This window comes from Puma concolor, chromosome B4 (assembly GCF_028749965.1).
Source record: "Puma concolor isolate L17-30 chromosome B4, mPumCon1.1.hap2, whole genome shotgun sequence".
In the NCBI taxonomy this organism is placed as follows: Eukaryota; Metazoa; Chordata; class Mammalia; order Carnivora; family Felidae; genus Puma; species Puma concolor.
The window spans coordinates 28,234,538-28,378,716 of record NC_141673.1 but is presented as its reverse complement, the minus strand read 5'-3'; the positions used below and the strand labels follow the sequence as shown (position 1 = coordinate 28,378,716).

At 42.0% G+C, this 144,179-nt stretch overlaps 1 non-coding gene across 1 annotated transcript; it reads right to left on the bottom strand.

The window, feature by feature from the left end:
- Window positions 1-68,008: 68,008 nt before the first annotated feature.
- Window positions 68,009-68,114, bottom strand: LOC112864002 (U6 spliceosomal RNA). The gene has a single exon (XR_003223933.1). It is a non-coding gene; the product is annotated as a U6 spliceosomal RNA (small nuclear RNA).
- Window positions 68,115-144,179: the final 76,065 nt, after the last annotated feature.

The following is a 144,179-nucleotide window of genomic DNA, read 5'->3' as shown; positions in this document are numbered from 1 at the left end:
AAATGAGGCTTTGCGGGGACTTCGTTTCGGGATGTGGCAAACCTGGAATTTAAACGTGAGTTCTGAGTTATCAGCCGGCAAAACTCAGGCACATCTCAACGGATTAGAGTCCAGGAACTCAATCAGATTAGCAACTTCATGGCAGAAGCCGGAGAGACCTTCTGACAAGTCTGTGGATCTGAGACCCCCCCCACCCCCCATGAAGCCTATCAAGCCATGAGCTGTCATTCCCTCAGACACAGGTGACATCTTGAAGATGAGCAAGGAGAAAGAAAGAAAAATCTAAAAGACTGAGAAACTACCTGAAATGTAGTGAGTCATTCAAAAGACACTATTTAAATGGAAACATATTGGGACCCCATTATTTGGTCCATTTAAAACCTGCCTCCTCATCTCCTGGTGGGATTAGGGTTCATGAGGAAGATTTGATCATTTATATAAAAAGCAGAGAATTTGTTTCTCTTTGCTCACTTGATTCTCTAGGCATGGTAAATTTATGGCCCATTCCACCCCTGAATTTGTATTCAAATGTTGCTCTAAGTCTATACAGATAACCGTGTAAATAGACATGAAAATCTGCTCTACTCTATGGTCCAAGGAAATTTGAATTATTTTATTTTATTTTTTTACCGGGTTTTTGGGTTTTGTTGTTACTTGGTTTTACTTTATTTTAATTTGAAGGCGTCAGGGAATTAAGGAACGCTTAGGTAAACTCAGAGAGGGTTTTGAGCTAACTATGATAAGCTAGTGAAATCAAGGAATTCAAACCCTCTTGTGAAAAAAATGTACAAAGGAAAGAACACGAATCATTGTGTACTTGATACCTTCTCTCTCTGCTCTCTCATCCCTATTTTTGCTAAGACTCTTCTCTTTCTGGATTTTTTTGTTTTTGCTCCTGGAGCTCTGCCATGGACTCTCAGTTTCCTGTTTGCTATTGGACCTTATTTTTTTGGATCTGCCATCAGTCATTGGGTAGGGCTTCAACGTTCACCCCCTCCTATTCTCAGGGGAGAAAGAGCCTGAGACTGTGTTTTAGGTCCTCCGGAAGAACAGAGGGAGAAGTCGCGCATACCGTTAGCCTCAAAACTTCTAGAACTGGTCTGCAGGGGAGGTGAGGCCTTTTTGGAATCAGCTCCTATGGAGAACAGCTTTAAAATTCCATGATGGTAGTGGTTACAGCCTGGGAGTTCCATCATCACAGAAGTAGCAGCAACAACGATGATAAAATTGGCAAGAGACAAGCAACAAGTAGATAAAGGAAAACTGACCGAAGTGTTAAGAATTAGCTGCCAAAGTAAAATTAAAATGAACAACCTATCCCCTAAGCAGAAAAACAGACAGGAAGATTTTTACATAAGGAAAATAAAAGGCAATCTATCCCATCTGACTTCATGCAAAGTCCAGAAGGAAAAAACATTTTTGTATTAAAAAAATTCAGTTGTGGTACTATTCACATTTGGCACTGACTATATATATATATATATATATATATATATATATATATTTATTTATATACATATATATTTATATACATTTTATATATACATATATACATTTTTATATATATACATATATATGTATATATATAATACACATTTCAACCATACACAAAAGCAGAAAGAAAAGCATAGTAAAGTGCCTATGATTTAAAAAGAAGAAGTAACCTCCAACTTAGAAATGTCAATATGCCTCGGACTCCTGAGTTTTCTAAAATTTGCAAAGAATCCACTTATATGATATTTGCAAGAGACAAATGTTTTGTGGTTGTTACTTTTAATGTTAGAAGTCTAACTTCCTTTCTAGCTCTTACCTTCCAGCTTAAAAAATTGAGATATAATCAATATATAACACCTTATTAGTTTCAAGTATAGAACATAATGAGTCGACACTTGTATATATAGAAAATGAGCACCACTATAAGTCTGATCGACGTCCATTGCCATACATAGTTAGATTTGTGTGTGTGTGTGGTGAGAGCTTTTAAGATCTTCTCTCTTAGCAACTTTCAAATACGTAATAACTTTCTTATTAACTATATAGTAACCGTACCGTATATTATATCCCCAGGATTTATTTATTTTATAACTGGAGATTGGTACATTTTGACCATCTTCTTCACCCATTTTCCCCACCTTCCACCCCTGCCTCTGGCAACCACCACAACTTTTTCCCCTTTCTCTGTATAGCAGAAAGAAAGTACCCAGGTAGCAGCGACTATCTATCGCTGGAGCTAATGCAGGGTCAGTCCTGTTCACTCTACGGCTGCTCAGTGTGGATCCTCCTATACCATATGGGGGCAATTAGCCAGGTCATCCTGGAATTCTAGAAGAATTCTATTCCTTTCCTCCTCACCCTTCTTGAAGAACTAAAATTTTAGCCAGGTCCTGAGAATCCATGTCTCAGCTGTGTTGACTCTATTGCACTATATTTTGGGGGTATGGAGCGATTCTACACCTTCCCCTGTTTAAATAAACTCACCATCTTGTCTCCTTTAACTGGGCAGATTACAACAACATATGATATTTGCTGACAATTGATTGCCTGCTAAGTGCTTTAGGTGGGGTTGTCCGATTTGCTCCTCACATTAACCCTATGAAGCAGATGTTATTATTAGCTCCATTTTATTGAGGAGGGAAATTGAGACACGGATGGTGGAACTGGGTAGGCTGACTCAAGAGCCCAAGATCCTAGACATGATATTGCGGTGCCTCCTGTACCTCAAAGCACTTGGCTTTCCTCTTAATGAAATGTCAGTGATAGCCAATAAATGACTGGTCTACCTACTTTAAATAGTTTGTTTCTGACTTGTTATTATTTCTTGTTGGAGGGCAATTCTAAGCTTTTAACAAATGGAACACATTTGTTCTTCCTGGTAATGTTTCAAGCACAGTCCTGTATAGTACATGATATACTGAGAGGCTTCTAAAAGATTGTGTTTTTGTTCTTTAAGTCATCATTTTTTTTAACAATTTTATTGAGATAGCTTTTATATATAGTGCCTTGAAGTCTTTTTTTTCAATTTTTTTATGTTTATTTTTGAGAGAGAGAGATAGAGTGAGAGCAGGGGAGGGGCAGAGAGAGAGAGAGAGAGAGAGAGAGAGAGGGAGACACAGATCTGAAGCGGGCTCCAGACTCCAAGCTTCAGCACAGAGCCCGACGCGGGGCTTGAACTCACGAACGGTGAGATCATGACCTGAGCTGAAGTCGGACGCTTAACTGACTGAGCCACCCAGGTGCCCCTAGTGTCTTGAAGTCTTAACTAAATATTAGCATTAATTTGAATCTGGAAAAAAACCTGTTTACAAACATTCATAAAGCTTGAATATAATTCCTCGCAAAAATGAATAATTAATTGACAGCCTTCTTTCAATACGGAAGAAGTTGGTTGTCTTTGGAGCATTTGTTTTCATTCATTTGCTCTTGTACATGTCAAGTTGCTCCAGCTCTGGTTTTGTAAAAATATTCCTAATTCCTTAGCCTTGATGGTAAAAATATAGACCATTAACTCATCAAATAGTTTTTCAATGACTACTCAGTGCTGATTGGTCTCTCATTGGGAGACAATGATGACTAAGCACAGACTTGTACTCGAATTTATGAGACAAGTCAGGGACTAGGGCAGACAAATAATGAAAGTACAGTGTGTAAAGTGCCATAACAGAGCTATATACAAAGCTCGAAAGCACTAGGGTAGCATGAAGGAGACAGGAAAGGGAAGGACATAATCTACTCAAGGGTTGAAGAACCAAAAGAGGATTCAGAGAAGAGGCGCTTTCTCTTAAAGGTAGAAACTGTTCCTTAATTGAATGACAGTCAAGTACAGATCAGAAGGAGGCAGGTGGTGGTGGATATCTGATCAAGGGGGAATATTCGAGGACCAGGGTGAAAAGACACGAAAACCACAGCACTTGATGCATTCGGGGAATCACACATATCCAGGTAGATTGGAATGTCACATTTGAAGTAGGGGGTAGGAAAGAAGAAATTGGAAAGGAAAAGATGGGTCAGCAGGTGCTTACCAGGGTTGCCAAGTGATGTGCCAAGACCGGGCATTGTGAGATGAGGGATTGAGGAGAACAAAACAGGCTTAGACAGGGGCGCCTGGGTGCCTCAGTCAGTTAAGTGTCTGGCTCTTGATTTCAGCTCAGGTCATGATCTCATGGTTAGTGGGTTTGAGTCCCGCACTGGGCTCTGTGCTGCCAGCACAGAGCCTGCTTGGGATTCTCTATCTTCCTCTTTCTCTGCTCCTCCCCTGCTCATAGTCTGTCTCTCTCAAAATAAATAAATAAACATTACAAAAACAAAAAGGGCTTAGACACAGCAGTAGGCAACAAGGGTGCATTTTACTTTTCCATTTTGATGGTGTCTATGTAACTGAGTTTGTTTACAATAGAATAAGCTTATCCTACTTTTTATTTGTGTATTTATTTATTTTTATCTATTTATTTTGTTTTATAGAGAGAGAAAGAGACAGAGAGAGCATGAGTGGGGGAATGGCAGGGGGAGAGAGAGAATCTCAAGCAGCCTCCACACTCAGTGCAGAGCCCAATGGCGGGGCTTGCTCTCATGACCCTGGGACATGACCTGAGCTGAAATCAAGAGTCAAACACTCAACCGACTGAGCTACCCAGGTGCCCCAAGTTTATCCTACTTCTCACCCAACAATCAGACGGCTGGTGAGAGGTGAGGGCAGAATGAGGACACGTAGAAGTCTTGGATGAAAATAGAGATGTGCGCAGTGGGGCTAGAAGAAGCTATACATTTAGCAGCAGTGTCCCCAACAGATAGAAGAAGAAGGGATCACAGAAAGAAGATGCAAATATATATCCAAATCCACACTGGCAGATGAGGGCGTGTTTTTGGTCATCATACAACATGCGTCTCCTACAAGTGCCACCAAAGGTCAAATGAGGAGTTTTCCGGAGGCTGGCTCCCAAAGATTTAAATTTAGGTTCACATTCAACTCCTGTTTATTGCAATAATCAAATTGCGGTAATTCCACGAGGAACATGTTAAACCAAATTGTTTTATAGATCAGGAAACCGATTCTCTGGCAAGTTCAGGGATTCTCCCCTGAAGATTCAAGGGATGATCATTTGAGGAGTCTGGATTCCAACCCAGGCCACCGTCCGGGTTGAGATCAGGGCCTCCCATGTCCTCCCGCTGAGGTGTTCCATGTTCCATTCGTGTCCTGTGATTCATTGAAAACAGAAGCTGTGAAATATATGTGGTCAGGGTGATGTAGACTGGTGTAACTCTCACACCTCCGAGAGGTAGGTACTATTTTTATCCCCATTTTTCAGATAGAAACATGAGGAAAGGAACAACTGAGTCACTGCCCGAGTCACAGAGCCAGAAGGTAGCAGAACCACTCAGGCAGCATGGTTCTAAAATCTACACGCTCCGCCCCAAAGCTACAGTGATTATAGCGATCACAGTGTGATTCTTGATAAATAAGAGCAACAATAATTTAAGTAATAACAATTTAAATATTTTGTTAACGATTTAAAATGATTTACAATACTGTTTTCACAACGTTGACAGCAAGAATAATTAAATAATAAACATCTAGCATCGATTAAGCCCTTAATTAAATTTCAAGTGCTGTGCTTTGCGTTGTGTGTTTTGTTTGATCATCGTAACAACATTTTAAGCCAGATACCATCACGATCGTCGCTTTTGCAAATGAAACAATTAAATGAGTCCATTAGCTTGGTGTAGAGGTGTCGCGCTCTAAGGGGGACTGGTGGGATTTGAATCTTCAGAGAGTATATCCAGAGCTGAGGCTCTTAAATATGCCTCTTAAAAAAAATTTTTTTTAATGTTTATTTATTTTTGAGAGAGAGAGAGAGAGAGAGAGAGAGAGAGAGAGCGTGAGCAGGGGAGGGGCAGAGAGAGGGGGAGGCACAGAATCCGAAGCAGGCTCCAGGCTCTGAGCTGTCGGCACAGAGCCCGACGCGGGGCAAGATCATGACCTGAGCTGAAGTCGGAGGCTTAACCGACTGAGCCACCCAGGCGTCCCTTACACATGCCTCTTTTCACCATAAGCTTTTGAGATGCAATATTCTGCTACCTTACCTGAGGAATAATGAAGATGTTATTATGGGCCTATTGTACGTTCAGGATCCTTTCGGCGGAAGGCAAAGAGGTACAAGGCAGCGGATTTTATGGTGATTGGGAAGAGAGCCTCAACAACAGCAGGGAGACACAACAGGCAGTTAGGAGCGAGGCTGGGGCACCCACCTCGAATCCCACAGGCACCGAGAGGAACAGGTGGTGACTGAGGGCAGGTTGGGATCTACGAAGACATGAGAAAGGAGGCAGTCTTCATTCTCTGTCTGCTGGTTCATTCACTGAAACTCGACTGACCCCCAAACTGAGTTAACTTTGCCAACAAAGACAGCAGGACGGTCAATTCAGTTCAGCTTGTCCTAGGATGGATTGGGGTTGCGATGGCTGGAATCTGGAATCCGCAGTCATTGTTTCGCTCCCGTGGACGGACGGCCAGGCCTCTGATCCCGCACGCCCCTGACAGCCCCCATCTCCTCCTGGGGGCTTTGCTGGCTCTGTCTGGGATGGCCCAGAACATCGTGAATTTGAGAAATGCAAACGTGTTTCTGAATCAGGTCATGCTCATGACACATGAGACAAATTCAAATGTTTATTTTCACACACGGCCAGTGAGGGAAAAAGTGTTGTTCAGGGTTTAAATGCCCTCTCCTGTGCTCCAGGAGCACGGAATGTTGTGCTCCAGACCCAGGGGCCAAAACCCTTCAAGGATGATCCGCGATTTCCAATGACTTTGTGCAGGGACATCCTCTTGAATTGTATCCTCCCGTGTAGTCTGGCTTCCATTCACTTATCCAGAGCTCCAGCTTCCAAACCTTGAAAGGCTGGTAGGGAGACACATATTTGCCCTTACGTAATAGAGTGGAAGGAACGAGGAATTTCCAGCAGAAGACAGAGGTTCAAATCTTGACTCTGTCCGTTATTTTCTGTGAAACTTGGGAACATGTTATGGCTACATTCGTTTAATTGTCAAATCTTTTTGGAGCACACCTTCCACTCTCGGCATCGTGCTAGGTGCTGGATGTTTAGTGATAACCCAGGGGACAAGGATCCTTGTTCTCAGGAAGTTCACAGCCCAGGCAGCGAGACAAACATTATTAATTACGACTGTGGTAAACCCCATAAAGGAAACACTTAGGGCGCTATGAAAATTCATAAAAGAGGATATCACCTGCGGGGAGGACAACGCAATCTGAAACCTCAATCTCTTCATTTGAAATAGCGGAATGCTATTTCTTGGCTTCATTTAATGGTGTGGAGGTAAAAAAAAAAAGGGGGGACTACATTAAAAAACGCTACATAGAAGTGAAAAGTACATACGTTCTTAAAAAGGAGCATGGTGATTTCAAGAAGATGCTAATGTCCCCGATGATCTGCTTAGAATCTGACTACACCACACCAGTGATCTGTACAGGCTTCCCTTATTTATTATTATTTTTTTTAATTTTTGAGGGAGAGAGCGAGTACGAACAGGGCAGAAGAGCAGAGGGAGAGAATTTTAAATATATTTTTTAACGTTTATTCACTTTTTGAGAGACAGAGACAGAGTGCGAACAGGGCAGGGGCAGAGAGAGAAGGGGACACGGAATCTGAAGCCGGCTCCAGGCTGCTGTCAGCACAGAGCCCAACACGAGGCTCGAACCCACAAACCGTGAGATCATGACCTGAGCTGAAGTCAGACGCTTAACCAATGAGCCATCCAGGCGCCTGGAGAGAGAGAATTTTAAAGCACGCTGAACCCGGAGCCTGAAGGGGGGCTCGATCCAACAACCATGAGATCATGACCCGAGCCAAAATTAAGAGTCAAGGCTTAACCCACTGAGCCACCCAGGTTGCCCGGAGGCTCCCTTTACTTTCTAAAATATTAACAATCTTAGCAGAAGGCTGGAATGTTTGTTGGGCTTTCTGGTCAGAGGGGAGGCCCTGTGTAGGGAGTTGTGATGAAAGGCAGGCAGGCTAACCTTTTCCTCTCTGCACCCGTGTGCATGCTGCCTGAAAAAAAACCAAGCTTGAACATTATAAGCATCAGTATTTTTATGTCATGTAACTATATTTCATAAATCACCCAGCGGCATACTTAGATGCCATCCAATAATCTTTTTAATCTTTTAACCAGAAAGTTCTGCTATCTGATTTGACTTTTTAATTTTATATATTAAAAAAAAAAATACTCTCGATTATACATTTTGAATCCAGGATTTTAACATGTCTGGCAGACAGAAATGTCCCAGAAGGCAAGAAGATTCTTGTCCCTATATTTTATAACTTCATGTTCAGATTCTACAGCCAACCTTTTTTTTTTTTCCTTCCCTTGAGGGTAATTAAATATTACTATAGTGGCTACTCCTGCCTGAAATCATTTCTTCAACTTGGAAGTCATCACTATGTCTTCAGTTAGAGAGACAGAGTGTTCGAGTTCAGAAAGTCCAGATTTCCACGTGTGTCCTTTTTACTTTTAATGATGAAAAAATAAAACTGTTTGTACTTCTAAACAGAAGAGGCTTGGCCTTTCAAATTGCAGGGTCCTTTTTATTACTACGATAAGGCATTCTGCTGAAATCCACCTTTGTTGCGGAACGTGGTTTATAGAGTCAGCATAGTGGAAGAAAAAAAGAAAGGAGAGAGACTTCAAGTTTAAGTGGTCTGTTGCAGAGATTTTCCATACTGAGTTTACGAAACTTTTTTCGCTTAAGCCTCATTGCTTATGTGTATCTATACCTCTGTCTGTATGTATGGGTATAGTTTAATCAAAGTGATCTTGGGTGTCTGTCGAGGTGTGTTTTTTTTTTTTTTTCTTTTCTCTTTCTGTAATTTATGCATATGTCTAAAACCAGATTGTTTCTGGGTGTTATTTCACAAAGGAAAAGTTCGAGCTTTCGAGAGCTTCTCTTTGAGAAAACGTAGTATCTGCGTCATTTCCTCTCATCTTTGGATCCCAAACAGCTATTAGGATCCTTTGATACCAAGTAAGGAAAGGAAGTGCTTTAAAAAAAAATGCCAGAGGCTCTCCCTCCCTCGGCTTATTTACTTCTTTTCTCCCTTTTCTTTCTGGCACACTGTGAGCTTGGTGATGGCTGATTCAGGGGAGGGATGATGTCAAACTGCTGTGAAGCCAATTCCATGGCAAAAGAAGAATTAACATGTTCTCCCTTCAAAATGATTGATTCCATGGCTCCACATTCATCATCGGGCTCATCATGACCAACTCTGCTCAGCCCATTGCTGGGTGACCTCGTTAGCACGGCCTGTGCCCTTCCTGCCACCTTAGCTGCCTGGAGGCTCCGTGCACATGGTGTGGGCTAATAAGGTCTGAGTCATGGAGTTAGGCTTTCACCTTTCACGCCATCCGGCCGACAAGTGCCAGAGAAAAGCAAAGGGCCACACTCAGACATGCGTCTGTTGACTAAAGGGAAGTGTCCTCATCTTCTCGGTGAGATCATCCACGTGACCTGTGCTGAATGATTGTCAGACAGTCAAGAGGCCCCAAGCCTTTGGTAAATTCATGTACTATCTGGGGGTAAATTTATCATCCACGACAGCTTGCTTTGCAGACTGCAACGTGCATATCCTTAGCAAGGGAGGTAGCCCCAGGATAACACAGCGTGTGTCCCTGAGCATCTGTTTTATTACACTGGGAGATTTAAAACCTTTTACAGAAAACTAATGGTCTTGTTTGATGTCCAATGCCAAAGTGAGATAAATCTTAAAGGTGAAATAAAGGAACTTCAAAGAAAGTTCGCACTTGGGCAGGGCCCTCGTAGTCTTTCTTTCAACCTTCTTCCCTAATCCCCCCCAAACTCTCCCTTTTTCCCTGCCGCTCCAATGGGACAGTTTGACTAGAACATCCGAAGGCAATGTTTTCCAAACAGTGGGTCATGACCCATTAGTGGATTGTGAAAATAAATTTATGAGTTGCAACTAACATTTAAAAAATGAAACAAAATAGAACATTTGGGTTGCAATCAGAGGCATTCCCATTGTAAAAAATCTGTCAGAGCTGCTGCCCTAAGTGATTAATTTCTATAACTTCTTCCTATACTAAAACAATCATTTAAAAAATCCCGAAGATCATTAAAACAATTATTTTTTAATGACACACGGGCCATGTCTGATGATGAACAGGAACAATAAGAAATAGCATGCTTACCCAAACCTTAGCCCTGCTATCTCATTATTTTTTTCTTAAAGCAACATCCTCATTCTCCATGGTAGAGCATTTAAGTGATTTGGAGCATGGTGTGTGTGTGTGTTTGCGTGTCATTGGGTTTATACATGGGAGGATTCAATCTGGCTAGAAATTCTAAGGAAAGGAAATCACATTATTGGAAAGTGAAATCTTCGGACATAGTTTTTTATTTCAAGGTTTTCAGTGGCTTCCTTAAAAAGTTTGACATGCAGAATTGTTTGGATATTGGTACCCAAGTCATGTAATTTCTCTTCCAGATGTCCTGCTTATTTGTGTATTTCTTTTCAAATCTGTGTATATAAACCAGTGCTCAGGAGTATTGCTGCATGTTCAAATCATCTGTTTCCATGACCTTTGCCTTTATTGATTTGTTTTCTTTTGCCCTATTTTTAATATTGCCTTTGAGGTTAAAGCCATTTTTCTTCTGCAATAGTAGGTGAATGGCGATTTGCTGTTAAGAAAGAGAAATTTTGATAAGGAAAAGAAAAAAAGAGAGAGAGAGAGCTGGGTAGCTTCATAAGGCATTTTTTTTTTTTTAAATGAGCCTATTCAGAAAGCAATGAGACAAACACCATATAACTCTCTCATAAAAACAAAGTCTATACAGTGGGAACCAAAAACAATCTCAATAACAGCTAACATTGATTGAGCACTTACTATGTACCTAACACTATTATAAGCACTGTAGAGGTGTTATCTCATTTAGGTCTCACAACAACCTTAAGAGAGAGGCATTCATATAATCCAAATTTTTCTGAAGCTGAAAACGAGACTTATAGGGGTTGAGTAGTTTGCCCAAAGTACCATCGGTGATGAACAAGGTGTCTAGACGAGCATAATGGCTCCACTGGCCTTCTTCTCAACCACAGACTCCTTGCTGAGACTTCATCACTATACTCCACTGCCTCCCATAAAACAGTAAGGTAAACAGATAATATTTCACATATTCCATTCAACAAATATTTATTGACTGCCTACCACATGCCAGCATCTATGCTAGACGCTAAGAATATAATGATCATTTGAATCAGAGATCATAAATCTAGAGCATACAGTAACATATGTAAAGATATATGTTTCCCAGGCTCAATTCCAATGACAGATCTCTGTGGTTAGGAGTGGGGAATGGGGAGAAGGGGAACATTCTGCGAAGTCAATTTTAAGAACTTGAATACAGCAGCACTTGAAGAGTGCACCACAAATTAATTTTGCAGCCAGCATCCAGTTATTTCTAGACGTTATCCCTAAGAGGAATGATGATGATGATATAATTTTACAGCTTATTTGCTTAGCTTCATTACTATATTGAAATGGTTAATAAGCTAGCTGTTTTTTATATAACATCTTGTTCCATTGTCTGAGGGGGACTGAATATTGCTGTAGCAGCAGGGATTCAGTGAGCTTCTTTTATTCTTCTTCTAAGTGGCATGGGCTCCTTCCTTCCATAAAACACAGGCCTCCTAGCATTTGGCCTCTCTACCCGACACTATACAATGACGCAGTGTCATAGGGAGATTCCCGATCAGCCCCTTCGTTCCCAGCCACAATGTGTTTCCCCGAGAAGACCTCTGCCCGGTCCAGCTGGTGCAAAGTCTAAAGGAGACAACCTCCAGTACCAGCAGACATGGGGTGGAACCCAGCCCTGCCTCCTCTTTCATAGCTGTGTGGCTTTTCTCTGAGGGCTGAATGTCTCTTTTACTTTTTGGATCCTTACAAAATACTTCAGCCAAACAAAAATGTGTAGGGAATGACGTAATGATTACCCATATGCTCATGTCCCAGCTTAAAAATCAAACAGCCCTTCTGTGCACTCTCTATGACCCCGTTTTCATCCACCAAAAGAGAATCACTTCCAATTTGCTATTTGTCATTCCTGCCCATGTCCTTAACGTTCTCTATATGCGTGTTTGTGTCTAAGCAATACGTACTATTGTTTGGCATGTTTTGAAAAAAGTACGTAAATCATAGGGGCACCTGGATGGCTCAGTCAATTGAGCGTCCAACTCTTGGTTTCAGCTCAGATCGTGGTCTCTCAGTTCGTGAGTTTGAGCCCTGTGTTGGGCTCTGCGCTGGCAGCATGGAGCCTGCTTGGGATTCTCTCTCTCCCTTTCTCTCTGCCCCTCCCCTGCTCACGCTCTGTCTCTTCGTCTTTCTCTGTCTCTCAAAATAAATACATAAACATTGGAAAAACATTTTTTTAAAGTACATACATTATATTATCCTGTGGATAGCCCATGTAACTTGCTTTTTTTTTTCCCCTTCAATTTTCTGTTTAGATTTATTTATCACATAACCTCTTTGAGTCTTAGTTTCTTCATTTATAAAATGAACATTATGGACATATTGCATAAGGTTGGATGTGAAGATCTTAAATAAAACAACATATAGGCTGTAAGTGGCAGAGGATTTGGCACATTGTAGAGAACGCCATTCCCTTTCTGTCCCTCATGGAACAGTGTTCTACATCTGACAACTCAGAGGAAGCAGTCACTTGGCTTGCTCAGTTGTAATGTGCACATTATGGTTTGCCACTAAACATTCCCCTTGGTATCGAAATGGCCCCACACAGGACAGGCGTGCTAATTATAAGCATTAGCATCTAATACTTCCTGAGAGGATCCAGCCTAAGTACTCTGCTTTACATAGTTACAGTCATAATTTCCTTCTGGTTCTTCAAAATCAGAGTTAGATTTCTGAATATGGAAAATACAAAAATGCCATACAAGTGCAATTTACACGTGGAACATTCTGAAAATCCTATGTTAATCATCTCCGATGAAGATATTATAGAAACATAAACAAACAGCAGTGTGATTTCATATACTCCAGTTCTGTTTTTCCTCGACCTATTCTTTCCACACGCTTGTGTACAATTCTCTATTTTTGTTATTTTATATTTAATTGCTTCAGCTCAAGTAAACATATTGCTAGAATTGCCAATTACCTTATAAATATTCAAATCATGCTTTGCTTTCATTGAGATGGTTTTAGTTTTCCTGGAATCCCAACAAATTTCAATCAATCATTCATACCATAAAAATGTGGTTAGAAACCTTTGAATAATTTGTCTAAGAGTTAGGTTCCTCATAACATTTGGCCTAATGTTGACTGAAGGGATGTCTGTCTACACAATGTCAAAACACAGCATTTCAATCATTTCGGTAAAAATTGCTGTCATTTTGTAAGAAGAAAAGGGAGGGAAATAAAACTGATTCTCGAGTTTTTTACAGGGTAAACAACTGATTTATTAATGAAATATTTTGCTTTTCTCCAGATTATTTATGTGTTGTGTAAATGTAGGCACAATCGTAGAGTATATATTTACCTACAGTAAGCAATATTTAAAAAGAGAAATTCTCACAATCTTAATGTAGTCAATACATGTGCTGAATCACATACTAACAGTAAATGTTAGATGGGAGGAATAAAGTTTGTGCTCTGAAGGTTTATTATTTTCCAATTGAACTTGACTTCCAAGGGAAAGCCAGCACCTAGCTGTCAGCCTGAAATACAGAGGAAGGCAGTTGTGTGTAAATCTGATTTAAACATCCTTCTTACACAACTGGTTAGAGATGAGGCTGGTCATTTGATCAAAGGGAACCACTAGATCTCTAAATAACACACACACACACACACACACACACACACACACACGAGGTAATTGTTTAAAAGGTAGTGTTTTGGGGCGCCTGGGTGGCTCAGTCGGTTAAGCGTCCGACTTCAGCCAGGTCACGATCTCGCGGTCCGTGAGTTCGAGCCCCGCGTCTGGCACTGGGCTGATGGCTCAGAGCCTGGAGCCTGTTTCCGATTCTGTGTCTCCCTCTCTCTCTGCCCCTCCCCCGTTCATACTCTGTCTCTCTCTGTCTCAAAAATAAAAAAAACGTTAAAAAAATTTTAAAAAAAATAAATAAAAAAAATAAAAGGTAGTGTTTAAAGCACTAATTGGTAGTTCTTTTCTTTGAACAAGCTCAGCCCAAGGTAGATTAATAGTGGTTTAAAAAACATCCACAATGAATTATTATTTCAAAACTATTAATTTTGCCTAATTCTTTTTCCTTTCTATAATTATGATATAGTATCTTACTGCTAGGGCGACATTAAAAATGCCTACCTTATTTACATCATCCATAATTCTTCACAGGTAGCAAAAACTATCTACAAATTGTACGACGACATGTTACCAAAATATTTGTTTGAACCAAATATTTTTAACTGAAGGGGTGCTTGGGTGGCACAGTCGGTTAAGCATCTGACTCTTGATCCCGGCTCAGGTTATGATCTCAAGGTTCATGAGTTCCAGCCCCATGTTGAGTTCTGCACTGACGGTGCAGACCCTGCTTGGGATTCTGTCTCTCCTTCTCTCTGCCCCTCCCCTGCTTGTGGTCACTCTCTCTCTGCCAAAATAAATAAAAATAAACTTAAAAATAAATAAATGAATATTTTTAACTGAAAAATTCAATTAACTTCAATGAGCTTGGCCCCAAGACTTTCATGCAGTTGATGGGACAGAATTCTTTTCAGTTACTGGAAAGCTTTCCTCATACCCCTGCTCTGCCCTGTTCTGTTTCACCAAAATAACTGATTGCTTTAGATGAGCTCAAATGGGATCAAAGTTCATCTCAGAAAATGTTTAATGTTTATTTATTTTGAGAGAGAGAGAGAGAGAGTGAGCATGAGCGGGGGAGGGGCAGAGAGAAAGGGAGACACAGAATCCGAAGCAGGCTCCAGGCTCCGAGCTGTCAGCACAGAGCCCGACGCGGGGCTCGAACTCACGAACTGTGAGATCGTGACCTTAGCCAGAGTGGGACACTCAACTGACTGAGCCACTCAGGCACCCCTCTCAGATAGTGTTTAAGTGAATAATTATACAGAAATGAGACCAGTGATTTTGGATGGATTTTTGGCAAATAAGCAACACAAAATTATCCTAACTTGCTTAAAAAAATTAATATCTTCTTCGATCATTTATTATTACTCTTGGTAGTCCACACATACTGTACATTCATGTTTCCCATGGGTTATACGGTATTCCTTGCTTTGAGTAGTGCAAAAATGTATAAATAACCATGCAAGCTGAAATGTGTAAAACTATCTTAATAACCAATGGGAAAATTCTGATTGTTCTTGACCTTTAAAATCTTTTGTCAAAACATTAACATTACTGGTTGTTGTTTTTTTAAGTTTACTTATTTATTTTGAGAAATAGGAGGGGGGAGGGCAGCGAGAGGGGGGGAGAGAGAGAGAATCCCAAGCAGGCGCCACACTGCCAGTGAGGGCCCTGACGTGGGGCTTGAACTCATGAACTGTGAGATCTTGACCTGGGCCAAAATCAAGAGTCAGGTCCTTAACCAACTGAGCCACCCAGGCGCCCCAACATTACCATATAGGTTATTGCTAATGTACCATTAATCTTAGTGTTTGTTATAAATGTATAAGGAAAAATTTTGAAGCTAGTAAAAGAAACAATTGTTTAGTATACTGTAATTCAAAACATTGGAGACTTGAAAAGTAAGGTGTTTTATTTCTTGGTAAAAACAACTTAATCAAGAGTAGTTTGAATAGTACTTGTCTTTTTGTCCTCGTATAATTTACCAATATGGAGCAGCCATCATTTTCGAGCCCCACCTGATTGTCACACACCTTTCTAACCGGTTAACTCCGACATTCTCTCTTTCACACTTTCAATATCGGGAAATATTCCCGATAGCTCCTTCACTGTGAAATTTTTTGCTCGTGTCTCTTCCTCTGGGATATCTTCATCCTTTTTGTCAAACCACTCCCCTCATTTATAAGAAGTTAGCTTCACTAAGTGCTACCTGCACATCTAGAGTCTCTCCTCCTGCAGGTGTCAACCCTCCTCGTGGTCAGCCGATTTCTTCTCTAACTCCATTTATACGAAGGTCAAGACTCCCTTCCAGTGCTCCCACTTCTGTTTTTTTGCTGCTTTTTCACTCTTATTAGCCACACTCAATGATGTGTTTTTGCGAAATGCCACATGAGGCGACAGTGGGAGATGAGGAGACAGCACAACATGCTTTACTGTCTAGACACCAACTGAGGAACAGGTGCTTGGTGACCAAAAAAGTGATAGACTTGGAAAGAAGGGATGTGATCAGTCCCTGATGGCGAAGCAAATCTGTTATTGACGTAGTGACTTGTGCACTGAAGAAACAGCAGCAAAGTTTGGATTTTGCGCGATTGCAAATGTACCATGATAACTGAAACTTGAATTGTGTCGTTGGGGGAATGGAGTTATTTCACCAAACCATGGTAACCGGCGTTTGTGCATGTTAGAACCATGGAAAGCAAGAACTGACTGTATTTGATTCCTTAAGACAACTGTTGGGACAGAGATTAAAACAGCCATGACTGGTATCACCATATGAGAACCCAGCAACAACTATTTTTGTGCCTCAGCGGAGCTTCGGTCTCGGTTTTAAATCTTAAATAAAAATGTGATTTCATCCTTGATTTGCTTCCAGTGTGGAAGACTAAGGAAAAAGCTAATCTAATTGCCAGTCCCTCCTTAGAATTAACAGATATGTGTATCCATCAAACACATTTGGAATGTTTTGGGTTTGGCAGAGAAGTGTACTATTTCTCCTAATAGGGCTTATTGTACATTAGCATAAATACACCCCCACACACCCCTCCACACACTCTCTTACTTGTCCATTTATGCTTAATGTTCTGTATAAAACAATGGTATCGAGCTCACAGGATGTACAAAGATCGGCTTTCAAATGTAGGCATAACACTTAGTTTTGGAATTTATAGATGCAACTATAACATTATACACACACGCGCATACAGAGTCAGCTCTGCGATAATGCTTGTTTGTATAATGCTTCCCATTAGGGAACAATTTGAGCATAAGGCAAATTTTGCCTTTGCTTATGCACAATTTCACAAGAGAGAAATAGTACGTGAGTGCAGAAAACTGCACCCAGGTGAACAAAGCTGCATATGAACACACAAAACGCACCACGCACACACCTCAAACATCTATCAGCTGTGTTATTTCCCCACATGAGTCGCGAGCAACATGCACACATGCCTACTGTTACAGTGTTTTGTCACGTTTCCGATAACTCTATCACTTTACAATAACTCACAAGCTACAGCCCTGATGCTCCCTTCCACAAGCGAACTTCGGGTCCCTTTCGCAACAAAATGCCATGATTGTTGTAGTATATGTGCATTTATTAACCATGTAAGGTGGGGAAAGCTGTGTTTCTGTTTTTATTAGGTTTCTGTCTCTCTCTTTTTAATGTATCACAGACACACCAATTTCACAAGGCCTGTGGTTTTTATTGTGGGGCTTCGCGTAGTGCAATGATTTTTAAAACACAAACATCATACAGATATACGTAGACTGTAACTAAAATGTATATGACTTCTTTCCCAAGATAATTCACTAGTCCAAGACTATTTAAAATCTGAGGGGTTGGGTCCATTGTATGATACTGTTTTTCAAGGCTTTAAAATATCTTTTATGTGATAAAGCCAAATTTAACAAATACTCGAAAGAATGACTGCCCTTTCTGACCTCTAAGAACAGACCCGCGTGGGTGGAGGTCATTTGCCTAAGACCTGGAGATGGTAAAGAGAATTTTTAACTTCTGCAGAGCAAGGTTCTACCTATCTGGCTTTGAATTGTCGAGACCAATTTTTCTCAAACTTGAATGTGGTTTGGAATCACCTGGAGGGTTTGTCAAAACACACACTACTGAATTTCTGGTTCATTCAATCTAGGGCGGTACCCAAGAATTTGCATTTCCAAGTTCCCAGGCGACGCTGGACTAACTTATTCATAGGCACAGTAGGTATAGTACCTACGGCATAGGCCTATGAAAATGATTTGATTCTCTCCCTCCTGACATCAGAATAAAATAGTTAATATAATAATAGTGAATGCACAATGATGAATCCAACCTGGAGTGTATACATCTTTATAGCAGTGCAGTCTAAAACTATTAATTCTGGGGCTCCTGGGTGGCTCAGTCGGTTAAGCGTTCGACTCCTGCTCAGGTCATGACCTCACAGGCAGTGGGTTCGAGCCCCAGGTCGGGCTCTGTGCTGACAGCTCAGAGCCTGGAGCCTGCTTCGGATTCTGTGTCTCCCTCTCTCTCTGCCCCTCCGCCACTCATGCTTTGTCTGTCGCTCTCAAAAATAAAATAAACGTTAAAAAATAATACAAAAGTAAAAATATTAATTCCAATTTTATTCATGTATTTTTTAATAAAGGAAGGGGCACGTGAAGGCAAAAGTAGCTGTGGCCCACCGTAGTCAGGATGTGACCCTGAGCAATGTTGCTGTTGCTGGCAGGAAGTACATGTTGAAAACCATTGCTCTCATCTTACTCATGTTTTGGAATTTGTGAGTGTTTTAGTTTTTATTCTTAACTGTTTTGATTTGGTGTTGTTTTCACTCAGAAGAAACGATTTTTAGGCACATTCCACCATATGAAGGAAGCCAGCGGAACAACAAGCCCATTTAAGTTCGCAAAGAGACATGAGCCACAAGATGCAGTCAGACATGTGCATCCGATGGGGCTGTTCTATTTCTTACTCAGATGCAACCTGTGCCTCCGTGATCACGAAAAGACCAGTTTAAAAGCTCAACTGGTGAAGCATTTGGACCGTAAGACCATACCTGACAAACACTGTGCCTTTGAAAAGAGTCATACTGTCTGAAAAGGACTCTCTCTTTTAGGATCTATTTGTCTACACAACCACCTGTTGGGTAGGTGTTGCAATATTGTTATATTTAGTAGCAATAAGAATAAACAAAAATCATCCCCACCCCACAAATCAATCACAGGACAAACAGGGTTGAAACAAATAGCCCTTTATTAACATGGGGCAACTCAAGTTCAGCTCCAGTACACCTCCTCCTTCAGAAATCATCATGGGCCAAACTCCAGAAACTCAAGAGCTACAACGAGTGCATTAATATTGCACCAGGATACCCTAAGCATTCTCAATGCTTTCCCCCATTTAGTAGAATCACTAATGAAAAGGAGGTTTTCATTAAAATGGACAAAACTTGGCACAAAAACAGACACATAGACCAATGGAATAGAATAGAAACCCCAGAACTAGACCCACAAACGTATGGCCAACTCATCTTTGACAAAGCAGGAAAGAACATCCAATGGAAAAAAGACAGTCTCTTTAACAAATGGTGCTGGGAGAACTGGACAGCAACATGCAGAAGGTTGAAACTAGACCACTTTCTCACACCATTCACAAAAAATAAACTCAAAATGGATAAAGGACCTGAATGTGAGACAGGAAACCATCAAAACCTTAGAGGAGAAAGCAGGAAAAGACCTCTCTGACCTCAGCCGTAGCAATCTCTTACTCGACACATCCCCAAAGGCAAGGGAATTAAAAGCAAAAATGAATTACTGGGACCTTATGAAGATAAAAAGCTTCTGCACAGCAAAGGAAACAACCAACAAAACTAAAAGACAACCAACAGAATGGGAAAAGATACTTGCAAATGACATATCGGACAAAGGGCTAGTATCCAAAATCTATAAAGAGCTCACCAAACTCCACACCCAAAAAACAAATAACCCAGTGAAGAAATGGGCAGAAAACATGAATAGACACTTCTCTAAAGAAGACATCCGGATGGCCAACAGGCACATGAAAAGATGTTCAATGTCGCTCCTTATCAGGGAAATACAAATCAAAATCACACTCAGATATCACCTCACGCCAGTCAGAGAGGCCAAAATGAACAAATCAGGAGACTATAGATGCTGGCGAAGATGTGGAGAAACGGGAACCCTCTTGCACTGTTGGTGGGAATGCAAATTGGTGCAGCCGCTCTGGAAAGCAGTGTGGAAGTTCCTCAGAAAATTAAAAATAGACCTACCCTATGACCCAGTAATAGCACTGCTAGGAATTTACCCAAGGGATACAGGAGTACTGATGCATAGGGGCACTTGTACCCCAATGTTTATAGCAGCACTCTCAACAATAGCCAAATTATGGAAAGAGCCGAAATGTCCATCAACTGATGAATGGATAAAGAAATTGTGGTTTATATACACAACGGAATACTACGTGGCAATGAGAAAGAATGAAATATGGCCCTTTGTAGCAACCTGGATGGAACTGGAGAGTGTTATGCTAAGTGAAGTAAGCCATACAGAGAAAGACAGATACCAGATGGTTTCACTCTTATGTGGATCCTGAGAAACTCAACAGAAACCCATGGGGGAGGGGAAGGAAAAAAAAAAAAAAGAGGTTAGAGTGGGAGAGAGCCAAAGCATAAGAGACTGTTAAAAACTGAGAACAAACTGAGGGTTGATGGGGGGTGGGAGGGAGAGGAGGGTGGGTGATGGGTATTGAGGAGGGCACCTTTTGGGTTGGGCACTGGGTGTTGTATGGAAACCAATTTGACAATAAATTTCATATATTAAAAAATAAATAAATAAATAAATAAATAAATAAAATGGACAAAACTGTTGTTGTATTTTGATATTAAAAACACTTTATAGATTGGAAAGTATAGAACTTATTGACAAGCAAAACGAAGAAAATAAAAATAATCCAAATAATCCATAAACTCACCCTTCATTGATAACTGTTGATAAGATTTTGGTCTCCTTTTCAGGTATTCTTGGTTATTCCATATACAGTATTTTTAAAAACAGATGGTGAAGTGTATACTATCTACAATTTTACTCTAAAGCTTAACAATATATCACAAACATAATAGCTAAATCATTGAGGGACACCTGGGTGGCTCAGATGGTTAAGCATCTGACTTTGGCTCAGGTCATGATCTCGCGGTTCGTGGGTTCCAGCCCCGCGTCCGGCTCTGTGCTGACAGCTCAGAGACTGAAGCCTGCTTCAGATTCTGTGTCTCCCTCTCTCTGCTCCTCCCCTGCTCGCATTCTGTCTCTCTCTCGAAAATAAATAGACGTTAAAAAAAAAAAAAAAAAAAACCTTTGAGTTAAGTTTTTGTGTGGCATCCATGTGGCATTTTTGTTCCTTATTGTTGGAGATTTTGGGTGTTCTTATTTTCTCTGATACAAACAATGCTTGGATGAACAGTGTGTGTGTGCGTGTGTGTGTATGTGGTTAAATATTTACTTCTTTAATTTATTATAGAATTGAAATCACTAGGTTAAAAAGACAGGAGATTTTAAGGTTTCTGACACAGATCTTCAAATCGTGCTTTAGCTATTGAGACTTCTCTAATTCACACTGAGAGGGAGGTACTCTATAGTGAGATTGGGTCTATAGTCCAATATTTTTTTTAAGTCATCCTAGCAATAATTGTGATTAGGACCACACGCACAAAATGCAGTCTGGAGTTAACAGGGGCGTGCCAAGGCTGGCTGTGGGGCAGGAGAGAGGAGGAGGGGAAGAAGGCAGGGAACCTGGGCCATAGGCAGCCAGGTCTTGATCTCTGCTCCTGGGCTCCTTCCATACGTATCAACTCAAAGTCTGTCTGTGTCTAGCCAGGGGAACCTCAACCCGACAGCTGGTGGGAGACAGTGATGGTAGAGGAAAAATTATAGACCCTTTGAAAATTATTAACATTTTGCCCACTTGGTGCTGATGCCTTGGGGCAAAGCCCTGACCAGCTCATCCATGTGACAGTTTTGAGGGACGTCGCTACGAAGACTGTGTTTTAGCTTGTGATCCTGGAGAAGTAGTGCCACCCAGCCTCGATATCAGTTGACTCTAGAAGAGATGCTTCCGGGACCACGAGAATGATAAGTACATTTCACCCTTAGTGCCAGTAAAGAGTAGTGGCTACCTAGAGCTGGAGCTACAACCAGCATATGTGACAGGCACAGGAATGGAGACACAACACACACACCCTGTATTTATCATCTTTTCTTTGGTTTTCATGTTTATTTATTTTTGAGAGAGACAGAGTGCAAGCAGGGAGGACAGAGAGAGAGGGAGACACAGAATCTGAAGCAGGTTCCAGTCTCCGAGCTGTCAGCACAGAGCCCGACACGGGGCTTGAACCCATGAACCATGAGATTATGACCTGAGTCAAAGTCAGATGCTTACCCGACTGAGCCACCCAGGCGCCTCTATCCTTTTTCTAAAAGTTCTCTTTTGGGGCGCCTGGGTGGCGCAGTCGGTTAAGCGTCCGACTTCAGCCAGGTCACGATCTCGCGCTCCGTGAGTTCGAGCCCCGCATCAGGCTCTGGGCTGATGGCTCAGAGCCTGGAGCCTGTTTCCGATTCTGTGTCTCCCTCTCTCTCTGCCCCTCCGCCGTTCATGCTCTGTGTCTCTCTGTCCCAAAAATAAATAAACGTTGAAAAAAAAAAAAATTTTGAAAAAAAAAATAAAAGTTCTCTTTTAATTAATTCCTTACTGTTGGGCACCAGAATGACACCCCATTGAGTTACCAACAGTCCAGCCCTTGTACACATCTTGACCTCAATTCTAGCGATAGGAATTCACCGGCAAGCCTGAATGTTCCTTTCTTCTTTTTTTAAAAATAAGTGATAAGCACTTTAACATATCTGTATGTTTATAGTGTTTTCCTAATTTTTCTGTTTATTTTCTTTTTAAATAAAGAAGGTAAAACAGCAAAAAAGTCTATTAAGATATATTTCAAATCCATGTTGTGAACATTCAGCTTCATTTTGAAAAAGTGATACATGGGGAAAGGGGAAATAGAGGAGGGCAGAAGAAAGACCAATGGTGAGGGAGATGCTAGATGGAATTTGAAGGGGGGCGGTGAGAAGCGTACAATTTATCCTGCAGAGGAAAACACGAGGGTGAATACGGACCTAAACTGGGAAGTAAAGGGGGGACGTAAGAGGAAATGAGTGGGGAAGGAAGAGAGAGGCGCCAATGTTCTTGAAAAGACTTTTCTAAAAATGAGCAAAGAGCGAGCCAGAAAGAATGAAACAACAGCTTAATCTTACAGAAGTCACTTGAAATAAACTTTGAGATGTCCTGGGGGACTCAGAAGAACTTTTGTTGAATATGCAATTACATGTTAAAGGGAGACTCTAACAACTTGTATTGGCCAGTTTCTTCAAACAAGTTGCTTCAGGGCGTCCTTAGCTCTATTAAGATTGAGGGTTGGCTTAATGAATCACAATGGTGACATCTCATAATATTCTCATGTACAAATTCCCTAAATTCAATAGAAGTAATAAATGCAAGCCCACTGTCAGAAGCTATAGCATCTAGCAAGACATGTGCTGTAAATAATTGGTGTGGCTCTGTCATTGTTAGAATAAGCAGGCATTAAAAATGGAATTCATTGCACTGGGGCCATTTTGGTTCGTTTTCGCACTCAGAATATTCCATAACATCAATATGTAATTTTGACCACAGATATCTTGCGTCACTGTCTGTGCAAATGCTGGTGTTTGGGAGAGTTATTTTTAATTTTTTGGTACGCTATGTGGTCTTCTGTTTCCTGATTCTTCTTTGAAAAAACAAACTGGTTTTGAATGTTAAAAGCCAGACCCTTCTACTTTAACATTCAAACATTGTATCGGTGCATAAAATAAAAGCTGAATATCTCTTCAGAAAGAAGGAATGTCCCTCATTCCTCGGGAGTAACGACTGTTAAGTTTGATGGGTATTTTTCTAGACTTTTTAAAATCCGTATACAAATATATACAGTTAAATACCTCTTCAAATGCTTTTCCTATGCCTCTTTTCCTCACTCACTGCTCCAACCACCCTGCTGCCTTACAGCCTTCTCTAACATATCAGGCATATTTCAGCCTCAGGGCCTTAGCACCTCCTACTTCCTCCTCCTGAAATGTTTCTTTCCCAGGTATGCTAGTGACTTACCCTCTCCCTTAGGTCTTTACTGTATTGTCACTTTCTCAGTGAAGCTTTCTTTGACTATCCTATGCAACAGTTTACACCTTGTCCAACATGAGATCTCTACCCCCCCCTTTTTTTTTTTGCATATTTCTCCTCTTAACGTACAATATATTTGACTAATTTCATTTATCTGCCTCTCTCCAATGGAACGTGAGTTTCATGAGGACAGGGATTTTTTTTTTTTTTTTTTTTGGTCTGTTTTGACCCCTGCTGAATCCCCAGAGCCTAGAACAATGCTTGACACATAGTAGGTACTCCATGTTTGTTAAACACATTAATTTTCATTTACCTTGGAAATGTTGGAATTTATTGTACGTGCAGTTTGACAACTTTATTTTCTATTCGAAGGTATGTCATAGACATCTTTCTATTTTGGTATTTAAAGATGTTCCTCATTCTTTTTAATGACTACATAGTTTTCCTTTTAAAATACATACTTATAATTTAGCCATTCCTTTTCTGATGGACATGATTTGTTTGACTTTTTAATGTAGAAAATAATGTTGCAATGAATGTCCCTGCTTATATATTTTCTTGGATCTTATCTTTTTTTTAAGTTTCTTTGTTTATTTTGAGAGAGAGAGAGAGAACAGGTGAGTGCAATCAGGGGATGGGCAGAGAGAGAGAGGGAGAGAGAGAGAGAGAGACAGAGAGAGAGAGAGGGAGAGGATCCCAAGCAGGCTCCACACTGTCAGCACAGAGTGTGACCTGTGGCTCAAACCCATGAACCGTGAGATCACAACCTCAAGAGGCAGACACTCAACCGACCTAGCCATCCAGGTGCCCCAGGATCCTTTTATTTTTTTTAATGCTATTTCCTTTTGAGAGAGAGACAGACAGAATGTGAGCAGGAAAGGGGCAGAGAGAGAGGGAGATACAATCCGAAGCAGGCTCCAGGCTCTGAGCTGTCAGCAGAGAGCCCAACGCAGGGCTCAAGCCCACAGGCTGCAAGACCATGACCTGGGCCAAAGTCGGTCGCCCAACCGACTGAACCACCCAGGTGCCCCCAGAATCCTTTCAATATCAAAACAAAATTCAGGCCATCAGACATCACTTCTCGGCACAGTGTTCCCGTATTTAATGTAAAATGTGCTGCATTTTTTTTTTCATGGCTAAAAATATATGATAACCACTTTACGAATTAGCAGTGAGCTAATAATTCTTATTCTTTAAATTCATCAAATAGCATATCCATCAGAGTCCCCAGAAATAAAGAAATGACACATTCAAAAGGAGAAGCAAAGGGGACTTTCCTAAAGGAATTACTCATGAAAGTGTGGGCAGGGTTAAGGGAAACTAGCAAGAGTCAGTGAACCACTCCAGGACTGGCAACAAGGGGAAGCTGTTATCAGTGCTACCTAAAGGGGGAAAGGGAAAGAATATTTACTGGAATCTGGTAAGACCAGCAGCTGAGGGGAAAGCCTCTCGCTAGGCGTTGCTTTCGCAAATAAAATTTTGTAACCTCTGCTAAACAATGGCCCAGCAGAGAAAGAGCTGGGAGGGATAAAGATCTGCACCTCTTTCTCCTCTTACCCCTTAAGTTCCAACCAGAGGCTTCCATTGGCTAGACACAGCCAGAGGCTGCGGGGCAAGGAAGCCCTGTGAAGCGGTCCACAGATTGTCAGGAGCCTGAGAGCGGAGCAGAGTGGAGAACGGTGGAGAATTATATCCGGAGGGACAAGCGTTAAATATCTAGTGCCAATAATTTCACTGTTAGTCTTGTTTCCTACCTTCGCATTTGGTCAGCCAGAGGAACATAACCAGGGATTCTAATACCAAAGTACCCAGAGCAGGTGGCACTGCCTAGGCATATAGAATTTTCGGGGACAGATTGCTCAAGGTACCCACATTTAGTGCTCTTCGAGACTCCTAGACAAGGAAGTAGCTATAAGCACTGACTGAAAAGTGATAATGGTGCAACTGTTACAACATCCTTAATGGGGTCCCAACCAACACTGATTTTTAAAGCATGGCTCTGGAATCCCTGGATTGAATCCCTACTTCTGGTATTTGCCAGCCATGTGACCTTGGTCTTAGGATTGTCCGATATGATAGCCAACGAACCACATGTGGCTATTTTAAATTTGTGTTTACATAAACTAAAAACAAAAACAAAAACAAAACAAACCCTGTTTAAAAATCAGTTCTTTATTTGCTCTTGCCACATTTCAAGAGCCCAATAACTAAGGTGGCTAGTGGTGACCCTCCTGGACAGCACAGATACAGAATGTTTTCATTATTGTAGAAAGTTCTGTTCAACAGCGCTGGGCGGGATACTTAAACTTCTTGAATTCATCATATAATAGTACTTACCTTGTGGACTTGTCTGAGGATTAGATAAGATCCTATACATAAAGTTCCCAGTAAACTCGAGGGCAGGGAGTAGGCGCTCCATAAATGGTAGTTATAGTAATGACAACAGCAACAACAACAGAAGCAGAAACATGATTGCGTTGTATCCTATCCCTGGTAGATTCTTCTGGCAATATTGTCATACAAGGCTCTTTGCCAAAGCTGTTGAGGCTGCCAGGCTTTAACAATGATCACACAGCTGTTGCTGGTGAGAGCTGCGTGTCATTGAGCAGGGAGGCTTCTTGTTATGCAAGATTCTCAGCGTGGCTAGGAACTGGCTAGTAGCTTCCCATCTTGCAGGTGTGGTCATGCGTGTCTCCTGCTGAAAACACTGTTCTATCCTGAGACATCTTGTCCTTAATCTTCTGAATGCGCTGTGATTCCTAATTTTTTCAGGTGCTTTGGAGTGCCACACTCTGTTATCACATTCTTTACACAGAACCTGATTTTTGTTTTCCTTGTATCTGCAGACGAGATGTGGCTCAGCTTCCTGTAGGGCTTCTATCACCCTAAGCTAATACCCACCCGTACTATTGCCTCTCTATATCAACAAATAACCAGCATGATTCATGTTTTCATGGAATTGTTTAGGCCTCGTGCAGTCTAATCTAGAGAATACGCTAGTGACTTGGATTATAATCTCTAGAATGAATGTTCTATTTCTTCAGTGGAAGAAGAATGTTCTGTTCCTTCAGTGGAGTGGTTTGCTCATCAACCAAACATGCAGTAAAACCTTGGATTGTGAGTAACTTGTTCTGCGGGGGTTCGGCAAGACGAGCAAACCTTTCTAATACATTTTAACTTGATAAACTTTTAACTTGGTAAACGAGTGATGTCTTGCAACACGAGTAGTACGTGATCCCAAATGTCACACGATCACAACTGAGCCAATGGTTCTTGAAATTTGCTTTGATACACCAGGGCTTTGGATTACAAGCATGTTTCTGGAACAAATTACGCCCACAAAGCAAGGTCTTACTGTAATTCTTTTCCTTCCATGTTTCCCCATTTCCATCTCCATCTCCGTATCCCAAACCATCATATCTACTGCTCTCCCACAATCAATTTTCCACCCTGCTCAAGACATCCAAAGACTTCCCCTGGCACTTAGAAAATTACATCCAAATGCCTGTGCATGGTCTGTTATTTTCTTCATAGAATTTACTTCTATCTGTAGTTATTTATTTGGCCTTCTGTTTCTTTTCTGTCCCTGCTCCCCTCACCTCAACCCTCTAGATACAAGCTCCATGAGAGTTCATTGAACTGCTCATTGTCTGTTCAGTGAACATCATCTTCTCGGCACCTGGAAAAGTTCACTGGTATGGATTAGAAGTTTTCAAAAGACTTCAAGGCTATCTTTAGGCAGAATGTAAAGAGTAAGCTGCAGACCTCTAAATTACAATCTAATGTCATGTTTACTACATTCCAATGTCTTTCTCTGAAACCCCAATACACTTAGAGGGATTCTTAACCTTGCTGTGTTTGTGCCATGGCCCCTGTGGGGGGATCTGGTGAATCCTAGGGGCTCCTTTTCTGCATAATGTTTAACTGCACAAAATTAAAAAAGGACTTACAAAGGAAGCCAATTTATGCTGATATATAATTATCAAAATACTGAGAAACATCAAATCTGTGATACAGTACTAGATGTGCTTCTTTATTACCGTGTTGAAGAATGAGATCTAGTGGAGGGTCTAAAAGGACTTATTTGGAGGGTGGAGAAGTTCATAAGAAATATTTTGGGATGGGGGCGCCTGGGTGGTGCAGTCGGTTAAGCGTCCGACTTCAGCCAGGTCACGATCTCACGGTCCGTGAGTTCGAGCCCCGCGTCGGGCTCTGGGCTGATGGCTCGGAGCCTGGAGCCTGTTTCCGATTCTGTGTCTCCCTCTCTCTCTGCCCCTCCCCCGTTCATGCTCTGTCTCTCTCTGTCCCAAAAATAAATAAACGTTGAAAAAAAAAATTTAGAAATATTTTGGGATGTCCATAATGATTGTAATCAGATATGAAAATATCTGTGATTTGTACTGGCGATAAAGCTACAGATGTAGGCTTGTTGCCTATAAATTTTAGAAACTGCTAGGTTCCAGTTAAAGATTAATAAAAAAGAAGGTGTAATTTTTTTTTCCCCTTTCAAGTTCTCAGACCACTGAATTCTGTACACGGCTCTTTGCAGATCCCCGTGACCCAGAGGAAGGGGCGTGAACTAGACTTTGAGAGAGAGCAGGTGTTCAGGGTGCGTGTAGATCTTGGCTACAGGTGCATTCTCAGCCATGATGCTCGCCCTGGATCTCATCTGCAGGCTCAAATAAGATTCTAGGCCTATTACAGTCACCAGTGTTGTTGTGTTCTGTTCTGTTTTGTTTTGTTTTAATACTGAAAAAACACAAAAATATCTCACCCATTGTTCTACGATTTAAAAAAAAAAAGATACAGGGGCACCTGGGTGGCTCAGTCAGTTAAGCGTCTGACTTTGGCTCAGGTCACGATCTCATGGTTCGTGGGTTCAAGTTCTGCATCGGGCTCTGTGCTGACAGCTCAGAGCCTGAAGCCTGCTTCGGATTCTGTGTCTCCCTCTCTCTCTGCCCCTCCCCCACTTGCGCTCTCTCTCTCTCTCTCTCTCTCTCTCTCTCAAAAATAAATAAAACATTAAGAAAAAAAATTTTGGGGGCGCCTGGGTGGTGCAGTCGGTTAAGCGTCCGACTTCAGCCAGGTCATGATCTCGCGGTCCGTGAGTTCGAGCCCCGCGTCGGGCTCTGGGCTGATGGCTCAGAGCCTGGAGCCTGTTTCCGATTCTGTGTCTCCCTCTCTCTCTCTGCCCCTCCCCTGTTCATGCTCTGTCTCTCTCTGTCCCAAAAATAAATAAACGTTGAAAAAAAAAATTTAAAAAAAAAAGAAAAAAATTTTTTAATCCAAAGCAACAAGTGAGAATCACCTCCTTCTCTACCAGTCTTACCCCCAAGATAATCACTGTTAAGAATGTGGTGAATATCATACCTGATTTTCAGCAAGCTGCTCTGTGTATGTGTGGCAGAAAGGTGGGGCATGCCAAACATATATATTCACAGCAGCAGAATAATATTGAACAAATGTGTTTGTCCCTGACTTTTTTCACATAATAGTATATTTTAGACATTATTTTTCAGAGCACATTTTTTACGACTACTTGATACCCCATTGTGTGAAGGCACCACATTTACTAAGGCTTTCTAATAATCTTTTTTTTTTAATTTCCTACTATAAGTAATACTATAATAAGCATGCCGCACATATACTTTTATGTATCCTTGGTAGTATTGCACAACATAGACCCTACATACGGGATTATCAGGTCAAGGAGTATGCTTATTTTAGATTTTAATATAGATTACAGATTAGTTAGCAAAAAGGAAACTAATTTTTACGCTCCAATGAGAGTCCCCATTTCCTCAGACTCTTGCCAAAACATATATATATATATATATATATATATATATATATATATATACACACACTTTTGCCAATATGATGGGTGAAACTCTTAGCTTGCTGCTTTCATTTACTTTTCCTTAACTACTGGTGAGGTTAAGTATCTCTACATACCTTTCCACACCATTTATGTTTATTCTTCTGAATTCCTAATCTGTCTTCATAATCTTGTCTCTTGAATGTATATGTGCAGATATAATATACATATTTATGAATAGCTGGTGTCTAAGGAGAGTTGATACAAGGAGTCCACTTACTTGTGACTCCACTTTAAAAATGGACCAAAAGGTCCCAGTAAATATTTTTAGGTGGATTCAGTCTTTATCTCCAAAATATAGTGAGGATAGTGATTTTATTTTGCAAAACTATTAGAAGACTTTATTCTTTTGCCTAAGGATCGCTATGGTAGTTATTAACTCATCCAAATATTTTGGGTCCTCATTTGTCGCTGACTTGGCTCATGATTCAGATAATTCTCCAACATCACTGTAATCAACTTCACAAAATCCTAAAGCATATCTAAGATTTGTAACTTCGCTTAGTAATCAACTTATATTGAATTTAACTTATTTATTCATTGTTGGCCTCGTTAGACAATCACTAATTCATTGACACAATGGGTGGAAAGAGATACTAGTATTAGCCATGGAAGAAGTAAAGGTGTTATTCTTGGGCATTTTTGTATCATGATAACTGAAATTTCTGCAAAAACTGGAAGGATTTGGATACTCTGGGAAGCAGGACCCTTAAGAGCACATCTGTTCTTTCATTACTTTTCCCCATTATGGCTCCTGGGTTTCCTGTTTGGCTTAGAAGTTTTCACCAGCCTGATGATCGTATCTTCCTGTTCATTTTTGTTCCAATTTTTTTTATGGTTTATTTATTTATTTTGAGAGAGAGTGAGAGAGAGAGACTGCACATGGGGGAAGGGCAGAGAGAGAGAGGGAGAGAGAGAATCCCAAGCAGCCTCTGTGCTGACAGTGGGGGCTCGAACTCACAAACCGTGAGATCATGACCTGAGCCAAAATCAAGAGTAGGGTGCTCAGCCGACTGAGCCACCCAGGTGCCCCTCCAAGGGTTTTTATTGTTCTGCCTTTTGTAGTTACATATTTACTCAATCTGGGGGTTATCTGTGAAACTTTGTTAAGTGACTTTTGTCTTTTTATCCAAAGAATAACTAGTTTTCTCAGCACATTTTGGAATAAAATTTTGGTGGTAAATTTTGGATTTCATAGATCAGCGAAGTCTAAATAATTGTGGAGCTGACATAGACTTGTCAACACTGGGTTCATCTAAGCAGAGAATTCAAAACCAACAAATAACTATCTACTACGTCATTGCATACAAATGGTAGTAAAGAGTAGAATTTCAGAATTTATTAAAACCTCCCAACCTCAATGTTATTTTTCCTTATTTCACAGTGGATGGGTAAGAATTTGGTCAGAGTGGAATCAGCGTGGGGACTGATTCAAACGTGGAACCAATGGCTTTAAATAATAACTGAACTCTTCAATGTAATTTAAATGCACAAACACTAATCCTTAGCCAAGGAGGCCATTTTAACCCCTGCATCTCAGAGCAGACCGCTCCCCTCCCACAACTCAGACATGCTCTTATATATGATAATGGTAACACTCCATCCTTTCTCACATTGTAAAGATTCTGAAGCTCTGAGCATGACCACATTTACTGGAAGAAATGAAAAGCTGAAATGGATGGGACTCGTGAGGAATCACGTAGAAGACACTTTCAATAGAAAACACCTAATACTCAGCACAGTTCACAAAACCCAATTATGAACAATTGGTTGTGCTGAATGAGGTCAGTCCCACTTCGGTCTGATGCGATGAGGAGGTCATTAGAGATCTCTAGCTGCTCAAATAAAGGAAACGGGTGAAACGTTGCAAGAAGAATCAGGTATTGTTAGCATTTATTGTAGAGGGTTATATGCTGGATGATAAATTGTTGAGAATTTATACTTGGTTAATTTATTTTTCTGTTCCTCTATACACATTTATATAAATTATTTCGCCCCATACCCAGGAAGATTACATTAATGCAGTAATGAGATTTGAATGTCAGTTGACGTATTCCTTTGTTTATCCCTATGTCTGGCTGTGTAAGCTACTTATTTACATAGAAGTTCTGAATAGCACTTGTAAAGCTATCATTTTATTCATCTTGAGTCCTCTGTTATCCAAATAAAAACAAATCTCCTCAGGCATCGGTTTGGGGTTGTTGCCTTTGAAATCTAATAGTAAACTGGCTGCCTCAGCATCTGTGGAGCTCAGCTCATTCCATCACCTTCCAGAATTATAATTCTCCATTTGGAGTCTGAGAAATGTAGTGATGGGGGGAAATGGCTCTGAGGAAAGAGACAACCAATCACAGAATTCATGGTGCTACAAAATGAATTTTTCTATCTTTGTTCCTTTTCTCGGTCTGAACAGGTGCTGCATTTTGTAGAATAGCATGGTTTGTTTGTTTGTTTGTTTGTTTGTTTTAAAGTCGCCTTGCAGGTGAATTTCTGTACAGCAAATCATAGTAGTCCGTTGATGTATGTAAAATTAAAGGTATGTTTTTCAGGGGGAAAATATTGATCTCCCATATTAAAACTTCTACGTGTATCACAAGTGCATTTTAAAAGCAAATACCAAAAATTTTAAATAAAACATGAGGAATAATTCCAGGAATAAATTACAGGATGAAAACACAAAGGAGCTTAGGTCATTTTTGCATTTGGAACAAGAAGCCTGAAGATTTAAAAGAAAAATAACAACAACACTGTACTGAACGGAACATGCCAGGGGCAGAGCTAACGATGGTCTTATGAAAGGCATTTTTCATTCTTAACCAGAGCATGCTTGTGTGTACAAGATGACAAAATAATCAAGTGAAGAGTGAATAATTCAGCTCATCACCAGGTTGTTTCGTGTTGAATTGATGCAATGCCAAGCAGTTAGTTTGGATATTTTTCCCCTTGGAATATTTGTCTAAACAAATACTCTTAAAGGAAGAAAGCAGCTGAACTCTAACAAAATAAGCCCCGGACTTTGATTCTGAAAGCGTGGTTTCTGTGCCTGGCTTTGTCTCTCGAAGCAAATTACTTGAGATTTCTGAACCGCCATTTCCTGATCTGGAAATGGAGGGCATTACTGCCTCCAAGGGCTATGAGGGCAAAATGGGATGAAGGGCATAAAAGCATCTGGCAAACAGGACACACTCCAGACAGGGCCCAGGGGTGGCCCATGCGTTTGGCTTTTATGGCATGTTGTGTATTTTATAACATTTTGTATAGTTTGGTTTCTGTATTAAGTTGATAGCTTATACATGACATACCAGGAGAACCATAGTATACACAGAGTTTCTACCTTTCCAGTGATGACCCAAGGCGTGTCCTCAGACCAAAAAGAAAGCTTGGATACCATTAGTCTAGATCCAAATACCAAATAATTTTTTAACTATTCACTATTCATTCACCAGAGCACGTGTTTGTTGTATATCATGTGCTACGTGCATGTCGGGGCTCACTGGATAGGCCTCTGCCTTCTGTGCCCTTATTCTGGTTAGGAAGATAGATGATATGCAACAAGCTATGATAAAATGAGATAAATGAGATAAGCACTATAGCAGAGGTTGGAAGAAAATATGAAAAGGAGAAATCTGCATCGTCCTGAAAAATGTCACACAGAGGCTGACGATATTTAACACACGTTTTTGGTCAAGATTAAAAAAACAGATTTAGTGGGGCTTCCGGGTGGCTCAGTCAATTGGGTGTCTGACTTCGGCTCAGGTCACGATCTCGCAGTCCGTGAGTTTGAGCCCGGCGTCGGGCTCTGTGCTGACAGCTCACAGCCTGGAGCCTGCTTCGGATTCTGTGTCTCCCTCTCTCTCTGCCCCTCCCCTGCTCATTCTCTCTCTCTCTCTCTCTCTCTCTCTCTCAAAAATAAATAAACATTAAAAAAAAATAGATTTAGTAATTATGGCGTCATCTTGCTGTTCCTGTATATATGTGTACATGCACACAGGCATATGTGTGTGTGTGTTTTTCCGTTTTCATAATTTAAGTTCTGTATCAGATAATTCAGAAAGTCGTTCTTGGTGCTTCGTGTTCACCGTCTTCACTCCCACATGAACACTCATGCTAGGTTTTGTATCAGACACAAAAGACAGTAAATCAGCTAATGCCATCCTTTCTTTCAAATGCTATTCTGATGTGACTAATTTTGCTGTTCGGTCAAATAATGGAGCGCTGTGCTGACTGTAACAGTTAATTTATACAGCACAGATGACGGCTTTTTAATGTGGAGGAGAACTGAAAAAGAAAAGCAACCGTGGTGTATAATCTATATACGATCTCTATTCCTATATTTTTATTGCTTGACATTCAGAATAAACCACAACCCCCAATTCCCCAGATCCCTAGATTATAATTACCTGGTATATTTTTCTCTGAAAGATCTGAGAATCTCTAAGCTTATCTGCTTTTACACAAATTTACTTGCTAAGGAGTTTTCATGAAAAGCAATTTATCTCTGGGCCTCTTAAGGATGCCTAAAATAAAAGAAAGGCATTAGACGTTCAGTTTTGTTCCCTCCGCCGACTTTACTCATCCTGTTTTACTTTTCTATCCATGGAGATTCTAAAGACTCTATAGATTCTATGGTGTTCTATAGAAATGATTTTATTGTCCCATTGTCCTGTTTGCATCTAGGCTTGCCCTGCACCCGGGTGTGCCATCATGTGGGTGTGAAGGGGCAGAGGGCAAATAGAGATCAGGAAACTTCCAAAGTGTGCATCCCTACTTACCTACCTCTTCACCTTGAGCATTGTAGACCCAGCGGTCAAATGAGCTAAGACGGCCGGTGTGTTCTTACAGAAAGTATTTGGTTTAAACCATTCAGGTGTGGACATTACACGTCTTGTCAGGGATGGTGTTTACGGGGGCAGAAGAGAAGTTCAAGAATGTGGAAAAACAGTTATGGATTTGTTACTATAGGTTTTTATCACCAAAGAAAGATTATAGTTACCATTTACATAAGAACCATTAACAGTTGGTCAGGAGACTTCTGACCCAACTCATATTACTTAGCAGTAATATTTAATATTACTGATTAAAATTCCCTTATGAACACAAAACAAATGAGTTCACCCAGATATGTTGGTAATACATTCCCGAAGGCTGTCTGTTCACAGGGTTATAAAACCATTGCTGAAGCCAAATCAGCTGATCAAGAAACCAAATAAATTTGATCAATGCTTATCAAATTTATCCCTATGACACAGACATATAAGAGGTAAAAACTATGACAAAGTCAGTAAATTCACTAATTCAGACTCACTGATAGGTAGAGTCAGTCTGGGTTTCTCCAGAAGCAAAGGCTGAGTCCATTTTGCATGTGGATAGTTACTCCAGAAATGGATCCCAAAGAACAGGAGTGAGGGACAAGGGAAATGAAACAAGAAAGAAAGGAACCAGATACAGGGATGGCTTTTCCAGTGGACCATTGTTATGGTTAACTGGTGTTCATTTCTATAGGATCTTTCGAGGAGAGTCAGCCAAGCCTTTGGGAACTGTCCGCTGGGTGATGTTAGGGGGGAAGTGGTTCCTTGGCTCCTACCCCATACTGGTCGAGGGTGAACTCAAGGGCATTAACTCCCTGGTATTTCTGGATTGTGCAAGTATGAGTGACATGTTTTCCCATGAATGTCCTAACCCGATTCTCAGAGAGTTGAGGTGAGGGACTGCCATCTTGCACCTACTAAAGCTGGTCAAAGCTTCGTGGAACGTTGAAAAATATAACATATTTGAAAACTAAAATGTAGCTTTTCCACATGTACATTCAAATGTGTGTATTCAGTACCCAGACCAACACTGGGATGTTCGACGGGGAAATACTTAATAAATAAGAGAGCATGAGAAATTGATTTGGAGTAAAAATAACACATCTTAAACCTGACACTTTCTGGCATTGTGACCTTAGACCAGTTACCTTCAATTGTGCTGAGCCTCAGTTTCCTGATCTCCAAAGATAGGAATAACTGGTATCCTCTTCTTGGGATTCCTGAATGCTAAATGAGATGGTGACTATATTAGCGCGTTTAGCATTTCAGTAAATGGACATTCATAGTAATAATTATTCGCATTCAATCAAAGTCAGTACACAAGGCAACTTGGAGGGGCCACACCATTGTTAGTGGCTGCAGATTTCAGTTGGTCAGAACCTGGACCGAGGGAACAAAGGAGACAACAGCTGGTGGGAACTAGCAGAAAGGCTTTTCTGGACCCTAGGGGACTACAGATTGTGCAGAACAACCAAAACCAAGCTGGGAATTGGGAGTCAGAGATCACGCTGAAGCCAGAGGTCAAGTATGGTGACCTCTGATCCAAAGCTAGAAAACAGAATGCTCAGAAGCTGGAGGTCAAGTCCTGTCAAGGGTCAAAGGCAGGCAAATGGTCATGCAAGTAACATGTGTTGCTCTATTGGTGGCTTTCTTTGTCAGAAAACTTGCCAGTGTTTTTCCTGCCACACTGAACGTGCATAGCTGATTTCCTAGGTGTGGTCAGCCAGAACTCTGAGAGAGCAAAGAGACATAGCCTTGCAAATGATCAGAACATGCAGCAGGTAACAGGAAAAGTTCTAAACAAAATGTCTCTATCTTGTACTTACCACAGAAAATTATTCACTGTTTCCAAAGATGCCCAGTACGCAAGGAGTTCTTGTTTACAATTTACAAGGTGTGACTCATTTTCTGTTTTTCTTTGAATTTCCTGCATCATTCTGCTCTGGCCCAGGGACTTTAGATGGGTCTTGTGACCCAAATTCACTTAAAATAGTTTGTTCTTTCAACCTCTTAGCAGGATTTTTCACAAAGCAAAAGGTATAACTTTGATTAAGTCTAATTAAGTTTAACTTATCAATTTGTTTTCCTTTATGAATCTTGCCATTGATGTCAAATCTAAGAACTCTTTGCCTAGCTCTAGATTCTTAAGATTCTTCTATGTGTTTTTCTAAAAGTTTTGAAGTTTTATTTTTTATATTTAAGTCTACAATCCATTTTGGGTTGATTTTTGCATAAGGTGTAAGACTTAGGTCATGGTTGTAAATGTCTTATGCCTTAACATGTTTTACATGTTCCACACTTCATTGATTCCACACTTCCATCCATCCATCCATCCATCCATCCATCCATCATCCCATTCATTTGTCTTAGTCCATCTGGGCGGCTATAATAGAATTTGTAATAGCGTACCATAGACTAGGTGGCTTGAATAACAGATATTTATTTCTCACAGTCTTGGGGGCTGGGAAGTCCAAGATCAAGGTACCAACAGACTCTAGGCATGGTGAGGGTTGCTTCCTGGTTCATAGATGACAATTCTCTTGATGTGTCCTCACATGGTGGAAGAGTCGAGAGTGCTCTCTGGGATCTCTTTTACAAGGGCACTAATCCTCTTCATGAGGACTTCACGATCCTCATGACCTAAGCATCTTCCAAAGGCTTACCTCTATATATCATCATGGTGGGCATGAGGCTTTTCTAAAAGTTTTTAAGTTTTATGTTTTATATTTAAGGCTATGATCCACTTTGAGTTAATTTTTGTATAAGGTATGTAAGACTTGGTCGAGTTTCAATTTTTGCCAATGGATACCCAACAGCCCTAGCACCATTTGTTGAAAATGGTATCTTTCCTGCAGTAACCTGTTGCTGCACTTTACTCAAAAATCAGTTGGGCGTAGTTGTGCAGGTCAGTTGCTTTGTTTTCTATTCTATTCCACTGATGTATGTGTCTTTCCCTCGGCCAATACCATGCATTTGTGATTATTGAAGCTTTACGATGTCTTGAAATCAGATAGATGATTCCTCCCATTTTATTATCCTTTTTCAAAATTGGTTTGTCTGTCTTCGTTTCTTTGCCTTTCCATATAACTTTCAGAAATAGTTTTGTTTATATCTACAAAACTCTTGCTGGGATTTTGATAGGAATTGAGTGAAACCTGTATATTGATTTGGAAAGAAATGATACCTTTACTCTGTCGACTCTTTCAGTACGTGAATATAGTATGTCGCTCCATTTAAGTTGGCTTCCTTTGGTTTCTTTCATCAGTATTTTGTAGTTTTTAGCACAAAAGCCCTACACATATTCTGTTAACACATAATTTTTTTATTGATTGTAAAGTGGTAGTGCCTTTTATATTTTCATATTTATTGCTAGTACATAGAAATGCAGTTGACCTTTTGGGATGCTTTTTGCATTCTGCAACCTTTATAAACTCACTTATTAGTTCGAGGAGATTTTGTTTCGTTTTGGTTTGGTTTTCATTTCATGGGACTTTCTACATAGAAAATCATGTCGTTTGGAAACAGGGAAAGTTTTATTTCTTCCTTTCTGATCAGTAAGCCCTTATTACCTGGTTAAATTTTTAATTTGCTTACATATTTCCTCAATATACACTTAGAACCACATAAGAGAGTGTAATGATTTTGACTCCAACCATCAAATGTAATTTAGAAAATTCAAGAGAAACAGAGTCAATTGTATTCAATCTTATTTGTGCTTATCATGGTCTTTCTTCCTTCCTAACATTCCAAGGTCCAATTTTTATCATTTCCTTTCTGTTTAGAGAACTTCCTGTCTATTCTTCTAGAGAAGTTCTGCTGGTGACACATTCTCATAGTTTTTCTTCATCTCAAAATTTCTTGATTTCCCTCTCATTTCTAAAGATATTTTCACTAGATATAGGAGGCTGCACTAACAGATTTTTTTTTCCTGCAACACTTGAAAAAATGTATTACTTCCTTCTGTCATTATTTGTGGTGAGAAATCCACTGCCATTCAAGTTATTTTTCTCATATAGGTGAGATGTTGTTTCTCTCTCACTGCTTTCAAGGTATTTTTTGTTGTTGTTGTTTTGGGTCTTTAATATTTAGTAATTGACTATGATTGTCGTAATGTAGATTTCTTTGCTTCTTTGGGTTAATACTTTTTTGGAGTCAGCTCACCTTCTTGAATCTGTAGGTTATATCTTTTGCCAAATTTTGGAAGTCTTCACAGTATTTGAGTACTTTTTTTTAGCTCTATACTCTTTCTCTTCTCCTCCTAGGACTCCAAAGACATTGTATTAGCTCTTCCGGTGGTAGTCCTACATGTTCCTGAGGTTGTGTTCATTTTGTTCCTAGACTACTGTTTCCTTCTTCTTTACATGTTTATTTCTTCCATTTTTTAAAAGAGAAGCATATCCAAAAATCAAAAGGTAAAATATGATGAATGAGATTAGAAAGCATTACCTATTAGCCCAGGATGTCTGTAAATTTCAGCCCTGACTTCACCTCTATCACAGGCCAACCGGTAGGATGGGCCTGGATCCCCTATTTTATGGAAGCAGTTGGTGCTTTGAGGGCCCAAGAGCCTCAGAGTAAAATAACAATATACTAATTTCATTTAATGCACACAATAGAGGAGGCACCACTATGATTACCATTTTATAAATGAGAAAGATAAGGCTTAGAGAGAGGCAGAGTAATTTGCTGAAATAACAGTCAATCCATTGTGGAGCTAGGATTTGAACACGGGGCACCTATGATCTCCAACCACAGGATACATTGTTGACCAAGGCGCCCAGCTGCAGCTCCCTGAAACCATTTCAGGGATGCCATGACAGGTCCATTTCTGAACAATACGGGGTCCTCGGACAGCTCACTTTGCCTCAAGATCATTGCCAAGTCTCTGTTAGACTTCAGAACAGTCTAGGATGCTTCCATCTAACCCATCCTCCTTCTCTCCTTCGCTTAGGGTCAGACTTGCATCACTGATGTTGGTTCACCTGGCCTCACCCAGCTCCCTCCTCCATGGTCTCCAGCACAGGCATTTCCCTTAAGAAAATTCCTGCATGCTGTTTTAAAAAATATTTCTAACGTTTTATTTTATTTTGTGAGAGACAGAGAGACACAGACCATGAGCAGGAGAGGGGCAAAGAGAGAGGGAGACACAGAATCCAAAGCAGGCTCCAGGTTCTGAGCTGTCAGCAGAGAGCCCCATGCAAGGCTCGAACTCACAAACCATGAGATCATGACCTGAGCCGCAGTTGGATGCTCAACTGACTGAGCCACCCAGGCACCCAAAATTCTTGTGTGTTTGATCCCATTTGGGCATCTGCTTTTCAGAGGACCCGAACTAACACAATCAGGCAATTGGATTTAAGAGCCCAAACTATTGACTACTATTTCATAAGTGGTAGAAAGAGATAAGTGATTCTGTAGAATTCCTTGAGGTCCCACTGGGAAGGTCAAATAAGACAACATACATGGGAAGATTTTTATAATCTCTTCAACTGAATCCAAATGTAAGTTGTCCTTATTCCTTGGGGTCCGCACATCCTAGTTCGCCTTGGGATCTGCCTGCTCTCAGCCGCTGCCTTAGGTGTGGAGGACTTCCAATTTGTCACTTAATCTACTGATTGCTTCTTTGTGAGAATTCCAGTCTTACCACTTTAATTTTTACAATACGTAGCATAGCCGTGATTTATCAGGCATGTGAGTGACATTACAACTCCAAGTTGCTTTTTAGCCAAATAAAGTGGGATTTGGCAGCAACTTGGTGAAAACTGATATAATTTGCACCCAGCAACGATCCCATTCATTACCATCCCAATTTTCTAAATTGTCTTTAAACAAGGGTGCAGTGAGTTCTTGGAGAATTGATAATGAACTACACAATCTGTCCTATCTGTCCCATGTCAGTCATAATTGAAAGCTTACCTATTATTATCTGGCCTCCTCACCTGGGAAGCAAGAGTCTGAGTGTGAGAAGCTCTTATTCATATAGTCCACACAAAATAGTTTAAATGAATCACTTAGTTACTTGCAATAGCTAATGTAATGTAAAATGTAACGTAAAATGATTCTGTTATTGTTTATTTTTTAAAAAATTTATTTATTTTGAGAGAGAGACTGAGAGAGTGAGTGGAGGAGGGACAGAGAGAGAGGGAGACACAGAATCCGAAGCAGGCTCCAGGCTCTGAGCTGTCAGTACAGAGGCCGATGCAGGGCTCGAACCCACGACCACAAACCAGAAGATCATGACCTGAGCCGAAGCCAGACGTTTAACCAACTGAGCCACCCAGGCGCCCCAATCTTATTGTTTTTAAACAGGCTTCTGACATTGAATAGCATCAGAATGAATTGAAGTTTACTAAAACGCCAAGGACATTAAATAGAATATTTCAAAGCATACTTGGAACAAGAAGAAAGCCATGAAAAGGATAAGCTGACTACATGGGGTAGATGGTATACGATTAATGTGCGACAAAAACAAGTTGAAGTTCCCCCTTCCTACATGCTTTCATCTGTACTATCAAAAAGCAGTAAATTGGGGGGCGCCTGGGTGGCGCAGTCGGTTAAGCGTCCGACTTCAGCCAGGTCACGATCTTGCGGTCCGTGAGTTCGAGCCCCGCGTCGGGCTCTGGGCTGATGGCTCAGAGCCTGGAGCCTGTTTCCGATTCTGTGTCTCCCTCTCTCTCTGCCCCTCCCCCGTTCATGCTCTGTCTCTCTCTATCCCAAAAATAAATAAACGTTGAAAAAAAAAAATTAAAAAAAAAAAAAAAGCAGTAAATTGGAAAATAAGGAAAACAGAGATTCAGTCCAAGAGAGAATGAGAGCTCAAGATAGGTGAGCATCTGATCAGAAAGCATGCAGCAGCTACATGAGCTCAAGTCTGGATGAATTACATTCCAAGGTAGTAATAATGGGAAACACTGAATATCAGATTCAGAGCACTACTCCAAGTGCCTGGCATATATATTCCCTAACTTCATCCTCACAAAACCCTGGAAGGGCAGTGCTGTTATTATCCTCAAGTTCCAAGTGGGAAAAATGGAGTCCCGGAGAGGTTAAAAAGCTTGCCCGTGGCAGGACTGGGATTTGAGCCCGGACAGCCTGACTCTAGAGCTTTTCAGTCAGCATAAGGCCCGAGACCAACAGCACTGTTATCTCCTGGTTGCACGTGAGAAATGTGGAGTCTCAGACCTATGGAATCAGAGTCTGCATTCTACTAAGACCTCCGGATTGTTCTTCTAGCCACCGCAGTGTGAAAAGCACTTCTCTGGAGCCCATCCACTCTGCTCAGGCATGTTTTGTACCCGCCATCACACTAAAGACCAAACCAGCAATGAGTGAGAGTTCCTGTCTTTCCATATCCTTGCCAGCATTTGGTGTTGTCAGGGGTCTGGATCCTGGCCATTCTAGTAGATGTGCGGTGGTACCTTTCGGTGTTTTAATTTTCATTTCCCTGGTGACGTATGACGTGGACCATCTTTTCATACGCTTCTTTTTCCATCTGTACATTTTCTGTGGTGAGGTGTCCACTCAGGTCTTTCATCCATCCTTTAACCAGGTTGTTTATTTTCTTACTGTTGAGCTTTAAGAATTCTTTGTGTATTCTGCATAGTGGCCTTTTATCAGGTGTGTCATCTGTAAATATTTTCACCCAGGGGGCGCCGGGGTGGCGCAGTCGGTTAAGCGTCCGACTTCAGCCAGGTCACGATCTCGCGGTCCATGAGTTCGAGCCCCGCGTCGGGCTCTGGGCTGATGGCTCAGAGCCTGGAGACTGTTTCTGATTCTGTGTCTCCCTCTCTCTCTGCTCCTCCCCCGTTCATGCTCTGTCTCTCTCTGTCCCAAAAATGAATAAACGTTGAAAAAAAAAATTAAAAAAAAAAAAATATTTTCACCCAGTTTGCGGCCTGTCTTCTCGTTCTTTTGAATGAGACGTTTACTTTCACCTCGTGTGTGTCTTTGGCGACGTTTTTAGTCTCCAGCTCATTTCATAGACATGTTCGAGCACCTTTTAAATGGCAGTTACTGTGCTTAAACTGAGAGATGAGAGGAAAAGAAAACACTCCTTCCCACTGAGGGCCTCAGAGTGCAGTGCGGGAGGTGGCCGTGTGAAGGAGCGTCAGGGCAGACATGGGAGCAGGAAGCACAGGGATCCGTGAAAGTACGAGAACGGGTCCATTAACAGAGACAGGATGTAACCAGATGAAGGAGGTGCAAACATTCCTGGCAGCAGGTGGAAAGCAATGTGCGAATAGCAGTAGGGGAATTTCAAATTCAGTGTGGCTGGAGTGCAATGAAAAATGCAGATGGGGAAACAGACAGATCGTTTGTCATCTAATAGCAGGTAACTTTTATTGAATAGTTAGTATGTGCCAGGCAATCTTCCAGGTTCTTGTCATGCTGTTTCTTTTATTGTCCCAACACTTCATGAAGTAGGTACTATTCCTATTTTATTATTCCCATTTTATTTTATTTTTTTTTAATTTTTTTTTTCAACGTTTATTTATTTTTGGGACAGAGAGAGACAGAGCATGAACAGGGGAGGGGCAGACAGAGAGGGAGACACAGAATCGGAAACAGGCTCCAGGCTCTGAGCCATCAGCCCAGAGCCTGACGCGGGGCTCGAACTCCCGGACCGCGAGATCGTGACCTGACTGAAGTCGGACGCTTAAACGACTGCGTCACCCAGGCGCCCCTTATTATTCCCATTTTATAGATGAGGTAACTGAGACGTGGGCACTTACATACTTAGCAAGTATCTGGGTTAGGAAGTCAATCCAGTCTTGTGCTGGGACATATACTTCTATCTTCCATGCCATAATGTCTCTCAGGGATATTGTGTCATAAGGAGCTGGGTCCTGAATGTATTCCAGGGAGATCAGAAGAATTGTAAAGCAAAAACACAGCATGACCTCTATGTATTGGGATTATGCATCCAAGAAAATTTACATCTTTAAATTCCTTGCCTTGACTACTGTATTCTTTTTTTTTAAGTTTATTTATTTTGAGAGATAGAACATGTATGGGCTGACACACGTGGGGGTGGAGCAGAGAGAGAGAGAGAGAGAGAGAGAGAATCCCAAGTAAGCTCAACACTGTCAGCACAGAGCCCGATGAGGGGCTCGAACTCCCAAACTGTGACATCCTGACCTGAGCCGAAGTCAGAGGCTTAACCAACTGATCCACCCGGGAGCCCCTTGAGTACTGTATTCTAACCCTCTGGTAGATGGGGCTTAACCTCAATTATATCTATAGTGTGATGCACTCAGCGGGTTTGCTAAAAGACTCAACTGAGGTAATGGAATGCCAGATACTCATTTCCAATTAGGCAAGCTGGCAGAGGGTCCCTTTCCGAGTCTTAGACATTCTCTGGAGACTTCCTATGTCCCAGCAATGCCTATATGGGGTCCCTAACATAATCTAAGATGTTATTTTGCTAGTTTGCTTTTCTTGTTTCATGTTCTGATGATGATTTGTGGAACCCCGAAACTGCAGCCAAGACAATAAGTCATGTCAGTCAATTAGAAATGTCAGCCATATTGGAAACAGATCGCAGAGAGACACTTGATCCAAAAGTCACTTTTCAAGGAGGTCAGTGGTATTCGTGAGTTAGATGTTGTGGGTTATGGAGATATGTGGCTTTCAAGAGTGGAGATATTGAAGACCCTTGGAGATCTTTAGACAGGGATGTTCCATGTACAATAAACTCTGATATTATGATGGTTTTGTGAACTGAAGGAATCTGTGGTAGAATTAATAATATTTAATGGTCTAAAAACACAAAGACATAGGAACTAAGTGCAAAATAAAATAGTCCCATGCCCACTGCCATTCTATTCTAGGAACTTTGAGAGTAAAGATTTTCAGAAAGGGTCTTAAAAATGTAGCGAGAGAAATGGCCATGAAGGGTAACAGATATATCTACAGAGTGTTATGGGGAATAACAGACAGGAACGGTCCTTGTTCCATTTGGAGGGTTCACAAGAGGTTTCCTGGAAAAGCTAATGCTTTAGCTGAGTATTAAAGATGAGTCAGGCATAATTAGCCTGTGAAGAAGGGTGTAATGAGTGTTCCAGATTGAAGGAATAACTCCCGCAGAGGCACAGAAAGGGAAGCTTGCATGGCCCATGTGGGGAATTAAAAAGGTATTACAAGAGTGGAAAGGGACAGGGAGAGTTATTGGGAGATAATACCGGAGAGGGAAGTCAAAGAGGGTCTGGATAAGTAGTTTAGTGCTTGGTTTGGTAAATGAAGGGGGGGGGGGCACGTTCAAAGATTTAAAGCATTTTAGATCAATTATTTAAACTATTGTATACAGTCTTAAACGAGTTGAGGCAGAAGAGACTAGTTACAAGTAAAGCAGGAGGACTTCTAAGCGCTTGGATTAGGGTAATGGTCATAAGAATGGGAAAAAAAAAAAAAAACCCCAACCAGATACATTAACAAAAAAAAACTCTTTGAAATGTTAAGTTCACGTAATTTGGTGATAAGTCGGATGTGTGTGAGGATGGGTAGAAGTGGAGAAGTAAAAGGTGATTAGTTCCTGTGACTGGTGCAGTGGGGTACCAGTAACAGAAGTAGGAAATAAAAAGGGAACACGTTTGGGGGTGGGTGGGTTCAGTTTTGAGCAGGTTGTCTGAGGCGCCCATCTCCCATTCAGGTTGATAAGTCCAGGCTGAACCTTCAAAGAAAGTCTGGGACTCTAAAGATTGATAGGGATTGGGATGGAGGTAATCATTCCGTCGGTGGCGGCTGAATCCATGACACTGGAGAAGGTGACCCGGGGACAGCGAGGAGAAGCATGATGAAATTTGCTTCGTCCAAGTTTTCCAAATGGATGTCTGGTGCCAGGAGAGAACAAAGTCACGACGGACTCAAGCTATTCGCGTCCAGATCGGGGAGACCGTCATAGCATGCTCCCTGTTCAGGGGCTCGGGAAATTGGTTTAGAAAAATGGTAAGTGGCTTAAGCACTATGGAAAATAAATCACAAGACCGAAGTCAAAATACCAAAGGCTGGCTATTTAAGGAAATCCCTGAGCCCTATCTCTCAGGAATATAGTTGATTTACACACCCACGGGGTATTTACCTTTTGTTTGTCCTTGTTTCACTGATGTTAGAAGGAGATAGGTATCAAGGTACAAGATCACACCCTTGCTCGATGGTGAACGATTTGTCCTGGGCAAGGTCTGACAACCTGCCCACAGCCTCTGTAGACCCAGGTCTTTAGGAAGGATTTTCCAGGTGCCAAAGAGTTGCCACTTGCTTGTTTCAAGCCCTCAGAAAAGTGAGAATTATCCCAAAGCCACTGGGCAAATGCCATTTTGCCCACAGGAGTAGCCTAAGTCTGGAGAAGCATCACGTAGGAGATATCAAATTCCCTGAGCTTGTCCACACATGACAGCTTGGGAGGGCCCCCGAGGCAATCAAGGTTATTGAAGAAAATATCATCGATTGGCATGCGGGTCTGTCTTTCCCACCTCCTATGCCTTTTGCTACTAAGCAGATGGTGCTATGGCACTTGTTAGGAGCCTGGGCCTAATTCGAGAGCATATTTTTGCTTTCACTGACGCTACTGAATTTGAGGGGGCCTGGGGAGAATTAATATACCTCAGTATTCCTCTAACATCTTTTCCCTGTGTGATACATCTATTCTCACCTGCTGTTTTCATATTGTACCCTTTCATCCCTCTGTCTCATCCTGAAAGCCTGCTGTGCTGGAAACACCGCCTCTATCATTCTTAACAGGCTGCACACACCGGCAGAGTTTGGCAAATGGCAGTGCCCTTCGAGTGGAAATCTTTTCCAGGGCCTTCTTCCCAAATGCTCCAGCCTAGCAGGGGTTCCAGAGGCCTGCTCATGAGCCCGTCTCTGGGAAGTCGACTTGCTCCGACTTGCCTGGCTTGGAAGTTCTGCGGCCCGTTTCAACACCTTTTCGAGCTGGGCAAGGTTGCCATGGGATAGCTGTGAGAGCCATTGCTAGTGGGAAAGTCAAAGCAAGAGCAGCAGTTAGATAATTAAGTTGAAAGGTGTTCTTTAATAAAGAATTCATCACAGTTCCCAGTCGTATTTACACCCTGCCCCTCCTCCAAACTCATGGGGCCCCTTCTGCCCCTGGAGTAATTACTCCCCTTGATTCAAGTGTCTTCAAGGAGGGAAGATGGAAGGCAGCACTCTGCTCCTGGCTAGAGCTGCTGGATCTCCCACACTCCAGAAAGAATCTTAATAGCCCAAGTCAAAGACTCATCATTCGTTAGGTAAAAACTCAATTTAGCACCTTTATTTGTGGGTCACAGATTCTTTGTAACTTGTTGGTCTAGATAGATAAGTAGATAGATAGATAAATGGTTCATTTTATTTGTCAACTTGGCTGGGCCACAGTGCCCAGATATTTGATCAAACATTATTCTGGATGTTTCTGGGAAAGTGTTTTTTGGATGAGATTGACACTCACATCAGTGGATTTTGAGTAAAGCAGCTTACCCTTCACAGTGTGGGTGGGCCTCGTCCAATCAGTTGAAAGTTTTAATAGACCAAAGGCTAACTTTCCCTGAATGAGAAGGAATTCTCTCAGCAAACTTCCTTTGAACTAGGACTGCAACTCTTCCCCGAGTCTCCAGCTTGCTGATTTACCCCATCAGATTTTGGACTGTCTAAGCCTATACAATCACATGAGTCAATTCCTTAAAAACTCTCTCTCCACATTTTTTGCCAGTGCTGTTTCTTTGTGGAACGCTGACTAATCCAGGTAGGTAGATAGGTACAACCATACACATATATGTGGATACACAGATAAATGAGAGTTAATGTGCCTTATGAATATTGACCTAACAAGGTTGCCCCAGATAGGGAGATAGCTGGATACAAGGGTGGAGGGCTGTGAGGGAAGGGTTTGTGGTGAGACATTTTTTTAGCATGGACCCAAGGAAGGCCCTGCTTTCTCCCTGGCAGATGAAGCTAGGGGTCCAGTGGGCCTATGCATGTGTTTGATGGTTTCAGTGAATCATTGTTTTTGAAACTGAGTACCTTAGATAAGCCGTGCCAGCCCAACACTGCAGGACGGTCCCTGACTGAGGACCATGAGCCCCCTCTTCCCAAAGAAGTTACCTCCCTGCCTTTCAGGGACACAATAGCTTCCCTGTAATCATTTGTCTTTTTTTGGCCTCCACATATCTGTTTGAATCATTATTATTCATCTGCAGGGCCCTTCGCAGAATTCCAGCTGTAAATAGCACTCGTCATCACCCCCATCACCGCAGCTGGTAATGAAGAGAAATGTGTCGGGTAATGAGGAGAGCGGCCACCATGATAGTAATGAAGAAAAATGGACAGAAAGGCTGCGGGAAGGGGACCTCCACTATTTCCTGGTATAATCGGCGTGAGGTAATTGCTTTTTCCTCCTCCCTGCCTTCATCTTTGCAAACGACTTCCAAATTCCTCACATTCATCACACAACAGAAAATGAAGGTAGCGTAATAAATTAAAAAGGCAAAAGAGCTCAGCTTTGGGGTGCCAGTCTTAAAAGAAGGAAGTAGGAGCACTGACAGGCTTAAGAAAAGGGACAACCATGGGGGTGGGGGATGATTTCTTCCTGTTGTGATTTTTGTCATTACAGTCTAAGCCTTCTTTCTTTCTTTTTTTTTTTTTTAATATATGAAATTTATTGTCGAATTGGTTTCCATACAACACCCAGTGCTCATCCCAAAAGGTGCCCTCCTCAATACCCATCACCCACCCTCCCCTCCCTCCCACCCCCCATCAACCCTCAGTTTGTTCTCAGTTTTTAAGAGTCTCTTATGCTTTGGCTCTCTCCCACTCTAGCCTCTTTTTTCTTTTTTCCTTCCCTTCCCCCATGGGTTTCTGTTAAGTTTCTCAGGATCCACGTAAGGGTGAAAACATATGGTATCTGTCTTTCTCTGTATGGCTTATTTCACTTAGCATCACACTCTCCAGTTCCGTCCACGTTGCTACAAAGGGCCATATTTCATTCTTCCTCATTTCTAAGCCTTCTTTCAACTACACACAAAGATGGACGCCAACGGGAATGACTCTGAATATGCTCTAAACACACGCGCCTCAGCCACGACCACCTGGGAAGTGCACCCACTCACACGCAGTAGAAGGAAACACGAGGCCGGTCTCCTTTCATGCTTCCTGCTGGTAAACCCAGGCCCGAGAGGGGCAGAGAAATTAGGTTCATATCTATAACGCCTCCTGTACCAAAATAAGCCTTTTAGGGCAATGGTTATCAGGCATGTCATTTCTCGGGTTTGCCCATTTTCATCACTATGCTGATTGGAGCTACTCCGGATGCAGTCCCCAGAAAGTTTCTTAAACTCAAGGTTTTATAAAACCTACAGGAGAATTAAGGACAATGACCAAGCCCCATGTAAAGCATGGTGGGCAGTTGGTAAAATTCACTTAAGTGTCTTCTATTCTTCGAGAAATGCATCCACAAATTCTTTGATATTTCTCTCCTCCCTCTTCTCCTGAGTGTGGGCTCAGTTGAATGACTTCCTTCCAGCGGGTAGATTACACTTCCAGATTAGGCTATCAAAAGACTGCAGTAAAGGTGGGGACAATCTAAATGTCCACTGACAGATGAATGGATAAACAAAATGTGTATGTGTACGCGATGGAACGGTAGTCAGTCATAAAAAGGAATGAAATTCCGATACATGCTACAACATGGATGAATCTTGAAAACACTGTGCTGAGGGAAATAAGCCAGACACAGAGGGATAAATATTATGATTCTTCTTTTGTGAGGTATTCAGGTAGGCTAATTCATAGAGACAGAAAGCAGAAAAGAGACCTACCAGAGGATGGGGTAGGAGGATGGGGAGTTACTCCTTGGTGGATATAGAGCCTCTCTTTGGGTTGATGAAAGTGAATGGTGGTGATGGTTAATGCTACTGATGTGCACGCTTAAGAGCGGTCAAAATGATAAATTTATGTTATGTATATTTTACCACAGTACCCTCTCCCCCCACCAAAAAAAAAAAAAAAAAAAAAAAGACTGCCGTTTCCATGTTAAGTGTTGTGTGCCTCTCTCTTTCGGTCTCTTGGACCATTCTACTCTGGGAGAAGCCACCTACCATATCTTGAAGCCACCTAGGCAGGTATGTAGAGATGTCTGTGTGGCTATAAACTGTGACTTCCGGACAACATGAGTGAGAAATCGATGACTCCAGTGAGTAAGCCTTCTTGGCAGAAGATGCTCCAAGCACATCCAAGGTTTCAGATGATGTGGCAGGCCCTGGCTGATACCTTGACTGGGACCTCACAAGAGATGCTGACCCGGAAGACCCAGCTAAGCCACTCTGGGATTTCTGACTCTCAGAAACTGTGAAATAATACACGTTTGCTGCTTTAAGCCAACAAATCTCGGGCAAATTTGTTACCCAGTAATAGATAATGAGCACGGTATGAGTATATAACACAAGTTTACAATAATATTGAATAATATAAATTCATAATAGTATTAGATAATAACATTCATTTTTAAAAAGCTTCTACTTCTTTCAACAGAGTAATTGGAAAGTGTTGGCTACTGAGGTTAAGAGAAATGTCTCTATCTCGATTCTATTTTGTATCTCTTCCTTGGATTCATTTGGTTCTCTCAAATATGGCCATTCTCTCTCACGTTCCATATGGTTCCCTTTCCCACATTTGTCTGTGTGGGAATGGGTATTTTTATATCAACTGCAGAACATTCTTTGTCTCTGTTTGGAGTAATTCAAAATCCATAGTTCAAGTACAGAATCTGTACTTCAACCTTGTATCTAGAACTCCACATACTACTTGGTTGTTGCAAAGATACACGCTAAATAGAAACTCCACAAACAAACCCCCACTGTCTATCTTCTCTCTCTCTCTCTCTGACTCTCCCTAAACTCTATCTTTATAACAGTGATGATGAAAGTAATTTGTATATAGCTCTGGAGTTTAGAATAACCATTACTAGAAAAATTCTTCCTCACTCACCAATGTCTAGTGTAGACTGAGTGGGGCCATCTACAAGCAGCATATAGGAGATAAGACCTGGGAACTTGATTGATCCAACAAAAGTGTCACCCTTCTGATGTTTTGGGGAATCACTCAGCTATTTGGGAAAGATCCCCCCAAGAGCAAAACACCAAGCTGATATGGCAAGTCACAGGGAAAAGAAGAGAAAGATAGCACGAAGAAGGAGGTAAAAGATAAGGGCCCTAAGCCCCCTATCTTTTAGTCTTAAAGATGACCAGAAAAACCTTGGATATGGCCTTTAGTCTCTTTGAGCCTCTATTTTGCCGTCTGGTAAATGGGGTCATGCTACCCAAGATGTTTGCAGTCAAATGCTCTACCACTGAGGAAGATGTCTGAATGGGATCAAACAATCCATGGACATTTCTTTTAAGTCTAAAATATGCAATTCTGTGGTTGAATTCGGATGCCCATGTACTCTTCCATAGGTTATTCCTAGGGAACCGTCTAGCACGGCCACCTGGACAGCTCAAATGGTTTCTCCATCTCTGTATCATATATCTAATTCAGAACAGAAGTATAGTCTGTACCTTGAAAACTCAAGAAATATGAGTGGCTTAAGAACAAACAGTAGGATTGTGAACACCTTCCTCAGAGCTTTATTTCCAGGGAAGTTCTTACTCAGGCAAGAAGATGCCACTCTAAGGGACGAAGGCTAGCTGAACGTCCCACTCGATCAGCACAGCAAGCCTGGAAACTCTGCCCAGGGCAACAAGGGCATTTACATGAAAATTCGTCTGGGATGTACAAGGATGATACAAAGCAAAGACAAAAGAATTCCAGAGGCTAAACTATGTCAACTTCACTGTTTTGACCAACTCTGGTGGCAAATGAGTTTAGTTGGTGCTCAGAACATGTTCTGGGGAAGTGAAAAAGCAAGTCATTGCTTTTTCTTCCTTTCTTTCTTGTTTTTTTTTTTTTTTTTTTTTCCATTTCTCATCAAATGGAAGAATCCTTGTACAAGAGTCCTCAACCAGTCGGTGAAAGTCTGCTCGTAGAGCTCAAAGCCTGATCTGATAACGCTCCAGTGAGTGGCCTAAGGATTGACAGCTTCCCCAGGGAGGAATAAAACATCTGCTGGAAATCCCCACCCCCACCCCTTGACCTTCAAGCTTTAGGGGAAATGAAAAGCAGCTTCCCTCAACAAAAAGATTAGGAATTTCTGCGGCGGTGTCTTACTGTTTCTTTAAGGCTTCCATGGAAATGAAAGATGTTCCCAAGCAAAGATAGGTCAAATCTATTAAGAGAGTGGATGAAGCATTTCCCTCCTGAAGACTGGAGAATAACAGAAAAGAACCTTTTCTGATGAAACAAGAGTATCATTTTTTTTTTGCTTTTGTTTGTTTCACATTTACTTCCTGAAAGTAGGGAGAAATGATTTCATTTGGGTGTGAACATAGCTAATTATTAGAAGAAAAGAGGAAGGGATTTTCAAGATGGAGCCTCTGTAGTTTACATATCATTTAAACTTTCCTGTTCCTTTTCCCAGCCTTTCCCACTCCCCCCTTCCCTCAGCAATTCTGTTTCCATCTTCTCAGCTCCCAGAGAATCATCAAGAAGTTGAGCTCCAGTAGCACTGGCCTAAAGGACATTTTATTCTTCTCTCCAGCCCCCAAATGGACCATCTTACCAGAATTCGTTCCATCCTTACAGGGGAAGGGATGCACTAAGCAAGACTTTCTCCAAACTACAGCTACATTTTTACATTAATCTGACACCTGCCATCTGCTTTATTTCCAGGGAAGTTCTTCTTAGCAGGAAGGTGACACTCCATGGGGTGAAAACCTGGCTGAATGTCAATGAGGATTCATTAGATAATATCCCGAAAGCCCTATGGAGGGCCTTGCAAAATACAACTGAAGGTGGTGTAGTGATTTCCTAAATCCAAGATTTCGGGTTTATCTTTGATGTTCCCTGGGCACTAGCAATGTTTGGTTATATAGAGGAAAAAGAAATATTAAACAATTTTTATTTCAGCTGACCTTTTACAGAGACAAGAAGTAATTTTGTCTGGATTCCCCATTTCAGTATGGGACAGTAACAGCTGGACAGGGATTTTGCACAACGCTTTGTGAGTTTTGCACTCAACTGCCTTTGTCAGATTGGCATTTTATATTAAATCAATAGAGCACTGTTATTAAGACACCAGACTACTACAACTTTAGAAAGATCCTAAATCAAGAAAATTTTTCTGGACCACTACAGCATCCTTGACTGCAAAATCATGATACACTCGAAAGATCCGTTCCAGCCTAGGAGGCATTATAGTGGGATGATCTGGAATCAGACTGTCTGGATTTGAAGATGAGCCTCACCATTTGCTTATGAATGCTGTGATTTTGAGAGACAGTAGATCACAGGGGTTAAGCACGTAGGCCATGGAACCAGACTTCTTGGGTTGGAACTCTGATTTCACCATTTACCTGCTGGATGATTTTAGGGACGTTCTTCAAACTTCTGGGCCTCAGTTTCATCATCTATGAAGTGGAGATATTACTGGATCTAATCTCCAAATGTTACAGGGAGGACAAAATAAGCTGATGCCTGTAAAATGTTTTCAGCGATGTCTGCTGCATAGAGTGCTCAACAAGTATTAGCTACAGTGATGGGTATTATCTTTTTCCAAATTTTCAGCATTTTAGCCAATGCCAGGCAAAGTCAACAAAGAAAGGGAGCTAAGCAAGGAGAACTCAGGAAAATGTTGAATTTGCCAAAACTGGGAATCAGGCAAAACTTACCCTTTGGCACTATCTGTCGATTTTGCTTTCTCTAGGTTCCTCTTAGAACACTGCACCCAACCTCCAGATTTTTTTCGCTACTCCCCTCCATACTCGCCCTTCATCAATCAGCTTTTACCCAAAGTTCTGTTCCCTCAGGACTTTGCTCTGAACCATGTGAAAATTAAAAAAGAAAAAAAAAAAAAAAAAAAAATCAAATCTAGTTTAAAGTATTAATGGATGTTGATAAGTCAATGTTATGCTTTTGGGGTATCACATTAGCATTTTAGAAAAGTCAAGATTGTTTTATCCCCAGGAGGGATGACCAACCCTAAGAACTTTGTGTAATGTGGCAGGAGGGTAAAGATGATGTTTGGGGGCAGGTAGAGCATTCAGCCTTTCTTGAATCACAGATAAGCTGCTATTTGGATAACCCATAGAGTGTATCGTAAAGTTGTTTAATATAAAGTATTGTGGACAGACTCTGGGGCTGTAGCCAAACACACTGTGCTTCAACACCATGTTCTTAGGTTGACAGGCGTAGCACCAAGGCTCCAGTGTTACAGGTCCCACCACCCCCGGGGCTGCCGTCAACAAATCATGACAAATTGGACTAGCCAAATCTTTCCATCACTTTTGATTTTCCTAAAGACGTAGATACACCTGCTGAAGATGTTCCAAACAGACGGAAGCAGAATAAAGCTAACAAGTGGAGAAACACAGCAAAGGCCCGGCATCGACTTCTATCACTAGTTACTATGGCCCTTGGCCTACTCAGCATTTCGAATTAGAAAACGGGTCAAGGGGAAGGGGATTTGGCTCTAGATCCATCTCTACCACTGACTGTGTCTTTAAGCAAGTCAAGCCACTTTATCTTGGAGGGTCTTATTTGCAAAACTAGGAGAGAGAAGCTTCAGAGCAGTATTCCTTCATCCTCCCTCAACTAGAGGTCCCAATGGGATTTAGGGAACCCCTAAAGCCCCACGGAACAATTTAAGTGCCTCTACAGACAATGAATGGCAATGGGGTTTCCTATCAAAGAAAGCTATGAGAAAATTAAGATGTTGAGAAGATAAATCTGGGGGAGAGAAAATATGGAATAAGATAGTGAGTAGCAAGATTGGATACAAGATCACCAGCTAGAAGACTCTTATAGTACATATATATATAGCATATATAAACTATATATATTTCCCCATTTATGAAGTTTCACATAGTAAAATATATATATATATATATATATATATATATATATATATATATATACCCTAGTCAAATCACTAGAGTACGCAAGTGACTCTCAGTACTGGCTGCACCCTAAGGAGCTCTTAAAAAATTCAAATGCCTGGGCTCTATCCCAGAGGAGTTATATGGAACTCTCTGGGTCTAGAATGTAAGCTTCCGTATAATGTTAAAAGCTCCCCATGTAATCCTAATGTCCAGCCAATGATAAAAACCACCAATGGTAGACTATGCTGGTTTTTAATGATGAAATGGAAGAGTGGTATGTAAAAGACCTGTGCAGGTGACCTAAGAGGATTTCCAACTGATTACACAGGAGAGATAAAGGTCAGGGAAGACTCCAAAACAACTTAGATCTCAAGCAAGGGTGCCTAAGAGAATGGACAGGTCATGACATCATAGTGGAAGGGAAGTGGTTTGGGAGGGAAGATGAGTTTGAACTGAAGTAGACGGTGGAATGTCCAAGTGATCCCTTCTCTTTACAATATCCACAGTTATAGGTGGCAGCATATCTACTATGACCAGACAATTTAAACTTGAATTGACTACTCATTAGCTTTTATCAAAAGCCCTATTGAAACAAAATAGCAGTACAAGAAAGATGGACCACAAGGGTGTCATATCTTTTTTTCAATGTTTGTTTGTTTGGCTTAACTTCTTCTGGACGATGACAAGTTCTCTGCATGTTTATGAAAGCTATAGACCCAATTCTCAGAAAAAAAAAAAATACTATTAGAAATATACATGGAAAGCTTTGTATGGAGGCCAGCTTGAGAATCTCTTTTTTAGATAGGGACTAAAGGGGCACCAAGCCAAACAAAGTTCTCATTGTTGTTATTATTACTATTAAGGTCATGACCAAGAAGAAATGGAGAAAACCGCAGCCAGAAGAGAAACATATGCAGGGAAGGGAAGCGAGATCGTTAGAAAAGAGATGGAGAGTAGCTTTTTTTTTTTTTTTCTCCCCTGAACAATGAGGTCACGATCGAATCTCAAGAGGAAGCGTTCTCTCTCCTAAATGCTTTGGAGCATTTCATGTCTTCTGTCTGCCTTTATTCTTCAATTAAAATGTTGATGTGTTATGTGCACCTGTCCTCTGCTTTGTCGTTAAAACGTCCCAGCAACCACAAAACATGCAAGCTCGTGATGACTGTCTGTGTTTTTCATAATGCTTAGCATTCCCTACAAATACGATTTCAGTATCTAGGACTTTTGATTTGAAAAATGAAACAGCTCTTGTTAGTTCTAATAGGAAAAGGCAGCTTGATTTCCAATGCTCTGTTTTAATTTGGGTTTTACCAGCCAGTGATTTTATTGAAAGTGAAATCCATATTCCTGTTTAGCTTTAGCATCTCAACTCTAAAATGGGAAAATCACAGCTTCAGTAACAGAATTGAGAATGAGGTCCTGGCATCTTTCTTGAAAGAAATTTGGATAAGAGTTCTTGGTAAGTGCTCACAAATTACTCATGCCGTATGTCTAAACACACACAAACAGGTTTAGAAAACCTGGTTGAATTCAATGAAATAATTAGGTATGAAGAAAATAACAGGGGTTTCTTTTGCCATATTCCTACCAATATGGGCCATACTTGCTCCAAGGCGATGAAGAAGGGAGGGGGAGTCAAGTCATGACCGAGCAGGACTGCACATGCCCAAGCTTTATCTCCATGAAGATGTTTTGTGCTATCCCACACTACCCAGAGTGGGGTTCATATGGCATTCTTCTGGTTTCCCCTCGTAACTTAAAGGGAATTTTTCACAATGTCTGGAGCCCTCGATATCCTGCAAATAAAGAGGAGGATGTGCTCAATTTCCTTGCATCAGGAACCCACTGAGGCGGCACCAATCTGGATGTCCAAACAGCACGGTAGGTTACGGGGAAGGAAAAAAAAAAGATCTCTATCTCTACTTCCACAAAGATCCTGAAGGATGGGAAAGGAAGAGCAGGCCGCTGCCCAAATGGCTGTGACCAAAGTGGAAGTTCTGACTTTAGCAATGAAAGGGAATTACTCCTCTCCTTGATGCCCAAAGTTACATGGTTCACAGCAAAGACCCCCCATGAGTCTATTCATTTGAACAGGGGTAGAAATACATGGCTTAGAAAAAATACGAGAGCCTCCCACTAATACCGTCGGTGTAGTAACGGATCATCTGGAGTCTAGATCCAGCCTATTATGCTCCTGGCCAGGTCTTTCCTGAGAATGTGATGTAGAAAGGAGACAAAAGTAAGGCTCTTGCTGGGGCGTCTGGGTGACTCAGTCAGTTAAGCATCCGACTCTTGATTTCGGCTCAGGTCATGATCTCCCAGTTCACGATCTCATAGTTCATGAGTTCGAGCCCTGCATCGGGCTCTGCACTGACAGCTCAAGGCCTGCAAAGTCTGCTCGGGATTTTCTCTCTCCCTCTCTCTCTGCCCCCCTCCCCCTAAGTAAATAAACTTAAAAAAAAAAAAAAAAAAGTAAGGATCTTGCATTCAATAGAAATGGGTTAACATCACAGCCACACCCCTGGCTGGCCAATAGACTGCAAAGGCACTTCACTTCCCTGAACCTTTCTTTGGTTGTAAAATAGAGGTAATAATATCCAAGCAGTGGATTCAATGAGATAGAAATGGAAGGCTTAGACAAGGTGTTCAATGCACTTTCCTTTTCCTTTCCCTGTGCTTCCCTCCCCACTTCCACTCCTGGAGTCACAGCCAAGAATTGCCATGCCTTTTCCTGGTCAAGCGGTGAGAATTCCTTTTGTCTTGTGCAAACTCAAAGCGGATATCACCCTTACTTCTCGGAGGCTGGAAATTCACAGTAACTGGAAGATTAAGTTTGAGACATTTCATGTATTCTCTTTTTCTAGTTCCCTCTCTTCCGCCTTTTACAGCACAGGCGCTGTTCCCTTGGCATTTGCAAATTTACTTTTTTATTTCCACAGGTGTAGGTGGATTGATTCAAGGAGAGAAATAGTAGCACAAAAGAGAAGGTTTTTTGTTTTTTGTTTTTTTTTCCAAAGGTAGAATTCGTTTCGGAAAGGGGGAGTCTTTTTCATGACTAGCTAACATTTGAATGCTTGCTAAGTGCCAGGCACTCTTTTATCTGCGTCACGCATGTCAATCCATTTCATCCTTATGACCTCTGTAATTTTTAAAAATTATTTTTAATCTTTATTTATCTTTGAGAGAGCGAGACAGAGTGTGAGCAGGGGAGAAGCAGAGAGAGAGGGAGACTCAGAATCCGAAGCAGGCTCCAGGGTCCGAGCTGTCAGCACAGAGCCCAATGCGGGGCTCGAACTCATGAACCGTGAGATCGTGAACTGAGCCGAAATCGGACACTCAACCGACTGAGCCACCCAGGCGCCCCATGACCTCTGTATTAATAGACAAGGAACAGAGGCACAGAGAGTTTAAGTAAATGATGCAAGGCCACACAGCTAATTGGTGGTTGAACTAAGCTCTGAACCCAGGGAAATCTAGCTTCAGAATACATGTTCTCTACCATCTCAATGGCTTATTCATCTCTTTTCCCCGGGAGCTCGATACCCAGAAAATTAAAGGAAGATAGATGGGGAAAACACAGATCAAAAGAAGATGAATCACGAAGAACATTTGAAATAGTTATTAAGCTTGCGTAATTGAAATTTGATGCTGTTTTCAAATACTCATAATAGAAACACTAATATTTCCTATATGGGCAGGTAACAGTCTGATCAGCCTTGATGTTCGAAGTAATGATGTCAAAAAGCCAACCAAGACTCCTGAGAAAGTGTTTGTGGTTTGCTTTATTTCCCTGCGCGAATATTCCTTGACCAAAAACAATCTCAAGGTTTCTAAAGGTGGCCAGAATATCCAGCCTGCTTTCTTTGAAGGGGGAAATATTTCCATTTTGAGAAGATGAAGTGGACATTTTCTTGGCTGCGTATTTGATAATGTTTCTTTACTGGAAATACCTACATTTCTTCTTCTTACACCAGACTTCTGGAATTTTTTTTCCCCCTAAAAGAGACCATTGATACTATTTACCCCCCCCCCCTCCCCGCCATGTAATGAAAAAAGGAGGTCAAATACTTTTAGTTCCCTCACTTATCTAGAAGCCAATCTACGATTCAAATCCAGTTCTCCCGACTCCTCATCCAGTTCTGCCACTCAACCACATGTGTTTCTTGCTCTTACACACAGGCTCTTTTTTGGCCACAAGTAAACACACTGACCTTTGAAATATGGAAAGAAAAGTGCTTTGAAATAAAACTGGCACAAACAGCGGTGAGACAGCCGTCATCTGGAGGCCGAAACAAAGAGGGGCATAGTGTTCAAGCTGTCTTAATAATTACATGAAGCAGTTATCACTCAGGCCCCAGTCTGAGCATTACCCCCCAAACAAACAGCCTACATTTGAGAAAACACATAGGCCACTTTGTTGCTCTGGCATCCTGAGGGGTGGGAAGCCCCCCAGCTGAAAATCACATGTGGCTGGAGCTGTTTTCCAGAGCTCCAGGCTCTTTCCTTTCTTCCTTCCCCATTAAACCCCTCTGCCTCCTTGGCAAAGGCCCTCAGGTGAGGTAAGTGCCAATTAACAACAAAGAGCTTGATGGATTTCAAGTTTATGACTTAGAGCTATGTTCTCGTGAAATATATTCTTCCCTGGTCCAGGAGCCTTGATAGGCGGAGAGCAAGGATTCTCAGGCTGGCTGAAATTCGGTTCCTTTTTGCTACTGCCCAAAAAGTGATTTCTCTTTTGGGGGTTTGCTCCAATAGAAAGCCAGGTAAATGAACCCCAGAAAGGGGCAAACTGATTCTGAAAGCTTCAGCTGCAAAGATAAATGGAGCCGAAGGTTTTGCGAATTGGGGTTTCGCAGAAAAGTGCTCTTAAATTTCTCGTGGATTCATTGGATGAGAAATTCATTCATCGGATGGAGAATAAATACAGCCAGACTTCCAAATGAGTAGGAGAGATGAGAACATCTGATCCAAAGAGACTCTGAAGCCTTTTCCAGCTTTCAAATTTGGATTTGATTTTTCTATCCTAGAAATGGTTTTCGTCGTATGTTACAATCATTTGCGTGTTAGCACATCAATTTATAAAAACATTTTTGTGAATTGTTCTCAGGCCACAAAGATCTGAAATCTGACCAATAAAACTATCTGATCTGACGTCTTAGAGCCTTGCCAGACCAAGAGGTCTGGCAATAGAAACGTGGATGGGTTAAAATATATTTTAAAACAATTCCTCTAATTATTAATTGTACTCAGTTGTTTAATATTTTCAGCGCCTGCTGAATTTAGCAAAGGGAATGACAGATGCATATTAAAATGCATGCAAATACTACACGCAAGCCACATTTTAATATATTGTTTTGCATTCATAATTTTAGTCTTGTGATTTGTATTTTCATTTGCTTGGGAACAAAGACTTTCTTCTTTTCCCACTTGGGAAACAAGGCAAGACTTGTTCCTGCCGGCATCCTACTAGTATTCCTGAAAAAGCAGCAAACTTAATGGTTCAGGAACTGCTCTCCACCACCTGCTTATGGGCCCCTTAAACAGAGGCTACATTTAAAATGCACTGAAAAGGTGAAAATATGCAATCAATCAGCTGCTTTGTCCTGTAGTGGTGGGCAATCATATTTTCTTATTGTTGTATAAAACTGAACAGACTGCTTTTTTTTTTTTTTTTAAAGTAAGCTGTTTAAATGTGCAATCTCTTTTCAAGTAGAAAAGAGATTCACCAAATCCCATTCCTTTTTAATCCAAAGTCCCAGATAGAACACATTTCCCAGTCCCCCCTGAATTTGCGTGGTTTCTGGCCAGTGGAATGTCGGCCAAAGTAATGTATACAATGTCCAAGTCTGGCTACTAGGTCTATTGGGCAACCCTACAGAAGTGTTCTACACTAGGCTTCTGATGCTTTGGAAAGACACAGGGTCAAGGTGGAGAATGCCAAGGGCATAAGGGGGAACCACTGGATGGAAGGAGGTTAGGTCCTGGAATAAAAATGTGTGAGCATACCGACTCTGCCTCTTTCCATCTCCCATGGACAATGACTCACAGTAGACTGTCACACATATCCATGGTGTGGTAGCCAGTCCAACAGTCACATCTGCTTTTCATACCCTTGTGTGTACCTACCTCCCATATGGTACCGGGGTCGGTCTGTGGGACCAATAGCATATGGCAGAAGGGACGGTATGTCACTTCTTAGGTTGAGTTATTAAAGGCTGTAGCTTTTGTGTCGGATGCTCTCTCATGCATTCTCTCTCTCTCTCTCTCTCAAGGAAGCCAGCAGCCATATCTTGGGGTTACTTAGGCAGCCCGTGGAGATACCCACGTGGTAAGGAATGGAGACTTCCATCCAACAGCCAGAGGAGTCGAGGCCTGCTAGTTTAGGAGTTGTTAACCTACAACTCCAGCAGATAGCTTGAATGTAATTCGCAAGACCTACCGACCTAGAATCACCCAGTTAAACTGCTCCTGGGTTCTTGATTCTTAGCAACTGTGAGAGATAATGCATGCTTGTTTTCAACTGCTCAGTTGTAGGGCCATTTGCTACACAGCAGTAGACACTAATACCACACGGATAAAAACAAAGCTTTGAGGGGCGCCTGGGTGGCGCAGTGGGTTAAGTGTCCGACTTCAGCCAGGTCACGATCTCGCGGTCCGTGAGTTCGAGCCCCGCGTCAGGCTCTGGGCTGATGGCTCGGAGCCCGGAGGGGAGCCTGTTTCCGATTCTGTGTCTCCCTCTCTCTCTGCCCCTCGCCCGTTCATGCTCTGTCTCTCTCTGTCCCAAAAATAAATAAACGTTGAAAAAAAAATTTTTTTTAGAAAAACAAAGCTTTGAGACACTGGAACTGTTTGTTACAGTATTTAGACACCGACTAATACGGTAGAGCAACGCTTGTGGTAACTATGCACATACTCGAGCGCACTGGAAGGTTTCTAAGAATAAGGACTCTGGTTTGTTCTTGGAGACATCGCTGCCCAGATGAGAGGGAGTCTTGAATGAACTACAAATAATAAATATGGCTTCCAATAAGGTGCCCGGTGTGCTCCTGCATCCGGTACATGCAAAGTCAACGCTGTTTGAGCAGTTACCACTTCAAAGCTGGATGGATTCAACTGCAACTTATTTCGGGTCGGAAAAATTCCGGGAGTGTATTCTTAGCAAGTGCATAGATTGCCGTGTGCCAAACACTCACGTAAAGAAGGGAAGAACTCAGTTGTCTAGTTATATTTGTGTTTCCACACTACCGTGCTTCCGTTTGTCGGGACCAGGCGCTATTCTAATGGGCACATGTGTTCATTTATTTATTCCTTTCAACAACCTGATAAAGAGTGTGCTGTGGCTCTTCTAACTTTACTGCCAAGGAGATAGGCTCAGTAAAGGTAAGCACCTTGTCCCAGGTCACAGAGCCACTTCCTGGCCGAGGCTCTGCTTGATCTGTGGACTTACAAACGCCAAAGATCACGAGGTTACCCATTATACCGAGTTGCTCCCTCAATGGAATTCTCAAAAGACACGGAAGAGACCTGCAGAGTCCAGGAAAGGGCTGCTAAGTGGATAGTGTGGATTAAAAGGTATTCCTGTGAGGACAGAACAGAATAATCGGGACTTTTTAATTTTTTTATTATTATTGTTATTTACATTTATTTATTTTTGAGAGACAGAGACAGGCAGCATGAGCAGGAGAGGGGCAGAGAGAGAGGGAGACACAGAATCCGAAGCAGGCTCCAGGCTCCGAACTGTCAGCACAGAGCCCGAGGTGGGGCTCGAACCCACGAACCGCGAGGTCGTGACCTGAGCCAAAGTCGGACGCCCAACCAACTGAGCCACCACCAGAATAACCGAGACTTTCAGGCCTTGAGGGATTCATGTTACACCAGGCTATTGTCAGACTTTGTAAAATCCTGAAGGGCATGAATTTATTCACCTAAATACGACCGCCCACAGCAGCGAGGCCTCCCTTCAAGAGCATCAGAGATGGTTCTAGGAACCGGCACGGATGCAGTTCGTCCGGGACGGGACGCACCGCCCTCTGCCTCTACGTCCGCTGCAGAGACTAGGCCCCCGGCCCCAGAAGCTGCAGCAGAGAGGGAAAGAAAATCCCAAACCACAGGGCAACCAGCTCCTTGTGGAGCAGCCAAGAAGGGGAGGCTGGGCCTCCCTGCTAATTGGCACAAACCCTTATAGCCGATTCCTTCCAATGTTTGCAGATCAGCGCTAGCCTCAAAGAAATCAGGAATGGGCCAGAGCAGCGCTGGGGATGGATGGACACTCTGTGTCTGCCTCTCCCACCAGGCCCACTTTTGCTTGTTTTTCATGGGAACGTGTGTGCAGTGTTTGCGACAGGCAGCTCCCTGGGTTCTCTCAGCCCCGAGTTGTGGCAAGGAGGGGAACTGGCTGTTTACCAGGAACGCTGCCAATGGGCTAATGAGAATTTTTCATGACTTTGGGATGTTTGCAGAACCAAAGGCTTTTGAAACCTGATTCCAACGCTGACCTAGAGTCTTGGAGACAAGAATAATAACCTGTGGAAAGAAGCTGGGGCTAGCACAGAATAAACCTCACTTCTTCTGACTTTTCCGAATGCTGCTGGCCAGAATGTGCTTCTCTCAACCTTAGATGGTGAGATGGATTTTTAATCTGCAGCACTGGATGCTAGGGCAGAGCTTAAAATTCATCTTTCATTTCATGTAGCAATGGGTTTGTGAAAGTAATGAATGATGCATTAACCTTTTGCAAGGAGAATGTTAAAGTTGTGTAGGGTTGGGGCGCCTGGGTGGCGCAGTCGGTTAAGCGTCCGACTTCAGCCAGGTCATGGTCTCGCGGTCTGTGAGTTCGAGCCCCGCGTCAGGCTCTGGGCTGATGGCTCAGAGCCTGGAGCCTGTTTCCGATTCTGTGTCTCCCTCTCTCTCTGCCCCTCCCTCGTTCATGCTCTGTCTCTCTCTGTCCCAAAAATAAATAAACGTTGAAAAAAAAAAAAAAGTTGTGTAGGGTAATATACCATTTTAAAAACGTGGAAGGAAGGGCTGTTTACATGAAAAGAAATTGATGTGTCCATTACAAATCACTCTAAATCATTTATTTCGGCAGGCCCTCAAGGATCTAATTCTAACAGGAGCTAAGTTTGAATTCTTACACTTGAAAATAAGACCGAATGCTTTATGATGATCCACAATTCTGAATATTCATATATTTATGCTAGTAATTGTTTTCTCCCAATCATTCTGAATTGATGATGTCTTGCTAGAGAAATAAAGAGCCCACATTTACGCGTCTTTGTATTCCTTTCCAGCCGCGGCTCACAAAATCAATTACCTGGCATTAATTCATCACTTTCAGACTTTTCCATTAGTAAAAAGATAATTTTTTTAAAAACAGCCAATGACTGCCATGGTATAAATAAATTTAGGGCCCACTAACAAGTGGATCACTGGTGTGCACAAGGCCTTGTTCAAAGCCACCCTCTGTGTGAAAGCACAGGCTGGCTGCGACTTCGGGGATCCCCTCTACACTTACCACGTTAGGTCACATGTGTCCATCTGCATCTGTTCCTTTCATTTTTTCCAAGGAGTAGAAATTTTGAGTCGGAAAAAGACGTGAGGTAGATACAAGAGATTTTGGAAGCCAGTGAATGGAGAGAAAGGTGAGGGGGGGCAGGGCGGGGGGGTGCGGGGAGAATGACGGCTTAATGCTAATAGCACTGCCAGGGCAAGGTTCTGGCAGCCCAGCTCCTCTCAGATTCCCACTCTTTCCTGGGGATGGTGGTTCAGCTTTCTTTACGTACATGTCTTTACAACCAAGGAATACCTGGCATATCCATCCTGACAACAAACCTATCATTTTTATACTTGGCGCTAATAAACTCCTAACTGCCGCCTTCCTCCTGTCTTGTTGGTTTCCCGCCCAGCACCACACCACCACCAGAATGATCTGTCTGAAACGCGAATTTGATCACATGATTCTCCTGCTACAAAATGGGTTTCTCGGCCATGGCTTCTAAGTCCTACGCCGGCTTTCGAGATCCTCCATAACCTGCCTCCAGCCTGCCTTTCCTCCCTGGTTTCTGCGACTCTCCCTCTCAGCTTGATACTCACCAGGCACTGAAATGGGGACACTCCGTGCACCTTGGTGTCCTTTACCCGCCGTCCTCCCTGCCTGGAATTCTCTCTCCCCTCCAGTCCCGCCTGTGGTATTTACCATTCTGCAAGAGCTAGATTTTCGCCTCAGAAGCCTTCTCCGGCCTCCCAAACAGAGGTGAGTTCTTTCCCCTTTGAGCCTCCGCTATGACAGGTGCAGCGTTTATTATACTATTTTAGCCACTGTTTGTTCATATCACTTCCTCTTTTATCATTATTTCTCAAAGTATGGCCCAAAGAACAATCGCCTCAAAAATATCTGCCTATGAAAAGCGTAAATACCTCGTTCCCATTTTAAATTGGTATCCCTGGGGCTTCTTAGGGGATTAAAGTTGGAGAACCACTGGACTCAAGGGCAGGTATCATCTGCATGGTGCATGGTAGGTAATGAACGAATAAAAGGACTTCGTTGCTTTGGAGTCACAGGTGGGGCTTCTGTAGCTCCTATTATATGTAACGTGTACGATATGTAACTGCAGCTCAGTCTTGTTCATCATCTTGTCTATTCCAGATCCTCGCCCAGGGCCCTGGGGCATGACAGGCACCAAATGAATGCTTTGTCACGGAAAGAAACCATGGCCCCCAGAAGCTTTCGAGCGCTACGCAGCAGGGCCGAGATGCAGCCAAAGCACCAACAAGATTAGCACGAGGCCTGTTCAGCTCCTCAGGACGAGGCACCAAGTAAAAGCAAGATCATAGCTGGCAACGCTCTGATGTTCCTTCGTGGAAATCCTTGATGTGGGCTGTGAAATGTCAAATCCAGATTTGATTAAGCCCAACTCCAAATCCCCAAGGCAAGTGTGTAGCCACAGTCTTAATGTCATTATTGGAGCCACCTCCGTCTGTTGCTTTCAAAAGGGCTGAGCTAGCCCCCCGTCCATTGATACAGACTCCTACAAAATGAAGCCTGCGATTAATTCCGCACGTCCGAGGCAGATAATGCCTAAAAAGCTTGATCTGGCTCCTTCCTGAAAACTGAAGTATTAAATTGAACCAAAAAAAAAAAAAAAAAAAAGAATCCTCTGATCTGCCGTAAAGCCAAGAGAAAGGGTGGGTCTCAAAAACAACAGTAGAAATCAAAGCTTTAGTTTCTTTGGCTTAAGGCTAGACTGTTGTCTGTTTGGAGTTTTCCACTTCCTCCTTTAAATGATAACCTATCAGTTTTCAGTTAACCCATACTTTGAATTTTTAAAGGCCGAAGCCAATAAGCAACACAGGCTGATGGGAGGGCAGTGGACCAGCTGATGATTCAGTAGGATGCAAATGGAAACTTGGCTTGCTGTGCTGGTACACACTTGAGGGATTGGGCACAAAAACTAGGCCAGAACCGAGTCCCAAACCCAAGTAGGCAACACTGGGATTTATCAAATTAAACCCAAATGCCACAGCTTCACGGGAGCAGACCGGATTTCACCACTGCATTCTCAGAGGGAAGAGGGGTGGGGGGGGGGCGCTGCTCCCCAACTCAACCACAAGGCAGAGCTCCACTTTGTTCTGTGAAATTCAGAACACATTTGTTTTTGTGTGTTTTTTTCCTCTTCAAAATTTGCTCCTGCCCTTCCTCAGGGTCTGCCTAGAACGAAAATACTAAGAGCCAAAAACTCCCGCAGAAAGGCTGCTTTACTGTGAAATCCAATCTCAGCAAAAGCAGGAGATTCAGCAATCTTTTGACCTTCCCTAGTAGTGAAGTATAACGGACCCACATGGTTTAGATAACTAGGGAAAGGTCTGATGAGCTGTCAAACCACGGAAATTTTAGAGTTTTGCTTGTCACTCTATATAGAAATGATTCAGAAGTTTCTTAAATTCCAGAGGCTTCCTAAAGCACGACCAGGACGGCTGAGAAGACGCGTCTCTAGGTGACCCTGGGACCCATCTCCTGTTTCTGGAACTTTTGAAATTAGCCCAAGCCACATATCTAGACGTAATGGATTTTGTTGGAGCATTCTGCACCAGACTTGACACGAGAGCTCGGTTCCAAACCAACATCTACTCTAGAGGGGTGGGGCAAGCAAATGACTTTCCCCCAGTTTTTGGTTCCTATAGCGAAAGCTAATCCCAGACGTGGCTGGGACATGAAGGCTGGAGTCCTGGCAGCAGCAGCCATTGGGATGACTCATTCAAATATCAAGCCCTCTTTTATGCATAAATTATATTAGACATAGTCCTGCCTTTCAGGGGCTCCCTTGCCTAAAACCATCCATTGTCTCGTTCTCTCTTGGCTTACACATGACATCCAAACTCATCTAAATCATTTCCAGCTTGCTCTCACGTCCTCTTCCGTCTTCCCAGCCCTTCTGCCATGCATTCTACCCTCCAGACCAAGGGTTGGCAAACTTTTTTTCTGTAGATAGTCATATAATAAATATTTTAGGCTCGCGGGCCATGTGGTCTTTGTTACAACCATTCAACTCTGCTGTTGTGGAACAAAAGCAGTCATCTTTAAGACATAAATGAATGAGCATGGTTATCTCTCAGTAAAATTTCACTTAAAAAAACAAAAACAAAAACAAGTGGCAGGCTAGATTTGGCCCCCAGACTGTAGTCTGCCAACTCCTGTTTTAGATACACCAAATGTATTCCTTTGCACGTGCTGGTTTCTTTTGTGTTGGAGCTTTTGTCCTTTACCCCCAGCTCAAATAAATTAATTTATTGGAACGCTATTAGGTGTCAGAGACTGTCCCGGGATCTAGAGATGTAGCAGGGAGAAAACAGACAACATTTTCTACTGCATAGAATTCAGATTCTAGTGGGAGCAAATAGATAGTAAATCAGTGGCAAACAAAAGCATGCAAGGCAGGTAGAACTACAATGAAGAAAAATCAGGCAAAGTAAGGGGTGAGGATGTTATTTTTTAAATTTAATTTATTTTTTACATTTACATCCAAGTTAGCATATCGTGCCACAATGATTTCAGGAGTAGATTCCTTAAGCCCCTTACTGATTTAGCCCATCCCCCCTTCCCCACCCCCTCCAATAACCCTCTGTTTGTTCTCCATATTTAAGGGTCTCTTCTGTTTTGTCCCCCTCCCTGTTTTTATATTATTTTTGCTTCCCTTCCCTTATGTTCATCTGTTTTGTCTCTTAAAGTCCTCATATGAGTGAAGTCATACGATACTTGTCTTTCTCTGACTGACGAATTTCGCTTGGCGTACGAAAATATGGAAGGCTTCAGGAATTTGCGTGTTATCTTTGCACAGGGCAGTGCTAATCTTCTCTGTGTTGTTCCAAGTTTAGTACATGTGCTGCCAAAGCGAGCACGAGGATGTTATTTTAAATAGAGTGGTCAAGGAAGGTAACTTTGATGAGGTGATATGCGCACAAAGATGAAAATAAAGTATAAGCTCCATCAATGTGGATGAGGTGGGGGGTGGGGCAGGGTGGTAAGCATTCCAGGCAGAGGGAGTGCCAAGTACAAAGTGCCCAAGGCAGAGCATTCTTCATACACTGGAGGAAGTGAAAGGGGGCCAGGGTGGTGTAGTGAAGGAGTGAGGGAGGAGATCAGAAACGTAGCTGTGGGCAACGTTGTTTAAAGCCTTATGGGCCATGGAAAGGACTTTGATTTTTATTCTAAATAAGTATGGAAACCACTGAAAGGTAGAGAGCAGAGGGTGCTGTCATCTGCCTTCTATTTTAATAGGATCTCTCCAATAGCCGCGTGTAAGATGAAGTGTAGGGAAGTTGGAATGAAAGCTAAGAGACCGCTAAGGAGGCTGTTGCAATAATCCGGGGGACAAATGTTGTTTAGGGGGATGATAGCAGCAATGGTATGAGTGGTCAGATGCTGAATATATTTTGAAGGCAAAGCTGAAAGGTAGTGTGTGGAGGAAATACTCAAGGATAACACCCAAGAATTTTAACCTGAGCAACTGGAAGGGTGAAATCTGATGGACTGAGATAGCAAAAACTGTAGGAATTACAGATCGGGTGGGAATAACAAAGATTTATTTAAGTTATGTTATTCTTTTTTTTTTTTTAATGTTTTTAAATATTTTCTTATTTTATTTTTGAGACAGAGAGAGACAGAACGTGAATGGGGGAGGGTCAGAGAGAGAGGGAGACACAGAATCTGAAGCAGGTTCCAGGCTCTGAGCTGTCAGCACAGAGCCCGACATGGGGCTCGAACTCACAGACCATGAGATGAGATCATGACCTGAGCTAAAATCGGACACTCAACCAACTGAGCCACCCAGGTGCCCCTTAAGTTATGTTATTCTTAAGATGCTTATTAGATCTGTAAGTGGTAACATTAAATAGGCAGTTGAATTAATGGTTTTGAGTTCAGTGGAAATAATATGGATAGACTAGTTATCTGGGAGTTACCTGCTATAAAGCTGAAATCAGATAGAATCAGTTAGGGAGAAGTGAGAAGAGACTAGAGGTCAGGGACTAAGTTCTGGAACAATCCAACGTTTGGAGGTTGGGAAGAGGAAGAAGAGCCACAAAGAAGACTTAAAATGAGTGACCAGTGAGACAGGAAGTGAAGTAAGAGTGACTACTCTGGGGCCAAGTGAAGAAAGCCTTTCCAGAAGGAGGAAATGAACAACTCTGTGAAATATTGCCAACATGTTGAGCAAGATGAGGACGAAGGCATGACCCAGATTTGGCAACATGGGAGCCATTGTTGACGTTTTGTTTGAGGAGTAGTGAGGATGATAGACTGTACAGAGTGTATATGACAGAGGATGGGAGAGGCGCAAATAGTACCTTCTTTCCCCTGGGATCCTCTAATACATTTTACCCTTACAACACTTTTCACAATTATACTTATTGGCTTATATCTCTATCTCCTCAACTGAGCTTTGAGCAACTTCAATGCTGAGCCATGTTTCATTCATCCTGTCTACAGTACAACACGGGCACAAATCAAGTACTCATCAAGTGTTTGTTGAATGAATATGATACTGTAATCTAAGAAGGAGAGTTTTCATGTAAATGAATATGAGTACCATTGAGACTGGAAAAAAATAATACTAAGTAGAAGAACTTGAGAAAGAGGGAGAAAGGGTGCTTTTATTACCGCATGGTGTTACGTATGACACTAGAGGTATTTGGGTTTCTACCCTGAACATTTTACTTTTTTTTTTTTTTTTTGTCTTGAAAGTACATATAAATTATTCTCCATAACATATGGTGAGATCAGTTAGTATAACTAGTCCAAATTTGCTAAAGAGGATAGTAAAGCCCTGGAAGATTTAGGAAATATGCCCTCACCCTGTAGACTATGTGTGCTTGGTATAAGATTCCATAAAATGTGTCCCTCTCCTTCCTTTTGGGTTTCCAAAGTTACCAACACACCTCTGTTGTAAGACACCTCCCCAAATCCCTATTACCCTTTTTGGTTTTTTTGTTTTTTTTTTTTAAGATTACATTTTTAAAAACGAGAATCGCTAAAGGAATTACTTTGGGGTCTGAATAACACTGAGTTGATTAATTCTCTCCTGGTTGGAATGATTATTTGATCATTCAGTCCTTAGAGCCATGACTATTCAGATCCAGAAGCAAAAATTATTACATGATGATTCAAGTGACTTTCTGATTATACTGCTTAATAAAATTAACACTGAAGTCTGAAACAGTGTCCAGAAGTCAAATGGTGATTTTCCAAGGGTCTATTAAAAAGAAAAAAAAAAAAAAGTTTCATTTCAAAGGACAAAATGTTGCCAGTCCTTCTATCTCCAAGGGAGTAAGGATTAGTAAGTAGTTCAGTTAGTTCCTGCAAATTAGGGATTCAGTTATATTTTATTTATTCAATACGGGAGTTTTTATAAGTGTTGGGTGAGTCATTTGGTAAGACCAAAGCCAAGGTAAATTAAAGCAGTCACTGGTTGAAGATATTTTTATTGCAATGAGTAGGTCTCCCTCTGGGATTTGGATATACAGGTGTGGTCAAACTTTGGCATGGAAAGTAAGTAGAATCATGAATTCTAAACCAGTGACTCCTAATGTCTTGAGCATGTAATGCTACAGACACATCTAGACACATTTGCTATAAGAAGCCAAAAACATGTGACAGAGGAAATTAAATAGAAGCAGTTGTTCTCCCTTTAGAGTTTACTTACCAATGATCCCAAGGACCCAAATACCTACATATATATATATATATACATATATATATATACATATACATATATATATATGTATATATATATATATATACATATATATATGTATATATATATATATATATATACACACATACATTTTTACAAAGAAATAATCTTCTAGAAAACTATTCTTGTGAATTACTCTTTTGTGCCTATCAAGCTTTTCTATTTTGTGGGTCGTGGATTTAATAGGTTGTAATGCTGTTTCAAACACCATAGATACTTAATGCACCATGAAAACCCCTTAAGCTATGGGAAATTATAAAAATGTCTCAGTGCCATGGTCACAAATGTGAATGATCTTCTCGACATGAACTTCAAAGGTAAATGAAATTACATTTCCTGTAGATTTCTGAGTGTTCATTGTCCAGTGACCATGGTCCCCGAGATTTCACCCATGCTTCTCAGGATTCTGTTCCAATCAGCTAGCCAACTCTCAGCTACGGTGGCTCTGGAAATTCAGGCCTGGGGATGCCCGGATGGCTCAGTTGGTTAAGCCTCCAAGTCTTGGTTTTGGCTCAGGTCATGATCCCAGTGTCGTGGGATCAAGTCCCAGGTCAGGCTCTGTGCCCACAGCACGGAGCCTGCTTGGGATTCTCTCTCTCTCTGCCCCTCCCCTGCTCACTCTCTCTCACTCTCAAAATAAATAAATAAACATTAAAAATTTTTTTTCTTCGTCTCAGTTATCTTTTGGACACACAAAATAATAGCTTTGTGCAGGTCAGAGAGGGGTTTCCTGGTGGTGTTGGTGCCTGTATAACAGGCTGTTGAATCCCGAGTCTCTGGTCTAAAGAGAGTATCGATAAGGTAACCGTAGGGCAAGTACTCATTGTCATCATCAGTTTTAATGAACTAGCAGAAACCAACAGATATTTTTAAATTAGTATCTAATGTTTATAATTACACAGATTTTCATTTTAGATTTTGTAAAATACATGACAGGGAGTAAAATATTACGGTCTCAGCACACCATGGGGGGCCTGCAAACGAGAAAATCGGCTTCTGTGTTTCTGTTTCCTCTCGTACTTACACTTTTCAAAGGGCCAGAGAAAGTTTCTGAAATTTTATTTGTTAGGAGATGCTTCCCTTACCAAAAGGGAGAAGTCACTATCTTCTCCAAATCACTAATGACCACTGATTGATAAAGGGGATTATATATCAGCTCAGTGACTTCTTGGTGATTAGAGACAATTTACACCAAGTTCAACAACTAATTTGTTTTTTAATTTTTTTTTTAACGTTTATTTATTTTTGAGACAGAGAGAGACAGAGCATGAACGGGGGAGGGGCAGAGAGAGAGGGAGACACAGAATCGGAAGCAGGCTCCAGGCTCCGAGCCATCAGCCCAGAGCCCGACGCGGGGCTCCAACTCACGGACTGTGAGATCGTGACCTGAGCTGAAGTCGGACGCTTAACCGACTGAGCCACCCAGGCGCCCCAACAACTAATTTTTAAAAATGGCAATGCCTGTAACCATTCTTGGAAACAGGTCCACCCGCTATAACAAGCTTTCTTGTATTACATTAGATCTCTGCAAAGCAGGTGTTCTCTGCCCTGAGTGCCTTCCTTCCCCAGGTTTTTGGTTTTGGTTTGTTTTGAGAGAGAGAGAGAGAGCACAGGCAAACAGGGCAGTGAGAGAGGGAGAGAGAGAATCCCAAGCAGGCTGTGTGCGAGAGTTGAGCATGACACAAGGCTTGATCTCACGGCAGTAAGATTACGACCTGAGCCAAAATCAAGATTTGGATGCTTAGCTGACTCAGCCACCCAGGTGCCCCTTCTCTGGGTTTCAACAGTTCTGAACAGCCACCCTCCAGTTCCCCGTCCATCACCTGCAGGCTACACACAAGTAGAATTGTTTTTTATTTTCTCTCTTTCCTTGTTCTTAAAAAAAAAAAAATGTTCTCTCTCTTTTTCTCCCTCTTCAACAATTTCTAAGCTGGCAGTACATGTCTTTTAAAGGCAATTTAGCAGGGGGTGCCTGGGCGGCTCTGTAGGTTGAGTGATCAACTCTTCATTTTGGCTTAGGTCACGATCCCAGGGTCGTGGGATCGAGCCCTGTGTCCAGCTCCATGCTCAGCATGATTCTTCAGATTCTCACTCCCTCTGCCCCTCTCCCCTACTCACTCTCTTTCTCTCTTTCTCCCAAATAAAATACAAAAATAGAAAAAGGAAAGGCAATTTAGTAAAGCGGTTAATATAAAGGCTTGGTGCTAACCAGCCTTGGATTTGAATCTCGGGTCTGACACTTACTAACTGTGCCCCTTTGGGCCAGGTATTAGACTTCACACCAAGCTTCAGATTTTTCATCTGAAAAATGGGGATATCGGTAACTACCTTCAGGATTATTTTAGAGACGAGTCAACATAGTGTCACTAAAAGGCTGAACAGTGTCCAGCATGTAAGACTTCAAGTTACTATTACTGGGAAAAAAAACCTGACACATTGACTTGTAGAAAACATAGGAAACGTGAATTCCTTCACAGAAATAATATTTGTGAGGACCTAATGGACCCACTAACACACTGCAAAATTTGCTCAAGCTGACATTAATAGGAATAAAATGCAGACCTTTGTCACCCAACTCCAGGCAAGTCTCATTTAGTACAGACACAAAGAAAAGACTGAGAGAGAAAAAAACATAGAAAGCCACTAACTTGACACTTAAAATTGTATATCTCTGCTCTTCTCTCAGTCCAAGAAAGCACATTAGAAAGTGTATTTGGCCTAACAAGCTGACAACGTGTGGTATGGGTCAATTAAGGTTATAAAATAACACAAAGAACAGGCCCTCATCAGACTTTGGTGCTTTGCAATAGATGAAAAAGCAAGAAGAGATTTAATCAGCTTCCATGGGCTTGGGTTCCTCTTCCTCACTCTGAGAAGAAGGAGTCTTGCTTTATTCTGGTTATTTCCTGAGGAGAGCCCTCCTCCCTCCCCCAAGTATTCAGGCTAATTACAACTGGTGAGGTAGTTTCCAGGCTGAATAAGAAATCAAAAGGGAAGAGAGGGGAGGCGGTGTGGATTTCAGAGAAAAAATAACTTAAGAAAAAGTATGTTCTCAGAGGGGGAAAAATTAGAGAATCAGGTCACTGAGCTGGAGCCAGGAAAAATCCACATGAGTGGAAATTGGAGCATTGAAAGTATTTCATATTAACACATCCAAAGGCTGAATGTGCCTGGCCCAGAGGATGTTCCTCCCCCTCCTGGAAAGTGGCTGGGGGCTGGAAGACCTCTAGGCTTTTCTATGTCATATTCATTCACTAATCAGTGCTATTCAGCCAATTGCACATGTGGTCTTATATCGGTGCCCTGGAAAATACGGGGACCACATAGCAACGATTATAATCAACATCACTGGAGACTCCTATATCGGCTTCTGAAATATGAAGCTTCAAATCAGACACGGCACCAATGAAAACCAGCAGTTTCTTCCTTCCTTCCTTCTTTCCTTCCTTCCTTCCTTCCTTCCTTCCTTCCTTCCTTCCTTCCTTCCTTCCTTCTTCTCTATTTGGTTCTGCTAAGTCTACAGTTTTAGATTCAAGTACCTGACAATTATATATCAATAGAGACAGAATGCATTTTGCCTGAAGCAAAGATAGAAATGGTTTAAAGGGCAAGCAAAGTGTCATGTATCAGTAGACATCAGTTGAGGTTAAACTCTGCCGATGTGACTAGAATGCGGACATCTTTGTTAGCGTCAATGTCTCGAAATTGGCGGTGTGGCCTGGCATACATATTTCCTTAATGACTTTCCAGGGCAAGAGGAAAATATCTAACAGCACTCCGTACATCCAAGGGTCTTAAACTTATTTCTCTCTTGTTTTCACTCAAAATTGTCAAGCCTTTTTATTAGCCAAATTTTAACTGAAAACTGGACATGAAACACACAACACAATCCTGAAAATCTTGGCCAAAAAAAAAAAATCAATATTTTCTTTTGATTGTATGGCTAATTATGCCTCCACTGAGGTATTACTGGGCCTGAATGTGGGGGTGAGGCCCTAATGGGCCCAAGAACGCACTGCAAGATCTGCTGAAGGTGACATGAATAAGAATGAAAAGCAGACCTTTGTCACCCAACTCCAGGCAAGTTTCGTTTAGTGCAAACACAGAAAAAGCTAAGAGAGAGAAAACAGGAAGAAAAAAACAAAAACAAAAACAAAACAAACAAAAAAACCTTACACTGCTCAGGAAAAATACCAGAGGAGTATTTTTTTTTTCTTTGTCAGCTTAGTCATACATCTCTGGCGGCTGTCTTCTTCCTTATGTGTCCCTCTGCAACTTACTGGACTTCATGTGTCATATCAGAGATGACTAGGGAGGAGGTTTTGTTTTGTTTTATAGGGCTAATCCCAGATTTTAATGAGTTGTTGAAGTCTTCTCCCCGCGTTTCAGCTCAGTGTAACTTTCTAACTTAGTTATAGTACTTATGATCCCAGCTGGTCCAGCGGTTCTGAACTAGTTAGTTCCGTGCGAGAGCCTCTAAAGGAGAGCTCTTGAAACATACCAATCCCAGACCAATTGAATTGGATTACCCAGAATTGGGGTCTGGGAGCTAACCAGTTCCCTTTAAATTATCTCAATAAATTTAAATTAATCTGCTGTGTAACAAACCGTCCAATACCTAATGCCTTAAGACAACAAATTGCCGTTTGTGATGATTCTGTGGGTCCGGAATTAGGGCAGGACTCAACTGGATGGCCCTTCAGCTCCACGTTATGTCACCTGGAGTCATTCAGCTGCATTCAGTGGGCCCAATGGTCCGATAGGCTTCATTCACGTGACTGCCACCTCAGTGATCTTCTGCAAGACGCCTCTCTCTCCAGATGGCCAGCATGGGCTTCTTTATAGTATGGTGACCATGTTAGACTTCTTGAATGCCACCTGGCTTTAAAAGAGAGGAATCAGAAAGTGCCAGCCTCTTTCAAGGTGTAGCTTCAGAAGTCCCAAATCACTTCTTCCAAGTTCTGTTTGTCAAAGGCCAGCCCATATTTAGAGGGAAGGGAAATGAGCTCTCATTCTTGATATGAGGAGCAGCATATACGTACAGAGGCTGAGAAATTGCCTGGTGGCCGTATTTTAAGAGTATAGATTATATACGAGCAGTTCCTGGTCCCAAAGTCATGGCAGACATTTCTAGCCCATCATTATGGCCTCTGCCACTGTTACTGGACATAGTACCAGAGTTGTTCTCAATGCTGCACCTCAGAGATTAGAGGTCAGTAGATTATACCTATTGTGCAGGTTAAAATGTATTGACAAACCTGCTTTATTGGGAAGAGAGGAAGTTCTCAAGTATCTCTGCTGTGCAACAGGAAGCAGAGTTATTGGCGTTCTCCGGGAAGATTAGGAAAGGGCCAACGTCCTCGTGGCCCTGCCTTGGGCGGGGGGGGGGGGGGGGGGGGTATGGCTCATGAGCTCTCGCAATAATCTTGTGAAGTAGAAATTGCAGGTTTTGTTTTTCTTCTCTAGTTTGTAAATGGGAAAACTGGGGCTGACCAAACACAAGCCACCATTTCAGGTGCTACAGGAATAAAACGTACTTGGACATTGTTGCAAAGGAAAGGTATTTAAACAACTATTTCTAATACCCAACAGAATGAAATGAAGGTTATCAGAGAAGTAGGAACAACACAGTCCTGGGAGTCAGAGGCAGGAAAGATGAACTCAGAAGAAAATGGTTTGCACATCAGAGAATTAAGAAAAATATCAAGTCATAAAATATTTTTGTAAAAACATCCTCTTTAAGATCATACTATAGACAAAAAGAGGCCATTTAATGACATCATCCATTTTGGTCGCAAAACTGACACCAAAACAAACCCATACTGGTTTGTTCCTTGTTAATTCTAAGAATTCCTGTATAAATATACATCCATAATATAAAACTTTTAAATGTATCTTTAATGAAGTTAGTTTCATAGTTTTAGTTTTCTTTTTCAAAATGGAGATCCAATCAAACCAATTTTTTTCACCACTTACTATGAAATGTAAGACCTATTTTTGGTTGACTTATTGTAAGTGGCATTTTTTTTTCTGATACCCGTTTTTTTTGGGTTATAAAGTTAATGCATAAAAAGTACTTACCATATAATGAGTGCTCATAGATGTTAGTCATTTATTACTATTTTTGGTAAGTTTTTAATTTTATGACAGTTTTAGATTTACAGAAAAGTTGTGAACATAGTATGGATTTCCTATATGCTCCACATTCAGTCTCTCCTATCAGCATCTTGCATTTGTATGGTACATTTCATGGTACGTTTGTTAAAACTAATGAACCAATGTTGACACATTATTATCATCTAAGATCCATACTTTACTCAGGTTTTCATAGTTTTTACCAAATGACCTTTTCTATTCCTGGATCCCACTCAGGATACCACATTAAATTTAGTAGTCATGTCTCCTTCGGCTATTCTTGGCTGTGACAGTTTCTCAGACTTGCCTAAATTTTAATGACCTTAACAGTCTGGGGGAGTACTGATCAGATATTTTTTGTAGGAGGCCTCTCAATTGCGACGTGCCTGATGTTTTTCTCGTGATTATATTAGGATTATGTGTTTTGTGGAGGAAGACCACAGAGGTGAATTTCCATTTTCATCACATCAAGACAGTATGCTATCAACATGACTTATCACTGTTGATGTTAACCTTGGTTACTTAGCTAAGGTAGCATTTGTTAGTTTTTTTCCATTATAATCCAAACTGTACTCATTGGAAAGAAGCCATTATGCATAGCCTGCACTTAAGGAGGGTGTGGGGGGGGGGGGGTGCGGGTGCTGTGCTCAACTTCCTGAGGATGACTATCTACATAAATTATTGGGAAATAGGCATGGGAGTTTTGTCTGTTTCCTTCCCCCTCCCCCCTTTATTTATTTATAAATATTTATTTATTTATTCTGGGTTTTTTTAATCAATATGGACTCGTGGATATTTATTTTATATTTTGGGTTATAATCCAATACTACATTATTTTATTGCTCAAATTATTTCAGCTTTGGTCATTGGAAGCTCTTTCAATTGACTCTTGGGTCCCTTTAAAATATTCCCATTGAGCAATCCCTATCAAAATAACACTAGCATTCTTCACAGACCCAGAACAAACAATCCTAAAATTTGTCTGGAACCAGAAAAGATCCCAAATAGCCAAAGCAATCTTGATAAAGAAAACCAAAGCTGGAGGCATCACAGTCCCAGACTTCAAGCTGTATTACAAAGCTGTAATCATCAAGACAGTATGGTACCGGCACAAAAAACAGACACTCGGATCAATGGAACAGAATAGAGAACCTAGAAATGGACCCACAAACATATGGCCAACCAATCTTTGACAAAGCAGAAAAGAATATCTAATGGAATAGTCTCTTCAGCAAATGTTGTTGGGAAAACTGGACAGCAACATGCAGAAGAATGAACCTGGACCACACGCTTAAACCATACACAAAAATAAACCCAAAATGGATGAAAGACCTAAACATAAAATAGGAAGCCATCAAAATCCTAAAGGAGAAAGCAGGCAAAAACCTCTTTGACCTCGGCAGCAGCAACTTTTTACTCAACATGTCTCCAGAGACAAGGGAAACAAAAGCAAAAGTGAACTATTGGGACCTCATGAAAGTAAAAAGCTTCTCTGCACAGCAAAGGGAACAATCAGCAAAACTAAAAGGCAGCCTATGGAATGGGAGAAGATATTTGCAAACAACATATCAGATAAAGGGTTAGTATCCAAAATCTATAAGGAACTTATCAAACTCAATACCCAAAAAACAAATAATCCAGTGAAGAAATAGGCAAAAGATACGAATAGATGCTTCTCCAAAGAAGACATCCAGATGGCCAACCGACACATGAGAAAATGCTCAACATCACTCATCATCAGGGAATACAAATCAAAACCACAATGAGATATCACCTCATGCCTGTCAGAATGGCTAACATTAACAACTCAGGCAACACCAGATGTTGGTGAGGATGTGGAGAAAGAGGATCTCTTCTGCACTTTTGATGGGAATGCAAACTGGTGCAGCCCTCTGGAAAACAATATGGAGGTTCCTCAAAAATTTAAAAACAGAACTATCCTACGACCCAGCAATTGCACTACTAGGTATTTATCCAAAGGATACAGGTGTGCTGTTTCAAAGGGGCACATGCACCCCAATGTTTATAGGAGCGCTATCAACAATAGTCAAAGTATGGAAAGAGCCCAAATGTCCATCAATGGATGAATGGATAAAGAAGATGTGGTATATATATACGATGGAGTATTACTTGGCAATCCAAAAGAATGAAATCTTGCCATTTGCAACTACGTGGATGGAATTTGACGGTATTATGCTAAGTGAAATTAGTCAGTCAGAGAAAGACAAATATCACATGACTTCACTCATATGAGGACTTTAAGATACAAAACACATGAACATAAGGGAAGGGAAGCAAAAATAATATAAAAACAGGGAAAGGGACAAAACATAAGAGACTCTTAAATACGGAGAACAGAGGGTTACTGGAAGGGTTGTGGGAGAGCGGATGGGCTAAATGGGTAAGGGGTATTAAGAAATCTACTCCTGAGGGGCGCCTGGGTGGCGCAGTCAGTTAAGCGTCCGACTTCAGCCAGGTCACGATCTCGCGGTCCGTGAGTTCGAGCCCCACGTGGGGCTCTGGGCTGATGGCTCAGAGCCTGGAGCCTGTTTCAGATTCTGTGTCTCCCTCTCTCTCTGCCCCTCCCCCGTTCGTGCTCTGTCTCTCTCTGTCCCAAAAATAAATAAAAAACGTTGAAAAAAAAAAAAAAAAGAAATCTACTCCTGAAATCATGGTTGCACTGTATGCTAATTGGATGTAAATTAAAAATAAATGAATAAATAAATACATTAATTAATTAATTAAAAATTAAAAAATAAATTAAATTAAATACTCTCATTGATGTGAACTTGTTTTTGTTGTGGGAGTGTTTTTTATTTTGTTTGCTTTCCTGAGTGGTTCCTTACTTCCTGGCACGACAAGATAATCCCATTTCAGCTTGTGTATTTCTTGTCTCAGTCCTAGAATTAGCCATTTCTCCCAGGAATTCTGGTTCCTTTTATGAGAGAATGAATGGGATTAGAAACCAAGATCTGGAGCACTTATCTGGCTCAGTCTTTAAGCATCTGACTTCAGCTCAGGTCATGATCTCACAGTTGGTGAGTTTGAGTCCCACATTGGGTGAGCACGAGCCCCACTTCAGGTAAAACCACAAGCCCCAGGTGAGCCTGACTCTCTCACTCTTTCTCTCTCTCTCTTCCCCCCCACCCCCTTCTCCTTGCTAAAAGAAAAGAAAGAAACCAAGATCTGGGTGCTAGGTGTGTTCACTGCTACCGAGTGTTATTGCTTCTTGGGGCTCTCAACTGACAGAGTAAGAAAATGTACATGTGTATACCAGCTTATGTATGTGCACATATCTGTAAATACTTTGTACATAACTTCGTATAGTTAGGCTTACCATTAGTTCACGCTGATGCCTCCAACTCTAGTCCATGACCACACCCTCTCCTTGCTCCCACTTTGTGACCTCATGCTCAAAAGGGTGAGCAGGCAGCATCCCACACCTGCCCTCCATTTATTTAATTGTTCCATTCCTTTGCACATATATGGTGTTATCAGAGATTCTAGCCAATATTTATCATCTACAGTATAGAGCTTATGTGCAGTTGATTTCGCCTTTGGTCTCCTAGACTCCACTCATTTCCAAAGTTACTTACTTAGGTTGGCATCTTTCCCTCCACTGTCTTCGGTGAGCTCGTTTCATACATTTGTCATATAGCTGGATGGTTTCCTCATATTCTGCTTTCTCCCCAACCTCCCGAGTGATCTTTTACGAATCTGCATACATCAAGGTCCACTCTTTGTGCTATAAATTTCCATGGGTTTCAACAAATGCATCATGTCATGTATCTAACTATGCCATTATTATTTTTGTTTAACGAAGGTTTATATGGTTGTTTTTTTTTTTTCTATGTAATAGACATTAACTTATTTAATCCTTTCGGTACCCCTATTAGACAGATACCATTAGCACATCATCTCTGGTATGGGCAAGAGTGGCAGAGAAGTTAATTTCCTTAATCACACAGATAAAATGGCTAAATCTGGATTGGGAAACTAAAATATCTATGTTCCTAACTGCTGCACTATCCTGCCTGGTGTCATAAATATTTCTTCTACTTTGCCTTTATGATTTTCTTCTATTCTTTCTCTTCATCTTAGACAATTATCTTTTTTTTTATTAAAAAAAATTTTTTTAATAATTTATTTTTTAAATTTACATCCAAGTTAGCATATAGAGCAACGATGATTTCAGGAGTAGATTCCTTGATCCCCCTTACCCATTTAGCCCATCTCCCTTCCCACAACCCCTCCAGCATCCCTGTTCTCTGTATTTAAGAGTCGCTTATGATAAAACAATTTCCTTTTAACCACACACCGAATTTACTTACCTGCTACACCACTTTGCCAGCCCTTTCAAATGTTTTTTTCATGTCAGTATGTTTTCCATATAAAATCCAATTGTCATTCTAATAAAAGGGTTTTTTTAAAGAAACCCATTAAAATATAACTTATTGTATTAAGTCGAATAGAGGCCAGAGAACAATAGAAGGTAGAAGGAAAAATATATTATGAGGTTTTTTTTCAAGGTATAATCGACATAGAACATCACATGAATCTCAGTGGTACAACATAAAGGTTTGATGTTTGTTTGCATTGTGAAATGATCACCACAGTGAGTCCAAATCGCATCTAATCAAGCGTTATTGATTTCAGAAGTTTGAGGTGTGCAGACAGAGATGAGCATCACGCGGAAGTCATTGCACAAGAGTGGACACATGCTCTGACAGTTACCGTGACAGTTACTCCAACAGTCACTCTGAAAGTTACGCAGACAGTTATGTGACTCTGACAGAACTAACTTGCTGTCCATGTGAGTTACAGCAGCTGACCCATCCTTTCAGCTTTGGAACCAAAGGTGCTTAAGTATTACACTTGAGATTTTAAACGAGAGGGCAGCTGAAAAGTTAATAGAACCTTCCAGTCACCTGTAAATGGTCTGTCATTCCCTGTCATTCTCCAAAAACTACAAAAAGCAGCCTTTCTGTAACTTTTAGAAATTCTAGGAGCTGCTGATGAAGAAATGGGTAATATCTGGGGAGAAGTGGATTCCAATCACCTCTATGTGTCTTCTTTGGGAAAAGAGGACAGGTGTCTTAGAGATATTCATACCACTTTTAAGGAGACACAACACCTGCATCAAGGTGCTTTCACTCTTCCCAATGGATTTAGTAAAAGTGTCAGTGGAAAGAGTGGGCAAATTTATTCAAGCAAATATCAATCACATGGGTGTTAAAAAAGGTCATCCAATTAACTAATTACTTCCTATATATCCTCAGTGTAACAGTCAAACATCAGTTGCTATCAGAGATAGCTGAGCTCAGAGAGAGCAGTCGGTTTGATATTCACGTGGCTTTTAAAATCTCAAAAGACAATGTCTCTTGAAATTCTAAGACACTATTTTTCATTGTGCTACAAGCAGAACCAAAATTCAGGCCAGTGGTGGTGAAAATTATGCCAGCAATCCCTGTATCTTAAAGTTCTCTAGGGGCACCTGCCTGGCTCAGCTGGTAGGGCATGTGACTCTTGACCTCAGGGTTGTGAGTTCAAGCCCCACATTGGGTGGAGGATGCAGCGTTTACTCGAAAAACTTTTTTAAGTATTAAAAAAATTAGAAGTTTTCCAGTGGACAGCAAGGGGAAGGTAATTAATGTCTGTTGAGTGCCTCCAAGGTACCAGACATTTTTAATATATGTTTTACTGGAACCTCACAACCACCCCATCTGGCTCTTACAGATCAAGTAAGGAATTTGATGTTGTTTTCCATGCAAAGGAAGCTCTTGAATGTGAAAAAAACAGAGGCTGTGGGAGATGTTCAGACTCTTTCTCACACAAGCAAGTTGTGGAGGTAGGACCATGACTCAAGGCCTGAGTCTCTAAGCCCCACGTTCCTTTGTTGCACAACATCTGTCATTAGCTTCTGAGGGCCTGAGCTGGAGGACGGGCTGGCGGATATGGGTGTGAGCATCGAGACGACAGCCAGGCAGAGGAACGGTTGGGGAAAGAGGAGAGAGGGTATGAGGTGTTGAAGTGTAAGCAGGGCCTGGCTGGCCAGGGAAGACTTGAAGAAAATCCCTGCCTGGATGGGTTGGCTTACAGTCCCAGGTGTGATCCGTTCTCTTCACCTGTTAGATCCAGCTCATGGGCACTTTCCAGCAGCCCAGGAGGTACCTCCCTTCCATTGGTGGCACAGTGCTCAGCAGAAAGCTGAAGCGTTGCAGGCCTTCCGCATCACAGTATTTCCTGTCACGAGCCTAATTTTCCTCAGGGCCTTGCTCCCAAGAGGTCTTAGGTCCTCAGCCAAAAGGACCTGGGATCGTCAGTCAGTAATTCTCCAATGTATTGCCCCTGTTCTACATTCCTGACCCGTGAACATTTGCAGACATAGGGACCAGCTTTCCACAGCCCAGCATAAGCGGCTTTAATTTTGTCATTGTCCCATAATTTCATGGAAATGGCTGTGAGGGAGCCAACAAATGACTAATAAAATCCCGCTGCCCACTCATTTTTAATGTCATTCTGGAGCTCCAGAACAGGGACCATCTGCTCACAGTGCTTACTTTAATATAAAAGAGTGCCTGAGTTGAGAACCCTATTTCTGAGAGAAGGCCGAAGCACGTCTTCTGTCTGTGAAGCCAAAGCACGGCAAAACGGGGGTAGCCTTTCGCCCCCCCGGCGGTGATGACACCCGGCTGGGTGCTGGACGCTCAGTTCTGCCCGTGCACGGGTTGCATTGTTGCACACACGGGCTACACAGAGATCAACCTGTGCTACTAATAACCATCCATTCTAGTGAGCACTACTCGTGTGTCAGCGGCCTTGCGCAAAGCACCTGGATAATTTTGTCAAAGGTGAGGATTATTCGCAGACTCACTTGATACGGGAGCTAAACAGAGATTTACAGAAGTCACGTCAACCCGATCTAAGTCACACAGCTCGTAAATAACGGAGCCAGGCCTGAAACCAAAATCCGTCCGTTTCCACCTATGTGCCCTGAGCAGTTGAGTTATTTGCAGTGAGGATGTTTGGAAGAAAAGCCATCGTAAGCCATGACTAATCTTCCAACTAGGTAAATGGTAGAACCGGGAAGCTAAGCGGAGATTTTGTTTTTATTTTAGCCACTTTGTTTTGGAATAAATTTAGATTTTATAGAGAAGTTGCAAAGATAGTACAGAGAGTTCCCACATACCCTTCATCCCGCTTCTTCGCTTCTTCTAATGTTAACGTCTTACATAACCATGCTACATTTGTCACAACTAAGAAACTGTCTTTGGTACAGCACTATTTACTAAACTACAGACTTTATTCAGATGGTGGTACAATTTTTCCTTGCAAGCTTTTCTTGCTTCTTCCAATTTGATCGTTCTTTTTAGGACTTTTCTTTCTTTCTTTCTTTCTTTCTTTCTTTCTTTCTCTTTCTTTCTTTCTTTCTTTCTTCTTTCTTTCTTTCTTTCAAGTGAATGACTTAAAAATTATTAAGTTTTGGTTTTTTAAAGCAGTTTTAGGTTCATAGCAAAATTGAGAGGAAAGTACAGAGATTTTCCATACACCCTCTGCCTCCCCACCTGGACGGCTTTCCCCCATGAGCAACATCCCCCAAGAGTAGTTCCTTGGTTACAACTGATGAATCTACATGGACACATCATTATCGCCCAAATTCCATAATTTTCATTAGGTTCACTCTTAATGATGTACACTCTATGGGTTTAGACAAATGTATAACGACATGCATCCAACATTACAGTATCATATAGAATAGTTTCACTCTCCTAAACCTCCTCTGTGCTCCATCCACATGCTCAGTCCCTCACCCTCTCTTCCAATCCCAAGCAACCACTGGCTTTTTTTTTTTCTTTTTTCTGCCCATAATTTTGTGTTTTCCAGAATGTCATATAGCTGGAATCACACAGTATATAGCTTTTTCAGATCTGCTTCTTTCACTTTTAAGAAAAATAAATATGCACGTAAGCTTCCTCTACGTCTTTTTACGGCTTGATAGCTCGTTTCTTGGTAGCTCTGAATAATATTCCATTGTGTGGATGTACAGCGGTTTCTTTACCCATTCTCCTGCTGAGGGTCATCTTGGATGCTTCCCAACTTTGGCAATTATGATGAAAGCTGCCGTCAACATCCATGCGCAGGTTTTTGTGCGAATGTTAAGTTTTCCACACCTTTGGGGAAACACCACGGAGCGTAATTGCTGGTATGCCAAGAGTATGTTTACTTTTGTAAGGAACTTCCAAACTGTCTTCCAAAGTAGCTGGGCCGTTTTACATTCCTATCAAGCATGGATGAGAGTGTCTGTTGCCAGTATTTGGTGGTGTCACTGTTCTGGCTTTTTGGCTATTCGAATGGATGTGTGAGGGTGGATCTGTTGTTTTATGCCACAGGGAGTTGAGTGTGGGTTTCCCTTGTAAGGCATATACTTAACCAGCTCTGCCTTTGCCTGACATGAGGGGCTCCAAATATTGCTGGGTTTGGGGTGAGTATGCCCTTCCTGGTTGATCACAAACTGATAAGACCCAGACACTCTCCCTTCTGCTAATGTTCTCCATCTTCAACAGCACCTGGCTTCTGTATGTGAATCTCAACCATGTGACTTTAGTTAGTCTTTCTGGCTCTGCTCTCGATGTTTTCGTAACTTGCAAGTTCCTGACCTCAATTTCCATGTGCCCTGTTGATTTTCCTTTGGGATCCATCTTTTTTTTTTTTTTTTAAACGTTTTATTTATTTTTGAGACAGGGAGAGACCGAGCATGAACAGGGGAGGGTCAGAGAGAGGGAGACACAGAATCTGAAACAGGCTCCGGGCTCTGAGCGGTCAGCACAGAGCCTGACGCGGGGCTCGAACTCACGGACCGCGGGATCGTGACCTGAGCCGAAGTCGGCCGCTTAACCGACTGAGCCACCCAGGCGCCCCGGGATCCATCTTATGATTGGAATTTAATTTCAATTGTCTCTCTAGCTTGACATTGAGGTTTTGTGATCTTGTCATTGGACTGTGCCCAGACTCTGCTATCTCAGTAACCACAGTCTGTAAGGAAGGACCCAAGGTCTGTGCACTGACAATTAATTTGTTTCATTTTATGGAGGTATCTTGAACCTAAAGACATCGGTTCAGAACTACATAGCACGTGACTGGAAAGTTAAAAAACACAGGGAAGAAGAGGGAACTTCCTAAGTGTTCTTAGTTGTTAGGACAAGTGGAGCTTAAAGAAAAATTAAACAAAGATCAAACATCACAGAAAGGTATATTTGGGAAAAGAACTTAAAAGTCTTTCCCCTGCCAAGTGGCAGAAACATTTTAATCCAGTTTTGGAAAGGAACGCTGTTGTAAGTCACAATATTTAAACTTGGGTTTTAACCAGGCAAAACAAGTATTAAAATCAGACTTAACCTGTCTGAAACACATTCGTCATTTTTTTTTTTTTTTTTTTCTTCTGAAGCCAGTCTCTCCTCTTGCCTTTCCTGGTTTTATTCCTGGGTCTGCATGTTCCCAGACACCAGGCTAGAGAGGTCAGTGTCATCTTGTATTCTGTTCACCCTGACATGCAGTCCATTGCCAGTTCTAACCAATTTTGCCTCTGTCATTCTCATGTTTGCCCCTGTCCCCTGTCCTGCCATTTTTACTGTCCCTATTCCCTTGCTTAGGTTATTTTACAAACCTCTTAATCTATGTGCCTCAAGTACATGTGCGGGCAGACTAATCTCTAATGTATAGTCACTGCAGGCCATCAGTATGCTCAAAAATTTCAATGACATCCCCATCCCTGCTGGCTTTAGTATAGATTCCTCACTCTAGCATTTCAGTCCCTCCATCTTCTTGCCCCACTTTTCCAAATGTATCTACTATTGCTCCCTGGATTTGCACATCATAAAGCAGCCTTGCTGGCATCTGTTTTCCCTTGACTAGATACTGCCACAGGACATTTGCACATGCTGTCTCTTGTGCTTGGAAGGCCTTCTCTATTCCTGTTCTTTTTTTTTTTTTTAATCTTTTAAAAAATGTTTATTTTGGAGAGAGAGAGAGAGAGAGAGCATGAGCAGGGGAGGGGCAGAGAGAGAGGGAGACAGAGAATCTGAAGCAGGATCTGCACTGTCAAGAGCAAAGCCTGATGTGAAGCTCGAGCCCACGGACCATGAGATCATGACCTGAACCAAAGTCACACGCTCAACCGACTGAGCCACCAGGCACCCCTCTATTCCCATCCTTAATATCAATTTGTTGGCATACACTACATTAAGAGTTGGCAAACTACAGCCTGAGGGCCAAATTCGGCCCACCAGCCTGTTTTTTGGAGATAAATTTTTATCGGAACCCCAGTCACACCCCTTCATTTCAGTCTATTTTCTATGACTGCTTTTGCACTGAAACACCAGTGGTGAGTGGCAACGAGACCCTATGGCCCGAAGAGCCTAAAATATTTAATTTCTGGTCCTTTCCAGAAAATGTTTGCTGAGTCCTGCAAGGCATCCTTAGTCATTACTAATTCCCCTGACTGAATGTCCAATTCAATGCGTTTTAGCAAAAACTCACTGAGGCCCTACAGTGTGCTAAATATACAAACACAGAACAGGTATGGACCATCCCGCCAGGAGCTTAGTGCCTAAAAGTTATGGCAAAACTGGAAATGAATTATTTCTCCACAACATGATATGTAAAATAATAGCACAAATAGGTGATAGCCGGCAGCATTGAACAGGAAGTTATTCATCTTCTGTGCGGGGGAGGAAAGTGGAAGGAATAGGAGCTTAGTGGCAGAGGGGTTTGTAATGATGTATAGGAGTTTATCATGGAGACGTGAGGTCAAAGTCGTTCCTGCATATACGAAGCTGGAACAGCATATACAAAGCTGGAACAGCATATACGAAGCTGGAGGAACATAGCAACATGGTCTGTTGGGGGAAGCTCAGGTAGGCCCTTATGAAAGCAAAATGGAAAGAGAATGGACGTTGGAGTCAGATTAGCCCGTTCTCTGACCCTGGCAGTATTCACATGGATTAACTACTGTGGCATACGTGAGCATTTCTGTGCCAAAAACAAAACAAAACAAAACCAAAAAAGTAGGTCTTATTACAAAGAATAAAAAAGTTCACATCAGTTAGCATGGGATAGGAGGAGTATAGAAAGACCTTCATCGGCTCAAAATACATGATCTCAGTCGCTAGTTTTCCGATAGCTGTTTTCTTCCCCGTGTTATACGTATACGACGGGGATCGCTTCTCGGCCTTTTGGCTAAGATCAAGTGTGGTGTACGTATATGACGGGTGTGTTGATCTTTTCCCCAAATTGTGAACTCCTTGAGGGCAGGGATCTTTCCTTCTTCATTTTGTGTTCCCCCAAATGCCTCGATCTGTGTCACAGGTAGAACAGGACTCTGCTGAATCTTTGTTGAATTTCTAAACCTTAGGCTGTGAAGGTATTTTCACAATAATCAAGCCACTGGGGTGCCAAATCCACTGGGGTGCATCTGACCTCGGCTCAGGCCACGATGATCTCATGGTTTGTGTGCTCGAGCTCCGCGTCAGGCTCTGTGCTGTGAGAATGGAGCCCACTTCAAATCCTCTGTCCCTCTCTCTCTCTGCCCCTCCCCTGCTCATTATCTCCCTCTCCCTCTCTCTCTCAAAAATAAATAAACATTTTGAAAAAGCCACAATAATCAACCCATGATTTTATGTGAAACTGAGACCAGTGGGTTGTAAGATGTTTGACTTGCCGAAGCTTGCTCAGTCGGAGGATCCCAATCTAACTTGTATCTTCCAAGATGGCGGAATTTGCCTCTGTTCTTCCTCCTCCCCTTCCTCCACATTCTCATTCTGGTGTACTTTTTCCTTTTAGAAACATGCCTCACCCCGCCCTCCAGGTATCCACTGCTCTTGCAGATACGGCCTGTATGTGTTGTTACATTCCCACTGAAATGCCCCGGATATGTATCATACCTTTTCCAGGTGGGCCTATGAAAAGGAAAAGTAGAATAATCAGGAGTGGATTGCTGGAGGAGTTTTAGGCATCTGAATAAAATTAGTAGGTCTTCAAATCCTTTCACAAAAGCAAACCCTAGCCTGCCATATATAAAGGCAGTCCTACGAGTCCTGGAAATAACAGGATCTTTAATTATAGCGGTCTTAACAGCTGTCATATACCGAGAGCCTGCCAAGTGGTAGATACATTACATGAGGGGTGTCTATCCCTCTCAACACCCGATCATCTTATTATTCCACTTTCACAGATAGGAAAACTGAGGCTCAGAAAGGTTAGGCAACTTTGGCAAGGCCACACAGCTAAGGAGAAGAGCCCAGATCTGCCTACTTCATCAGAGGTCCTGACCACGCCCCTCAGTTGCCCTGTGACTGTGAAGGAGGTTGGATCATCTTTCAGGCTGAAGCCTGAAAACTGCAGAACTTCGGCACTAAAGCTCTCTGCTGTGCATTCCTCCTTTCCAGCATTTTCCAAGAAGATGGTCCTTGGACTACTTGCCCGAGAGCAAGACTAGGTATTTAATATGCAGAGTTCAGGGCAAAATAAAAACGCACAGCTCCCTGTTGAAAAAGCAGAAGTGAAAGGTGGGGGGGGGGAGGGGGATGCCACCAAAGGTATTAAAAGATAAACTTTTTCCTCTGTTTTGTGGTTTCTCTCTTGACTTGTCATAGCGTGTTTTGTTTTATTACCGAATGTCGTTCTAAAGAGACAAAAATTAAAATATTCAAGTGTTGGCACAAATTTTACTGTTCATTTTTACACTGTACCATGTCAGCTTTAAATGCAAATGTACGAGCACATGTAGAATGACCAAAATGGCACAAGTCATAGTCGGTATGTAGCTCATACATGCATACGTATTTTGTTCTTGACAGCAAAGTGGAAATGTTGTAAAATGTTATTTTCCTTCTTGACAAACACACATTGTACCAACACTCCCCGTCTTCGGCTTACTGATGAGCAGGGAAGAACGGGAAAGAGAAGGAACTTTGGGGCAGCCTCTCTCTCCCTTTCCTACTATGGCATCATTTCCAGCGAATGTGTTCAGCAATACAGGGGAACAACGTAGGTAAAAAAAACGATAGGATTCCTAAATGTGACGTTTCTCAAGATCCTGTTGCCTTGTTACACTGCTCAAAGCACATTCTGGTTGGGATTGAAAGTGGAGACGCTTGGGGCCGTCAGCACCCCCGGGTTACTCAGGTTTAAATGTTACCTCGTTCTCAACTTGCTGAACTTTCACACATCATGGGTCCACCAGAATTCTGTGCTTATGGGGCGTCACAAATACTGTGAGTGGGGGAACAAGAAATGACAGATGTGCAAATGGTGCATACCTTCTCCGCTCGCGTGCCTGCTCCACGGCCCCATGGAGCCTCACATGCAAAACACAAGTTCTCAAATAAAATTCTTAAGAACTTCAAGATGGCAAAGACAGAGCATTAAACCAACTGTGGAGTCCCTCTGGCTACACGGGTCGTATGCCCACGAATCTGGCCCCGCCAGGGGGATGGGCATAGGTGTGCCCAAGAAGGGAGGTGCTGCAGGCCAAACTGTTCATGAAACTTTCCACTAATCTCTTGGTGCCCTCAACCACTTACCGACCTTCTTTGGCCCAGTGTTTAAATCCTACTCGAGGGTCTTCACCTCCACCAGTCCTTAAGAAGCTGAGGAAGAGAAGCCTGAAGCCATAATCTTAGCAGTTCAGAATCCAATCAGCTTCTTTCAGGTCTCAACAGCTGTACTTGTCTTACCAGTGGCCAAGCTCACACCCTGCATTCCAGTTTCAGGCCCTGGTCTTGTCCCTTCTTACCTCGCATACCCTATCTGAGTCTATACTTTCTGTGTAGGACTGTGCTTAGTGTTGCACTCAAGAGAAATACTTTAATGATGGGAAGAATCCCAGTTACTTAAAACTCTCTATTCTTGCCTTGTGTGCGTTTTCCTTTTGTTTTGACTCAACATTCAACAAACATCGACCTAGTAGCTTCTGCCATGAGCCAGAGCTCTGTTAGCAGTGGGAGGGTCGAAGGTACGGAGGCCATGCTTTCTGTCCTCAAGACGGTCATGCTCTAGTGCCTTCTGAGCCTGGAATATTGTCACTAAGTGTTTCATTCAGATTAAAAAAAGTCTTAGGCCACCTGCCTCTTTTGGCTCCTTTCTACCCAGAAGTGTGGTTTATGGAGATAAATGTAAGGGCCGGTGCCCTGTGGTCGGTTTTCCAGATCAGTCCTCCATACTCTAAGGGGTGATGTTTCTAGCACAAACTGCACCTTATATTCAAGTAAATAAGGTACTCCCCTTAATCCTGAATGCTTGGCCAAAATTTTCAAAGCTCTCTAACTCTAGTTTTCTAACTGATTTCCAGATTTAACCTCAAAGAATTATACGAAGTTTCTGGTGTCTGTGGTTTCTCCAATCTCCCTCCATTCTTAGTCAACCACTTGACTGCACTGAACTTCTCTCATCTTGCATTTCTGACTTCTCTTAAGAGCATTCTTGATCTCAACGCCAAGGGTACAGAGTGCTTCCAGTTCTAAATCTGAATGAGCAAAAGAGCTGGCTTGAATGGTTATAGAGCTGTGGACATACTTTAATATCATTACTGAGGTGACAGTCCAGTTTTGAAGAAGGTGGATTGGAGAATTGCAGTTCACAGGACACTTTGGGGCACCTGGGTGGCTCATTCGGTTGAGCGTCCGGCTTCGGCTCAAGTCATGATTTCACATTTGTGGGTTCGAGCCCCGCGTGGGGCTCTGTGCTGATGGCTCGGAGCCTGGAGCCTGCTTCGGATTCTGTGTCCCCCCCCCCCCCCGCCCCTCCCCCACTCACGTCTGTCTCTCTCTCAAAAATAAATAAACATAAAAAAAAAATAAAAGGATGCTTCTCTGCAGTGGTGGTAGCACAGGCAAAGACCCTTTATTTAAAATCACTTTCTTTTGTGATTTGAGAGATTGGATTATCACCAACAATTCTGCTTCATCAGGGCCAAAGTTCTGCTTTAAACGAATTAGTCATTCAATTATTCAGCAGTTTCTTACAGGCTTGCCACAAATGAGTTAAGGTGTTAGGTTCTGAGAATACAATGGATAACAAGACACGTCCCCTGCCCTCCGGGCAGTAATCACCACCTAAGGGTAATGTGATGAAAAAAAGACCACAGGGAAAAGCTAACAGATCTGGTTCTGAGGCCGATCAAGGAACACTTTCTGAAACAGGACATAGTTAAGCATCTCGACCAGTGGTTTGCCAATTTTAAAGAGCCCTCAGATTCTGTAGTTCTGAGGCTAGCCAATAATTTCCATTTTAAACAAGTACCACAGGTGATTCTAATACAGAGGTCTGCAGAGTACTGTTTTAAAAATATTTATCTAAGCTGCATTATATTTCCATTTCCATTTACTTTCCTCTTGGAAAAAAAAAATGCAGTATTAACTGTATTTCCCAAAAAGAGGCATAATTTGACAACATGCTAAAGAAAAGGCCATCACTTTCATTTTCCTCTCCCACAAAGTGTTCTGTGGTTTTTTTATGATATCCAATAGTCATTTGTTAAAAGAGACTGATAGCTATCATAGGATTTGCCTCAAGACCCGCCATTTTGTGAAGATTCAAACCATGCTAATGGTCAACAAATATTTTTGTAGAATAGAATCCTGTTTGTTTGTTTGTTTGTTTGTTTTTGAGAATTTGGAAATTAAATGCAAATGAGAATGTACATAAACATAAGAAGACCACTTTCACTTTAATAAAATATTTCACTCAATTTCCTTAGTTTAGTAATTATTTTTAAGATGTGTTTTGTAATATTTTAAAGACATACTTTTAAAAACATCCATACTGACATTTTTGAATTAGCATTTTATTAGAACACAATCTCATTCATAAATCCAGACCATGAAAGACTCTGTTGATAATCATAGTCGTGAAGGGCCTTCCAATCCACCTTAATAGTATTGTATCAACCAACCAACCAGAGGCCACACTTCAATTTTTAAACAGCATATTAAATAATTAAACAGCATATCAAATTATGTTTTGGATAACTGTCATAGCCTAATTTTTTAAGCACTCTTGAAAAAACCGCAAACGGTTCATTAAAGATAGTTTTGAAGCCAAAAATGCTAATGCAAATCACGTGGAAATCCTAAAAGGAACTTGGCTTAAGATAAGGAATGAACTTGCTGCTGAAAATAGCACATTACACAAAAACCCAATCAATGTGGCTACAACTGAAACGTATATACGAAGATGCAGTACATTTTAATGGTATTATGCTGATGACCTAACTTTGTCTCTTTACATCAATCTTACATGCTTTCATAAATGCCCTTGTTTAACCAATTTCACGATTGATCCCACTATCCCTTGTAATGGCCACAAATGACAAGGGTAATTCTTTTAAAAACACCAGACTGGGAGCTACAGAAAAAAAATATCAATCTTTACATCTGATTTCCTTTTTTTTTTTTTTTTTTTGGACACAAATCCCTTTGTCCTACGACTGAAAGAAAGCTGTTGGATATTTGCTGATGATTTCCAGTGCCTGTTAAATGCTGCATTTTCCCCTGAGATGTGCTTGAGAAATTTTAAGGTGGTGCTGGTTATTTCCTTCATGGATTCTATTATTCTGTATTCCAAATAACATTAAGCACTAGTCAAAACCCGGCATTTATGTGATGTAGATGTTATCCCATCTCTGTGTTCGTTGTTCTTTCTTGGTGTTTTAAAAATAGTGTTTTCTATTTACATGACTTCAATTTCAGTTCTACGTAATAAAATCATCTTTGGCTGAGAGGATATAAAGGCCAAATTCCTATAATCACACAAGGCTATACGTTTTACAATGGCACACCTAATTGCATTTCTTAAGGAATAATATGTCCTAGAGCTCTTTATTTTGAGGGTGAGCCAGATGAGAGCATGGCCCACGGAATCCAGAAAGAATTGAATCTGAAATGCCTAATCGGCTTTGGATCTGTTCCTTATAGCTGTAGCAACATTGTTCATTCACTGTAGCGCTGGAGCTCAACTGAAAAATAAATCCGAGTTGCCAGAACTTGAATTTATTACACCAGTTCAATCAAAACATCTCCTCAATTCAGTGACCATCTCCCTTAACCCATTTATCTGACAGGGCATGGAAGGCAGAGTGTGAAGCAAAAAGGTACTGATATGCCCACCTTCTAGTTCCTGTTGTCCCTACTGGTTCTGTGGCCTTGGGAAAAGAACATCACCTCTCTGTGCCTTCATTTCCATAAGATGATGGAAATGGCATTCGATAATCCCTAAAATCTCTCTTGGCTGGAAAATTCAATAAGTCGTTTAAAGAGGTCATTCTACCAGCGTCATTAAAAGGCAACTCAGAAAAGAGGGGAATTGATGAAGGATGTCAAAGAACTTGGCCGGCTGACATGCACCTACTCTTGCTTGTACAAAATGACCAACTCATCCCAGACCCCCCAGTTTACTCATTCGGGGTCGACATCTCCACAACATCTTTGGGTAGGGAGGGAGATGAGACCCCTCTAGCCTTTCCTAACCAATTATACAATAACCCAAAGGCAGCTGGCTCAAAACATCAGCAATGATGAATTCAGAACTGGAAATGTGCCCGAACGGCAGCCTCTTCTTCCTCCCTGTGAGTTCCGGACAGATAAACAAACTCTAAGCAAGATAAATAGAAGATCCTGGAGGTGGGAGCCGTGAGTGGGGGTGGAGGATAAGGGTCTAATTACCGTCTGCAAATGTGCATGTATCTGCAGGTGCCAGGGTCTGTGAATTCAGAATCTCCATAACCAATCAGCCGAAAGGAGAACATTTTCACACATAACATGTGAACACTATATTACATTTACATTTCTTAGCCTGTCTGAAGATATATACATATGGATTTAACAAAACAAGCCTCAATCTTCAGAATGTGATGGAGTATGGCTGCTTCAATAAATGTTAAACATAGCAATTCTAGGGCCAGGCTGGGTTTAAATTTCAGCCTTAATTCCATCCTGGAGGTTATTGATATTAATATTTTCTGTAATGTGTTAGCATGGAGTCGAATTCTAAAGCAGTTCCTTGTATGAAATGAATATTTTAAAGATCCAACCCATTCAATGCATCCATTATTTCTTTTATAACTGATGTTCCTCTAGACTGTATATAGCTCTTGGATCCTTAGAAATATCACAAGGTTTTTCACAGCTCAGAGATTCCATATTCAACTTATATTAGACTTAAATCAAAGTTGGATTGTAAAATGTAACGTTTTGAAACCAGAAGCAAATAAAAACATCATATATTATTTGCAAAAGTATTTCTCAGAAGGCCATGTGGTTAAGAGCAGAGGTCCTGGGATTTTGTTTTACTTGACTCAGCCTAGATTTTACTCTCAGTTCTAACATAAACTCTGTACATTTGGGAAATTAACTAAAATGTCAGAGAGCTCAGTTCTTTCATCTGTAAAATGGGTCTGACAGTATTTTCCTCGCCTGCTTACAAAGGCAGTGTTGAGATCAAAGGCACAAACTGATGTGGAATATGATGGCAAATTTATTATATAGGATGAAACTTCATGAAAACAACACTTTGCTAAAATGTGGGGTCCACTGACCTTGGACTACCCATCCTAAAACTGTTGTTAAAATTGTCAGTTGGGGGTTCAGTTATTCTGAGTGTCATTAACAACTAAAGGATTTTTTTTTTTAATGAAAGAAATAATTGAGAATGAATGAATGTACTACAGGATGAGAACGAGAAACAATTCACTGTTAAGTTAGTTCTGTAACAAATAATAAGTGTGGGCCTGGCGTTAACATCCAGTTCCCCTTCATTGAAGAGTTGCTAATTTCTCTGCCTTCTGTGATCTGAAACCCCTTATCTGTCCATCTCCTGATTTTGCACTCTCAGTGTTTGTCCTCTGTGTTTCCTGTAATGATCCAGACTGGTTGGAATGGTTGGTTCCCCCTATCTGCTCATTTGCAATTTAACCATAGATCATTTCTATATATTCCATGGAATTTACATTGCTGTCCTTTGGGAGACCTGAAATGCTGGCCATTTCCCGCAGGAAGTAGTGTTTCTGCTAAATGTGCTTCCGGTTCGGTGTGTTTCTGTTTATTGAGTGTCTACTGTGTGCGAAAGTTTGTTTGATACCCACTGGATGCAAATATGCATCTCCTGTAAGGTATTACCTGTGAGTACCACATGGTCCACCTCTCCATCCTTTCCTGTCCGGGACTGCATTTTTCTGAGCTGGCTTGTAAGGACAGGAGCAGCTGGATATGCCTGAGTTCTGGGCAAGATGAGAGAATCATCTGTGATGAATGATTTGAAGATGATCCCTCTGTTGTGCAGAATTCAAAGGTACTTCCTGGATCTCCTTGTTCTCCTCCTCCTCGTTATGATTATAACTGTCATTTATTGAGCACCTACTATGTGCCAAGTACTTTATATGCGTACTCTCACATAATTCTTATAAAGATCCTTTAAAGTATTTTGTTTTACAGATGTGAACCCGTGCATGTAAAGAGACAACATTAACTCCTTCCCAAGGTCACGCAGAGCTGGTTGGCCTCAGTGTCATATTCTAATCCTAGTTCTGTCTGACACCAAAGCTCTTGATGAAATCACGCCCCTCCATCATGCCCCTCGCCCACCCCAACTGGGCAAATATTTTTCATAGGTAAAAATTTTCATTAAAAATGAGGTCTCACTAAGTTTGATTTCCAAAAGGTACACCTAGCCATACAGTGACGGAGTCTTTATTTCAGTCCCTTGAAAAGTGTTATCAGCGTGTGTTCTTAGCATTGCACATTTTCAGAGTGAGACGTGGCACTAAAGGGCATTTAGCTAATGCTTGCATTTCCTCTACAGCATTTTCACTAAGGAGCTTCACCTCTGTTTGAACAGTATGTTCCCACCGTCTGCCCAGGCATCCCATCCCCAACTTGGACAACTGAGGCTGTGAGACTGAATGTCTGGTCACTGACCCAAAAGGTTGGTATTAAACTGGGGAGGAGCTGGCCCAGGAAAGTCATATGTAATGAACATCTGGACACGGGATGTACCTGAGTCACTGGGATTGGTGTTGAGAAAGTTCTGTCTTGCCCTCGCTTGTTGAGATTACTAACCACTAAAATATAGGAATAGGAACTTGCGTAAGTATTTACTATTCCACCCTTTGCATTCTTCCCCTAAGGGGCAAGTCTACCTGGGACCTGTAGGATTCTGAGCGACTCTATAACTACAACACATCGATGGGTCTTATTGATAATTAGCGATGATGGTGAGCTAACATTCTTTTATGCATTGCCAGGCATTGTGTTAAGCATTTAAGGCATCCTTTTATTTAACCCCATGAAAGAGAAATACCACCTATGGATGTGATGAGGACTAAGTGAGATAAGACAGAAAAAGCACTTAAAACCATGCCTGTCTGGAGCTCTGTAAGCCCCAGTGAACATAGCTCTGATTGTGATCAGTTACTTCCTTATTCTTAAAGGGGAGGCTGGAAAAGGCTGGCGATGGGTAATTGCCCTCAATAGCAACTCACATTTTTTCCCTGATACCACTTTCAAATTGCTGCGAAACTCTATCCAGAACCTAAAGTGACCTCGTACTGACAATTGCTTGGCAATTGCAGAAGTAGTCTACCTTTCACCACAGATGAAGTCTGTTTTGAGCAGATGCTGATGTGAAGTCTCGGCACTGTGAAAGAGAACCCACTGCCAATGATAGAGGGAGCCTGGTCGGTCACGATCAGAGACTTGACCTCCAAGCGTGGACACAACAGCTGGATGATTTGAACACCGCGAATGAGCAAGTCACAACAGCTCCTTCTGGCCTTGGGACTAATGTACAGACAATGACGTGCATTTCAGTAATAAAGCCTGGGCAATGTACTGCAGGCAAGCGTGAAGCCAGCCTACAACACTCAGCATTCTTGACTTGTTTACCCAGAAACTAAAGGAAGGAGAAGTCAGTGATGCAAGGAAAAATGTTTCATTAGTAGACTTAATCTGGGGCGTAACTTCCTTTATTGAATCCCAGAATTTCCACCCACCATTGATCTTGGTTTATAATAATGCTTTTATAACGTTCATCTCCACCATGGGAAACCGGAAGAGGGTGGTCCCGGCTTTCCTTTACCATGGTGAGGCTAGTTGGGAGACGTGGGTCATCTTTGAAACTAATTGTAGTGTAGTGATATTGGAAATGGTATATAAGAATATAAAGAAGCTTGTTACTTTTCCACATTCCAATCAACTGTGCTTGTAAAAATGCTTTGAGTTAGCAAAATTTTGAACGGTAAAGGGATTGAAACTGAACTAACAGAAAACCCCTCATCACAGTTTAGCAATTCCAGGATCATCTAGGTCAGTCTGCGTGGCGTCAAGATGGTAGGGAATTAGTCATTTCTTACGCCAAATTTGTCAGAAAATTGGAGGAAAGGAGGAAAGGAAAAGGAGGAAATCAGAATATAAATAGAGGCTTGTGAAAATTGGGAATGACAGGGAAAGGAAAACGCGGCTTCTTACACTGTATATCAGGCACTTCATTTAAAAAATGAACGTGTTTATGCTTGAAAAGCCAACACGTGTTCCAAATTTTAAAACCCAGATATGATAATAGAAACTTTGAATCCCAACTTTTCTCCCCTCATCCCAAGCGCATTTCTAGTGTCGACCAGCTTAGCAGGTTCTTCTACGATTTTCTTCCATATTTACACCTGATACATTTATGGAGCTGCCTCTTGAAGATTCTAAAAACTCTTAGACATTGCCGACCGTAATGACAGCTTCCTCTAGAGAAAATGAGGATTAACTCTCTTCTCTCGACGCTTTCCCCCACAGGACTAATGTGATTATATCCAGATTTCTAGTTAAATCAGTAGAACTAGGACAGGCCACCAAGGCCACCAAGGCTGATCCACACTGAAAAATAGAAGAGAGTGATGTTTTTTTTTTTTTTTTTAACTTGGCTCACTGTCTTTATATGAAATGATTATCAGAGCAGCAACAAAACAACATCATGTGTCCATCATAGCATCAAGCTCCAATTATAGGGACAACTGGTTTTCCCGCCTCTCTTTGTCCCTCTCTGAGATGTGGCCGAAGCTCAGGGTCTCAGCCATCCACGTTTGGTCCAGACTCTTCCAGGTAGGGCAGAGCGGGACTGTGAGGTCACGACTGTTGAGCTTGTCTTTGGTGATGGTGCTGGCCCTGGGTTATGCTAGCACTCACTCCAGACCCACCCTATTATTACATATCGGTTGGTCTATAAAATAATTCTACTCAAAAAATATTTTTAAAATTTTGCCTAGGAGCACCTGGGTGGCTCGATCAGTCGAGTGTCCAACTCTTGACTGTGGCTCAGGTTATGATCTCACGGTTCATGGGTTTAGCCCCACATCTGGCTCTGTGCTGACAGCTTGGAGCCTGCTTGGGATTGTCTCTGCCTCTCTCTCTCTCTCTCTCTCTCTCTCTCTCTCTCTCTCTCTCAAAATAAATAAACACACTTAAAAATATTTTGTTTAAAAGTTCAAAATAATACTATTCATGGATAGTAAAGCACAAATTCCTTATGTATCATTATCTAACTATTAAAAATAATATGAGAATAATTGCTTCTTGGTACTTATTTATATAAGTTAGTCATTTAAAACTATACCTGAATCTAATATCATGATGCTGGAAATTTTCTTAAAAATGTATTTTTAATGATCTTATTATTTTAACTTTCCCCACAGAATTACCAGTCTTTCTAAAAGTTGCATTCTTTAGTGGTTAATAAATTTGACATTTTGACAACCTTAACTGAATTTTCTCTGTTGACCATAGTTTTTTTACTGAGGAAAAACTCTAAAGCTGCTGAGTTATTTTGTAATTGAGGATTTAATACTGCTCAATGAAGGACATTATTGTGAAAGTTCACCAAATTATATAAATATTTTATTCTAACTATTTTAAAGATACAGTCTTATATTATTCTTTTTTTTTTCAAATATTTTTAGGAGAAAAAAAGACATCAAATAGGCTCTCTGTATTTTTGCAATTACTTTAATCTTTTGTCAAATGGTCTTCTTAATTTTATTCCATTCTAGTATATAACATAAATGATCCATTTGAAAAGGGGGAAGCTGAGAAAAAATTTCTCTCAAAAGCTGAGATGTTTCAAAACACAGTAATAGAATTGCAAAATTACATTTCCTGTCTGTGTAGTAAAATCTTGATGTCCAGTATCCTGAAATCATATCAGGGAAGGAGGTTAGACTTTTTTTTACTCTTCAGTATGCCAGCAATTACATAATGCTCTATTTTTAGTACAAGTTCTGTCAAGCCCACCCTCCTCTGTGTCTGATCTCCCAGACTCCAGAGTATCTCTTAATATATGTGTGTGTGTGTATATATATATATATATATATATAGAGAGAGAGAGAGAGAGAGAGAGAGAGAGATGTATATATATATATAAAGAGATATATATGTATATATATATGTATATATATATTAAGAAATATATATGTGTGTGTGTGTGTGTGTGTGTGTGTGTGTGTGTGTGTGTATAATGTTTGTTTGTCTTTGAGAGAGAGACAGAGAGGGAGGGAGGGACACAGGGGGTGTGGGGGACAGGGAATCTCTCATCTGAGCTGTGCACTGTCAGCCCAGAACCCAATGTGGGGCTGGAACTCACAAATTGTGAGATCATGACCTGAGCTGAAGTCTGACACTTAACCGACTGAGCCATCCAGGCGCCCCGGTGACAAACTGTTTCTTAAGCAGATGTTCAACAAACCTCCTGTTTTGTCTGCATTGTCCCCAATGCCTTCAATGTTTGAACCTTTCCGAGTTCTGCAGTGTGAATGGGCTGCTTCTTTCTGGATCCACCTCCTTTGCTTTAGGTTTCAGTGCTTGGCTTGTTTATGTCAGTATCACTCTCTCTGGTTACATTAGTCACCATTCTTTCAGCTTTTAAATTAGGTTAACATTTATAGCTTGCTGATGTCTCCCCACCCCTTCCCGTTTCTCCCCATCTTTATGGATTTATGTGTTATTTACTCTGAATCTAATTTTGGTGAGAATTTTGGAACAAGCAAAGATAAATGCAGATGTTCACTCTGCCATGTTTAGTGGGGAGTTTATCCCAGAATCGTCAGTAGGGTTACCAGATACAGCAAATAAAAATACAGGCTCTTCAGTATAATAGTTTCCTATGGCTACTGTAACAATTTTTTACAAACCTAGCTGCTTAAAAGCGACACAAATGTATTCTGTTACAATTCTGGAGGTCAGAAGTCCAAAATCAGTTTCACTGGGCTAAAGTCCAGGTGCCAAGGAGGCTGGTTTCTTCAGACTCTGAGGGGAGAGTTTGTTGATTTGCCTTTTTCAGCTTTTAGAGACCACCTGTATTCCTTGGCCTATGGCCCCTTCCTCCATCTTTAGAGTTCATCCTTCCAATCTCTGCCTCCATCTTGACATTGTCTTCTCCTCTGACTCTTCCTGCATCATCCTTCTCCTAAGGACCCACATGATTATTCTGGGCCCATCAGAAACCCAGGAGAATCTCCCAGTCTCAAGATTCTTAATCACAACCGCAATGTCCTTTTTGCCATATGAGGTAACATTTACAGCTTCTGAGCTTAGGACATAGACATAGCTAAGGGCCAGTATTGAGCCTACCACACTCAGTTAAACTTGAATTTCAGGTAACAAATATGCATCAGATATATTTACACTAAAAAAAAAAAAAAATTATGCTCCGTATTCCTGAAATTCACATTTACCTGATGTGATGTATTTTATCTCACAGCCCTAGGCTCAAAACACATTTATGAAGTAGTTGATATTTATAGTTAAGAAGTGACAAAATTGATGTTTAAGTAATTAAATACCATGCCCAAGGTCACACATATTTTAGCGACAGAACCAAGTTTCAAGGCTAAATCTGTTTGGCCTGAAAGTCCAAGTTCATTCCAGTTGTTTTTTGTTTCTTCCTGTATTTCTCCCCCGTTTCTTCCTTCTTCCCTCCTTCCCTTCCTTCTCTCCTTATTTCATTTTTTTATTATACGGATACTTAAATATAGTCTCCCTATAAGATACAAACAGTTGTCTGTTTTCCTTTGGCCACACAAGTTTGAACCTGAAACTGACACTTCAGATCCCATTTAAGTTTCCATTAATTGATGAAACTTTAATGAAGTAAGAATTCCGTATGGCTGAAAATATATATTGTTTGGCAGACAGAGAATGAAGCACTCTGCTTAACAAAATGCTATGGTTAATAGATAATCAGATATAAATCCCAAAGGAGAACTCATTTCCAAATATCTAGACAAAACCCAACACATTTAATAGACTTTTATGTGGGGAATAATTTAATCTTTTCTTGGTGATCCAAGAAATATTTGAGGATCATGGAGGATCTCTGCAGTTTCATTCTGAATATAAATATATTATAGGTGTAGCAATATCATAATAATAGTTAATACAACAATATACTGAACTCGACCGTATAGAACTTCCTATCATAAAGTTCTTAGGATCTCACACATTCCGATGATTTCTATCATCTATATCAGGGTCAGCAAACGTGTTCTGTAAAGGGCTAGATAGTGAATAGTAAATAGTTTTGTTGAAACTGTTCAGCTCTGCATTTATAGTGCAAAGCAGCTATAGCTAATATGGAAACAAATGAGAACAGGTGAATTCCAATCAAACACCTTACAAAACAGGTGGGAGGCCTGATCTGGCCTGAGGGCCATAGTTGGCTGATCCCAGACCTATACGCTGATAATTCCCAAATTGCGACTGCATTTGTAAACACTTCTCTCTAATTTGACAATTCTACTTCTAACACTATCACCTTCAACTCAAAAGGTCTCAAATAAAACTCAGAATGTCTCTCTAGGGGCGCCTGGGTGGCGCAGTCGGTTAAGCGTCCGACTTCAGCCAGGTCACGATCTCGCGGTCCGTGAGTTCGAGCCCCGCGTCGGGCTCTGGGCTGATGGCTTCGAGCCTGGAGCCTGTTTCCGATTCTGTGTCTCCCTCTCTCTCTGCCCCTCCCCCGTTCATGCTCTGTCTCTCTCTGTCCCAAAAATAAATAAAAACGTTGAAAAAAAAAATTAAAAAAAAAAAAAAAAAGAATGTCTCTCTAAATTGGATGGCTGTACACCCAACCTGTTTCTCCTCTCACTTCTCTCCAATCTTTTGCTCTCCGCAATGCATTTCTCTTCCTCACCTTCCAACTCTTCCCACCAGTTCTCATTTCTCTCGTTTCTACCTTCCCGAGGCACACTTCACATCTGTCTTCGTTCCAACATCTCCTTTGTCGCTGTCTTTCCCGAACTCTTCTGGACTCTCCCTGTGGTCCCCTCGTGCCCCTCTACTTCTCTGTATCTTTTCTGGTTCTACCCATCCACCACTGCCCGTTGCATCTACCCATAGCAGAGCGCTGGCCTTGCCACTTCTTAGCTTGGGAACCGTCATCAGCCCAAAGTGAAAACCTTCCATGAACCAGACCCAGTCAACTTTACTGAATATTATTTCTCCTTTCACTGCCTCATGAGCTCGATTCCACCAGAGGTAGACAACTTGCTTTATCTTTCATGCAAACCCCATGCTTTCCATTCTTCTCATCCTACGCATTTGCTTATGCCGTTTGCGTTGTTATTTCTCTAGAACTGTGATGGCCAAAATGGTAGACATTAGCCATATAGTTGTTGAATTAGCCACATTTCAAGGGCTTCATACTCACTCATGGCCAGTATCTACCATGTTACACAGGAAGATAGAGAGCATTTTCATCATTGCAGAAAGTTCTGTCAGCGCTGGCCAAAAAGGTCCTGTTCACATTGCCTCACGTTTGGTCCCATATGATCCATACTGCGTAGCTCAAGTAACATCTTCCCTATCGACCCACTCTTCTTTGCAGTAGTGTTTTACCTGTGTTGGTGTTATAGCACTCACCACTTTCCATCTTGGAATATAGTGACTCAAAAATATGTAATGGTCTGGGGCGCCTGGGTGGCTCAGTCGGTTAAGCATCCGACTTCAGCTCAGGTCATGATTTCACACTCCATGAGTTCGAGCCCTGTGTCGGGCTCCGTGCTGACAGCTCAGAGCCTGGAGCCTGATTCAGATTCTGTGTCTCCCTCTCTTTCTGCCCCTCCTCCACTCATGCTCTGTCTCTGTCTCAAAAATAAAAAAACATTAAGAAAAATTTTTTTTAAAAATACGTAATGGTCTAGACTACTATTTCCATTTGTTTCATTCTTTTATTTCCTTGTTAACAACTAAGCCCATGCCATGTGCATAGTAGGTGTTCAGAAAGGATTCGTTGACAGGTCCCACAAAAACATTCTCTATAGTTTCGTAAACAGGTAATATTTTCATAACGAACAATGATAACTCTGCCTCATAAATTTACCAGATAAAATTAGCATAAAATTTGGGACATGGAGACTGTATTTGTAGAAAGGATATATTTTAGAAAGCCTAATGATACGGCAACATGATTTCCATAAATTGTGATTGATTTTATCGGCTTGGGGAAGCTGCATAGTGTAATGAAAAAAAAATTGATGTCAGTACCAGATTGCCCTACATTAGAATCCTGCTTCCATCAATTACTGGCTAGGCTTGGCCAAGTTGCTTAATTTCTCAGAGCCTCAGAGAGATCGCAACAGCTACCTGCATTAGTTGAAACTCCTTGATAGCAAATGCCAGAAATACAAACCAAACTAGCTTTTGAAGAAAAAGGTATTAATGGACTCATGTGACTAAGAAAGTCCAGGGTCTTTAACATGACTGGATCTGTGTTCTCAAATAACGGTATAGTTCCATTTTCAGACAAGCTTTTGATACATAGCAGTGAGATGGCCACTAGCAGCTTGAAGGCTCACATGTTCCTTACAATCAGGATCCAAGAGGAAGAAGAGATCTTTCCCTTTCGCTCCGGCAAATGTCCCAGGGGTACTCTCATCGGTCTGAGTTTGGTTAAGAACGTCCTTAAGTTAACTGTGGATATGGGATGGAGAGCTGGATAGACAGAGCCTGGGTCAAATGGCCAAAGTGAGGCAAGGAAAACAGGCCCATTGAACCACATGGATGGTGCAAGATTGTGATGCAATGGAGGCTGGTTCTGCAAAGAAAGGAGCTTTGGTAAATAAAGCAGGTTCTCTCCTCTAATTTAGGGGTGCTGCATTGTGTGGCTACGGAGACACTCCCCACATTGTATTCTACACAAATGGTGCTTATTGGAATCAGGCAACATTTGGATCGCCCTCCCTTATAGGTTTGGAGCAGTGATGGCATGGTATAATACGGATAAAATGACTAGCAATTCGTAGATATTTTCTTCACTCTTCATTCTTTTTGTACCCATGTTTTCCCGCTTAAACTGAAAAAAAAAAAGCGTATTATTTAATAGTGGTTAAGGTCTGGATTAGAGCACTCTGGATTTACTAGCATTTGCTCTGAAGTAACAGAAAAAGAAATTATACCTCCCTCCAATATTTTTGCCTTAAGGGCATTCTACAGTCAATATGGAGGGGCATGACTCTAACAAGATTAAATGATTTAGAGATGGCCCTTTATTTCATTATTGGTGCCTCCAGAAATGCTATATTAACCCAAAGTTGCTTGATAAACATCTTATAATTCAAATATTATGGTGGGTAAAACTCTCTCCATTTACCTGTACTTCAACCAGAGAAGTGTCCTATTTGTCAGTTTAACATTCAATAGGTTAACATTTAACAGTTTAACATTAAATGGCCCTTTTTCTGTGAACGTAGAAACCTTTAAATAGGTAACATTAAAAAATCAATAACATAGAGAGATTTTTCTATGTCCCATAAACAAGTCCACAAGTAGGCAGTTCGGGGATTGGTCTGGTAGTTCCCTGATATCATTAGATACCTAAGTTCCTACGGCTTTCTGTTCCTACTTTTTTTAAGAGTATGGCCCCATCTTCTTGTTCTCAAGAAGGCTGCCAGAGCCCCAGCCATTACGCCCACAGCTCAAGCAGGCTAGAGGGAAAGGGAAAGAACATAAAGGTACGTGCCAGATGATTTAGCCCTCTTTCATGGCTTTTCTTGGACACCTCTATTACATGTTCTTTTGGCTAGACCGATGTCATTTGACAACCTTTAGATAAAACAAAAGCTGGGAAATCTGGGCTTTATTATTTTAAGCTGGGTATATTGCTGCCCCAAATAAGAGTTGGGGCTTCCTCAACAAGAAGAAAGGGGAGGTGCACCTGAGGGGCTCAGTCGGTTAAGCATCTGACTCTTGGTTTTAGTTCAGTCATGATCTCACATTTCAGTTTGTGAGTTCAAGCCCACATCGGGCTCTGCACTGACAGTGCGGAGCCTGCTTGGGATTCTCTCTCTCCCTTCTCCTTCTGCCCCTCCCCCTCTTGTGCTCTCTCTCTCTCTCTCTCTCTCTCTCTCTCACAATAAATAAACTTAAAAAAGGAACAAACAAACAAAGAAGGGAAGACTGTATATTGAGTTGATAACTAGCAGGCGGTGTCTCACACAAATTAGCATTTTCTCTAAGATTTTGTCTGAATAAAAAGGTTTCAATCCTTAAAGAAAATCTAAAAGCCATTGGTGCAATTAAGCTCTAAGAAGTGAACAGCCATGTATGTTGAATTTAATGGGATGATGCTCAAAGAAGCCAGGGTGGTTGTGACATTCACACGTTCAAAGCATTAATCCCAACTCTATTCATGGTGGACATTTTGAACACTAAGTAAAGGTGGTGGACGCTTTTCACCACTTCCTTAAGAGGCCTTTGAAAACGGAGGTTGTAGCCTTAGGTGTGTGTTATCATTCGCCATTTCCTTCTCCCGGTGTCCCTGTACTCAAATGGACCAAGAGGGTGGTTGAAAGGCAGCCAAATGGGAAACGGGTGATGTGCACAGCTCCACACCTTGGAATTGTCCCTGAAGCCCAAACTGCCGTCTGGGGGCTCCTTGACTGGTGCTCTGGTTGCTCCCCAGTGACGGAACAGTGATTGTGTCGGCAGGGCAAATGGCTCAGAATGTGGTGGGGAACAAAAGAGAACGTTTGGAAAACCCCCACGTATTTGAATAGACCAAAATGAGTTTTCTGCTCAAGCTGCCAAGCTGGTTTGCCTCTAACATCGGCTTGCTTAGAAGAGAAGAGGAAATCATTCCTACGAGGACTTATCCAGATTGGAACAAAAAAACAAAACTATGCTTTGCTTCGATTTTCACAGTCTCTCCAGCGAAGGGTTTATTGCGCAATCTGCTTTCTTCAGCGCCTGTTTGAATTCTCCATGTTCTTAAAGAGCCAACTCTCATCTTGAGGCAGTCTACCAGATGGCTGAAGTCCTCGGCAGCCTCTCCTAAAATGTGGCCGCTTTCATGACGGCGCAGATCACATATTTGACATTCATCACACCCTGCTTTGTTGTGTTTGTCGTCTTTTCCTGTTGGTGCCTCCTGTCTCCCTAACGGAATTTGAGGTCTCCCAGGTCTAGGGGACCAGATCGTTTATTATCTAAATTGGGACACTTTGGGGAGTGAAAAGAGATATTGTTAATAATTACACCAGGAAACCTGCCACAGACCTGAAGTGTCCAAGCGAATTATGATGTGTGGTCCTCTGTTAAGGTCAAAAGCCACTATTTACTGCTTCTCGTCACCCACAGGGCCCAGTGTAATTCATATACAAATGGACGTTAAAGTCTTAAAAATAAATACCTTAGCAAGGCAGCAGTTTCTCCCACAACAGCTGAGAAATAGGTGAAGGAGACGGGGCCTTACCGGCGGGAGATTTAATAGTTCAATATAGGAAGTAACCGCAAAGTAGAAGGCTTAAATAATTGGGTAAAGACGTTCGCAATAGAACCCGGCCTAGAATTTATATTCTTACCACCGAAAGCTGCGAGGTTCAAGTGGGCACTCTCACGACGAGAATAGTGAAGGAAAAGTGTTTTTAATGGGCATTTTTGTGGAGTGCGTTCTCATTTCAGAAGCATTACGCTTCCTACCCATCATACTGACGTCAGCATCAGTTTGAGCAGGAGGAGATAGGAGGAGAATTAAACAGAAGTGTAGATTCAAAGCCAAGACATTATGAATTCTCTGCAGCTAGTGCCCTGACTGATGTCAAAGTTTCGGATTTGTCTGGTGTGGCTCTGCCGAAGGACCCAGAACAAAACAGATCTTCCTCCATGGAGAATGACACCTGAACCACGGCTCTCAGTACCAGCACAGGTTTTGCTTTGATTCCGACATCTTTGATAACGCATCGTTGCTGTGGAACACAACATAAGGTGATGTCTTCCTCCCTCGTGAACCCCAACTAAATACGTATTTCTAAACTCCCAAAGCATTTGCTCGCTGTTGTTTTAAAACAGCATTCGGAACATCCTGCTTTACTTTATATGTAGGAATACTCTTCTTATGCCTCCATCGTATTACAATCTTGAGGACGCTTTCTGAGTTTTTCTTGATTTTGTATCTATTCCAACCAGGTTGACTGTGTAATTGTTGAAAGGGAAGGGGTCAGTGGCTTTAAGCGGACAGGACACTCCTGGCATAAATCAAGACTATTCTGGGCAAGACAGGATACATGTCCCCCCCCACACACCCCCCCGCCCCCGCAACTTAACACCTACACTATGTCCTGCACATTCTAGGGACTATGTGGATATTGGTTGGTGTGACCTTACATCACATCCTCCTGAAAGTATTTTGGCTTAACTTAAAGCCCCAACTCCATAGCTTTGTCTACCACAACTGGTTGTCCTTAGTGACTCAGTGTAAGATAAATTCCAGGTCGAGTCCAGAACTAAAGGCATTGCTTCCTTCTACCCTTAACAAAGAGAAACCCAAGGCTACTAATAAATGCCATGCTGTTTCTCCGGTCCCAAATAGTTCCCTATTGACATCCGACACACATGAGGTTCCTTTCAGAGAACTCCAGGCTTAGAATCTGACTTTTGCACGTGATAGCTTGCGAGAGCTAAGCAATGTTGGCGTTTTGGTATCAACAATCAGACTGAAAACATGATTCCGACAAAGATTTATCCTAGCACATGCTAGATTTTAGAAATGTGAAGTGGGAAAATACCAGGAATTAGAAGCAGAATACCTGTGCTTAAATCCTACCCCTATCACTTCTGAAATAGTATTTCATCCGAAAATCAAGGATAATAATACTACCTCTATCTGCGGGAGCCTTGGGATAATTAAGTGATATAACATATGCAGAAGTTTTATAAAATTTAATGGGAAAAAGTTTGCAAGGATGCACATTCTTCTTTTCGTTGCCTGCTTAAATCCACTCTATCAACTCTGTCTCTCTCTCGGGTAGCCTAAGGCTGGGTCACCAGAACACAAACGTGCCGTTACAAGGTTTTAAAAAAATCAGCAAAACAACTGGTTGTTACATGATCTCTGACAACAGTTGGATGGACTTTTCCCCCAATTAAATGAAGTGTTTTGGCAGCCTGTAAGTAGAGCCGAAAGTGTAGCTAGAAAAGGGAATCATTTTCCTTAGGGAGAGTATAATTTTAACAGAAGTTCAACTTCCACATTTTAAGATCTGTACTTTGGATGTCTCCGTTAAGTGCAAAATGAATATAATTAGTGATGAGACACCTTGCCGTCGGCTATAGTATGCATTAAGCTACAGCAGAATATCACAACCTATCATGCTCTGTGGTGTATTTCGGGACTTCCTGCGCTGTCGTCTCTTAAAGCAAATACTGTCTATAAAATTTCAGAACCTAACAGTCGCTCCTTCGGAAGGGTTAGGAGCGGGAGCAACACATCTGTGGCCTTCAAACGGTCAAGCCAGACATATAATAAATCCCTTCGGGACAGGATTCATATCTTTTCACGCATGGGTCCCTCACGTGTAAACGAAACCCGGCCCAATGAGGGAAATGGGTGTAGAAGAAATAGCAGAAGAGACAGAATCTCTGATGAAATATTCCAGTGATATAGTACACAGAAAATGACCATTTTGAAGTGTCTGAGAGCCCCAAGTTACCTAGAATCTCCATTTCTCCCCCATTTATGCGGCACAAGGATGCGTGGTGGCCCAGCTGTGATTACTGAACGACTATGGGACAGTTGTAAAAGGACATGCCCTCCAGGTACCTCCTAATTTTGTAACTATCGTCCCAGCGTGTAAAGCATAAAGGTCCCGAAGGGTCACTGGAGAAAGAGTGAGCATGTGGCCCAGAGCCTGCGTCAATGGGGAACGGTTTCTTAATAATTCATGCTATCAAATATGTTTACACACTGGACCCACACCCACACACACACACAAAGTTGAGCTTCCCCTTAATGTGGTTTTCCTGAGTCCTGCAACCTAAAGAGCTCATGTAAAGAAAAGTGAAGGGCAGAGGATGTGCGATGTTTTCTGTTCGTGAAGCCCTAACTCAGGAAGTGATGCTATGTCTGTCTCTAGGAAATGGTTAGACTTGCACAACTTGGTAATTATTTAGATACGAGCCCAGAACGCAGCCAGCCTGGGAGCTACCTGAAGGTAGAGATGCGCTTCCCTGCCTTCTGTATAACACTACTTTGCAATTCCTCCAAGGCACGTCTTGGACACAATGAGTGCTCAAGAAATGTTGAACAGTTAAGTAGTTTTAAAAGCTTAAGAAAAAAAAAAAAAATGACACTTTTTCACTTGTGACTTCATGCCCGGTTAAATAATAGTTTTTAAAAAAGGAGAATCGGAGTTAAATATACTTCTTCACTGAGTAAAAACCGTATATCAGGGACCCCTGGGTGGCTCAGTCGGTTAAGCGTCCGGCTCTTGATTTCAGCTAAGGCCGTGATCTCATGGTTCATGAGTTCGAGCCCCGCATCGGGCCCCGCACTGACAGCACGGAGCCTGCTTAGGATTCCCTGTCTCCCTCTCTCTCTCTTCCCCCCTCCTCTCTCTCTCCCTCTCTCATAAATAAATAAATAAACACTTAAAAACAACAACATATATCAAGTACTATACCCCTGAAAGGGGTATGAAAGTTCTGAGCAAGTTATAGCTCCCGTCTCCAAGAAACCAAAGCTATCTGGATAACTGGAACAAAGCAAAACTCAAACAAAAGAACATGTCACTTGACACCCTTTATACAAATATATTGTGTTCATTACTGCTGGACTTTACACAACCATGTCTTGTTATGATGGTGCACACCCTGTTTGATAATATAGGTCTAAAATGAACCTGTTTGGTATCTTATACATGTGACAGCAATTAACTTCTAGTAATTGACTTCTCAAATTGTCTCTACCTAAATAGTCCCAGAAAAACGACCTGATTTCCCTTGTTTCAGTTCAGTAGATTAGGAGGTGATGGACTTGTTGGTCTTCAGTTTATGGGCTTGTGGCTTGTGGCTTGTGGATGTGGCCCATAAAATCCCAACTATATATTTTTTAACAGTGCCGAGTGATTACAAAAGTACACACACATACACGAATATATACGTGTATATGATTCATATGCATAGGTGCACACGCATGTCTGAAACTGCCACCATCTTTGTTCTCTCATTGCAACACTGAGCACAGATCTGTTGGTGACGCTTTTCGCCCAGACTACAATAGCCAGCTGTCTTTAGAAGAGTGTTACTGAGTCTCTGCCACGCAGACAAGAAAAGGAATATTGGAATGCGTAATGCCCGTGCCAATGCTCAGATATTCATTGCACATCGTGATGATTGCATCTGAGAATCTGTTCCTGCGTTATTCTGCTTTTTCTTAAGAAATAGTCTTATCTTTTGGAAGGTGTGGAAGCAAAATGACTAGTTTATAACAGATGGTATTAAAAACTGTGAGTACAATGCAGAAATGCAACAGTAAAATTGCAAACTGAGAAGAGGAATCCAACGAGGGCAAAAAAAAAAAAAAAAAAAAGCGTAAGATTTGAGAATAAATTATGCACCGGACAAACTGGTAATCATTTTGAGAAGAAGAGAGGTGGGCTTGAGCAGTCAGATAATATAGAAATAACTGTTTGGTAGAGGCTGGCTAGCATAGCGTTGAACAGCACAGACCGCCTTCTGCTCCCGGAATGGAGTTTGAATGCTGAATCTCCACTTACCAGGTTGTACGACTTTGTACCGGGAGGTCAACTCTGGACATCTCTTTCTCCCTTGCACTCTGCAAAGAGGGAGAGGTGTGCATACTTAGTGGAAATAATGGCTCATGGCAACACGTAACTTTTCACAAGCGCTTACTATGTGCCAAGCACTATAGTAAGCATATTACATACATATGTTCATTAACTCTCACTATAATCCAATGAGGCAAGTGCTACTACTATATTATTACTAATATATGAGGCTAGACTAGATTGGGTGAGTTGTCCAAAGGGATAAAGCTGGCAGAATGATTCCAAAGTCTGTGGCTTAAGAACCATGCCATCACATTGCCATATCAAGTGTTTATCCCAGCTTGGCACAGAGGAAGACTTCAGCATATAATAAAGAGTCAACCACACAAGATCCATTAAAAACTCACTGAGAAGGAAAACCAAACCACCTTCCAGGTGGAAACAGAGTTGGCCCTTTCTTCCAAATTTATCGTGTGATGTGACGGATGGAGATGTGAGATGATGCCAAGATGGCTGATAGAGTCCAACCGGGAGTCACATGACGAGCTTACGCCCATTCAAATGAACCCACACGGTCCGCCACAGTCTCAGGCTCAGTTAGCTGATGTGTCCTGTCCCTAGCATACGAACACCCACCCCCTTCCACTGCGTATATTCCCTTGCCTTCCGTAGATCCTAGTGCATATTTCAAAGGTAGAGAATTGAGCCTAATGAAGTTAGGACAGGCTTGGTGTTAACAGCCTCGCAGCTGATTCATAGTTGTTTTCATCTGGTTAGCAGGCTGTGAATGTGAACACCGAGTTAGAAGTTGAACTTGAATCCAATTCAAAGAGCAGATTCTGTTAGAGTATCTGACACCCTAAAAATGTTCAAGGGGAGGTGGAAGAGAAGAGGGACGGGTAGGGGGTGCTGGAGGCTTTATTCGACCGCCACGGCCCCCTCTGCCAAGATGAAAGATGGCGTGGCTTAAGCTTTTTGCCCATCTCGGTCTCTCAGAAATATTCACACTACACCAATCGAGGAATGGACCACTCCTGCCACCTTGTCATCCTTCTTCCTCCCCTGAAACGGTGCTCATCCCTCACAGTTGCCCTGATCGCCAGGAAACCTGTTACCCCAAATAACTGTCACATTCTCATGCGCTCAGTCACAGGGAAGAATTTCGGCTTCTCTCTTCCCTACCATTGGAGAGGAGGCAGAGGTTACACGACTGAAAGGATCCCGTCTTGTCTCCCAACAAGAGGGGTCTGTGCAGCTGCTGTGCCCACAGCAGACAGAAGGCACGCGGCAGCTGAGGCTGTTCAGAAGGCCCTTTCCACCCACTTCCTGTATCTGGCTTTGATTTCTTAGAGGGCAGATGTATCTATTCCAGAGTCCCTCCCTGATTCAGCTGGAAAACAAAAACAAAACCAAAACCAAAACAATCAAAAGTCTAAAGCAATCCTTTCCTTTTCTGAAGTTTCTTCAGTTTGTCTCAGATCCTCTTTTCTGGCTTCTCTGCTACCAACCCTCTGTCTCTCCGTTTAAAGCAGCATGGGGCTGAGTTTTGCTGAGTGTTTAGTCATCGCCGATCTTAATTGCAAACGGCCCTAGCTGAGAGGGATGGTTTTACCGGGAAAGCCAAGCCCAGGAAGCAAGATGGGTAGTAGTAAAATGGAACCCAAACTAATTTCCCAATAGAGAACAGAAAGAAAAGAAACAAAAAAGTGGAACCAAGATTCAATTCATTCCCCAAGTCGAAGAGCTCTGTGAACTGACTCCTGGCCCGTCTACTGCTCCGGTTCAGTCTTCCTTTACTTTTCCTTTCAAACCTGATGCTTCAGCAACAGGGCTGTTTTTACCTTAATAAACAGAGCTTTTTCATGCTTCTGAGCCTTTGTGGAATCTTTTCTCTGCTTGAAATGCCTTCTCACTCTATCTTCCTGGAAAGATCTTATTTGACTTTTAAAACCCGACACAGACATCACTTCATCTCCCCCCGGTGATTCTGATTTAATTGGTCTGGGTTGTGGCCTGAGCTTTGGGGAGTTTTAAGCACTCCCCAGGTGAAACTATTGTGCACCCGAGTTTGAGAATGACTGCTCTAGGCTAGTGGTTTTTGAACTCGAGAGCAAGCGTCAGGATCAGCTGGAGGGCTTGTTAAAGCACGGATTGCAGGGTTCACCCCCTGAGTTTAGAATTCAGTAGTGCTGGGGCCTGAGAATTTGCATTTCTAATAAGTTCCCAGGTGATGCTGTTTCTACTGGTTCTGGCACTGTATTTTGAGAATCGCTGCTCTATTCCAACTTGCTAACTTGCACAGACTCCCTACGTTGCCTGGATACTTGCACTATGTAAACTGCGCTCATAGCACGGTTACCGCACTGCAATGTTGCCGGAGTATTCACGAGTCTATTCCATCATTAGAAGGTAAGGGCAATAGCTTTTTCATCTCCCCACCCAGCACTGCACCTGGTGTATCGTAGATGCTCCATAAATGATTACTGAATGAGTAAATATTCAACGTCTGGTTATCACAGAGAAACAAAGCCACGTGCCAGATTTCTGCCCATCTTTTTGGAGTGTTGGCTCGAACAACTCTTCAAACATCAGAATTTAAATCTAGAAGGCAGTTTTCTTGGTTTCTATGAATGACATCTTGGATTTTGGTGATAGGATTAGGTTGGCAAAGTCCTCCTAATACACTGGGATAAAAGGGCTTATGCAAAAGGGGATTATATTACATTACATCAACGACACCTCTTTTTAAACTGACACTTAATGAGTATCTCTATCAATAAAGGCCTTTTGAGAGCTCCCCGTAAAATGTTGTGAAAATGAGAACATTTTAAATACAGGCAAACAATAAGCCCCATTCATACAACTTCTTCACCTTATTTCTCTAGTATCACGAATCTCAAACAGGCTCACTCACCCTCCTCCAGTGAAGTTGGCACATGTTAGCCATATTGATTGTCTGATTACAAATATACACTGTGGCAGTGAGGAACCCATTTGTCCCTGGGGCTCATATGTAGATCTCAGACTTAACTCACACTCAGTTACAAGGCAATGGAACCAGATAGTAAAATGTTACTCCCAAGGAGATCAGACTCTGATACGGAACAATGATTTCGTTGTTTCATACAACCTTATAAAGTAAATCCAAAGAGATGTCTGAAAAAGCGTTTCCTAATCCTTGCTAATTTCTTAAATACCTACTCTCAGAAGAATAAGTTGGCTGTTATTCACTGATCTGTAGAACATAAAAAAAATACAAAGTGTGTTGACACAGCCCTTTCTAAACCCCAAACCCAGAGCTGATGATGTGGTATTTGTGTGTGTGTGTGTGTGTGTGTGTGTGTATGTCTTGCGTATTGCACATTTTAACTGCCTTTTACCTTGATGACCATCTGACTGTTCTGGAAAGGCAGTGCTATCCTTAGTGTGGAAAGTAATGCCATTTGACATTTGAATAGCATCTAGGTAACATTTTTCAATGAATCAGTGAGGGACTCCAGATGGGAAATTTGTTCTTCTGAGTCTCTGGTCAGTCTCTCTTAATTGCAGTTCTCTGTCCCTGGTCACCTTTAATCACTATCTATGATTCTAAGAATGTCAAAGTACCTGGATATTGACTTTCTGAATTAAGTATTTCACCATTGAATTCCACTTCATTAGGTGGCCAACGGGTTGAACATGATCAGATCAGGAATCAAAGATTCTGTAGGCTGTTCCTGCCTTTCTTTTCAAAACCATAACATTTTAAAAAGGGCAAATTTGTCTAAAATTATGGGCGATGCATTCAGAGTTCAGAGCAACTAGGTTTAGGATGTAAAGGCCCTGGTGTGAGCAAGCAGGTGTGGCTGCTTTCTGTTGGTATCTGTTCTTTCTTTGGTTGGTTGATTGGTTGGTTGGTTGATCCCTTGGTTTCCAAGTTGGCATGACTGCCTTCATTCTTCCTGTTTCTGTCTTATTAACCTCGAATGAGAGGACTATACACCCCAGCAGGTGTATATGTACCCGACCTTGTTCCCATTTGAGGAGTACAGATGGAAGCCTACCTACCATATGTCTAAACATTTAAAAGTGACAAACATATAAAAGTTATAAGTATACAGACTTCTGAATAAAATACATTTTCCCTCACCTTACCAAGTATATCTTCCTAATGGTAAAAAAAAAAAAAAAAATTAAGTATGTAAAGCTATTATCACATACAATTGAAAGTCTCTAAAATAACAAGGATGACTGAACTTAATATTGCACATGCCTGGATATTCATTTGATGGGTTGCAAGAGTTTGGGTGGGTGAGTAAGTAAAAGCATGCTTAATTTACAAATCATTATGTATTTATTTCATAAAATTCATTTTTACCTTCCTTTTGAGTAAAATTGCTAATTAAATTATTTTTATCAAGCTTTTCACTGAGTTTGAGTCTAATAATAATAATGATCTAAGGTATTAACAATGGAAATGTAATCATGTCCAAAGTACACAAAATTTGTATTTTAATCAAAAATATCAAATAAAGCAAATCTAAAATATAAGAAATTATTTTTCATGTGCTTTCAAAAGTGTTTTTTTGATCAAATATCCAAGTTACTTAGCAAAATGAAGAGAAAAATACAACTTACAATTAAGAACTATCAACAACATAAATGAAAATTATTAAATAAACCTTACATTATTTATTTCCTAAAAAGGTAATTAAATATCGTTCAAAGCTTTTATAAAACGTACACCATCCACAATTCCACCTTCGGTTGCCAACGTAAAGAACCAATATTTTGCTTCACACGTACTTCATTCAGGAAGAATTTGAGAAGTTAAATACTTCGTTTTTATATTACCTAAATATGGCCGCCACTTCAATGCTTCCTTCCTTCCTAAGCTGTTTCTGACCTCCATGCCAGCAGCAGCATAGCCCACAAAGCTTCGTGGCTTGTGGAGCTAGTTATCTTTTCTTCTGAAGACTTAGGACAACTGAGTTGGGGAACTCTTTTCCTGGGGCCTTGATGGATGTTAGTAGCCATGGGCACGTGTGTTCTAGGGTTCCTGCCATGCTGTGCCAGCCCTCAGGTCAAGATTCCAAATCACAGAGGCCCCCATATGTTCTCTAATAAATGTAGTTTTTTTTCTGTCTCTCTGACATGGAAGCTGCTCTGAAGCCCAAAAGCGATGCGTGTTGTTGTTGTTGTTGTTGTTGTTGTTGTTGTTTTGCCCTCACATGCCTCTTCTTGGTTCCAGCCTTTAGAGATTCTCCCTGAGATTATTGTAGTAGCCTGCCTGCAGATTGCTTTCCTTCTGCACTCAATTTTTTCTTTGTAGCCATAAAACTTTACCGACATAGATGAGCAAGAATGCTGACTGGTCACTTTCCCCTATTTTAAACCTGAATTCTGAGGTCACTTGTGAATAGATGAGATAAACAAGTAAATAAAAGCACACTCCACTGTAGGTGTGGCTAATGAGCCGCTCCTATTCCTTTACCCCAGATCCATCATGAAAAAGCGTGAACTGCTGAACTTGGCAGAAACAGTAGTGAACTGGTTCCGGCTACTGACAGGAGAGCAGTAGTCAAGACAGAAGGATCGCTTCATGATTAGTGCTTACCATTATTGCATAACTGGGCTCAGCAACAAAGCAGCAAAGAATTGTCAATATTAACTGAGCATTCATTATGCGCCAGGTACGTTGCTAAGAGATTTCTATGTATTATCTCAGGTGATTCCCCCGCATTGCTTTGGAGCCAGGTAATCCTATGAAGCTCCTTTTCAAGACAGAGGATCTCAGGCGGCAGAGGAGTTAAGGGGCTCACCTAAGGTCATGCGGTGTGGAAGCAATGGCGATGGAATTTAAACTCAGCCTGTGCAACTCCAAAGCCTGCATACTGAAAAACGATTACCTTAAGTTGCCCATGTCTTATGGGCATTGGGCAGACGGATGGGAAGTTCTGGGACTAGGTGAGGCCAAGACAGGGAAAAATGAACCAACTACCAAAGTGTCCCCCAAGGGAAGCAACCACCAATCCAGCATAACAAGTCCAAAGGGATAAAATCACCGTGTGTTTGGGCTGCTGTCACTTTTAAGGAGTGATGGAAGTGAACTCAGGTGGAACTCAAGTAATCATGGAAGGGAGCTGGTAGGTGGACATTGCTGTAAAGTGTAGATTCTAGTTAATTCTAGAGTCCACCCACTGGTGGGGCTACTAGCTCTGTACATGCAACCTGGGTCAAGATTGACTCACCATTTGGGCTGCATTTGAGTTTCAGAACAAGGACCTCGGTGATGGGGCAGTTAGGGGCCATACATACTGAATTCTGTCCTATTGACAGGGACCGTACTGGGACACTTAACCTACTTGTCCTTCCAAAAGTGAGATCATTATGGTTTTTTCCTCCAACTTGGAAAATCCTCGAAGCCCTCGAAACCACGCCCCATGAGACCTCTGCATGATCCGGCCTTGCTGAAGTACTCAGGACTCAGAAGGTCCTTGGAGAAGATAAGGGCCCTGCATTGTCAAAACTGTACTTCCTGGGAGGAAAGAGCAAATGGGGCGATTTCAAAGATACGATGCAAAGTGATGCATTTATTTATGGAACTGAAAAGAATTTGGACCGTCATTTCTAAATTGACCTCTCAAATGAATTCTACAAATATTTATTGAACATGTACTAGGAGCTAGGCCATGCTAGGTAGCTGGTGCTATGAAAAAGAAAGGAGCAAGAGGAAACACATTCAAATACAAATCCAATTGCACACAGCGGGCTACACACACTATTGTAGGAGTGTGAGAGTGTGAGTCCAATGAGAAAAGGAGTTAATTTTTCTGGGAGGGCAGGAGGATGTTCTTCTAGGTCTTTGCGAGCCTTCAAGAGGTTTATAATCTCTGCCTCTCCACCAACACTGAATAATAGCTAGTGATTTTGCTGAGTGTGTGTTGAACGCTTGCTATGTGCAAGGCGTGTCAATCACTTTACTTGAATCAGCTCCTTTCATCCTCACAACGACCAAAGAAGATGGGTGCTATTATTACCTGTGCCTCCTGGGTGAGAATTCGGAGCACTGGGGATGTGACAGGACCCTGCTACAGTCCCACAGCCAGTAACTGGCAGGGCTGGAGTTAAAACTTAAATCTCTTTGACCAAAGACTCCAGGTCTCGGTCTCCACATTTGAGAAAGTGAAGCTTGATAGGGAGCAGAACAGAAGAAGAAAACAAGAACTACCCACTCAACGAACAGTGAGTAGGCGTCAGGCCCGTGTGTGGCCAGGAGACACCATGTCTCATTTAGAAGCGCATCTCAGAAGACAGATGCTGGAGCCCAAGGTGGCCTCCAATATTGAGGAGACCATACATCCTGACCTGCCCAAGGCAGTTGGGGTATGCCTGCTATCCTGGGAATAGGATCCTTGGCTTGGTCAGTAAGCTCTGTGGTCACCCGGGCAATATTACCATGGAGCTCTGTAGCACTTGTGTCTGTCCGGGTGGGAAAAACCATCCTGAGAGTGACAAAAAAAAAAAAAAAAAGAATCAGGGATTTAGTTATTTAGCCTTTTTCTTTGTCTGTCTCCATCTCTCCATTCAATTTCCGTTTGCTGAACAATGCATCCTCCTGTGTTTTTCATCACTTTGTCATTGTCCTCAACTGTTCTAGAATTTGTGTATCCCCAGCCTTGGTGTCAGCACCGTGGAGACACAGAGCCAATCCGAGTTCACTACAAAGCAGCACAGAGAGTTACCCAGAGAGTCTCCGTGGCTTCTGGGAATCACTACAATGCTGGCTGTTGCTGTTGGGAGTGACTCTCCCTTCAAACCAACCAGCAGCCACAGCAGTGACAAGGGAGTGTGAGACAACAGGATTTAAAATTACCAACACTTCAAAGAAGCAACCTAAGTGTCTGTGGATGGATGAGTTGATAAAGAAACATTTTATATGGAGAGAAAGACAAATACTGTATGATCTCACTATTTAAGTGTGAATCTTAAGAAAAAAAAATGTCAAACTCATAGAAACATCCAGTAGAATGTTGGTGCTTGCCAAGGGCTGGCAAGTGGGGGAAATGGAGAGATGTTGGTCAAAAGGCACAAACTTCTGGTTCTAAGATGAATAAGTTCTTAGTATCTAATGTACACGTGATTACAGTTAATAATACTGTATTGTATAGTGGATAATTGGTAAGAGAATATCTTAAGCATTCTCCCTGAAAACAAAAAAAGTGGGTGAGGTGATGAATATGTTAATTAACTTTATTATGGTAATATTTTCACAATGTATACTTACAGCAAATCATCATGTTGTGCACTTTAAATATCCACAGTTTTATTTGTCAATTATATCTCAATAAAGCTAGGGAAAATAAAATAAGTTAAATTAAATAAGGTAAAAATAATCAACACTTCAAACATTCAAGAGTTTTAACAGCAGATAATCTTTAAGAGAATGAACACTCCCCGAAGCGTAGGATTGTGCTGGAAGGGGATCTTGCCTGAAAAACTCTGATGCTTGGCAAGAGAGGAAGAGAGGGAGGGTGTGGCTCCTTGTCCCATCCTGTGGGGTCTCTGGAGAGCCCCTCACAGCGACTCTTCTCCCCTCTAAAATGCGGAAGTTGGGCAGAGACACAAGACAGGCAGACTGGAAAAGCTACCGCGAGCTCCAAGGCATTTCTTTTCCAGGGAGTTTCAGAGGATCAAGAAAGTTTCCCTAAGGACTTCACTTCAAGCTAACAATGAGCAGAAAGAAAGAAAGAAAGAAAGAAAGAAAGAAAGAAAGAAAGAAAGAAAGAAAGAAAGAAAGAAAGAATTTAGGAGGAGAGCAGAAATCCAGCAAAGACTACACACAAAAGCAACAATCCTCAGAGATCTAGCCCTCCACACTTTCCAAAACATTCCAAAATGGGAGCCTGCATGTGAATCTGAGCCAAAGGAGCAAAGATGGTGGTGTCCCTGGATTTGGGTTTTAGCCCTGGCTTTTCCACTCACTGTGTGGCCGAACCCTTCAAGCATCAGTTTCCAATGTCTCTACCACAGGGATTTGTTGTGGGCAGAGTGAGGTAATGCACGTAAAGTACCTACAACATGGTATGTGCTTGAAGAACAGTACCTCTCCCATAGTTCATAAACTTCATCCATGGAAGTTTATGGTAGAGATGTTTGTTGAAGGACTAGCTCCATTTTGCAGATGAGAACACTGAGACTCAGAGAGGTCAAGTGTGACCCAAGGTCATAAACTTCATCCATGGAAGTTTATGGTAGAGATGTTTGTTGAAGGACTAGCTCCATTTTGCAGATGAGAGCACTGAGACTCAGAGAGGTCAAGTGTGACCCAAGGTCACAGCTAGAAAAAGGATAGTTTGCTAGCTCCAAATCCTGAGCTCCACGCGATATTTTTCTAGGCAACCTTTGGGGCTGGAGTTGTATTTCTATGCAAGTCAGACACTGAATAAGGAAAGGTATTCAGAGGGGTCCTTTCTTTGAAATCAGCCTGTGATCTTAACAAAAATTGCTATACTATTTTCAAATAGAAGACTTCGCAAAACGCTTTTTCCTTGGAAGCCTTGGTTCAAGCCTCATACTCCTATAAAATAGTTGCTTTATGCCTTGAGACTGTTGATTTGTGTGAATTCAGACATTCGGTAAGTAGGTGATGTTTCTGAAGTTACTATCAGTCACTATGTCTTCCACAGCTGGATGAAAGTGTCGTATCACAGCCCTGTGGCTTTTCTAAAATGCACCATGTCTTATCTCTGACAGCAGCAGAGCACGTCAGGCAGGAGGGCACTGGCAGAACACTCCTGAATTCCTTCACCTATGCTAAAAACAGATGAAGATACGGTTGAAAAAATCTGGCCCAAGTACCTGAGAATCATAACCACATCAACTACTGTCACACGGAGAAGCTGAATTGGGTGATATTTACGGTCACTTTTAGCTTGAAAATACTATACCATTGTAGCCTACCCTTCCTCTGCCCCATGCCAGTTTTATTATCGACCTCTTAAACATTTGGCTGGATCTGGGCATCCTACCTCAGTGCTTCCCACTGGAAAAGTAAAACTGAGGTGAACCCAGATTTAGTCTGTCTAAAATATGTAGCCCCAAGTGTCCTGCTCCTTGTATAAGAGGACAGTATTGCTACCCTGGGGACAGGGTTTTGTTTGTGTGTAAAGCTTAAAATCTAAAATTCACCGGCACCACTTTTTAAAGACCGAAGCCAACAAAGTCATTCATCTTGCCATCCATCTGTCCCTCCATGTGACCCGTCTATTCATTTATTTATTCTTCCAATATTTATTGGCTACCTCTTATGTTCCAGGCACAATGCTAGATGCAGGTACTACAGCTGAGATTTAGACCTTGATCCTATGGAAGTTATCGTATGAAAGATGGACAAAAAACAAATAGTTTCGCAAATAATTATGAGGATAAGTGTTTCAAGGAGAAGGATGCCAGGAGTGAGCACATAGGGTTTCCTAAAAGAGACTGTTTGTTTAGCTGAGTGGTTGAGAAAATCATGGGCTCTGGAATCCAAGAAGGAGGCCCACATCTTGTTCACCAGCCCTGCGAGAGTGGGCCAGGTGTTTATTCACTCATGCCTCGGTTTCCCCAGCGATGCCCTGGAACTATAGCAATAACTCCCCTCCAAAGGTTGTTGTAGGAATTAATGAGATAGCACATGCAACGCATTTACAACAGTGTCTGGAAATAGCAAGTGTTCAGCCTGGGGTCGGTGGCGGGGGTTGGGGGGGAAACACATGGCCTGTGCTGTTGGGGGGACCTATCTAAGAAAAATATAAGCAAAGGCAGGAAAAATAAATAAGAAAGGGTGAAAAGAGGTTAGAGAGGAGGGAATGAAAGGAGCAAAGAAACACAATGAAAAAGTGAAGATCCTGAAACACAAAGAGCCTGGTCATGGTTCCCTGGAAATGACACAGAAGGCCAAGGGTGGAAGAGCCTGGAAAGCTAGACAGCAGTGCTGGACAAGGCTGAGAGGCCAGAGAACCAGACCCTGTATATCATCTTTTAGGCCAATTAGGTAAGGATTTTGGAATCCATCCCAAGAGCATCAAGTCACCTGACCAATCATCTGTTCAACTAGAAATCCCTAAACAGAAACCCAAACATTCCATTTCTTATCTTTAGAGGAAAATATGCTAATTGATAAGGAGTCAGCTGGGAAACCAGCAGTAAAATATCTTGGATTTCTCTGTAAATGATGTCCCTTCACACGTTTCTCTATCTGGATTTTTTTTCTCTGTCCCTGGAGGCCATCGTTGCTGTCCTTGAATATCCAAGTAGACTTGAAGAATTCCATTTCATTGTCAAATGATCACATCCAGATAATTACACTATGGCTTTTAGGGACACATGATCAATTTTTATAATACATCAAGAAGAATCTTGAAGAAACTAACATTTAATCCTTGTTCAGTTCTATTTTTCTCTGCTCTATCTTTTGCTTAGGGCTATAAAATATGCTGTATTCATGATTTATATTTTTAAAGTTTTTTACTTTCTTTTCATTAGCTTTAAAATTAACTTTTAATAACCTACAAAAGACATTACTGTTTTTCAACAATGATTTTTCTCTTTTAATATCAGAAATAAACTACTAAAACGAACTGACTCTGGATCTTGGGGTCTTTCAGTCCTGGGTTTGAATTCTGATTCTACTGTGTTACCCTGGGCAAGTTATTTTATATATCTGAGACTCAGTTTCCCAAATTATATATAAAAAAAAAAACTATAGTAATACTTATATTTCATTGTTGTAAGGTCTATATAAAATGGTTATGAATACATATAAGTCTAGTGACTAATAAGGAAGGAAGGAAGCAAGGAAGGAAGGAAGGAGGGAAGGAGAGAAGGAAGGAAGGAAAGAAAGAAAGAAAAGACCTTGTAGAGAGGAATTAACTACATGGACAACAAAAGATGCAAATAGCACCATGAGTGAAGTGATGTGTTCAAAGATCATTCAGATTCTGAAATTATATTTAAAAGTTATTTGGGGATGCCTGGGTGGCTCAGTCAGTTAAGCACAGACTCTTGGTTTTGGCTCAGGTCATGATCTCACAATTTGTGAGTTTGAGGCCCGAGTTGGGATTCTCTCTCTCTCTCTCCTTCTCTCTGCCCCTCTCTTGCTTGCCCTCTCTCTCTAAAAATAAATAAATAAGCATTTTTTAAAGTTATTTGGTGTTAACATTTCTTTAAATGTACTTTGATATTCTTCTAGGATGGGCACTGTAAACCTATCAACCCTTACTTTTCTGAAAGATTGTTGAAAACTTCAACTCTTCTTTTGATGGACAAGTAGTAACTTGAAGAAGTCATCTTTTGGGAGTCATTTGAAACCTCTCTGATGTGTTTTTGTGACACCAGCAGCCAAGTTTCTTCTTTACATCTGTTGTCTTCTAGAACTAAAATCAGATTGTGGTGCTGGATGCATAATGTGTGATGTCAAAGGAAGTGATTATGCAGAGTACTAAGTGGAAGAGGGAAATTGACATCAGTTTAGATGTCAGTCATTAGTTCATTCATTCATTCATTCCTCCATTCATTCACCAAACATTTACTGGGCATAATCCTAGAAAAACAATTTTATTTTATTTTATTTTATTTTATTTTATTTTATTTTATTTTATTTTATTTTATTAACATTTATATTTTTTTTGAAAGAGAGAGAGAGAGGGGCGCCTGGGTGGCGCAGTCGGTTAAGCGTCCGACTTCAGCCAGGTCACGATCTCGCGGTCCGTGAGTTCGAGCCCCGCGTCAGGCTCTGGGCTGATGGCTCGGAGCCTGGAGCCTGTTTCCGATTCTGTGTCTCCCTCTCTCTCTGCCCCTCCCCCGTTCATGCTCTGTCTCTCTCTGTCCCAAAAATAAATAAACGTTGAAAAAAAAAAAAAAAAGAGAGAGAGCGCAAGCAGGGGAGGGGCAGAGAGGGAGGGGGGACAGAAGATCTGAAGTGGGCTCTGTGCTCACAGCAGAGAGCCTGATGCGGGACTCGAACTCACCAACTGTGAGATCATGACCTGAGCCAAAGTTGAACACTTAAATGACTGAGCCACCCTGGTGCTCCCAGAAAAACCATTCCTCAAGGACTGCTTTGCTCGTGATCAGAGACTGTAATGCTGATTAGATTAGAAGGTTATGTTTGCAGCCCTGGTAACGCAATAAATTATTCTAAAGTATAGGTTTAAATGCTGTATTTTCAGGAATTTGACATGCAAAGGTAATGACTTCAGTTGACTAAGGCTGTTCTTTGGAAATGATGGCGCTGACTTCTAGATTTCTGACTTGCCTGCTTAAAGTTCATAAACACTATCGGTTGAACTCAAGAAAGTTCATGTAAGATAAATGAAGGCCACTAGCTCCTCTGTAGCCAAAGAAATAGAAATGTTAAGATAAGGTGTTACCTGACAGAAACAAGAGACAAGCAGTCACTTCCATGGTTGTGGCCAGGGGTCTGATCTTCCAGAATTTCAACAGTGGTTCCCTCCCAAGCCGGAAGCACATTGTCCCAAACTCAGCGTGTAGGAGTCTCAGGACCTCCTACTTTTCTCCTTTTTTCTCCACTGGTAGGACAACATGGGGTTGATAAAAGCGTATGGTCCTATTAAAACTTCTACCCTCCATTCAATGATCTGGAACAGCAAAGAATGGGTGTGTTTGAATGGCTTCTTTTGCTTGGTGCTTTCCTACTTTCTGGGACGCTGATGGAGCAAGATTTAACAGGGTTTTAATACAGTTAATAAAGAGAATCTTGGGGCGCCTGGGTGGCGCAGTCGGTTAAGCGTCCGACTTCAGCCAGGTCACGATCTCGCGGTCCGTGAGTTCGAGCCCCGCGTCGGGCTCTGGGCTGATGGCTCAGAGCCTGGAGCCAGTTTCCGATTCTGTGTCTCCCTCTCTCTCTGCCCCTCCCCCGTTCATGCTCTGTCTCTCTCTGTCCCAAAAATAAATAAACGTTGAAAAAAAAAAAATTAAAAAATAAAGAGAATCTTTCCTGATCCTTCCATATGGGTAGAACACCAAAATAACAACAACCTCATGCATTTGGGAATAAAAATACAAATAAATCTCAGTCTCTTCTCTTAAGGACACTAGTAGGGGAAAACAGACAACATAGCATATATGATTAAGTGTGAAAAAATATTGTGTATAGGAGGGTAGAGGAGTAAGTACAGGCACCAGGTGATCTGAAGGAAGGAGCCACCAATTCTACCTGAGAAAGGGACAGGGGGTCAGAAAGAAATAAAATATCTGTTGTGGACTCCCCATAAAATAAAAGGGTTGTAGGGGCGCCTGGGTGGCTCAGTCGGTTAGGCGCCCAACTTCGGCTCAGGTCATGATCTCATGGTTCGTGGGTTCGAGCCCCGCATCGGGCTCTGTGCCGACGGCTCAGAGCCTGGAGCCTGTTTCAGATTCTGTGTCTCCCTCTCTCTCTGCCCCTCCCCTGTTCATGCTCTGTCTCTGTCTCAAAAATAAATAAACGTTAAAAAAATATAAAACAAAATAAAAGGGTTGTATAAAACCTTCAGTCTCCTCACTCTAGCTTAGGGGAGAGAGGGCAGTTGCAAAGTGTAGTAAGAATGCCCAGGGCGTTTTTAGACATCTTGCCACAGGCAAAAGTGAGTGGCCTTTTATGTATCCCACCAAGGGCATTGTTCCCACACTGCGCATGTCTATGAACTCAATGCCCCTTTGGAGAAGATTCTCATTTCAGAGCTGACCGTAGAGCAAAGAGAACAAGAAAGCAGACACCCGATTTGAGGGACCTGCCCAAAGACCTTTCAGTCTCCAGGTCAGGGTTTATTGACATCACTTCCCACCGCCTTAGAATTATACTTCCTTTCCGTTTCGAAACCTTTATTCTCTCCTTTTCGCCCTGCAATAGCTGGGTCATCTTTTAATAAACCTACATTTTTTTTGAAGCTATCAATATTTCAGATACTATTTGGCTGAAAGAGCAGCGAAAGAGCTGTAGTTAAAGACAGAGAATCAAGAGAACCTACACGCCTCTCTGTACTCATTGAGTAGAATGGAGATGTGTTTGATGTGGCTCGTTCCGGAGCAAAGCCTATCCATCAATCACATGCGGGAGACGCCGTCCTGCAGCCAGAGAAGGAACAAGGCTGAAGTTGTCAACGCCATTTTTAGACCCCAAATGGAATTAGCCTAAGAGCGAGTGCACTTTAAGTTCACTTAGAGGGAATTTTGAAGGCACCACTCGAAAGTACATGAGGAGCCAGCGGGACTTTTTTTTTGAAATGGTCCATAAATTGAATTTTGGAAGAAAGACCAGGGATGAATATGGATGCCTGAAACCCCTTTCCAATAATGTCAGAATTTCTAAAAGGTCCTGAATTAAACCATGGGTGCCAATCAAAGTATGGATGTCTGCAATCACTGATATTAGTAATTAATATGTATGACCCTCATCTATTTTTATTTAACCTCACCGGTCTGAAGTGTGGGAATATTTGTGCTTCCCATTTAAAATCTTCGAGAGGATTACATTGCCTATCTCAGGGTTTTTTTATTTTTATTTTTTTGGGGGGGGTAGTCTTAGTGAAAAGGATCGTGTCTGTGCATGTATGCTCTATCAATGCTAACACCAGCTGCTACTAAGTGCTAACAACATGCCCTCTGTAACATCCAAATCAACGCACCAAGACAAAATCGCTTGGTTCTATCCTTTTCAGACTATATGCTTCGTCGTCTTTTCTGTATTCTGAAACTCTCTCTTCAAACTCAGCCAAGGAAATGATGAAAAATTATTTCCTCAATCACAAGATAACTTTAAAAATGTCTTTTCTATATACAGTTCCATCCCTTCTTCATCACGCAACATTCAATTCAGCCTCTGCAGGCCTGGGACGTCCTTAGACATTTATTGGAAAGCCACCTGCAGAGAGAGACATAAAGGAAGATTTTTAACCTTGATCTGCTGACAGTGAAGTCGTTACCAGCTTCACCGAAAAGAAATCTTTGTGTCCATTTTTCCCCTTTATTCATTCTCTAGGGTCTCCTTTTATTTATTTTCTATACTCTTCCATTCTTCCACTGATCACCTGTTTGGGAGACTTAGCTTTGATGGGAGAAAATAAAACAACTCTGAACATGTTTATTGAGCATTTACTATGTGCTACGCATTGTGCTAAGGGCTAGGGACATGGAAATAAACAAGTCCTAATTCTTCCTTTTTTTTCATCCCACCTTCTACAACCATCTATTCCCTTAGGGAGTCCTGTTCCATGAACTCCAAAATATTTCAATTCTATTTGTTTCGCTCTATTTTTTTTTCTGCTGCCATGTGACTACAAACCAAAATCAGCTTTTGCGGGGAGAATGACAACAATTCTATAACTGTTTCTCTGTTTTTGTTTTGGGCCCGCTACAACTCATTTTCCCCACAGAACTCTGAGTGATTCTGAGTGATATAAATCACACTTGTGCCTTAACTTCTTCCAATGGCCCGCTATCCAGAAACGTGGCCCCTAGAGTTTCTTGTAAGATGTCACCCTTGGTCCCTCTTAAACCTTCCCGTTAGCTTCGCTGCCCCATTTACCTCACTGCAGCTGCAATCTTTCCGTTCAGCTTCCATTTCACCCCATAGGCAAATCCCTCTTTCGAGAACATTCTTCCCCTCAGGGTTTTGGCACACAGGTCTCTTGGTCATCCTTTGTTCTTAGTTAAAATATCTCTCTTCAGAGACGCCTTCTCAAACTGACTATCTGAAGTTGCTGTTCCCTTGTTTGTTTGTTTTTGTTTTTGTCTCTCATCTTCTAAATAAAATGAAACCAATTTGAAAGAAACATTATATTGTTGTTTGTTTGTTTATTGTTGGTCTCCACTTCGAGAATAGAAGTTCCATGAGAGCAGGGATTCTCACTTTCTTATTTATCTCTGTGATACACCCAGTGCTTAGAAGATTATAAATTATATAACAGGTGCTCAAAAACTATTTGTTGAAGAAGTAAATACAGACACCCCCAGTGCTCTGAAGATACTGCATCTCTCATACAACTGCTAGGCTAGAGATAAGTCTAGAAGGTTGAAAAGCATGCCATAGGAGAATACAGCCAGCTTCCGTTGCTCAAAATGTTCTTATTAAATGAAGAATGTACTTCATTTTAATATATTTTTATAGAGTTTTAGGATTTTTAAATAGTTACTCAAACACAATTATCTTTTTTATCCATATAATAATCACAATATTTTGTGGTTTTTGTTGCTCTACGTCATATTGCTGAATGATGACCCACCTTATGGATGATGGCTAAGGCATCATCACCTTAGAATGTGAATCACCAGGAAATGCTGAGACTATGGTCCAAATTCCAGCGACACTAGAATCTTCTGGAGCTAAAACTTACAGTTGCCCTAACAGTCTAAACAGAGACAAAGGTGGGCAGAGAACTCTAGAGTCAAGAGACTAAATCCAGATTACAGTTCCAGACTATGCTGTGAGTCAGTCCATATATGGTAAGAAGCGAGCTGGGCTGGTGCCAGTTTAAATATAGCTCAGGCCACATAAAAAAAAGAGAAAGAGGAACTTGCTGGAGAAAGGAAAATGGTTTCATAAACAATAAAAACGACACAACTCCTCAAAGCAACGTTCTTCCTTCATCATCTGTGCATTAAGACAATGAGTCTGAACGAGTCTGAATCATTTGTTGGTTAGCTGATCTATCACCTGACTTACGAATCTGTTATAAAGTCTTGTCTGCAAACTCAGAAGTAATTCATTTACATAAAGCAAACTGAGGCTCAGAGACGTTTAGGAAATGCTCTCAAGGTTCCTAGTAACTGGAAGATCTTGAACTCAAAAAGTTCTTTCAACTCCAAACCTGGTGCTATTGTTGCTGGTTAGACAGTGGGGCTTAAATTTCCTCCAATGCACGCATTCATCTTGACAATGCCCTCAAGCACCTGGTGATGCAATTTTCATACAACCTTAACAGATCAGCAGTGTGTTTAGAACATCTCAATAGGATATGTTGATTTCTGTAGATACAAGGTGCTTTCTGAGCGCATTGTGTTGCCTTAAACCACGAATGCACTGGGCTGGAAATGGGAAAAGAATAATTTTAGGCATTTTCCTCATTTTGTTTAAACAGACTGAAGACTGAGGAGTCTTTTTGGCAGGAGGCCTATGTTTAACCAGGGTTACTGAATATAGAATAATCATGGGTGGGGAGTATGTTTTCCTTAATGGAGTATGTTTTCTTGAGATAAATGTGGATCTCAGGCTCCTTACTAGTCAAAGCAAAAGTCTCCAAGTTGTCTGAGGTGGTGAAAGCCTAGGAGGCAAGCCTCGGCATCCACGCAGAGGCAAGAAACACCAAGCCAAAGTGCCTCCAAGAAGGTGAAAATAGCACAGACGGAAGGGGCCACTTCCATTCTGTTTACTAACCGCATCCTCCTTCGCCTCCCGAGCTTCTCTCGTCACCTTCCATCAGATCACATCCAAGAGCATAATCCCCAGGAGGCTTCATTCAGTGCTTCTTCCTCCACTGCATCACCTTAGCTACCTGCCTCCCCATAGAGCTAGCCACACGGAGGGGTTTGTGTCTGGGCAATTTGGCCAGATGTAAAAGCTAAGCAACTTGTTGAACTCTCTTTTAGGAGCATTCAATTGTCTTTACTCCAGTGGGATTAATCCTTGAACCAAAGAGGAATACATTGCCTCTTGTCTTCTCCCCTGTCACTATTTACCTAAGAGAGCAGAGAAAGCCAGGATGCCCACCTTGGCAGTCTCCCCACATATACACCTAACCTCTCCATCACCAGCTCAGCTGCCAGAGATTGAAAGGCAGAGGGCCTTTGAACATTGAGCTCTAGGAACTCATTTGGCAACTGGGCCGACCTCTTTCCTTCTTAGATAGGGTATTAGTTTCCTAGGGCCAATGTAACAAATGACCACAGACAGGATAGTTTAAACAGCAGAAATTTATTCTCTCTCGTTTCAAAAGAAGTCCAAAATCCAAATGTCTGCAGAATGTGACTCCTTTTGGGGTCTCAGAGGGAAGATCCCTTCCAAGACCCTCGCCTAGCTTCTGACGGCAGCTGGCAATCCCTGGTGTCCTTTGGCTGGTGGAAATATAACTTCAGGCCCTGCCTCCATAGTCACACAGCATCCTCCCTGTGTATTTTATTCTGCACTCTTCTCCGTGTCAGTCCCTCTGCGTCTCCGTGTGGCACTTCTTACAAAGACACCAATGACTGGATTGGGGTCCACTCTAATTCAATATAACCTCATTGTAACTAGTTACATCTGCAAAGACCCTATTTCCAAATAAGATTCTGAGTGGACATGAATTTTGGAGAACATTATGTATTGATTTATTTTTACTATTTTTTAAAAATGTTTATTTATTTTTGAGAAAGAGAGAGACAAAGAGAGACACAGAGCATGAGCAGGGGAGGGGCAGAGAGAAAGGGAGACACAGGCTCTGTCAGCACAGAGCCTGACGCAGGGCTGGAACCCACAAGCCGGAAGACCATGAACTCAGCCGAAGTCGGACACTTAACTGACTGAGCCACCCAGGTGCCCCTGGAGAGCATTATTTAACATGCTATTTCCATATTTGATGGGGGAAGAAATGGCCTGTATTCAGTATTTGGTGTTTTTTTTTTTTTAAGTTTGTTTGTTTGTTTGTTTATTTATTTATTTTGAGAGAGAGAGAGAGAATGAGTGGGGGAGGGGCAGAGACAGAGGGGGAGAGAGGGATAATCTCAAGCAGGCTCCACATTCCACTCTGAGCCCAACTCAGGATTCAAGCTCATGACTGGGAGATCATGACCTGAGCTGAGATCAAGAATCTGATGCTCAACCAATGGAGCCACCTAGGTGTCCCTCATCACTTGTTTTAGCCAACCAGCCGTTGACTGGCTTGACATTGTAAATGCCTGTCTAGTAATTTCCAGACTGCCAACAAAGAATCTTTCCTCCTGCTTATATCACCTTAAAATATTAAGCCTCACATTCTATCCATGAACCAAACTCCTTTAAATATAAAGTTTCTCCTCGACTGAGACACACACAGGTCTCTTGTCACCAAAACCTTAGTTTGAGTTAATGTAATTAATTTTAAATGTTGCATATGAAGAAATGCAGCCATGTGAGGAATCTCTCTGGCAACTGGATTCTATAACTGGATCAGGATCTGATTGCTTGCAGGTTATAGACCGTTAGTATCCTACTGAAGAAAGCAATCTTCAAGTTCCATTCCACACAGCCACCCCCCCCGCCCACAAAAAGAATTAAAAAAGGTTGGTCAATTTGGACAGCTAGTTACCTAGCTTCTTATTACCCATTCTATAGACCCACAGCATTAGGGCCTGTTAGAAATGCAGAATCTCCTAGGGATACACTCAAACCTATTGAATCAGGATCTGCTTTCTGATCTCCAGGGACCATCATATGCAAATTGAAGTTGGAAGGTGGCACACTAGCAAAACCCTTATATAATTGAACTGGGGGAAGCCATGGAAAGGCTTTTGTTGGGCCATGCTTAGAGCATAGGCTATTGCGTATCATCTTGAGACCAGGCGAGATTGCAAAGAAGGAATCAGGATACCAGAAAGGCTTGGGATAGAACAGGGAAAGAGAGGAGAATTCGTAACAGTGAATACCAGGGGCAGGACGATAATCTAGGCGTTTTGTTTTGCAGAAGGTTCTAATGTCTCTTTTAATGTTACAACAACCCAGCGAGTTGAGTGCTAGTAGTTTCATGATTACTATTTTTTTTTAATGTTTATTTATCTTTGAGAGAGACAGAGACAGAATGCGAGTGGGTTGGGACAGAGAGAGAGGGAGACGAATCCGAAACAGGCTCCAGGCTCTGAGCTGTCAGCACAGAGCCCGACGCGGGGCTCGAACTCACAAGCTGCGAGATTGTGACCTGAGCTGAAGTCGGACGCTCAACCGACTGAGCCACCCAGGCGCCCCATCATGATTACTATTTTTTAGATGAGGATACTGAGGCAGAGAGACTCAGAAACTTACTGTCTGACTCCAGAATTTCTTAACACCCATGATCCTCTGCCTACCAGAGAGTAGGTATAGAAGACACTGGCAGACTGATCAGCACGTAATTCTTAGTTCATAGCCTTGTTAGAACTTGTGTTTCAGCCCACATTATTTTGAAGACATGAATAGCCCTGGCTTTAATCCATTTTCTTCGTTTAATCAAGTAGATCAGTTGTGCACAGAACTTGCCTCACATCCCAGACCATACGTGGGACTCTTACACCTAGTACTTCTCCCACATCCCGCCAGCACATGAACAGTGGGAACCAATCCTAAACTGGATGTCTTCCCTCTCACAAGTCTGCCTTCATGACACATGCTTGGGGAAATGTGACTAATGCTGTGTTTTTCCAATTTTGCCCTCTCCTGGATCACTGGAATGATTTATTCTTGCTCAGCGAACCCGTAATTGTATGTTACATGTAAGTGGTAAGATTTTTAGGCAGATGCCTGATGTGGTCCTCAAATGGCCCCAATATTTTGCACAATTGTTTTCAATGTAGTACGGTTCATATTGTATTTGGGATAAGAGATGTATTTTTTTTAGCTTCTTTTGTGCTTTGGGGGGAAAAAAATCACCATGATTTTTTTGTTTGTTTGATTCATTTACACTCAGTACCGAAAAATATTGCCCTCAGGATAGCCGTTTGTTTGCCATGTCAAGAGTGTTTTATTTGGTTTCTTTTTAGAGAAAATCCACATACAGCCAATTTTCAGCTGCCTAGAGTGCCCCAAACATGTTTGCAAATTTTAAAACTCTCGGGGCGCCTGGGTGGCGCAGTCGGTTAAGCGTCCGACTTCAGCCAGGTCACGATCTCGCGGTCCGGGAGTTCGAGCCCCGCGTCGGGCTCTGGGCTGATGGCTCAGAGCCTGGAGCCTGTTTCCGATTCTGTGTCTCCCTCTCTCTCTGCCCCTCGCCCGTTCATGCTCTGTCTCTCTCTGTCCCAAAAATAAATAAACGTTGAAAAAAAAAAAAAGTTTAAAAAAAAAAAAACAACTCTATTTTTCCCCAAACACCTTCAAAACATATGTGGGGCTCTATAGAGGGGTACGAAAGATGAAATGGGGAGCCTCATGAGAATGTGCAGAAATCAGAAAAAGAAAATGAAACAGAGAAATGCATGATTTCTACTAAAATACTCACACTTTCAGAGGATTGACTTTCAAGTTGCATCTGAATGACCTTGAATTTCAGTGATCTTTTTTATTCCCACCATATATGAACATCCACACTTATAAACTTACGGACATTAATAACTTTGCATTGGTATAAGTTTATTTACCACTATATTTGATCCTGACTTTGGGGCTGAAATAGGTCCACTATTATTAACCTCTTTTCACAGCTGGAAAAACTGAGTCCCAGAAAAGATATGTGACTTCCTCTTGATTATCCACCAAATGCGTGGCAAAATCAGAACCAGAAGGTAAATGTCCTTCGTTCTCAGGAACTCTATTTCCCACGACACCCACACATTGGCAGGCAGGTTGGGCAAAGAGACTGGAGAAAAACTGGAACATATTAAGATTTGTCAAGATAGAGTTATCACTACAAATATTCAGCATTAATTAACTGACTCATTACCAGAGTAGACTATAAAACTTCCATAGAGATCTTGACGACTGTAACAAAGCCCACGGGATTCTGTAATCTCTAAAATATCAGCTGAAGTGTCTTTCATGGGGAGGTGAGAACTGCAGATAAATAATTGCTTGCAGCAAGATGACAACTGTCGAGTTCAAAGAGGGCAGAGCTTGCAAGAAGGTGATTTTCCCTTCCCGACATCCTAAAACCGCGTGTCTGCTTCTCTCCGCCCTTTGTTTCATTTCTAAGCAGAGAACCTAGAACATTCTGCTATGCGAGCCGAAACTCCCTCCGGTCAAGTGACTGCCTTCATTACGGATTTCCCCCAGTTTAGGTAAATAAGCATTCAGCGTGAGGTTCTGTTCATCTGGCTAGGAGTTAGGCTGTGTTTACTCTTTGCTGTCACAAGGGTGTCAGCGGCTAAAATCTCCTTTCACGTCCTGGTTTTTGTCTCCCTGGTGGTCTTTGGGTTTTCCTAGAGATTCCTCCGTTAGAGTGTGAGGGGCCGTTCTTTTCTCTGTAATCCGCTGTGATTTTCAGGGCCTGATGGACGTGCTGACCAGGTGTGGGGTTTGGGATAGCATTCTGAAGTCTTATGATCAGGTCTTAGTCTCTTATTCAACCTGAGTTGGGTATTTCCCTTCTCTAGGTTGTCTAGGCCCTCGGTAAAACCCCTGGTAAAAATAGTTTCCCTTGAGGGCAGGTCTTGTTAAAGAGAATGAGGGGCTCAAAATGCCGACTTTTCTACTCTCCACGAGAGAAGCAGGAAAGGATCTCTCCACCTCCATCCTGGGAACCTGACCGGGCTCCTGGACATAAAACTCACAAAAATGCCCCCCCCGCCCCCCCCTTCCCCCAGAGACCGGGACTCCTAGAAGTTTTTCATTTTTAAATGTATCCACACAGAGCCTCTAGCGACTTGTCAATCACGGTCTTGGTTTTCTGCCTCTGGTACCAGTTTCTGCAAAGGCTTCTGCTCCTGGTAAGCTGAAAGTCTCTCTATTCATCTGTCTGTCTGTCCAGTTTGTGGGGACACTGGTTTGCCCAGTGACCTCAGTCCTCTGAAGGATCTAAGAAGAGTCGCTGGTGTTCGGTTTGTTCAATTCCGTTCTTATTGTAGAGATGGGCTTCCAGGCATCAGACTGGAAACCAGAAGTGCCCTCCAACAATTTATGTGTCCAGTGTTTCTCGCCCCCCCCCCCCACCCTAGCTTCCCCTAAACCTAGAATCTTTCCACAGGGGAGCTGTGGTCCCAAGTCTGACGATCAATAAAATCAACGGGAATGAGGAGTCTGAATGAAACAAACTGGGTAAACCACAAGGCAGGGCCTGAACTTGAAAGCTGCCTCTGTCTTCTTAAGGTGCTCCGTTTCCAAATGGCCCCACTGAGGGTGGCACAGCCCTTTCAAACCCCCCTGCCTAACATGGGCGATGCTAACGCAGAACATTCTATTATGCACAGGTCAGTCGCTTTTACAAATGGCCTGGTTGTTTGCGGCTGCCTCCCGGGAAGGCGATTGAGTTGTTCCATTTTGTAGATCCGTGTGTACAAAATGCATTTGCTCCACATTCTCGAGTGTGACATTCACAGATCAGTGAACGCCAGTGCAGAGCAAGAAGAGTGTGACGCACGGAAGTTACAGAAAGAGGATGTTGGGTCTTCGACAAAGCAATAAAAAGGAAGCATCACTCGAGTCCCTGAGGTCACCAACAGCCACCTGGGCCTCTACAGAAAGAGAAAGGAGACAGACAGCAGAAAGCAGTTTTAGTCCTTTTCAGTCTTTTTTTTTTTTTTTTCCTTTTTTTAAAGTTCAAGCTTTAGTTAGTTAACATACAGTGCAATGTTGGTGTCAGCAGTAGAAATGAGTGATTCATCACTTGCACACAACACCCAGTGTTCATCACAACAAGTGCTCTCCGATGCCCGTCACCCATCTAGCCCGTCCCTCGCCCACCTCCCTGCTGCAACCCTCAGTTCGTTCTGTCTCGTTAAGAGTCTCTTGTGGTTTGTTTCCTTCTCTTCTCTTCCCCCCTTCCTTCCCATATGTTCTTCTGTTTGGTTTCTTAAATTCTACATATGAGTGAAATCATATGGTATTTGTCTTTCTCTGATTGACTTATTTCGCTTCGCGTCATCCACGCTGCTGCGAATGGCTAGTCCCCGTCAGTCTTATTCTGGGATCTAAAAGAAGGAAAATGAGAGAAGAGTGGATGTACTTCGCTAAGGCAGTTCTTGTCAGACTTGAACCTGCCTCCAAATGGCATGGTGAATCTTGATAAGATACAGATTCTGATTTAATGGGTCTGGCACAGCGTCCAAGGCTCTGCGTTTTTAACATGCCCCCGGATGGTGGCGATGGCACCGGTGCGAGCAAGGGTCTCGTGGACCTTCCAAAGGGACGCTTCTCAGCTCCCCTGCTAAGCGCACTTCCGGAAACAGCAGCAACTACCAACGGCACCCACCTCATTCCCTCAATGCAGCACGTATATTCTTAGCTCAGGATGATCCCCTTTCTTGGACAGCTGCGGGCCTCTTCTCCATGTTTCTAAATCATCAGATTCCTTCCAAGGCTCACTCCAATCTCTGTCCTTCACTGGGACCCTGTCATCAACGGCTCCTGGAGCTCCTATAGCTTTGCTGGTACTGCTTAGCCTCTTGGCAAGCATCGGTTGGTCTCGACTTTTTAAATCTGTTTGTCTCCTAGCTAAATTGTAAACCTCCTGAGGACAGGACGGTATGCTGTCTCCCTCTTTAACTCCCCAGGCCCAAAACAGAGCTCTGCTTTGAGGACACTGTGCACTGTAGTGAAAACAACCCAGGGAGACCTGGGTCGTTCAAACACGAGCTGCACCTGCCCCCCCAACAGCTGTTGGAACTGAGACAAAGCACTGCCGCTTGAGTTTCCGTGGTGGTGGTGCACGTAGAATGTTTTTACCTTGCAGAATGAGAGACGGTTGAAGGAAACAAAGCCAATGTCAAGCTACATGGCTGGCACAGTCAGTATTCAGTAAATTTACGTCCTCTTGTCTCCAGCCCCCTTTCCCCCTCCTTGATGTGGATTATGATTCCTCTCCCTGACACTCTCCTCTTTAAAAATACCACATCACAGGGGCGCCTGGGTGGCTCAGTTGGTTGAGCATCCGACTTCGGCTCAGGTCGTGATTTCACAGTTCATGAGTTTGAGCCCTGCGTCAGGCTCTGTGCAACAGCTGGGAGTCTGGAGCCTGCTTCGGATTCTGTGTCTCCCTCTCTCTGCCCCTTCCCTGTTCATGCTCTCTCTCTCTCTCTCTCTCTCTCTCAAAAATAACAAAACATTAAAAATAAATCAATAAATAAAAATAAAAATATCACATTCAACAATTTAGGGGTCCCAATTCAACAAATTAGGGATCGTTCATCTCAGTTGAACGATCCATGACTAGTTGGGGAGAGAGTCTCCTACTTCATTAAAAGAAAAAAAAAGCTCCTGAAACTCACAATTCAAAATAGCAACTTGCATGAGAGCATTTTCCGATCTGATCAGAGATGAAAAACAGAGATTTGTGTGTGTGTGTGTGTTTATTTATTTATTTTGAGAGAGACAGAGCCTGCACATGTCATGGAGGGGTAGAGACAGAGGGAGGGAGAGAATCCAAACAGGCTTTATGCTGCCAGCACAGAGCCCGACGCCGGGCTCGAACTCATGAAACCAGAAGATCATGATCTCAGCTGAAACCGCGAGTCAGACACAGCCGACTGAGCCACCCAGGGACCCCACAAGCAGAGATATTTTAAACCAATATCATCAAATCACATGAAAGCTATCTTTGTCAATTTCCCATATTCTCCCCAAGGACCCTCTGCTTTTTGGAAGTGTGCATTACAGCACTTCACTTGTGCGAAAGACCTACATTTTATTACCTGTTTTCTGTAACTGAAAGAAATTTGAATAGAAATTTTGCTTTTACAAAAAAAAGTGGGAAGTAAAAATAATGTTCAGCGTTTGTTTTGCGGTGAGGCTTACAGAAGCGTGAGCACCCCGAGCAGAGACAGCGGCCCCGCCGAGCTCTTTCCCCCTCCGGGAACCACACTCTGCGTCTCCGCATCCAGCCGCCAGAATTTTGAGCTGTGTCTGTGAGCATCTGTGCTTCATCTCGATTAATTTTGTGCATCCGTTAGCACGATGAGTCCTAAGGTATTTTCCAGAAAATCTAAGAGAGGTTATTTTGGGGGTCTGGGAGTGCTTAAAATTTTTTTCCATATACATTAATAGTAAATAAAAATCAATTAATTAATTGCAACCTCTTCTTGGCTTCATGCCATTTCGCCTTACAAAAGGTTTCATAGGAGCGCTCTGCTTTCAGATAGCAGGGGAAATACTTGTGTGCTTGTTTCAATGAAGAGTGCTTTGATGTGGATGGTGACAGTATACCCAGTGAGCTGTGAGGCTGGCACTTATACCTCAGGGATGATCCGTCTTCTGTGAGGTGGTGAGAAACATAAATGCATAGCAACAGTTTCTGGGGGTGGGAGTCGGGTGGTGGGGAGTGATCTGTGAAAGCGAATGCACATGCTTGGGAAGGGGCTCACCAGTGAGGTACAGGAAACTCCATATGGGACAAGCTGTACCGATAGCCCGAGCAGGTTAGAAAGGAGATACTGGATCGATCTCCTGACAGAATAGAGGTAAAGTGCTCACGAGATGGTGGGACAAGCCAGCATATCCGGTTTCAAATGCAATGAATGATTGCTCACAAATTGAATCGAATTCTGTCAAACCCTTGGTACCAGCAGATTTGAATGCCAGCTTCTCGCTTGTTAGCTCTGTGATCCTGAGCAAGTTTCTCAATGTCTCGATCTTAATCTATACAAATGAGAATAACATTGACTGCACCATAAGTTTGAGAATTAAATGGAACTGTGCATCTAAGGCAGTCAAGTGCAAAAGAATTCAGTAAAGGTGGGTTCCCCTCTCATTCTTCAGGGGTGGATGACCCTTGGGGATATTGCTCGGTCAGGCAGTTAGAAGGGTATTGCTGTTTTATGTCCTTTTGACTTGGTGAGTATCAAAGTGGGACAGCATCTGAGATTGGGTGGCTGGAAGGCGGGGGGGGGGGGGGGGGATGACTAACAGGCCCCACCTGTTGATTCCTTAGCAGGTGGTGACATCGTCATTATCATCATTGTCTTCTCCTTCTCCCTCCCCCTCTACCTCCTTGCCCTCATCCTGTTCTCCCTTCTCCTCACCCCACCTCCTCCTCCTCTAAATTTGCTTTAAGGGCAAAATAGATCACTCTTAACTGAAACAAATGGCTTGTCCATAGTAAACAATGATTGCTCACAAATTGAATTCTATCAAACCCTTGGTTCCTCTGCAATATAGTTGTTCTACCTGGTCTTTATGAACAAGCTCGCAGATAATGGACTTTATTCAGAATTCGAAGATCTCTTTTGGTATCATTTAAATTCAACCCTCAACCTTTGGCTGTTACAAAATGAAGAGGAATGTATACGTAGTCGTTTCTACCTAGAAGCAAGAGTAGGGAAATTGTAGAGAATAAATTTGGCTACCCAACTCCTTTCGTACAAGGTACATGAAGGCTGCATGTAACCACTCAAAAGGGGCTTAGCAGAGGTTAGGGGAATAATGATTTTTAATGTTGTTTTCTTATATTAAATATTGTTCAGGAGCCACCCATTTAGACTCTCCAGACATATGAAACATAAAAATCATTACTGGTTTTTCATCATTAAAAATTACCAAAAAAATGCCACCCATATACTCCATTAGTGTTTCTTTGTGGATTTCTTCTGCCGATATAAACTGTTCTTGGGCACGCCCAGGGAGTTTTCTTTAGATAACCATTCGCTTCGCTCAAAACTACGCTATATCCACCATCAAGCAAAGTATTCTCAGACCGAGGGTCCCGTAGCTGTCACAGATGGAAGGAATGTTATCGCAATGGACGCCATGCCCTTATTCAGAAGTAATCCACTGCATGGCATTTGCGTCTCTAACTGAGGCCAAGGGGTAGAGACCTGAGGAGCTGTGATCAGATGGTATCCGAGCGTTTTAGGCAGGCTAAAGATCCTCTAGCAGAGTCAAAAGCCATTCTTGCATGTATCCCTCTCAAGGTCTTGGGGATCAGCCTCCAATGTGTTTCTACAAAAGGAAAATGTTAAGAAACAAAATAAAGTGGGGAAGGGTTGGGATTAAAAGGGATTTCATTCCATTTTAAGCCCTAGGAAAACATCACATGGGCAAGTGAATTTGAAAAAGTCCAGCAGACTCTTGGATAAGAAGTCAGCGGAGGTGGAGGTGGCTGAACAAATGGAGGCATCCGAGGCTGCTGGGGGAGATGGTGCCTGATTAAGTGGAATCGGCCGCACATCCACTCATCTCTCTGCAAATCGGCAGCTGTTGGTTGACACCTTCCTCACACAGGCTCTCGCTCAAGTGATAAGAAGCGAAAAGAGCTCGAGGCAGGACTATTTTGGGTTTCAGGGGATACGGGTTGCTACGAGATCTGAGATTAGTGGCTGGTGCCGGATGTCTTCCAGTAGTTCCTCGTGAAACCTCTACGAGTTAAAGTCACTTCTCAGAAATCAGCTGTGCATGTGGGCTACAGACTGGATTGTTCTGTGTCTTGGGGTTCCCCCACCCTCGGCCCAGTTCAGCTAAAGGGATCAGTGGCCTTGGCTCTGTAAGGAATTGCTTTTTTAAGCCATCCTGTTAAAGTGCTGCAGGATCTCTCCTTGTGTTCTTTGAAGGGCCACTAAATCAGGTGTTGCCCGGCGCTCCATGCTGATCATTTTGAAATTACACCAAAGCACCACGTTAGCTTCTTCCCAAACGCTAGGTTAATACACAATATGTGGCAGCACAATACGTCCGAGTCAGGCGACTTAGTGAGAAGTGTCCACAGAAGGTGATGGGTTACATGGGATCTGAGACTTTACCCGGCCCGTTCAGCAAGGAGGCCTGCAGCCTCTGAGGGTGGCCAGCCACAGGGCCTTTGCTCATTGGCGAATGGTGGTTTGCACTCTCCACTTCCAGCGCCTATTTAACTGGCTCTGCCGCTCTGGGTCCTTGGGCAAATTACTTAACATTTCTAAGTCTCGGTTTCCTTTTCCATACCACGTGGTTGATAGGACCACCCAGTATGTTCCTGACACACAGTATGTTCTCGATCAGTATTAGCTATTAGTATTACTGTGATCGTTGCTGCTAGTATTACAGAGAAAGCCAGTGCCTCAAACCATTCATCAAAGATGGACTTTATTTTTTTTTTTTAATTTTTTTTTCAACGTTTATTTATTTTTGGGACAGAGAGAGACAGAGCATGAACGGGGGAGGGGCAGAGAGAGAGGGAGACACAGAATTGGAAACAGGCTCCAGGCTCCGAGCCATCAGCCCAGAGCCTGACGCGGGGCTCGAACTCACAGACCGCGAGATCGTGACCTGGCTGAAGTCGGACGCTTAACCGACTGCGCCACCCAGGCGCCCCAAAGATGGACTTTAGTAGAGAAGACCAGAGATCTTGGTGGCTTAGGCTCCACAGGGTCAGGCTTTCATAGTGAACAGGATTGGTGATCACAGATGAACTATTAAGGAGGAAGAATGTCATTTTGGATCTGAAGGGAGAGGACTTAGAACAAGTATTTCAAAATTTAGAATGCTCCCATTTGCCAGGTTGGCACACTGAGACCTCTGGAGCTGGAATCCACTCATGTTTGACACGGAGTCGTAGAATCACAGGTTTGCAAGGAGCCTACAGGGTCATCTAGTTCAACCACTGTTGGGTCCAACCCCTGCCTGAAGTGGCATCTGTGGTATCCACCTGGTTTTTCCACCGCATCTTTTGTCTTCCTTCTTGTCCTCCCCCAAACCCACATGATACGGCAACACACACACCCACACACATACACACCCTTCACAGAAACCCCTGCCCACAAAGAAGAAAAGGTCAAAGATAATCAGGTTGAGACAGTGCTGTGAGTCTCCATGCCAAGGCAGGATGTGCTGGTGTTTTGTCTTTTCTTTTTTTTCAACTTTTCAAAGATAGGAAAAAAAAAAAAAAAAAAAAAAAAAACAAACCAAAAAACCCTAAACAACAGCTTAGTAAATATCACTGGTGTTTCTTTCTTGTGTACCCTGGGCCAAAAGAAATTTACACTAACGGATGAGTCTTAATCACTCTCCTGTGCCTGGAGTAAACTCTATTAACCACTCCCAAGGAGAGGAGAGCCCCAAGGGTGTAGTAACTTTCCCTTTTAGATTGAAAATACAAGATCGAATAGAACATACTAAAAATCTGTAGACAGAAGAGGCTTCTTTTGAAACCAAAAAAAAAAAAATTCTAGAGCAGTGGAAGAGACTTGGTTCAGCAATTACATTTATATGAAAACTTTTTTATGTAGAAAAATTAAAATTTGAGTAGAAAATAAGATCAATATATGTTGACTGGGTGAAGTGGTGCCTGAAAAAGCTAATGTGATGTTCGGCTACTTAGATACATGCATTCAACAACTAAAAATGATGATGTTACAGTTTTGCTACTCTCTGCCTTGGTCACAACATACTAGAATCTTATATTCTGGTAAGAGGGGCCTATTCTTCAAAGGGCAATGGACACACAGGACTACAATCTGAGGAGACTGAACATGATGGAGAAGTAATGCTAAATGAGGTCATGTGAGGAACAGCTGAAAAATGCTGAAAGAGACCCAGAAGAGGGGCAGATACCTTCAAATGTCCAAGGACAAGGATGTGTCTCTGTGAGGACAGGGGCAGAACACAGACCAGTCTACTGCATAGGAACAACTACTGAGAAGTGATTACATGTCAAGCACAAGCCAGGCAATACACAGATTGACTTATGAGGAAACAGGCCCAAAGTTCATGGTTGGGTTAAAACTCAAGCGGTCCAGAACCCATATTCTTAATTAATGTGCTATCTTACCACGACTGCAAAAAATATTTCAACTCAATGAGAGGAGAACCCTCTAAACTGTCCAGGATGTTTAAAGATTATATATACTCTCTTACTAATAAAACTAGTGAGTCCCCATCACTAGAAGAATTGCAGGGAGGCCATATAACCACTTGGAGGCTAAGGCAGAGAGCACCTCGTCCTGTACTTCGAATGCACTTGCACTCCCTTGCAGCTACGTGCGGGCCGGTGGTCAAGCTCCGGCTGATGAAAGTGAGTGAAAGTGGTCCAGGCTACATCCAGGCTGTGCCTGAACCTTCACCCCTACCCCACAATGTGTGACCCTCACACTCTTGCCCCATCTGCTGGCTGAACGGGGAAACCTTGTTTATCGAAAGAACAGAGCCACAAGACGGAAGGAGCCTGGGGCCCCGAATGACACGCCCCCCCTCCTGATAATCTGCATTTGACTAAGACTCGAGTG